Below are 144179 nucleotides of genomic sequence, written 5' to 3'. Positions count from 1 at the left end.
CATCTACTACTCTCAGTCAGTTCAAGGCCGGTTTACCATCTCCAGAGACAACAGCAGAGAGCAGCTGTATCTGCAGATGAACAGTCTGAAGACTGAAGATTCTGCTGTTTATTATTGTGCTCGAGACCCACAGTGACTGGAGTTGGTTGAGCAGCTGTACAAAATCCTACAGTATTCATTCTTTCAGGCTGGTAGTGCCCAAGTTTAAATTTTGAATATTTTCAAATATTTTTTTTAATTATAAATTAATAATCCTCCCTGTATTATACACAAACTTGAAAACACATTAAAAATACAATAAAGATCACTCATTAATACAAGGTCCAAAGACAGCCCAACAATCTGGTTGCTGAAATTAAACTTCTACAAATACTTTACATTTCTACAAAGTAAGACACAATACTGTCTGTAAATGATATGATGTGGAATCTATGAGAATGAAAAATAATGTTACTGTTTCTTTTATAAAATCACTAGAGGACAGTCAGTGTCTAGTTTCTCTCTCCTCTGTTACTAAAAGGAGAAACTCAGATCTGCTGTTCTCATTGATCTTAACTGACTGATACTCAAACTCTGGAATGATTCTTATTGTTCTGTAATAAAATCAATAGGTAAATAAGAATATGTCACTCTTTCCATCACATACTGTAATTTCATTAAAATTATGTCTAAGAGAAAACAGCTGAAAGTGGAGATGAGTGATGACAGCATTTAAGGTTATTGTTTAGAGTAAATTTACTTGTATCGTGTATGGAGATAACTATTTTATATACCTAGATATGAAGAAATCAAAAATGACACGCATGTTTTCACTCTGCAGATATAATAACACTGAACAAACTCTTCTATTGACTCCAGTTAGACCAACATTGATGCTTCATATGTTTGATTTTATGCAAACTCAGTGACCTTCCTTGTTTCTCAGCTATAAAAACATCACATCAGGCTGTCAGTGGAGTTCACAGCACGTCAGTTTCAACATAAACCATGTTCTCTGTAGCTCTGCTGCTGCTTTTGGCAGCTAGATGTGAGTCTCTCTGGATTTTTTTTTAAAGTCAACAGTTCTTTTGCAGTATAACTACCATTTTTTACAAAAAATCTTCTTTTTTAACAGGTGTAAAGGGTGAACAGTTGACCCAACCAGCCTCTGTGACTGAGCAGCCAGGTCAACGTCTGACCATCACCTGTCAGGTCTCTTATTCTCTTGGCTACGCTACAGCTTGGATCAGACAGCATGCAGGGAAAGGACTGGAGTGGATTGGAATGAAACATACTGGAGCTTCATACTACAAAGATTCACTAAAGAACAAGTTCAGTATCAACTTAGAGACTTCCAGCAAGACAGTGACTCTAAATGGACAGAATGTGCAGCCTGAAGACACTGCTGTGTATTACTGTGCCAGAGAGCCACAGTAACACAAACCATCAGTAGACCTGAACAAAAACCCCTCAGAACCTGAACACTTGTAACATGAAGCCACCAGAGGAGGAGCCCTCAGACCACTAATGGTTTCAACACCAGCTCAATGTTACATTAAATGATGAAACAGTCTTTAGATTTTTTTTTAAATGGTGATTTATCTACAGTACAGTATGAATGAATCCTCAAAAAGTCAGTTTCTCTTTCATAACATCGTTATTTCTTTTCGTCAAAAATCTAAAATGTGTTTGTCAGAGAACCAATTTCCACAATTCCACCACTACTCCTAGTCTTGTCAAGAGAACCATCTGGAAGGGCTTTGAAACTGAACTTGCCATTCAAAACTCCTTTCTTTATCCATTTCTGCTCAAGGGTTGTTTCTGCTAGCCACCCACAACATTACTGTGCATCACTTCCTGGTTTCCCAAAACTAAAGAGCGTCCTGAGGCCCAAACCACAAAACGTGCATGCATTAATCCTACATCAAAAACAACTAGTGGTGTTAAAAGCGTTTGCGTTAACTCTTTATTATGGAGTTAATTTTGACAGCCCTAGTTTAAATACTTGGAGGTTTCAATCACTGATACATCATTGTCTGTACTCCCACAAGACAGACTGAATTACACTTTTAGAAATCGTTTGACATTAATTTACCTTATTTAAGTGATTATGTAGAAATGCAGCTGAATTGTTCTCAAAAGATGAATTTTGTGCACTGAATTTTACTAGTTTAAAAATCGATGTTTGGTCTAATAATATTATACATAAGCTTTATTCACATGAAAAACAGCAATTTGATCAAAAATAACTTTAGGAGACATGAGATGTTGTTTAATAATCTCAAGCCGACAAGGTGATTTACCTACTACATGAACTGAAAGCAATTTTTTGAATGAAAATATTATTAATAACTTTAATTTATGAACAGTAACATTATTCCATTATTTGTACTTTGCACTGGACAAAAGTGAGAGTAAATAAACACATTCATATGTTACATACATGTTACATCAGGTTAAAAATGTGAAACAAAGTCAAAATGCTAAGAGATACGGTGAGATGATTTGTGAAAACACAAAGTACAGTTAGGAGAAAGTCAAAAAAGGAGGAGTCAATGCAAAACTCAGATATCTTCCACCTCTACTTATCTGAGTGCAGAGAGGAGGACAGAGAACAGTGGACACACAGTTTAACATGATGGACTATAGGACAGGACTGCTGCTTTTAACTATCTGCTGGGCAGGTGAAGATTTTCACTGATCTTGATTTGACAGTTTCCCATTTGTATATGACATATTTCACAGAAGATTTTCTGACTGACAAAGCAAACTGATGCTTATGTTTTTGTTTGACAGGTGTTGATGGTCAGACTCTGACAGAATCTGAACCAGCTGTTAAAAGACCTGGAGAATCCCACAGATTGACCTGTACAACATCTGGATTGTCATTCAGTGAGCTACAGCATGGCCTGGATCAGACAGACTCCTGGAAAAGGACTGGAGTGGGTTGCGAGTATCAGATATGACAGTACTAACATCTACTACTCTCAGTCAGTCCAAGGCCGGTTTACCATCTCCAGAGACAACAGCAGAGAGCAGCTGTATCTGCAGATGAACAGTCTGAAGACTGAAGATTCTGCTGTTTATTATTGTGCTCGACACCCACAGTGACTGGAGTTGGTTGAACAGCTGTACAAAATCCTACAGTACTTATTTTTTCAAGCTGGTAGTGCACAAGTTTTAAATATTTTTCATAAAATGTATATATTTAAACATTTTATATTACATTTTTGTTGTTTTCAGGTTGTTAAGTTGTTTTATATTCTGTAATTTTATTTTCATGTATATATGTTTTTATTATAAATTAATAATCCTCTCTGCATTATACACAAACTTAAAAACACATTAAAAACACAATAAAGATCACTCATTAATACAAGGTCCAAAGACAGCCCAACAATCTGGTTGCTCAAATTAAACTTCTACAAATACTTTACATTTCTACAAAGTAAGACACAATACTGTCTGTAAATGATATGATGTGGAATCTATGAGAATGAAAAATAATGTTACTGTTTCTTTTATAAATTTACTAGAGGACAGTCAGTGTCTAGTTTCTCTCTCCTCTGTTACTAAAAGGAGAAACTCAGATCTGCTGTTCTCATTGATCTTAACTGACTGATACTCAAACTCTGAAATGATTCATATTGCTCTGTAATAAAAATCAATAGGTAATAAGAATATGTCACTTTGTGAATGTTTCCACTCTTTCACATACTGCAATTTCATTAAAATTATTTCTAAGAGAAAACAGCTGAAAGTGGAGATGAATGATGTGCAACATTTAACATGATTGTTTATAGTGAATTTACTTGTATCATGTATGGAGATAACTATTTTATATAAAAGAGATTATTAATGTTTGAAGATAGAATAATAATATAGTCATTAAGGAATTATAGAAAATATGTGAAGACAATATTGAGAGTTTAATGCAATAAAGTTATCTGTACCTAGATATGAAGAAATCAAAAATGACACGCATATTTTCACTCTGCAGATATAATAACACTGAACAAACTCTTCTATTGACTCCAGTTAGACTAACATTCATGCTTCATATGTTTGATTTTATGCAAACTCAGTGACCTTCCTTGTTTCTCAGCTATAAAAACATCACATCAGGCTGTTAATGGAGTTCACAGCACGTCAGTTTCAACATAAACCATGTTCTCTGTAGCTCTGCTGCTGCTGTTGGCAGCTGGATGTGAGTCTCTCTGGATTTGTTAAAGTCAACATTTCTTCTTTTGCATTATAACTTGATCATTTGTTACAAAACATTTTCTTTTTTAACAGGTGTGAAGTGTGAACAGTTGACCCAGCCAGCCTCTGTGACTGTGCAGCCAGGTCAACGTCTGACCATCACCTGTCAGGTCTCTTATTCTGTTAGCAGCTCCTACACCGCTTGGATCAGACAGCCTGCAGGGAAAGGACTGGAGTGGATTGGAAGGAAATATACTGGAGGTTCATACTACAAAGATTCGCTAAAGAACAAGTTCAGTATCGACTTAGAGACTTCCAGCAAGACAGTGACTCTAAATGGACAGAATGTGCAGCCTGAAGACACTGCTGTGTATTACTGTGCCAGATTCACACACTGGTTAAAGTTACCAGAGGGGCTATACAAACACCTTAAAGAATGTTTTTTTTTTTTTTTTTTACAAAGACCAACAGCAGGCAGTAGGAGTCCAAAAATAATAATGGCAGTATGAATATAAAACCAAGAGGCACACAATGACAGCAACAGATGATTTTGGGGCTTTTGAATTCCTGTTTTATTTTTTACCAACAATGTAATGATTAATAACTGACTGAGTTATAGTTTTATTGAGACTGTTGAAGTCTGAATGTATTTTTCTCTGTTATAAGGTTTGTAAAGAATACAAACATTCAATTTAACATATTGTGAGAAATAATAATCACACACTGTGTAATACAGTGTGTAAAACTGGGTAACAATTCATACACATTTGAATGATCAAAATGAAGTTTCCCAAGTATCCTTCATTGGGCTTTTACATACTCACACTGCTTAGATTATGGAAACAATAGAATATCTTAACATATATATTTTGACAACAAAAATACATAACACAGTAGCCAATTAGTGCATTGAACAAATCAATTATTTGATGTACAAAATAAATGCCCAAGACAAATATACATAGATAAATACATATCTAAAACAAATTTTTTTTGGTGCCAAATAATAATTAAAGATCAATGCTCACCTTGAATCACTTAAGTAAAGAATGCCAATCCCAGAACAGTCTGACTTATGGACTCAGAGAAAACATTTAACACCCACATTAAGACAATCTTAAAATCAGCCAACTATCACGTCAACAGAATAGTTAATAGACATTTTGTTCTTGTTTGAGAATTAGATGAGAAAATCAATGTACTTCTAATATATGTCTGTACTACACTTTCTTTCCTTTAATAAAAAAAAATGCTCATAATCAGTCAGTGTCCTTCTCTATGCAAAGTGAACTTCCTCACAGTCTGCTATAAAGACTTGATATCATGCTGTCAGTTGCAGCAGAAGAAGAGAAGCTCCCATCAGATCACCTTCAATAACAACCATGTTCTCTGTAGCTCTGCTGCTGCTGCTGGATCCTGTGAGGAGCTTTCAGTGGATTCATTCTAATACACACATTAGAAACACTGAATAGTCAGATGGAGATAATGTTGATTTGTGTTTCCACAGGTGTGAACAGTATTGATCTCATCCAGACAGACTCAATGGTTGTGCAGCCTGGACAGTCTCTGACCATCAGCTGTCAGGTCTCTGGTTATTCTTTGACTGATGACAGCTATGCAACAGGTTGGATCAGACAGAGTGAAGGAAAACCAATGGACTGGATTTCCTATCAGTGGGGAACAAGTGGCCTTCGTCGAAATAATGCTCTGAAGAACAAGTTCAGCTACAGCAGAGACACTTCTGCTCTAACAGTGACTCTAAAAGGACAGAATGTGCAGCCTGAGGACACAGCTGTGTATTACTGTGTACGTTACCCCACAGTGATACAAACCACCAACAGACCTGCACAAATACCAACCAACCAGCAAGACTCAACCACACACATGTTTTAAATGTGAACATTAATAAAGACAGCACTCTTTGCAGCGTTAATAAACATTAATGGCTATAGAGTTATTTTTTCTTGTCCAATGCAATGGGATAGAAAATAACATCTGATAACTCATTTTAAACAGCAGCTACATATCTTCACAAATAGGATGTAAATTTCCCTTCTGGTATTTGGCCTAGATAAAAAAAGCTCTAAACTGCTACACTGTGAGTTAACGATCATTGTAGAACTTTGTAGTTTATTTCCCATTATTTTCTATCAGTCCAGAAATCATATTTTTAGTTTCGTATTTCACAGTTTCCTCTGCTGTTGTAGAGATACTCAACTTATGGAAATGTATCTGTGTGACATGTTACCATTTTAAACCTGTAGAGGGAGGTCTATGCAAACTCTTCCTCTCTTATAAACACACAACTTGTGCCAGAAAACTGGGATTTGATATATTTCTGAAACACTCAGATCAGAGCACTGAACGACGAGTGCTTCTCCCAGAATGGAAAATACCATTATCTGGAGTTTGTTAATTGTAGTTACTATTCATGGTAAGAAAAAAAAAATAATTCTGCTTTACTTCTTTAGTAAATGTCCAACCTGTGATTTAAACGTTTGTTGGGTGATTATCACAATTTCTTTACTTGCAGGAGTTTGGAGTGAGATCAAACTGGACCAGTCTTCCTCTGAGGTGAAAAGACCTGGAGAGACAGTGAAGATGTCATGTATCATATCTGGTTATAGCATGACAAGCAAGAATATTCACTGGATACAACAGAGACCAGGAGAAGCTCTGGAGTGGATTGGGAGGATGAACACAGGTTCAAACTCTGCTAGCTATGGCAGCTCCTTTCAAAGCCGTTTCATCATGACTGAAGATGTTCCCAGCAGCACTCAGTACCTCGCGGTCCAGAGCCTGACAGCAGCAGATTCTGCTGTTTACTTCTGTGCTCGACAGACACAGTGACTGAAGACAGTGGAGCAGCTGCACAAAAACCTCGACAGACAACAAACAGCAATGTGATCTTACTGTAATGACATCTGAGTTTTCTCACCACCTGAAAAGCACTTTGATATATCCACATAAAATATCTATATATTTTAAACTCAGGAGTACATATGTATTTTTTATAATTATGTTCCATCCTCTACAGTAATAGACATAGTTCTTTCAATTGTCAAACCATTATCTAAATTGCCAATGTCTTATGGCGTTTTTCCATTACATGGTACCTGCTCGACTCGCCTCGACTCTACTCGCCTCGACTCGACTCGGCACACTGTGCGTCCGTTTTCCATTGCAGATTTTAGTACCGCCTCAGCGTGGCTGGTCGTATGCCGGCTCGACGCACACACCAGCGCACAAGTATAAACATCAGGCCACTTGAGCTTGTTTTACAGTTCTGTAGAGGCTCCACGCAGAGCTTTCGCCGTAGCCTATGTAATATGTGGCCTGATGTATACATTTGTCAGCTGGTGTGTGTGTCGAGCCAGCATGTGTATGTACGTAGGCTACGGTGAAAGCTCTGCCTGGAGCCTCTGCAGAACTGAAACAAGCGGCGCCGCAGTAAACTTCATAAGTACTAACCATGAATGTTATATGTATGACACAGTGAGATCAATACAAAGCAGTTGTCATAAATGATACTAGATGTTGGTGATCAGAATGAAACCGATTATTTATATTATTGTGAATGCTCTCATGTGCTGCCCATTCTGCTCACAGAGACCAATGAGAAACAGAGCCTTGATACCAAGATTAAACATAATTTAACTAATTTGAATAAACCTTGAAAAAAACAGATGGCATTTGTGTATTGTTAGAATACATGTGGCTATAATGTTAATACTGATAAACATGTTACACAAATTAAGACTCTTGCACATTAATTTCCCAGTTACATTAAATATCTCCAGTCCAGATGTTTCCTCCCTGTGAGGAGGAGTCAATGCAAAACTCAGATATCTTCCACCTCTACTTATCTGAGTGCAGAGAGGAGGACAGAGAACAGTGGTCACACAGTTTAACATGATGGACTATAGGACAGGACTGCTGCTTTTAACTCTCTGCTGGACAGGTGAAGATTTTCATTGATATTTATTTGACACAGTTTTAAATTCTATAACTGACATATTTCACATTTTCTTTTGTCCTGACAGGTGTTGATGGGCAGACTCTAATAGAATCTGAACCAGTGGTTAAAAGACCTGGAGAATCCCACAGATTGACCTGTACAGCCTCTGGGTTTAACTTTGGTAGCTCTTGGATGGCCTGGATCAGACAGGCTCCTGGAAAAGGACTGGAGTGGTTAGCAACTATTGAATATGATAGTGCTAGCATCTACTACTCTCAGTCAGTTCAAGGCCGGTTTACCATCTCCAGAGACAACAGCAGACAGCAGCTGTATCTGCAGATGAACAGTCTGAAGACTGAAGATTCTGCTGTTTATTATTGTGCTCGAGAGCCACAGTGACTGGAGTTGGTTGAGCAGCTGTACAAAAATCTTGCAGATCCCTGAAAGATAGCTTTTGTTGTTTTTAATAAAAACATGGAAATGTGCCTTGAAAAATATATACATTATTAACCACCAACACAAATAACTTACTTTAATTTCAATGTATTGAATTTATTTAAAGGATAGCCCTTTGAGATGTAGCATATCATTTTAGAGGGGGTCCTATCAATTATCAATTCCTTACGAAAGAGCCAAAGACAGCAAACCAATCCTTGTCCAGGTATGAATAAAATAAATACTACATACACATTTCAGCCATGTGGCATCTAGAGTGGGAGTGACAAATAATGTTACATTTTCTTTCATAAAAACCCTAGAAGGGGTCAGTCTCAAGTTTCTCTGTCCTCAATATGGAAACACTAAGTTCTGCTTATCTCTATGATTTTGACTGACTGCCACTCAAAACTATAATTTTATACTCAGACCCTTTGAGAGCTTGCTTCACCCCAACAGAAATAGAACATTTAGGTGTTGAATCAGCTATGACTGATTCTTCATGTATTCATTTAGTTGTATAGTTCCCCATTTCATCATTTCAAATCAATTTCAATATAAACTGCTAGAAGACTGAAGGAGCTGCTTTTTATTCTTGTGTATGTAAGCCATTGGGTTGGAAGCTGAATGGAAACTGTAGTAATACTGCAATAAGGCAAACTTTTACTTCCTTGGCTCTTGGAGGAAAAACTATGTATTCCTTTGTCACATTGTTTTCTCTATTAGCAGTAATCCACCTCACTTAGGTGAACAATAACCTTTAAATTAACGTCTTAGACTGACATTACAGCTTGTACTTTATACATTGAACTACACACCACACAAGCTTACCCTCTTAGAAATGCACACAGTTGAAAAACTGTCCAAACACTTTAGGTTAAGAGTCTGAAACAAGAAGACTCTGCAGTTTATTATTGTGCACGAGAGCCACAGTGACACACAACACTACTAAGCTGTACAACAACTGAATAACACTGATCTCTGTGTGAGAAGCATGTCAGGACTGTGAAAACACATGTTCCACTGAATGACTGACAATTTATAATGAAATATATGTCATCAATAAAAACTGTATTTGTCAGCATGTTGGGACAGTTTATCATGACTCAGAGCCTGCATTTGTAAAAAGATTATTGAAATTAGAAAATAAATTCAATATATTATAATATAAGCCCTGTCCTAAAAATATAGCTCTACAGTGATGCAAACCACCAAGATACTTGCAAAAATACCCAGCAACCGTGTTACTCAACGACACATTTTACATGACATCATTAATTTGTGAGTTAATTTAACATAAACCTTACAGATAATCCTTAATTATTTTTTTTTTATTTTTTGATTATATGATATAACACTACAAAAAAGGAGCCACTCCCTCCCCATTGTATCCTGATGCAAATCTTCAGTCTGTGCAGTGTACTTCTGTCCTGCTGACTGCTCTTGTTCTTTGTGTGGAGCATCAGATGTCACATCTCCAGCCTCAGGATGATGAACACACTCACTCTTCTGCTGGTTGCTCTCTCTCTGCCCTGTGAGTTCTCCTGCTTCTTGCTGTGTTATCTTTTCTCAGACAACATGGACTGATGGTCAGTCAGTGACACCAGAAAACTTCCCAGATGATTAATTTCTTCTGTGTTTCCTCTCTCCCTTTTATTTCATCAGGTTGTACAGGTCAGAGAATGGAGTCCATTCCTTCCAGTTCAGTAGTGAAAAAGCCTGGGGAGACTCTCAGTCTCTCCTGCAGGGGATCTGGCTTCACATTTAGCTGCTGTGTTATGAGCTGGATCAGACAACCTGCAGGAGAAGGAATGGAATGGATAGGGAGAGGCTTCTCTGCTTCAAGCAGAAACACTTATGCCAGCAGTGTGCAGGGCCGTGTAGAAATCAGTAGAGATGACAGCAACAGCATGGTGTATCTGAGACTGTCTAACTTAAAGCCAGAGGACTCTGCTGTGTATTACTGTGCCAGAGAAACACAGTGGTTAAAGGAAGCAGAGAGGCTTGACAAAAACCTCATACAAATTATTTTCCCAATAACCTCCAGGTGGCAGTAGAAGATAAGACGTCAGGTGATACTAAGTAGAATATGACTGTGTCTCTAAACACATACACACAAATTCATGACCACAATGGAAGCAACAGCTGATGTTGTGGTTTGTGACTTCCTGTTTTTTTGTGTTATTTTTGTTTTTATTTTATTTGAATAGTTTATTTAGATAGGGACAGTGCATATTAATGGACATCAGTACAAGTACACAATGTAGATATGCTAGAGTTAGCACCATAGCTATGGCGTTATATATGTGTCACATTCCTGAGCGAGTAATTGTATGTTTTGAGCACAGAGAACTATATTTTGCAAGCACATTACATTGCATTTTGAACAGAAATTAACACTCGCAAAAAATAATTCAGTTTGAGTAAACAAAAACCTATTTCGTGCACAATTAATGTATATGCATGTCTTTCTCTGCTCGCAGGTAGACGCTGCTGCGCTCCGGTCATGTCTCCCTCGCTCTCAACCTCTTCTCTCTACGCGCTCAACTCTAGACACGCTCGCTCAGATTTTCACAGCGTTACAAGTGTGCCACAAAACCAACCAATCGCAGAATCAAAAGCTCAATTCTGATTGGCTGTTCATCTCCAATTAGATCGCAAGTAGCAGGAAAGACATCTACAGGGAAACAGTCTTTAACGCAACACCTGCCGTGATGCCCCAGCAAGGGGTATCTCTGCTGTAGCCAGTGGGTACTTGGAAAGATTGTGGAGCAGCTTAACTAATTAAAATAATAATTGAATTATGATTGATTTAAAACAATATATCAGCTAAAACAGCTCAACACATATGTTTAAACATATAGCGAAGTAATCAATGGTAGAAATAAACTGCTAAAAGTGGCCTACTGACTTAGCTAACAGTTGAAACGATTAGCTAAAAGTAATGGATGAATTTTGAAACATTAACCACACTTCAAGTAAAGGCCTAGCTAGCTAGTAGAATTTCTGACCAAACCAACCTAAATATTTACAGTTCAATTGCATGAAAATGTAAGAATATTCACTTTAATATGATAAATAGTGTGAATACATTGGGAATTGATAGGGCGGTGAATGTGAGTTTATATGACAGGGCTGTGGGGGAACCTGAGACCAGAAGGGTTGGAAAGCACTGATCTACAGTATTTTATATTATTGACCGACCGGTATATTACAGACATGCCTTAATAGTTGTGTTAATCACAATACCGTTGTTTGAATTACATATCTCTGTGTGACTAACGTCATCCTTCACAAGCAATCTAACATTAGCCCAGCATGGATAAAGTCTATGCATCCAACGTATTCATCCAAACACACCTAAAACGTCACAATCCAGCCACTTGTAAGAAGTTTGTAATACTGGTTACATAGTTATCGTGTTTTATTAACCTATAAAACCCTTTGACACACCTTTTTCCATTGTCTTCCACTGGTTGCTCATGCTGCTGAAGGAAGCACACAAGCGCTTGTGCTAAAAACTTCCATTTCTAAACAAAGTGGATTTAATTAAGGGATCCTGGAAACACACGTCGTGTTTCAACGCTGCAGAGAGAACGACGTTTCTCTACCAGAAAGTCGGATAACAGTGGACACCGCTTTTCTTTTCCTCTCATCAAGTCGACCTAGCTTGTGCCCCGCTGCCCCGAGGAGCACGCAGCTTGTCCGTGCCCGTTGACGAGCGGCCGGATTGCGTTCTGTTTTTTTCGTGGAAACCTACGGACTGATGGACTACATACAGTAAGGCCAGTGTTCTGGGCAGAGATAGAACATAGTATGCATTATTAATGTAAAGGCTAATGTTGCCATTGTTTTCCATTAATGTGATCGATTGATAAGCGCTACTGGCGCGCGTTTGATTTATTAATCTATGATTGTGACCGCTGAGTCAAATCTATTTCTGTGAATGTACTCTGATCACGGTGCATTGTTGATATGTTGTGTTGAATATGTAGCTTGTTCAGACTGGAAATGGTACTTTTGCTTCTCCCACTGCTGAGGAGTTTAGTTACTGTTGTGCGAGATAATAATCTACGTCGGTCGCTCGATCTCCGCAAAGAATCAGCTGTACCGGAATCAGCTGTAAGAAGCAGCACACCAGAGTGGTTATAATGAACATCCCCTCAGTCAGACAAAATTCTCAGTCTGCCCTAATTTCACGTTGGTCCAGACCTGAGTGACTGAGAGGGCTGGTCATTATCGATAACTAAGATCTAAGTGTGTCTCTTTCTTTCCCCCTTTTTCTCTCACTAACCGCACGCATATGCACACGCACACGTGCGTGAATAGCTAAACCGCTAGCCCATAACAAAGTAGCTAGTGTGTTCTTTGGTCTGTAAGACGTTAGCCTGAAAGCTAACCGGCTTGCTCTAGCCACACAGCGCTGCACCCAGCACCACTACCGCCCTCTTGAGGCTAAATAGTTTTATGCAGCTCACAGGAGCAGCCATTTTTGTAGTCTTTGAACTAGACTACATTTCGACAGCCCCTCCTCCTCGCACTCTCTCACACACACTCACAAAGACAGAGACGTGTCTCCCCACATGCTGATTTGTTTTTGCTTTGTTTTTGTTGTAGTTTTAAAAAGGGTATATTGGTTTTAATTGATCGAAGAATTATTGATCGGCCATTGATGATTTTGAAGTTAATAAATTCTACTATATTTTAAAAAGCAGTTGTTGTTGATTGTTTTGTGTATTTTGTCGTAATAATTGCTGGTTGAACACAGTCTGTGCTCGGACTCACCCTTCCTTCTGTTCCTTTAGAATACCAGATAAATTAATCAAATTAATTAAGATCTGTATTTAAACGGTAACACCACCTATCTGAGACTTGTTTCACAGTTCGGTTATTGGCCCCTGAGATTCCAGGGTGGTGCCCCATTTTGTCGATTTGATAAAGTTATTAATAACCATATTCATAACTTTATTAATATTGATGAAACATCTTTGATAATTTGCCAATAATTGGATCTGTACCCTACCGATACACAACATTTAGTAGCTACTGGATGGCCTGGAGTGGGTTGCTACTATCAGATATGACAGTGCTAGCCTCTACTACTCTCAGTCAGTTCAAGGCCGGTTTACCATCTCCAGAGACAACAGCAGAGAGCAGCTGTATCTGCAGATGAACAGTCTGAAGACTGAAGATTCTGCTGTTTATTATTGTGCTCGAGAGCCACAGTGACTGGAGTTGGTTGAGCAGCTGTACAAAATCCTGCAGTATTCTTACTGGGCTGATGAAGCCAAATTATGAAGATGATATGTGAATGTAATATTTATATGAATGAATGAATTTATTGGTCGTAACCAAAGGGTAGGGTCGGAAGCTTTAGCTTATGTAAAGCCCCCCCTTGTCACATTTTTAAAATAACAAACTCATTTTCAAGGGAATAAAATCGACAAGACAAAAAAGATGAAAGAAATTATACAGACAGAAAAAAACAAAAACAAAAAAAAAAAAATCAAAACATGCCTACATCTACCTACATACATACACACAGACATACATACTTACATACATACATATATACCTACACAACTACATATACCCATTTAGGGTCAGTGCTTATATACATTGCAATTGCCGCCTAAAGGTAAATAATATCATAATTAATGATGACAACCATAATGGTAATGATGTTTATCATCATCAACATGACTATCTACCTTCGCACACAATAATATTACTCAATTTCTATACTTATCTAGTATCATATCTTTGAACCCTTTTTTAAATTTAAAAACATTCCCGATATGTTTTAATTCCCTTGGCAATGCGTTCCATAACTTCACGCCACATATACATATCATATATATTATACATTATATTTTTAATATGACTACTTTTTTTATTTTTTTCCCCCTAAATTTTATATTAGATATAATTTTTAGATAATAAATTACCCTTTGTCTCTTCATTATATAACGTCCTGTTTTCCTGAGAAATATTATGACTCAACATGAAACACACAAAAACACAATAAAGATCACTTGTTGGTAAAAATACAATAGTTTTCATCTTTGTTAAAGGATTTATTTTTATTGCATTTTGTCAGGTTTCAGTTCCTGAGCAGCTGTTTTCCTCTAAAAGGCTCCAAGTTTCTCTGTATGTCTGTTTCTTTAAACATCTGCAAACACTGAAACCATTAAAAGTCTTTTATTAAAAGCTGCAAAATATATTACTATTCACATTATTCTGGCTGCTGTCAATGTAATTATATTTGCAGCAAATACAGTCAGTAACAAATATATGAAAAATAAAGGCAGGTAGCAGCTACTACACAGCTTGGATCAGACAGCATGCAGGGAAAGGACTGGAGTGATTGTACATGGTGGTGTTGCATCCACCAAACTACAAAGATTCACTGAAGAACAAGTTCAGTATTGAATTAAGACTCTCCCAGTGACTCATCAGTAGACCTGAACAAAAACCCCTCAGAGCCTGAACACTTGTAACATGAAGCCACCAGAGGAGGAGCCCTCAGACCACTAATGGTTTCAACACCAGCTCACTGTTACAGTAACAATCTAAAATGTGTTTGTCAGAGAACCAATTTCCACAATTCCACCACTACTCCTAGTCTTGTCAAGAGAACCATCTGGAAAGGCTTTGAAACTGAACTTGCCATTCAAAACTCTTTTCTTTATCCATTTCTGCTCAAGGGTTGTTTCTGCTAGCCACCCACAACATTACTGTGCATCGCTTCCTGGTTTCCCAAAACTAAAGAGCGTCCTGAGGCCCAAATCACAAAACGCACATGCATTAATCCTACATCAAAAACAACTAGTGGTGTTAACAGCGTTTGCGTAAACTCTTTATTATGTTCTTTATCATTTTGACAGCCCTAGTTTAAATACTTGGAGGTTTCAATCACTTGATACATCATTGTCTGTACTCCCACAAGACAGACTGAATGAGAACTTCAGAAATTGTTTAACATGAATTTACCTTATTTAAGTGATTATGTAAATGCAGCTGAATTTTCTTCAAAGGTTGAATTTAGTGCTCTTAATTTTGCTAGTTTAAAAATCGATGTTTGGGCTAATAATATTGTACATAAGATTTATTCACATGAAAAACAGCAATTTGATCAAAAATAACTTTAGGAGTTATGATATGTTGTTAACCTATCTCAAGCCGACAAGGTGATTTACCTACTACATAAACTGAAAGCAATTTTTTGAATGAAAATATTATTAATAACTTTTATTTATGAACAGTAACATTATTCCATTAGTTGGACTTTGCATTGGACAAAAGTGAGAGTAAATAAACACATTTAAATGTTACAAAGTGACTTACAGTAAAAATAAATACAAATAAAGGATTAGGTAACATCAGGTTAAAAATGTGAAACAAATTCAAAATGGTGAGAGATACGGTGAGATGATTTGTGAAAACACAAAATACAGTTAGGAGAAAGTCAAAAAAGGAGGAGTCAATGCAAAACTCAGATATCTTCCACCTCTACTTATCTGAGTGCAGAGAGGAGGACAGAGAACAGTGGACACACAGTTTAACATGATGGACTATAGGACAGGACTGCTGCTTTTAACTGTCTGTTGGGCAGGTGAAGATTTTCACTGATCTTAATTTAACATAGCTTTTATTTGGTGTCATCAGCTTATCTCACTTGATGTTTTTTTTATCAACTTGACAGGTGTTGATGGTCAGACTCTGACAGAATCTGAGCCAGCAGTTAAAAGACCTGGAGAATCTCACAGATTGACCTGTACAACATCTGGATTGTCATTCAGCAGCTACGAAATGAGCTGGATCAGACAAGCTCCTGGAAAAGGACTGGAGTGGATCGCTTACATCAGCAGTGGCAGCAGCAGCATCTACTACTCTCAGTCAGTCAAAGGCCGGTTTACCATCTCCAGAGACAACAGCAGAGAGCAGCTGTATCTGCAGATGAACAGTCTGAAGACTGAAGATTCTGCTGTTTATTATTGTGCTCGAGAGCCACAGTGACACAGGAAGGAGCAACGCTGTACAAAAACTCAACATGTCAAAACAAGTCAAATCTTTACTTTCTTCTTTTCTCATTCACATAATAAGCATCAGTTCAACATCATCAAGTATTGCATATCCCCCATATATAGTTGAAGCAGACCTTAAATATTCTGTTAATCTGTTGATTCTGTTGTAAATATGAATCTATTTGTCTGACATGTTTGACTTGTGTTAGACAATTTGTGATTAAAAACAAATGGTATTTAAGTTTGTTTTAAGTTTGTAATAATAACTACATGTTCTTTCATGTGTCTTATAATCTTACTGTATCTTACTGGACTTGTAGAGCACAACTGCTGACATTCTTAATCTTTGAAGGTTAACCTTTACAAGTTGATAGTACATTTTCACACCTTTAGATGCTTCAGAATCAACTCCTTCATAAGGTGCAAAATCATGAAAATCACATAGAAATGATGGGTGGAATGATTTTTGTCGAAAACTGATATAAATGGAAATACATAAGGATAAAATGCCATTTGTTTTGTTTTCAAATATCTAAAAGGTCAACAAAACATTCTGAGCTGTAATGATGAAGAATAAAATAAATTCTAGTCCTCTAAACATCAGTTACAATAATGCATCTTCTGCTTTTGTTTACTGTCATGTTGGTGCTTGAGTGTATCCCAGCATGCATTGGGTGGAAGAAAGGTAAGCAGGGATGTCACTACTCGATGTGAGTCGAGTGCAGATGTGAGTAGCGCATGCTCAGATTTAAACGGTTTACTGGCTACCCGATGTGAATTGAGTTTACGGCATAACACCAAGGGATCTGGATCAGGCTGCAAGCAAGGTGGGCGCGGCTGTGTCATACTGAAATTTGTAAAATCCATAAAATAATAAACTTTTCTCCCCCCTTTTTGCCCCAATGCCAGTGGCCTCCTCAATGACCCTCAGTAGCTCAAAGCTCTATTGAAAGTAAAGTACAAATCAATAAATTCATCTTGTACATGTTGTCTATGGGTACATAAAACAGACAAATTAGGAGGCAGCAGGTACAATATTTATAGAGAAAACAACCGGTTATGGACTCCACGCCCATGACCCATGTTTACTCCACAAGACTCCAAAAACTGCAGGAAAAAATACTGAACCAAAGTGACGCATGCGCAACTCACATCTGCACTCGACTCACATCGGGTAGTGACAAGGGAACAAGCACAGGGCTTCAATAACAAACATTTTTTTGGGTGTCACAAGTGAGTAATCTTTCTCTGTTTAAAAGTAGCTACCATTCCTGTTTTAAAACTCTAGAGGGCAGACAAGGACTGACTTTAACAGTTATCCCAGTGACGTCCATATACAGGAACAAAAGACAGGGAAGAAAAGCAATAAATGATATATTTAATTATTTTCAGCGCCTAATGCTCCAGAGATTGATGTTCTCCTCCGAATGATAATCTGTTACAAACTTTTCTGCCATGAAATGACCGTAAACCATCACAATGCCACATCCATGTGTGCTGGGCACCACTGCTTCAATCTATCAGATGACATAAATTATGCTTAAATTATTGTTGTGGTAAAGTTGATAACCTAGTTACTCATTTTAAAATAGCATTTAAAATGTACAAACTAATATGGACACTTCCTAGTCAATACAAAATGTATTCTAGTTTCATCAAAGAAGATGTTAGATTCCAGTCCAGATGTTTCCTCATCCACAGTGACTGGAGTTGGTTGAGCAGCTGTACAAAAATCCTGCAGTTCTAATTTTTATGGCTATATCCTAAGAAATATTATATTTATTAATATGTTATAGTTAAATATTTGGAGGTTATAGTCACTGTTATTTTAATGTATTGTTTTCCCACATGAAAAAAAAATACACTTTATATATTATATTAACATGTTCAAGCAATAACAACAATTTTGTTGACAACTTAGCTTCAGTGCTTTTCATCTAATACATAAATGTTTATTAAGTCAGTTTCATCATTACTGAAAAAACAACAACAACACACACTTATTATCAGAATCAGTCAACTGTGGGAATGAGTGTGGAGATGAAGAAGGTTGGTGAGCTAAGAGAGGGCCTGGTCATATAGAGGATTTGTGAGCAAAGAGAAAACTATTTAAATCACGAGCAGCTGAGTTCTCAAAGTCTGTTACGGACTTCAGAGGGGTGTACACTGTTATTCCGAATTAGTTGACTTTACTAGAAATTTGTGTGGAAACCTGTTGCCTTAAACCGTCTAAGTTTTTACACAAGGTGAAACTTAACAGGTCAAGTTGTATTAGCACAGAGCGGTAAGTTGATGCAGTAGACAAATCAAGTTTACATTACTGTAGTAGTCAGTAGTCTCGCTTTGCCAGACCTTCCTCCACCGCAGTGTTGTGGAGGAGGGTCTGGCTAGTCCACACAGCATTATGGAAAACACAGATGGGAGAAAAACATCTCTGCTCTGGTTCATTGGCATTTCTTTAAACCAATCACAATAGTCATGGGCGGCGCTAAGCGCTGTATGGAGCAACGGTGCCTCTGCAAAATAGCCTCGGCCTGGAACTTGTTTTGCTGGTACGTTCTAAAGTTGTTTTAGTCGTACAACAGAAGACAAGACTGGACAGATAGTCAAGCTAGCTGTCTGGATTTACCTTGCAGAGATTTGAGAAAAGGTTAACCATAGTCCTCATAAATTGACCGGAATTTAAAATGCCAACAAAAGGATATCCCAAGGCAACGGATATCTGGCCTAAATGAGTGAAATCCGTCGACGGCAGCGGAGCAATCCCGGAAGTAGAACGTCGAGGGTATAGACTAAGTAGTCAGTACTAAAAATCATTAGTAAACATAAATCATTTATTTATGGAGAAATGTTGTCTGAAATAAGCATGTTAAAGCTTTAGTGCGTAACTTTTTTATATTAGTGAACGTCCGTCACATTCAAGCCATTGCCAAAATGAGTTAATACAAAGCTAACTAAGACTATCAGCTCCACAAAACTCTCTGTATTTCTCAGTATGGCTGTGTTCAGAAACTTTTGCGCAGAAAATCAAGCAAAGATTCTGAAGAGTCCATCATGTTTTTTTAAAAGACCAGAATCTGAGGAGAGGAGGATGTCATGATAAATAAATACATCATTTTAAAGATATATTCCTCTTTTTCTGGGGACTAATTCTTTGAAAAGATGTACACTGCGAAAAGACAATTTTCTGTTGCATGCAGTGGAATGTGAAAAGATTTTAGGAGCATGTGTGAAAAATGTTCAAGTAACAGAGTTTTTTACACATTGAACAGCTGAAATGTTGGAACACCTTAAAAACAAGAATGTAGGGTTTTTGTATTTCTTAGGTTTTATTTAAGTTTATTTAAAAACATGTTCCGTTTTTTTTCTTCACTCAATCCAAATAAAATGAATGGGCTTCAGTTTTAGTGACGTCTGCATGTATAACGTTAACTTATGGCTTATTGCCTAAAGGAGTTTTATTGTAGTGGTTCCCAAACTTTTTCACATCAAGGACCCTACACTGAAACAAATTAGACCACTGACCCCCATTTGATAAGATTTTGTTCCCAGATCCCCCATCTGATCTTCTCTTTGATGTTTTACTACAGAAAGCGTTTAAACCCATGACCCAAATAGTTATACATTCTGTCATTGTGTATGAACGTCTGTCATTGTCTGTACTTGGATGAAAATATAGTAAAAATAAATGAATCCCCTTTTTGCTGGGGACCACCTTAAACACCCTAAAGGACCCCCTGTGGGTCCCCAGAACCCACTTTTGAAAACACTCACCAGCTTACCAATACTTCATTGTTGTTCTCTCACTCGCCATCAGAAAAAAATCTTCTGTGATTGGACATTGCGGCTTGTGGAATTGTGGGACTTTTTTTGAACAATGAGCAGTGAGAAGAAAAAAGATCACAGTAGGTCATAATAGTTACTCACACACTGCTCGTAAATGATATCTCTGGATCACACATTTATTTTTAGGGGCAAATGTGAGTGAAATACTTGCAATGTAAAGCTCTGTCTGTGTGTGTAATTTATATATATTTTTTATGTATTGTATGCAGGATGTCTACAGTAAAATACCTTATTTCCATAATCACACATCAAGCAGCAGGTAAAGTACATCTATGATGTTCCCTTTTAAACCTGTAGAGGGAGGTCTATGCAAACTCTTCCTTCTTTATAAACACACCAACAGCAACTGTAGAATCATTTGAGGCAGAACAACTGACAGTTTCATACATATCAGAAAGACTTTGATCAGACATCAGTTCATTGCAGAGTTTGATGGGAAATATGATTGTCTGGGGTTTATTTTTTGTAGTTGCTATTAATGGTGAGGAAATCATTTTTGCAGTTACAAAGTAAAGCAATTTGTTTTTTAAATGCTTAATATTTTCAAGTGTGATGGATGATGATCGTTTCTTTCCTTACAGGAGTTTGGAGTGAGATCAAACTGAACCAGTCTCCCTCTCAGGTGAAAAGACCTGGAGAGACAGTGAAGATGTCATGTATCACTTCTGGTTATAGCATGACAAGCTACAGTATCAGCTGGATACGACAGAGACCAGGAGAAGCTCTGGAGTGGATTGGGTGGATAAACACTGATACAAACACTCCGAGCTATGCCAGCTCCTTTCAGAGCCGTTTCAGTTTTACTCAAGATGTTCCCAGCAGCACTCAGTACCTCGAGGTCCAGAGCCTGACAGCAGCAGATTCTGCTGTTTACTTCTGTGCTCGACAGACACAGTGACTGAAGACAGTGGAGCAGCTGCACAAAAACCTCAACAGATATGTTTAGTGATCATAATAACATCTGGGTTTTCTAATCAGCAGCATATACATGTGTTTATATTTTAGACAAATTAAATATATTATATACACATTGTCTGCAAATATTCACTGTGTTCCTTTTTGTTTTATTTTTAAAAGTGAAACAAGCTGCAGAAGCTTTGGGTGTTCCTGGTAGTCAACATACAGCATAAACATACTATTAGCCCTTGTGTTGTCTTCCCGTCAACCATGCACTTGCTGTCCTCCCGGGTCAAAATTGACCAGGTCTGTTTTGCCTATTAATAAAGCATAAAGTATAAATTATCACCCAATTCTATTATTTATTATTCTTTTATTCAACTTCATTCCAATTAATCTCAACTAGTTTTCATAATATGGAGCTAAAAGAGTCTCAATAAAGATAAATGCACACACTACATTCACATATGCACACACAGGATTCATACATGCACACACATGATTCATAAATACACACACAGGATACACAAATGCACACAAAATTCACAAATACACACACAAAATTTAAAAAGCACAGACGATTCACAAATGCATACAAAATTCAGAAATGCACACAAAATTCATAAATGCACACACAATTCAGAAATGCAAACAACATTTACAAATGCACACAAGATTCAGAAATGCACAGGACAAGATTCAGAAATGTATTTCTGATGCACACACAAATATATCTTGATTTATAAACTGCTTGCGGTCTGTGAACTTCACTGCATTTGTGTGTGAATTTTGAGACTCCCCTGACTTGGCTCGACACACAAATGCCTTTTTTTAAACAGGGAATGATCTGCAACCAATCAGATAGCTCCCTTGTTTTAGCCAATCAGAAGAACGCACCCCACGTGGGGGATTGTTTACTTATAAGCCAATCACATGAACGCGTTCACACAGCGCTATATGAATAAATAGACCACAAATGCTATAAAATTAAATAAAACACCCAAAATTCAATTAAAGTAGTGATCATTAATATTACTTGCGAAGAACGTCATTGGGAACCACCCATGTTATTTTGGTTAATTTGGTTGAAAGAAACCCATATTTCTAATAAAGAAACTTTGAAAACGGGTCAAATTTGACCCGAAGACAACACAAGGGTTAGAATAGATTATTAAGACAAGACAATTTACTAATTTGATGTAATAATTCATTGTCCAATTATTGTGAGGTTGTTGCTACTTTAAATCAATGCTACCACTTCTCATGTTTTGAAGAAGGAGCAAAGTCTTCAGATTGTTGGGAAATAATAACACTTTAAAACTGCAACAAATAGTTAGCAGTTTATTGGGCTCGTCTCTTTCATATAATGCAATCCGGTGTGACCCAATAGAGAAGATCCAATATTTTTTATGACTGTTTATAATGTAGTTTATAATGATCTGGTGTACAAATATTGACCTTAATAATTTGTACCTGTATTGTGCCTGTGAAGACTGAAGATTCTGCTGTTTATTATTGTGCTCGATACCCAGTGACTGGAGTTGGTTAAACAGCTGTACAAAAATACTGCAGTACTCATTTTTTTGGCTATATCCTAAGAAATATTAATATTATTTAATCATTTATACTTAAATACTCAGAGGTTATACTCACTGTGATTTTAAGCTGTACAAAATTCTACAGGATTCATTCTTACTGTGCTGTAAATCCTTAGCGTGATTATTTTATTTATATATACAAATTGTTGTGCTCAACAGGCACATTTATATATATATATATATATATATATATATATATATATATATATTTATACATAAAAAAATGCTGAACGTTAACCACTACAAATACTTTACATTTCTACAAATTAAGACACAATTATGTCTTAATTGGAATCTAAAGAGAGTCTTATTTGAAAGTGAATAATAATGTTGCAGTTCCTTTAATAAAATCACTAGAGGACAGTCAGTGTCTAGTTTCTCTCTCCTCTGTTACTAAAAGGAGAAACTCAGATCTACTGTTCTCATTGATCTTAACTGAGTTAAGATGATCCTACAGAACTCATTCTTACCACAATTACCTCCCATGATTAATGTCCTTTGTAGTCCAAGAAAATAACACAATGCAGTTGAACCACACACTTTGTGAGAACCACTATTGTTTAATTAGAAAACTATTTCTAAGCATAACATGGATATGAATTTAGAAGTCATATGACTATATCAGCATATCTTGCTTATTCCATAACAGAGCTTCATTAAAACAACTCCTCAGAGAAGACAGCAGCTGAACAATAAGCAACATTTGTGTAGGTAAATGGTTTTGGTAATTGTCTAACCTGAGATTTACAAGTCTTTTACTTCTTTTAGCAGGAGTTTGGATTTGGGTTAAATGTACAATATGCACAGAGTACTGCAAAGTCTGTGGATTGATAGAATAAATGTCCAAACTGTTTTTCAGCTGTACATTCACTTAGCGGTCCAAGTTGTGTTTTGTTTATTTATCTTCATTGTTATACAAAACAGCACTTTCATACACATAATTTAACAGGTATGCCAGCAGACATTTTTCTGCGCACAGCAATTTGTTTTTTGAATATCGTCACACAGGTTTTAGTTCCTAAATAGTTAATCTCCTCTCGAGGCTCCAAGATTCTCTCCATGTCTGTAAAACTGCCACGATTTGAATACTGAAACCTTTAAAAGAAAAACTAATCCAGGTCTGCAGCAAAATAAAGTGTTCATTTAGTTTATCTTGCTTTCACTTCACTCGTGTTTGCAGTAACAAAAGGTACAAAATAAATCAAACCAGTGTTTAAACAGAAGTGAAGCCATAATGTAACTGACAGTCAAATTTAAAAAAGAACAAATCTGCTGAATCTCTTGATGAAAAAGAATAATATTTTCTAAATGAAGTGTAGACCACACATTGTAAATTCCATGTAAATGTGATTTTTGTTTGGCATATAAGGCTGACTTCCTATTGCCAGCAGGTGGCGCTATGACTATATCTATAATGACATGTAGCTGTCCTCAGGCCTGACTCTTATCAAACATGACAAATTCCAGGCAGATTGGACAATGTATATTGGAGTTACAACAACTTCCTTTTTCATGGCAAAATGCACAAAACTGCTGCCATGCTACAGCCATTTCGTTTGACTGGTTAAGGTCTTTAGAAGAAGTTGATTAAAGCACAGCGCCCTGAAATGGCGAAAAAGAAAGCACATTTTAGTCAAAATGAATGTTGAGTTTAGGTTATACCTTCAAGAGGCTGTTTTGTACCTTGCATCCATCAGTGTTTAGGCCCTAATATTAACAACAGGTTCTTTTTTTCTTTTTTTATTAGCTCCAGACCAACCCACATTTACATGCCATATGTTTGAATCTATGCAAACTCAGAAATCTTCCTGGTGACCCAGTTATAAAGACTTCACATGAGACTGTCAGTGGAGGTTAAAGAGGATCAGAAGCTCACATCTCGTCAGTTTCAACATAAACCATGTTCTCTGTAGCTCTGCTGCTGCTGTTGGCAGCTGGATGTGAGTCTCGTTGTCAAAGTCAGCAGTTCTTCTTTTTCAGTACAACTTGATCATTTGTTACAAAAACTTTTATTTTTTAACAGGTGTGAAGTGTGTTGACCCAGCCAGCCTCTGTGACAACGTCTGACCATCACCTGTCAGGTCTCTTATTCTGTTGGTAGCTACTACACAGCTTGGATCAGACAGAGACCAGGAGAAGCTCTGGAGTGGATTGGGAGGATGGATACAGGTTCTAACTCTGCTATCTATGGCAGCTCCTTTCAAAGCCGTTTCATCATGACTGAAGATGTTCCCAGCAGCACTCAGTACCTCGAGGTCCAGAGCCTGACAGCAGCAGATTCTGCTGTTTACTTCTGTGCTCGACAGACACAGTGACTGAAGACAGTGGAGCAGCTGCACAAAAACCTCCACAGACAACAAACAGCAATGTGATCTTAATGACATCTGAGTCCCCCACCTTACAAAGCACTTTGATATATGTACATTATATTTCTATATATTTTACATTTTACTTTGAACTGATGAGTGCATATTTATTTAGTTAGTATTTAGTATTAGACAGAGTTTCTTCATTTGAAAAAGCATTATCTACTGTAATACTAAATTGCCAAAGTCAAGTACAAACCATGATAATAACTTAATTTTCAAAAATGATAGTAGATGTTGATGTATTGAAATTGTATATGATTGTAAATACTGCATGTGCTGCCTATTGTTCTCAAAATGACTAATGAGAAACAGAGCCTTGATAACAAGATTAATTATGATTTAACATATTTTAATAACCCTTCTACAGTATGCCAATTTGTCCTATGTCATTTGAAAACATTTGGTTGTGGTGTTAATACTGAAACATTTTACACAAATTAAAACATGTCAGACAAAGCAGAAAAAAACAAAAAAACAGCTGACTTGGAGGGTTGACTGACTCAGTTTCATTCAATATCTCCAGTCCAGATGTTTCCTCCCTGTGAGGAGGAGTCGATGCAAAACTCAGATATCTTCCACCTCTACTTATCTGACTGCAGAGAGGAGGACAGAGAACAGTGGACACACAGTTTAACATGATGGACTATAGGACAGGACTGCTGCTTTTAACTATCTGCTGGGCAGGTGAAGATTTTCACTGATCTTAATTTGACATTCCCATTTGTATTACTGACATATTTCACATGACGAATTTCTCTGATTTTTGTACCAAGGTAATGCATGAAGCAGAGAGCAGCTGTATCTGCAGATGAACAGTCTGAAGACTGAAGATTCTGCTGTTTATTATTGTGCTCGAGACCCACAGTGACTGGAGTTGGTTGAGCAGCTGTACAAAATCCTACAGTACTCATTCTTTCAGGCTGGTAGTGTACAAGTTTGAAATATTTTTCATAAAATGTATATATTTAAACATTTTATATTACATTGTTGTTGTTTTCAGGTGGTTAAGTTGTTTTATATTCTGTAATTTTATTTTCATATATGTTTTTATTATAAATTAATAATCCTCCCTGCATTATACACAAACTTGAAAACACATTAAAAACACAATAAAGATCACTCATTGATACAAGGTCCAAAGACAGCCCAACAATCTGGTTGCTGAAATTAAACTTCTACAAATACTTTACATTTCTACAAAGTAAGACACAATACTGTCTGTAAATGATATGATGTGGAATCTATGAGAATGAAAAATAATGTTACTGTTTCTTTTATAAAATCACTAGAGGACAGTCAGTGTCTAGTTTCTCTCTCCTCTGTTACTAAAAGGAGAAACTCAGATCTGCTGTTCTCATTGATCTTAACTGACTGATACTCAAACTCTAAAATGATTCATATTGCTCTGTAATAAAATCAATAGGTAAATAAGAATATGTCACTCTTTCCTTCACATACTGTAGTTTCATTAAAATTATTTCTAAGAGAAAACAGCTGAAAGTGGAGATGAATGATGACAGCATTTAACATTATTGTTTAGAGTGAATTTACTAGTATCGTGTATGGAATTAACTATTTTATATAAAAGAGATTTTTAATGTTTGAAGACAGAATAATAATATAGTCATTAAGGAATTATTGTTGTGTATTAACACAAGAAGACAATAATGACAGTTTAATGCAATGAAGTTATCTGTACCTAGATATGCAAAATCAAAAATGACACGCATATTTTCTCTCTGCAGATATAATAACACTGAACAAACTCTTCTATTGACTCCAGTTAGACCAACATTGATGCTTCATATGTTTGATTTTATGCAAACTCAGTGACCTTCCTTGTTTCTCAGCTATAAAAACATCACATCAGGCTGTCAGTGGAGTTCACAGCACGTCAGTTTCAACATAAACCATGTTCTCTGTAGCTCTGCTGCTGCTGTTGGCAGCTGGATGTGAGTCTCTCTGGATTTGTTAAAGTCAACACTTCTTCTTTTGCATTATAACTTGATCATTTGTTACAAAACATTTTCTTTTTTAACAGGTGTGAAGTGTGAACAGTTGACCCAGCCAGCCTCTGTGACTGTGCAGCCAGGTCAACGTCTGACCATCACCTGTCAGGTCTCTTATTCTGTTAGCAGCTACTACACAGCTTGGATCAGACAGCCTGCAGGGAAAGGACTGGAGTGGATTGGAATGAAATATACTGGAGATTCGTTCTACAAAGATTCACTAAAGAACAAGTTCAGTATCGACTTAGAGACTTCCAGCAAGACAGTGACTCTAAATGGACAGAATGTGCAGCCTGAAGACACTGCTGTGTATTACTGTGCCAGAGAGCCACAGTAACACAAACCATCAGTAGACCTGAACAAAAACCCCTCAGAGCCTGAACACTTGTAACATGAAGCCACCAGAGGAGGAGTCCTCAGACCACTAATGGTTTCAACACCAGAACACTGTTACAGTAAAGAGAGAAACGGACACAACACCAAATGGTTCTTAATTCAATTTAACAGCCACAGTTTTCATCAATTTAAATACTTTAAAATTACAATCAATGATACATCATAATATGTATATACTGTATAATCTTCAAGTGATGGAATACATTCAGCTCACAACTTCATTTAAAAAAAAATGTAATCTAACTACAGTAGAAATGAATCCTCAAAGTCAGTGTCTCTTCCATAATATTATTTAATAATTATGTAAATCATAACTGCATCAGTAACGGAATAGTGTTAAGGAAACATCATTGTGATGTTAATTAGTCAAACTACAAAAAAAATGTATTTTCATTAACTAACACGTATTTGTCAGAGATTAAAGTTCCACCTTTTCTTTGTGAGAGATGAAGACCTGAACATTTCATCTTCATTTTGAATTATTCAAATATACCTTAGTCAGCTGATTTACTATCATCAGTATGTAAATCAGCCTCCTTGTGTGTGGCCTCATAAAGAAGTGAAGTGTGTGTGTCAGTGAGAGACAGAAGAGCTCACATCAGTTCAGCTTCAACATCAACATGTTCTCTGTAGCTCTGATACTGCTGCTGGCTGCTGGATCCTGTGAGGAGCTTTCAGTGGATTCACTCTAATACACACATTAGAAACACTGAATAGTCAGATGGATGATGGAGATAATGATGATTTGTGTTTCCACAGGTGTGAACAGTATTGATCTCATCCAGACAGAGTCAATGGTTGTGCAGCCTGGACAGTCTCTGACCATCAGCTGTCAGGTCTCTGGTTATTCTTTGACTGATAACAGCTATGCAACAGGTTGGATCAGACAGAGTGAAGGAAAACCAATGGACTGGATTTCCCATCAGTGGGGTGGAGGTAGCCTTCATCAAAATAATGCTCTGAAGAACAAGTTCAGCTACAGCAGAGACACTTCTGCTCTAACAGTGACTCTAAAAGGACAGAATGTGCAGCCTGAGGACACAGCTGTGTATTACTGTGTACGTGTAAGCTACACAGTGATGCAAACCACCAATAGACCTGCACAAATACTCAGCAACCAGCAAGACTCAACCACACACACTTTGTAAAATTAATGTAAACAAATAAATTATCCAGCAGAGTATATGTGACCAGTTACTCCCTGATAGAGAGATTGTCTATGATTAAATATATTTGAGAAATTTGTCACTACAAGGATGTGATGTTTTGTATCTCTGTAATTGTATTTAGATGCTTAGACAAGACAAGAAAAAATTATTTCCTGTTACATACAAAGAGCTGGATCAGGTAATAACATTTGAAAAAAGTAAGATAAACATACCCATTCAAATATGCAGTTTTAGTATCCAAGTAACATTTTTGTAATTTGGCCATGAAAAATATCATGTCATCTGCTCGTCAAAATTTCAAGACTAGAATCCAAGAAAATAAACATTTTGATTTCCACTTAAAGGAGAATTCCGGTCGATTTCAACACGTCACTCTGTTGTTTGTACATTTGGAGTGCTCTCAGTAGCGAGAAAAAAAAAGAAAACAATCGGTGTTGCCTACACCGTGTTATCCTCCTGCTAGAGTTAGCACCCAGGAGGCTGAAACCGGGCAAGTTTTAAACGTGCTTTCAGCCTCTTAACGTGTTCGAAATGTCATTACATGTGCCTACCATGTGAAGTGATTCCTTCCGAGTGAACACAGTGAACCTGACTGCAGTAGAGGTGAAAGAAATGCATAAAATGTGTGCTAATTCAGCTCTGTTTAGTTCCGGTGTTGAGAGGCAAGACGAGTGCTTCGGGACCGTCTACAAAGTACAACACCGAAAAGAGATACAACATTTTTTTCAAAAATAGGCATATGCACAACTAGCAGGAGACAAGTTATAATTGAGGTAAGTTTGGAGACACTACCTTAATTAATCATTAAATTAATACATATTGTTGTATCTCTTTTCGGTGTTGTACTTTGTAGACGGTCCCGAAGCACTCGTCTTGCCTCTAACACAGTGTAGGCAACACCGATTGTTTTCGTTTTTCTCGCTACTGAGAGCACTCCAAATTTAGAAACATCAGAGCTACGTGTTGAAATCGACCAGAATTCTCCTTTAAACAGTAAATATATAACAAATATTTCTCAGTTCAATATACTGTCAGAAAAATACATATTGTCTGTCCCTGTAGCATCAAACTACTGCATTTCATAGCAGAAATAGTTAACAGGTATTTGGTATGTTTTAGTTTCTTTGCTCTTGTAGAAAACTACTGATGTTAAAGTGCATCTACTTTCCATGTTCCCTTTTTAAACCTGAAGAGGGAGGTCCATGCAAAATCTTCCTTCCTTATAATCACACCATCAACAGCTCTTAAATCAGTGAGTGAGATCAAACTGGACCAGACTCCCTCTGAGGTGAAAAGACCTGGAGAGACAGTGAAGATGTCATGTATCATATCTGACATGACAGACAACTATATCCACTGGATATGACAGAGACCAGGAGAAGATCTGGAGTGGATTGGAAGCATGAGTACAGGTTCAAACTCTGCTATCTATGGCAGCCCCTTTCAAAGCCGATTCAGTTTTACTCAAGATGTTCCCAGCAGCACTCAGTACCTCGAGGTCCAGAGCCTGACAGCAGCAGATTCTGCTGTTTACTTCTGTGCTCCAGAAGACACAGTGACTGAAGACAGTGGAGCAGCTGCACAAAAACCTCAACAGATATGTGTAGTGATCATAATAACATCTGGGTTTTCTAATCAGCAGCATATACATGTGTTTATATTTTAGACAAATTAAATATATTATATACACATTGTCTGCAAATATTTACTGTGTTTACATAGTAAACACAGCTTTAGATTTTGTTTTATTTTTAAAAGTGAAACAAGCTGCAGAAGCTTTGGGTGAGTTGATAATACGGGTGTACCCACATACTGCATAAACATACTATTGGAATAGATTATTAACAATCAAAGACAATTTACTCATTTCATGTAATCATGCATTATCCAATTATTGTGACGCTGTTGCTACTTTAAATCAATGCTACCACTTCTCATGTTTTGAAGGAGAAAAGTCTTCAGATTGTGGGGAAATAACACTTTAAAAGTACAACAGATAGTTACCAGTTTATTGGGCTCATCTCTTTAATATAATGCAATCCAATATGGCCCAATAAGGAAGACCCAACCTTTTTTATAATACCTGTTTATAATGTAGTTTATAATGATCTGGTGTACAAATATTGACCTGCATAATGTGTACCTGTATTGTGCCTGTACTCTGTACTACTGTACTACTGTACAACAAAAGGTACAATTCTGCTCTACCTTCTCAGCATTGTCCGATAAAACCAAAGATTAGCTGTTTAGAGCATTCAATCACCCCCTGTCAGTTGCTGATATATATTGACATGATTTCTGCTTCTCTTACATAAACATGGCTGGGATCTTAATATAAGACATATTCAACTTAATTGAAACATGTCAGACAAGCATTACTTGTTTTAACTTAGAGAAATAAAAAAATAAACATTCACTTTTCATTCATCCATCAACTATACCCTCTTATTCTATGGGGTCATAGGCAGCTGGAGCCAATCCGAGGTGACATTGGGGCGAGAGGCGGCATACATCATGGACAAGTCGGCAATCAATCACAGGGCTCATTTACATTACATTTTCACAAAACAAAAACTGAATGCCAAGCCTAATCTAGTGGTATCCTCCCTGAGAGGAGGAGTCGATGCAAAACTCAGATATCTTCCACCTCTACTTATCTGACGGCAGAGAGGAGGACAGAGAACAGTGGACACACAGTTTAACATGATGGACTATAGGACAGGACTGCTGCTTTTAACTATCTGCTGGGCAGGTGAAGATTTTCACTGATCTTAATTTGAAGTTGTCTTTAAAACATTACCAAAACAGAAAAACAACTGATTATTTTCTTTATTTGACAGGTGTCGATGGTCAGACTCTGACAGAATCTGAACCAGCAGTTAAAAGGCCTGGAGAATCCCACAGATTGACCTGTACAACATCTGGATTGTCATTCAGTAGCAACTGGATGGCCTGGATCAGACAGGCTCCTGGAAAAGGACTGGAGTGGGTTGCTAATATCAGATCTGACAGTGCTAGCATCTACTACTCTCAGTCAGTCCAAGGCCGGTTTACCATCTCCAGAGACAACAGCAGAGAGCAGCTGTATCTGCAGATGAACAGTCTGAAGACTGAAGATTCTGCTGTTTATTATTGTGCTCGAGACCCACAGTGACTGGAGTTGGTTGAGCAGCTGTACAAAATCCTACAGTACTCATTCTTTCAGGCTGGTTGTGTGAGTGTGAAATATTTTTCATATAATGTATATATTTAAACATTTTATATTTCATTTGTGTTGTTTTCAGGTGGTTAAGTTGTTTTATATTCTGTAATTTTATTTTCATATATATTTTTTATTATAAATTAATAATCCTCCCTGCATTATACACAAACTTGAAAACACATTAAAAACACAATAAAGATCACTCATTGATACAAGGTCCAAAGACAGCCCAACAATCTGGTTGCTGAAATTAAACTTCTACAAATACTTTACATTTCTACAAAGTAAGACACAATACTGTCTGTAAATGATATGATGTGGAATCTATGAGAATGAAAAATAATGTTACTGTTTCTTTTATAAAATCACTAGAGGACAGTCAGTGTCTAGTTTCTCTCTCCTCTGTTACTAAAAGGAGAAACTCAGATCTGCTGTTCTCATTGATCTTAACTGACTGATACTCAAACTCTGAAATGATTCATATTGCTCTGTAATAAAAATCAATAGGTAATAAGAATGTGTCACTTTGTGAATGTTTCCACTCTTTCACATACTGCAATTTCATTAAAATTATTTCTAAGAGAAAACAGCTGAAAGTGGAGATGAGTGATGACAGCATTTAACGTTATTGTTTAGAGTGAATTTACTTGTATTGTGTATGGAGATAACTATTTTATATAAAAGAGAGTATTAATGTTTGAAGATAGAATAATAATATAGTCATTAAGGAATTATTGCTGTGTATTACCACACATGAATATCTAGACAAGAAGTGGAGACAATATTGACAGTTTAATGCAATAAAGTTATCTGTACCTAGATATGAAGAAATAAAAAATGACACGCATATTTTCACTCTGCAGATATAATAACACTGAACAAACTCTTCTATTGACTCCAGTTACACCAACATTGATTTGATCACATGTTTGATTTTATGCAAACTCAGTGACCTTCCTTGTTTCTCAGCTATAAAAACATCACATCAGGCTGTCAGTGGAGTTCACAGCACGTCAGTTTCAACATAAACCATGTTCTCTGTAGCTCTGCTGCTGCTGTTGGCAGCTGGATGTGAGTCTCTCTGGATTTGTTAAAGTCAACACTTCTTCTTTTGCATTATAACTTGATCATTTGTTACAAAACATTTTCTATTTTAACAGGTGTGAAGTGTGAACAGTTGACCCAGCCAGCCTCTGTGACTGTGCAGCCAGGTCAACGTCTGACCATCACCTGTCAGGTCTCTTATTCTCTTAGTGACTACTACACAGCTTGGATCAGACAGCCTGCAGGGAAAGGACTGGAGTGGATTAGTAGTGATACAGACGTCAAAGATTCACTGAAGAACAAGTTCAGTGTAAACTTGGACTCTTCCAGCAAGACAGTGACTCTAAATGGACAGAATGTGCAGCCTGAAGACACTGCTGTGTATTACTGTGCCAGAGAGCCACAGTAACACAAACCATCAGTAGACCTGAACAAAAACCCCTCAGAGCCTGAACACTTGTAACATGAAGCCACCAGAGGAGGAGCCCTCAGACCACTAATGGTTTCAACACCAGCTCACTGTTACAGTAAAGAGAGAAACATCTCTTTAGATTTCTAAATAGTCTAAATTAATTTAACAGCCACAGTTTTCACTAATTTAAATATCTGACATAACAATCAGTGATACATCATTGAATGTATATAACCTTTCAAGTGATGAAATCAATTCAGTGATTTAAATGAATCGGTTCTCTTCTATCATATCATTATTTACTTTTCATTAACATGTTTGTCAGAGATTCAGGTTTCACCTTTTCTTTATGTGAGAACACCTTAACATGTAATCTTGTTTTGATTCATTCAAATATACTTTAGTCAGCTGATTTACTATCATTAGTATGTAAATCAGCCTCCTTGTGTGTAGCCTCATAAAGAAGTGAAGTGTGTGTGTGTCAGTGAGAGACAGAAGAGCTCACATCAGTTCAGCTTCAACATCACCATGTTCTCTGTAGCTCTGATACTGCTGCTGGCTGCTGGATCCTGTGAGGAGCTTTCAGTGGATTCACTCTAATACACACATTAGAAATATTAAATAGTCAGATGAATGATGGAGATAATGTTGATTTGTGTTTCCACAGGTGTGAACAGTATTGATCTCATCCAGACAGACTCAATGGTTGTTCAGCCTGGACAGTCTCTGACCATCAGCTGTCAGGTCTCTGGTTATTCTTTGACTGATGACAGCTATGCAACAGGTTGGATCAGACAGAGTGAAGGAAAACCAATGGACTGGATTTCCTATCAGTGGGGAACAAGTGGCCTTCGTCAAAATGATGCTCTGAAGAACAAGTTCAGCTACAGCAGAGACACTTCTGCTCTAACAGTGACTCTAAAAGGACAGAATGTGCAGCCTGAGGACACAGCTGTGTATTACTGTGTACGTTACCCCACAGTGATACAAACCATCAACAGACTGCACAAATACCCAGCAACCAGCAAGACTCAACCACACACACATGTTCTAAATGTGGACATTAATAAAGACAGCATTCTCTAATGAGTTGATGAAATGAATGTTTATGGAATTCAAACTAACTACATGTAAACACTATTACACAAAATCATATTCATAAATACAAACCATGCATGTTATAATGACAAAGCGAGATGATAATAAAGCAATTTTCAGAAATGCTTTCAATGTTAGTGATCAGACTAAAAATGTAGTTTATGTTTTTGTGAATGCTCTCATTTGCTGCCTATTATGTTCCAAGTGACTAATGAGAAACAGAGCCTTGATAACAAGATAATTCATAATTTAATACATGTATGTTAATGTGTCAGATGTCATTTGTGTATATTAGAATACATACATGGTTGTGGTGTTAATATTGAAAAACATTTCACACAAATTAAAACATGTCAGACAAACATTAAAACAGCTGACTTGGATGGTTGACTCTTGCATATTCATTTCCTAGTTTCATTAAATATCTCCAGTCCAGATGTTTCCTCCCTGTGAGGAGGAGTTAATGCAAAACCCAGATATCTTCCACCTCTACTTATCTGAGTGCAGAGAGGAGGACAGAGAACAGTGGACACACAGTTTAACATGATGGACTATAGGACAGGACTGCTGCTTTTAACTATCTGCTGGGCAGGTGAAGATTTTCACTGATCTTGATTAAACATAGTTTTGATTTTGTAACAACGACATTCGACATTCACATTCATGTTATTTTATATCTTGACAGGTGTTGATGGTCAGACTCTGACAGACAAAACCAGCTTTTAAAAGACCTGGAGAATCCCACAGATTGACCTGTACAGCCTCTGGATTAACATTCAGCGGCTACTGGATGGCCTGGGTCAGACAGGCTCCTAGAAAAGGACTGGAGTGGATTGCGAGTATCTACAATAGTGCTAACATCTACTACTCTCAATCAGTTCAATGCCGGTTTACCGTCTCCAGAGACGACAGCAGAGAGCAGCTGTATCTGCAGATGAACAGTCTGAAGACTGAAGATTCTGCTGTTTATTATTGTGCTCGAGAGCCACAGTGACTGGAGTTGGTTGAGCAGCTGTACAAAATCCTACAGTATTCTTACTGGGCTGATGAAGCCAAATAATGAAAATTATATATGAATGTAATATTTATATCACATATTTTATACATTATATTTTTAATATTACTACTTTTTTCTAAGTTTCACCCCCTAATTTTTACATTAGAAAGATAATTAATTACCCTTTGTCTCATCATTATTTAACGTCCTGCTTTCCTGAGAAATATTATTACTCAACATTAAACACACAAAAACACAATAAAGATCACTTGTTGGTAAAAGTGCCAAAAACATCACAACGATCTGGTTGCTTAAATTAAACTACTTCAACTCCTGCAGTAAGAAACATTTCTTGTCTTTCCTCATCCTCCCTGGGCTGATAAACTCTGCACTGTCTCACATGACTAATGTCCTCAGGTCAAGTCATTCAAAATGAGACAACACAGACATTTGAGTATGATTGTTGTTTGACTTGTAGAATTGTGAATAAAAACAAGTAAAAACCATGCTGCATGGTATTTGACATATGATTTTATTTCTGACATAACCACACACATATGAAAGTACAATATGTTGTTTATTACAGAAGAGTAACTTGTAAATTGATGAACTACAATAGTTTTCATCTATGTTAAAGGATTTAGTTTTTTGCATTTTGTCACGTTTCAGTTCCTGAGCAGCTGTTTTCCTCTAAAAGGCTCCAAGTTTCTCTGTATGTCTGTTTCTTTAAACATCTGCAAACACTGAAACCATTAAAAGTCTTTTATTAAAAACTGCAAAATATATTACTATTCACATGATTCTGGCTGCTGTCAATGTCTTTATTTTTGCACCAAATACAGTCAGTAACCAAATATATGAAAAAATAAATGCAGGTAGCAGCTACTACACAGCTTGGATCAGACAGCATGCAGGGAAAGGACTGGAGTGATTGTACATGGTGGTGTTGCATCCACCAAACTACAAAGATTCACTGAAGAACAAGTTCAGTATTGAATTAAGACTCTCCCAGTGACTCATCAGTAGACCTGAACAAAAACCCCTCAGAGCCTGAACACTTGTAACATGAAGCCACCAGAGGAGGAGCCCTCAGACCACTAATGGTTTCAACACCAGCTCACTGTTACATTAAAGGATGAAACAGTCTTTAGATTTTTTTTAAATGGTGATTTATCTACAGTACGGTATAAATGAATCCTCAAAAAGTCAGTTTCTCTTTCATAACATCGTTATTTCTTTTCATTAACAAGCTAAAATGTGTTTGTCAGAGAACCAATTTCCACAATTCCACCACTACTCCTAGTCTTGTCAAGAGAACCATCTGGAAGGGCTTTGAAACTGAACTTGCCATTCAAAACTCTTTTCTTTATCCATTTCTGCTCAAGGGTTGTTTCTGCTAGCCACCCACAACATTACTGTGCATCACATCCTGGTTTCCCAAAACTAAAGAGCGTCCCGAGGCCCAAATCACAAAATGTGCATGCATTAATCCTACATCAAAAACAACTAGTTGTGTTAAAAGCGTTTGCGTTAACTCTTTATTATGGAGTTAATTTTGACAGCCCTAGTTTAAATACTTGGAGGTTTCAATCACTGATACATCATTGTCTATACTCCCACAAGACAGACTGAATTACACTTTTAGAAATCGTTTAACATGAATTTACCTTATTTGGGTGATTATGTAGAAATACAGCTGAATTTTCTTCAAAAGTTTAATTTTGTACTCTGAATTTTAATAGTTTAAAAATTGATGTTTGGTACCTATTTTATATAAAAAGTATTATTAATGTTTGAAGATAGAATAATGATATAGTCATTAAGGAATTATTGTTGTGTATTAACACAAATGAAAATCTAGAAAATAAGTGGAGAGAATATTGACAGTTTAATGCAATAAAGTTATCTGTACCTAGATATGAAGAAATCAAAAATGACACGCACATTTTCTCTCTGCAGATATAATAACACTGAACAAACTCTTCTATTGACTCCAGTTACACCAACATTGATTTGATCACATGTTTGATTTTATGCAAACTCAGTGACCTTCCTTGTTTCTCAGCTATAAAAACATCACATCAGGCTGTCAGTGGAGTTCACAGCACGTCAGTTTCAACATAAACCATGTTCTCTGTAGCTCTGCTGCTGCTGTTGGCAGCTGGATGTGAGTCTCTCTGGATTTGTTAAAGTCAACAGTTCTTTTGCATTATAACTTGATCATTTGTTACAAAACATTTTCTTTTTTAACAGGTGTGAAGTGTGAACAGTTGACCCAGCCAGCCTCTGTGACTGTGCAGCCAGGTCAACGTCTGACCATCACCTGTCAGGTCTCTTATTCTCTTAGTGACTACTACACAGCTTGGATCAGACAGCCTGCAGGGAAAGGACTGGAGTGGATTAGTAGTGATACAGACGTCAAAGATTCACTGAAGAACAAGTTCAGTGTAAACTTGGACTCTTCCAGCAAGACAGTGACTCTAAATGGACAGAATGTGCAGCCTGAAGACACTGCTGTGTATTACTGTGCCAGAGAGCCACAGTAACACAAACCATCAGTAGACCTGAACAAAAACCCCTCAGAGCCTGAACACTTGTAACATGAAGCCACCAGAGGAGGAGCCCTCAGACCACTAATGGTTTCAACACCAGCTCACTGTTACAGTAAAGAGAGAAACATCTCTTTAGATTTCATAAATAGTTCTAAATTTAATTTAACAGCCACAGTTTTCACTAATTTAAATACCTTGAAATTACAATCAATGATACATCATTATATGTATAATCTTCAAGTGATGGAATAAATTCAGCTCACAACTTCTTAAAGGTTGTGATCTAACTACAGTATAAATTAGTCCTTAAGTTTCTCTTCCATAATATTATCTTTAAATGGAAAGCATAACTGCATAAGTAACTAAATCACTAGTCTTTAGCTAACTTCAGTGTGATGTTAATTAGTCAAACCAAAGGAAAAATTCTTTTCATTACCAAAGTGTGTTTGTCAGAGATTCCCCCTTCTCTTTGTGTGAGTGTATGTTTATGGAGTTCCCTGAATGGTAGAGGCATTTATTGTTACTGGTAGACGGAGGAAAAGTTGAGAATTTTAATGTATCAGTGTCAATCTCATGTGATTTCCACTGCAGGAGATATCAATATAGAAGAGACTTAGAGAAAGTTGATTTTCTCTCAATACAAGATGCATATAACACATTTTCATAGGATATATGTTTGTGTATTGTGAAGCCTAGAAAAGATGGGGACATTTTTCCTGTTCAATGCAATGTGATTGAAAATAACATCTGATAACTACATTTTAACAGCAGCTATACATCTCTTCACAAATAGGATGACATTTCCCTTTTGGAATTTGGCCAATATGAAAGAAGCTCTAAACTGCTAAACCGTGGGTTAAAGATTGTCAAGGTAGAACATTGTAGTTGTTTATGTCCCATTATTTTCTATCAGTCCAGAAATTAGTTTTCAGGACTTTGATATTTCACAGTTTCCTCTGCTGTTGTAGAGATACTCTAATTATGGAAATGTATCTGTGTGACATGTTCCCATTTTAAACCTGTAGAGGGAGGTCTATGCAAACTCTTCCTCTCTTATAAACACACCATCAGCAACTTGTGCCAGAACACCGAGGCAGTTTAATATATTTCTGAAACACTCAGATCAGAAAGCACTGAACACAGTGTTTCTCACAGAATGGAAAATACCGTTATCTGGAGTTTATTATTTGTAGTTACTATTCATGGTGAGAAAATCAATTCTGCAATACTTCCTTAGTGAATGTCTAACCTGTGACTTACAAGTCTGTTAGACAATGATCACTTTTTTATCAACTTACAGGAGTTTGGAGTGAGATCAAACATGACCAGTCTCCCTCTGAGGTAAAAAGACCTGGAGAGACAGTGAAGATGTCATGTATCATATCTGGTTATAGCATGACAAGCTACTATATTCACTGGATACGACAGAGACCAGGAGAAGCTCTGGAGTGGATTGGGAGGATGAATGCAGGTTCTAACTCTGCTAGCTATGGCAGCTCCTTTCAAAGCCGTTTCATCATGACTGAAGATGTTCCCAGCAGCACTCAGTACCTCGAGGTCCAGAGCCTGACAGCAGCAGATTCTGCTGTTTACTTCTGTACTCGAAGAGACACAGTGACTGAAGACAGTGGAGCAGCTGCACAAAAACCTCCACAGACAACAAACAGCAATGTGATCTTAAGCATCTGATGTTTTTACCACCTAAGCACTTCGATATATCCACATTAGATTTCCATAATATTTTACTGTACGAGTACATATTTCTTTTCATTATGATGTAACATACCTCACAGTAATAGACAGAGTTCCTTCAACGGTCAAAGCATTATCTACTGTAAAACTAAATTGCAAAAGTAATATTCATAGGTAAAAGCCATGATGTTATAATGGTATTAAATGGTGAAATGACAATAAAGTAATTGAAACAAAGTCTTGAAAACAAGATTAATTATGATTCAACAAGTTTGAATTAACGTTGTATGTTACTGTACTGTGTCAGATCTCATTTGTGTATTAATATAATAACTGTGGTTGTGGTGTTAATATTAATAAACATTTTACACAAATTATAACATGTCAAACAAAGGTCAAAACAGCTGACTTGGAGGATTGACTCTGACTCACTTTCATTAAATATCTCCAGTCCAGATGTTTCCTCCCTGTGAGGAGGAGTCAATGCAAAACTCAGATATCTTCCACCTCTACTTATCTGAGTGCAGAGAGGAGGACAGAGAACAGTGGACACACAGTTTAACATGATGGACTATAGGACAGGACTGCTGCTTTTAACTCTCTGCTGGGCAGGTGAAGATTTTCGCTGATCTTAATCTTACATATCTTTTATTTGGTTTTTTTCATACAATGTTTTTCATCATCTTGACAGGTGTTGATGGTCAGACTCTGACACAATCTGAACCAGTGGTTAAAAGACCTGGAGAATCTCACAGATTGACCTGTACAGCCTCTGGGTTGGATGTTAATGGCTACTGGATGCACTGGATCAGACAGGCTCCTGGAAAAGGACTGGAATGGATCGCTTACATTAGCAGTGACAGTAGCGGCATCCGGTACTCTCAGTCAGTCCAAGGCCGGTTTACCATCTCCAGAGACAACAACAGAAAGCAGCTGTATCTGCAGATGAACAGTCTGAAGACTGAAGATTCTGCTGTTTATTATTGTGCTCGACAGCCACAGTGACTGGAGTTGGTTGAGCAGCTGTACAAAATCCTACATTACTCATTCTTTCAGGCTGGTAGTGCACAAGTTTGAAATGTTTTTAATTAAATGTATATATTTAAACATTTTATATTACATTTTTCATAATATTTATGTATTTATTTATTTTTATATTAGCTTTTGTTGTTTTGAGGTTGTTAAGTTGTTTAATATGCTGTGATTTACTTGAAATGTTTTTAAAATGAAGTAATAATCCTCCCTGTATTATACACATTCCTGAAAACACATTAAAAACAGAAAAAGATCACTTATTGATACAAGGTCCAAAGACAGCCCAACAATCTGGTTGCTGAAATTAAACTTCAACAAATACTTTACATTTCTACAAAGTAAGACACAATACTGTCTGTCAAGAAAGTGGAAAATAAAGCAAGTCATAATATGGAAGTTAAAAAATAATGTTGCCATTTCTTTCATAAAATCACTAGAGGACAGTCAGTGTCTAGTTTCTCTCTCCTCTGTTACTAAAAGGAGAAACTCAGATCTGCTGTTCTCATTGATCTTAACTGACTGATACTCAAACTCTGAAATGATTCATATTGCTCTGTAATAAAATCAATAGGTAAATAAGAATATGTCACTCTTTCCTTCACATACTGTAGTTTTATTAAAATCATTTCTAAAAGAAAACAGCTGAAAGTGAAGACAGCATTAACTGTTATTGTTTACATACAAAGTGAATTCACTTGTATCATGCATGGAGATAACTATTTTATATTAAAGGATTTTTAGTTTGAAGAAAGTCTGGAAAATATGTGGATATAATATTGACAGTTTAAAGTTATCTGTATCTGGATATGAAGAAAACAAAAAATCCAGGCATATTTTCTCTCTGCAGATATAATAACACTGAACAAACTCTTCTATTGACTCCAGTTAGACCAACATTGATGCTTCACATGTTTGATTTTATGCAAACTCAGTGACCTTCCTTGTTTCTCAGCTATAAAAACATCACATCAGGCTGTCAGTGGAGTTCACAGCACGTCAGTTTCAACATAAACCATGTTCTCTGTAGCTCTGCTGCTGCTGTTGGCAGCTGGATGTGAGTCTCTCTGGATTTGTTAAAGTCAACAATTCTTCTTTTGCATTATAACTTGATCATTTGTTACAAAACATTTTCTTTTTTAACAGGTATGAAGTGTGAACAGTTGACCCAGCCAGCCTCTGTAACTGTGCAGCCAGGTCAACGTCTGACCATCACCTGTCAGGTCTCTTATTCTGTTAGCAGCTACTACACAGCTTGGATCAGACAGCCTGCAGGGAAAGGACTGGAGTGGATTGGAATGAAACATACTGGAGCTTCATACTACAAAGATTCACTGAAGAACAAGTTCAGTATCGACTTAGAGACTTCCAGCAACACAGTGACTCTAAATGGACAGAATGTGCAGCCTGAAGACACTGCTGTGTATTACTGTGCCAGATACACACACTGGTTAAAGTTACCAGAGGACCTCTACAAAAACCTTAAAGAACGTTTTTTTTTTTTTTTTTTGTACAAAGACCAACAGGAGGCAGTAGGAGACCTAAAATAATAATGGCAGTAAGAGTATAAAACAAAGAGGCACACAATGACAGCAGCAGATGATGTTGGGGTTTTTGACTTCCTGTTTTATTTTTACCAACAATGTAATGATTAATAACTGACTGAGTTATAGTTTTATTGAGACTGTTGATGTCTGAATGTATTTTTCTCTGTTATAAGTTTTGTAAAGAATACGAACATTCAATTTAAGATATTGTGAGAAATAATAATCACAAACTGTGTAATACAGTGTGTAAAACTGGGTAGCACTTGTTGTCATTCATACATACATTTGAATTATCAAAATTTTCAAAATCAAAAGTTTCCCAAGTATCCTTTATTGGGCTTTTACATGCTCACACTACTTAGATTATGGAAATAACAGAATATCTTAATATGTATATATTTTGACGACACAAATGTACATAACGAACAGCCAATTAGTGCATTGAACAAATCAATTATTTGATGTGCAAAATAAATGCCCAAGACAACTATACTATATACTATCTACTACATATCTAAAACATTTTGTTTTGGTGCCAAATAACAATTAAAGATCAATGCTCACCTTGAATCACTTAAGTAAAGAATGCCAATCCAAGAACAGTCTGACTTATGGACTCAGCAGGGACGTCACTAGGATTGAAAGACAGGGGGGGCTTAGCCCCCAGGGTATTTGTAACTTGCGTTTGCAAAATCTTTGTACTCACATGTTTTGTTACTATATTAGAGCTACACTTATGTCAACAACCAGCCAAGAAACCAATATGTTAACAAGTAAAAAGTGACAGACATATCCTTTTCTTCCATTTCTACTCTGTTCCTTCTGTCTTATCCTTTAAGATAAAAAAAAACCCTGATGTTAATTTCATGACTTCGAAATGCAAATTGGTCACATGAAACAACATCCAAAATGTCCAAAAACTGACAGAGGCCAGACAGCTAATAAGTTGGTAAGTTAAACAAATATGACAAATAGCAGTACAAGAAAAAGAAAAAAATAGGCATAATAGGCATCACTGCATATTTTATCATGTAAGCTGTTGATACGGATTCTATGTGGCTACTGTCTAAATCAGGTTACAATAACCTGATGGCGGAAGGAATAAAAGATTTGGAGTAACATTTACTGTATGTAGGATTGCTTTCATTTTATTTTCACATGTGTACCTGTGGGCATGTCCTCATCTTTAGCCTAGCCTTAGGCAACATCTACATATGTATTTAATTTATCACAGCCAATGAATGAAGAAAGTTAAATTGGTTAGAATATAGCTAGCATATATAATAAATATAATGAAATAATTTAGTTTAGGCTATGCATAGTGCCTAGGTGTGATGCCCAGCAATGTGTGGTCACATTATGTGGTTTAATAATGTATATTTTGAATAGTTGGCATATGTATATTGCTTTATAAGGGCCTCATTTCTTTCATTTGGTGTAAATTCATTTTGTAAGCTGTATTCCAAATTTCCACCACAAGGGGGCCTCGCCTCCCAGTGATACGGCATATTGTGGCTGTAGCCGACTCTCGTCTTTAGTCTGGCAGAAGCGAGAGAAGGAAACGCAATACCTGTTGCCGGTCTCATCATTTTCCTGTTCTTTTCAGGTTAGTCGCTAGCAAAAAACACACATATGTTGTCAAAATAATGTCAGTACCCAGTATGAATGCTTTTCCGTGTTTTATACTGGATGAAGATTGTAGTTAGAAGGTATTTAGATGAACACAGAGTAACGTGGTCGGAATGCTACAGCTAAAGCCGAGCAAGCTAGCTTCACTTACAGAACGTGTGTGTCACGTCGGGTATATTGTCCTATTTTGAGGCCCCTATGTGATTTTATTTCGCAAAGCCCTGTCATGTTAAATGCTGTTGAAGCAAGTGTGTGTTTGAAATACTGTTAAGATGTATAGAGTTAACTTTTGCTTGTGTAATGTCTCACGCCAGCTGGACTATTTTGTTAATAGAATTAACAGCATTCTGCTAATATGTTAGCATTCAGTGTGCGTCTGGAATCTTATTTCTAAGGAGTAACGTTGCAGTTATTAGTTATTAGTACAGTTAGGAAAGCTGTAAGCAGCAGACCAAAGAAGTTTGGGAAAAAGTGTATTTTACTTTCATTTGGATATGAAGACAAACAGCACCCATGGATTCTGAAAATGATGTTTATTTGGGGAACTGAATTCAAGTTATGTAGTGATTATGGTAATTTGATGATGTTCTTATGAGAAGGAATGTGAAATTGAGAACATATTTAAAGTACATGTTTATGTGTAAAATAAAGTCTGGCAGAAGCGAGAGAAGGAAACGCAATACCTGTTGCCGGTCTCATCATTTTCCTGTTTTTTTCAGAACGACACTTTAATCTGACAACAGGCCTCACGCCTGGGGCCTGTTACATAGGCCTGCCAACAAATGCTTATTGTTACAAAACAATCCTTAAACCTATAGACCACTACTGACCTTAATCACACTGGCTCCCTCAGAATTAACTGCTCTGCCAATCTCCTGCTTCTTTCTCTCTGCTAAAATATCTTCCAATATCCATCTCATCTGCTCAATGAATTGAAGGATACAACGGTACAATAGCATTAACAGGGACCCGATGACTTTAGTTTTCAATGACAACAACATTCTATGGGGATTGATATTGTCTTAGAATATGCCTACTATAGACATAGGCTATATTACTGGCAATGAATAAAAGAGTTGTGATTAGCTTGCTAAGTTAACCATTTCTTGTATTTCGCTCGTTCACTCTAGCTAGACTATAGTTTTCCATAGCAAAGCAAAATATCCCCTTTCCTTTACCTCAAGAAAATGTAGCTAAAGGTAAGCAGGTCATTAAAAACAACTTACAATTTCACTCTGTATCACACTAGGTGTAATCAATCTTCCTTTCACCATTAGCGTGTACCGGTGTGTGTGTGTGTGTGTGTGTGTTTGTGTGTGTGTGTGTGTGGGGGGGGGGGGGGGGGCATAGCGAGTTCAGACCAAAGAGTAGCGATGAGATGAGATGAATCCCCCAGTTACTTGCAACGCGCCGGTCTGCAACACTCTGAAAGCTGCTAGTTCATACCAATGCAACGAGACGGTGCGGTGCATCATCTTGATAGCACAACGACTCTCTGTACTTCTGTCTAACTTCGGACATAAATCGAATTGTTATTGTTGTTCTTATTATTATTTAGGGGGGCTTAGGGACATTTTGGGGTAGCTTCAGCCCCCCTAAAATAGGCCTAACAATGTCCCTGGGACTCAGAGAAAACATTTAACACCCACATTAAGACATTCTTAAAATCAGCCAACTATCACGTTAACAGAATAGTTAATAGACATTTTGTGGTTGTTTGAGAATCAGATGAGAAAATCAATGTACTTCTAATATGTGTCTGCATTACACTTTCTTTCCTTCAATAAAATAAATGGTCATAATAGTCTTGACTACATGTTACAGGACAGTTCATCCTTCTTTTATAGCCTGTCAGTGTCCTTCTCTATGCAAAGTGAACTTCCTCACAGTCTGCTATAAAGACTTGATATCATGCAGCAGAAATAAGAAGCTCCCATCTGATCACCTTCAATACCAACCATGTTCTCTGTAGCTCTGATACTGCTGCTGGCTATTGGCTTGGAAAACCAATGGACTGGATTATCCATCGGTGGGGTGGAGGAGACTTTTACCGAAATAATGCTCTGAAGAACAAGTTCCTTTACCACACACACACGTCTACTAGCTCGGTGACATTAACAGGAGTGAATCTGCAGCCTGAGGACACAGCTGTGTATTACTGTGTACGTTACCCCACAGTGATACAAACCACCAACAGACCTACACAAATACCCAGCAACCATCATGTGACTCAAACACAAATTTACATGAGCTTGCTATGGATAAAAGCATCAAATGTAATGTAATCATTCATTCTTCAGTTCAACTTAACATGTACCATACAAACGGCCTTTATTTATGGATGAATGATAGAACGGTAACACTTTATAACAATGGGACTGAAAATCTTTGTGACCCCTCAAATAAAAATATTGTCAAGTAGTAAGTTAGTAAAAAGTAAAATTCATAAATATCCTACTTGGGTGAGCATTGTTCTCAGGTGTTACTGTTTAAGTGCCTTATGTTGTTGTGAATACAGCAACCATAAAAATGCATCTGCAGTATACTGTATTTTGTGTCAATGTAGTGACCTCAGTATTATTTTGCCAACCCACTCCTCAAATTCTCAATACATTTAATTTTATGCCACCATTAATCATATCTTATTTGTCAATGTTAAAGATGGACCAGGTCAGCACTTTATTTGAAGGGCCACAAACATGATGAAGTAATGGATGATGCATTTTTATTTAACCATGATTACAACACTACAGGTTTTCTGAATATATGTACACTGCTGTGACTGGTCAGTTCTTTGAAGAAGACATGAACATCATTAATAAATCAGAAATCTTGATGATTCAAATACCTTTATTGATGCATTAATTAACGTATTGTTCCTGCATTAAGTCATGCATGATATACTATTAATCTTTGTACATTACTGAAGTACTACATGAATTAATTCATGCTTTTTCATGCATGAATTCACGACAATTCATCTACCATAATTATAAAGTGTAACCGATAGAACAATACAAAACCAAAAGTGCTCTTGTCCTGAATGTGATATTGTATCTAACATAGAATGACAAGCAACTATTATTAAAAAATTAACAAATAATAAATTATACAAACTATAACACTGCTGGTTTAGGAGCCACTCCCTCCCCATTGTATCCTGATGCAAATCTTCAGTGTGTGCAGTGTACTTCTGTCCTGCTGACTGCTCTTGTTCTTTGTGTGGAGCATCAGATGTCACATCTCCAGCCTCAGGATGATGAACACACTCACTCTTCTGCTGGTTGCTCTCTCTCTGCCCTGCCCCAGAAAACTTCCCAGATGACTGTCTCACTTTCTTCTGTGGTTCCTCTCTCCTTTCATCTCATCAGGTTGTACAGGTCAAAGTATGGAGTCCATTCCTTCCAGTTCAGTAGTGAAAAAGCCTGGGGAGACTCTCAGTCTCTCCTGCAGGGGATCTGGCTTCACATTTAGCTGCTGCAGCATGCACTGGATCAGACAACCTGCAGGAGAAGGAATGGAATGGATAGGCCGTATTTACAGTGATGCTAGTAGAACAGAATATTCCAGCAGTGTGCAAGGACGAGTAGAGGTCACCAGACATAACAGCAACAGCATGGTGTATCTGAGACTGTCCAACTTAAAGCCAGAGGACTCTGCTGTGTATTACTGTGCGAAACACACAGTGGTTAAAGGAAGCAGAGGCTTGACAAAAACCTCATACAAATTATTTTCACAAATACCTCCAGGTGGCCGTAGAAGAAAATACGTCAGATTACACAAAGGAGAATATGACAGTGTCTCTAATCAAACACACAAATACATGACCACAATGGAAGCAACAGCTGATTTCGTGGTTTGTGACTTCCTGTTTTGTGATGGTTAATAATATTTGTGCTTTTTATTGTGAACAGCAGGTGTTGAGAACATATTTAGACATTTATGCATAGTATATCCAGTATATGGATGGCCATCAAATGCTGCTGAGCAGAATAAATACATACATCTAAGTGGAATTGAATAACTTGAAAATAATCTTCATCATTAAAAAAATCATAAATTAACCACATTCTGAAAGATACATGAATCATATTTTTCCAGAGATGTGTTTAGTTTCTATTTGAGGAGGAGGAGTCAATGCAAATCTCTGACCTCTTCCATCTCTACATATGTGTTGCAGAGTGAAGGACAGACACTAAATCACTGACATACACGCTGTAGACTGGATTGATGGAGTGATACAAACCACCAACAGACCTGCACAAATACCCAGCAACCAGCAAGACTCAACCACACACACTTTGTAAAACAAATCTAAACAAATAAATTATCCAGCAGGGTATAGGTGGCCGGTTATACCCTGATAGAGAGATTGTCTATGATTAAATGTATTTGAGAAATTTAATTAATTAAGAAACATGATTTCCTGTTACATACAAAGAGCTAGATCAGACAATAAAATTTGAAAATAGCAAGATAAACATACTCATTCAAATATGCAGTTTAAGTATCCAAATAACATTTTTGTAATTTGGCCATGAAAAATATCATGTCATCTACTTTTTCTAAACCTAAAGAATAGAATCCAAGAAAATAAAATGTTTGATATCACTTAAACAGTAAAACATATGAGAAATATTTCTCAGTTCAATATACTGTCAGAAAAAATACATCCTGTCTGTCCCTGTAGCATCAAACTACTGTATTTCATAGCAGAAATAGTTGACAGGTATTTGGTATTTTTTAGTTTCCCTGCTCTTGTAGAAAGCTACTGATGTTAAAGTGCATCTGCTTTCCATGTTCCCTTTTTAAACCTGAAGAGGGAGGTCCATGCAAACTCTTCCTTCCTTATAATAACACCATCAACAGCTCTTAGAACATTTATGACAGAACAACTGGGACACTTTAGAAAACTTAGAAATATTCAGATCAGAAAACACTGGATTACAGTGTTTATTACAGAATGGAAAATATGATTTCATGGAGTTTATTCTTTATAGTTACTTTTCATGGTAAGGGTAATTTCTGCTTTAACACACTGAAGACACTCTAGTGTAACTATTTAACCTCTGTGATTGATGATTATCACAATTTCTTTACTTACAGGAGTTTGGAGTGAGATCAAACTGGACCAGTCTTCCTCTGAGGTGAAAAGACCTGGAGAGACAGTGAAGATGTCATGTATCATATCTGGTTATAGCATGACAAGCAACGATATTCACTGGATACGACAGAGACCAGGAGAAGCTCTGGAGTGGATTGGGTGGATGAGTACAGGTTTAAACTCTGCTAGCTATGGCAGCTCCTTTCAAAGCCGTTTCATCATGACTGAAGATGTTCCCAGCAGCACTCAGTACCTCGAGGTCCAGAGCCTGACAGCAGCAGATTCTGCTGTTTACTTCTGTGCTCGAGAAGACACAGTGACTGAAGACAGTGGAGCAGCTGCACAAAAACCTCAACAGACGACAAACAGCAATGTGATCTTACTGTAATGACATCTGAGTTTTCTCACCACCTGAAAAGCACTTTGATATATCCACATAAAATATCTATATATTTTAAACTCACAAGTACACATTTATTTTTATAATGACGTTACATCCTCTACAGTAATAGACATAATTCTTTCAATTGTCAAACCATTATCTAAATTGCCAAAGTCTTATTCATAAGTACTAACCATGAATGTTATAATAGTATGACACAGTGAGATCAATACAAAGCAGTTGTCATAAATGATACTAGATGTTGGTGATCAGAATGAAACCGATTATTTATATTATTGTGAATGCTCTCATGTGCTGCCCATTCTGCTCACAGAGACCAATGAGAAACAGAGCCTTGATACCAAGATTAAACATAATTTAACTAATTTGAATAAACCTTGAAAAAAACAGATGTAATTTGTGTATTGTTAGAATACATGTGGCTATAGTGTTAATACTGATAAACATTTTAAACAAATTAAGACACATTAATTTCCCAGTTTCATTAAATATCTCCAGTCCAGATGTTTCCTCCCTGTGAGGAGGAGTCGATGCAAAACTCAGATATCTTCCACCTCTACTTATCTGAGTGCAGAGAGGAGGACAGAGAACAGTGGACACACAGTTTAACATGATGGACTATAGGACAGGACTGCTGCTTTTAACTCTCTGCTGGGCAGGTGAAGATTTTCATTGATATTTATTTGAAACAGTTTTAAATTCTATAACTGACATATTTCACATTTTCTTTTGTCCTGACAGGTGTTGATGGGCAGACTCTAATAGAATCTGAACCAGTGGTTAAGAGACCTGGAGAATCCCACAGATTGACCTGTACAGCCTCTGGGTTTAACTTTGGTGGCTCTTGGATGGCCTGGATCAGACAGGCTCCTGGAAAAGGACTGGAGTGGTTAGCAACTATTGAATATGATAGTGACAGAATCTACTACTCTCAGTCAGTTCAAGGCCGGTTTACCATCTCCAGAGACAACAGCAGAGAGCAGCTGTATCTGCAGATGAACAGTCTGAAGACTGAAGATTCTGCTGTTTATTATTGTGCTCGACACCCACAGTGACTGGAGTTGGTTGAGCAGCTGTACAAAATCCTTATAGATATATTCTTAGATAAAAATACAATTTTTTAGCTTTTGTGGTTTTTAATAAAATCATGAAATTGTGCCCTGAAAAAGACCACCAACAAAAATATTTTACTTTAATTTCAATTCATTGTATTTATTTAAAGGATAGCCCCTTGAGATGTAGCATATAATCAATAATGACTTCCTTACAAAACAGCAAAACAATCCTTGTCCAGGTATGAATAAAATAAATACTACATACAGCCATGTGGCATCTAAAGTGGGAGTGACAAATAATGTTAAATTTTCTTTCATAAAAACCCTAGAAGGGGTCAGTCTCAAGTTTCTCTGTCCTCTATATGGAAACACTTAGTTCTGCTTATCTCATTGATTTTGACTGACTGCCACTCAAAACTACAATTTTATACTCAGACCCTTTGAGAGCTTGCTTCACCCCAACAGAAATAGAACATTTAGATGCTGGATCATCTATGACTGATTCTTCATGTATTCATTTAGTTGTATAGTTCTCCATTTCATCATTTCAAATCAATTTCAATATAAACAGCTAGAAGACTGAAGGAGCTGCTGTTTATTATTGTGTATGTAAGCCATTGGGTTGGAAGCTGAATGGATACTGTAGTAATACTGCAATAATGCAAACATTTACTTCCTTGGCTCTTGGAGGAAAAACTATGTATTCCTTTGTCACATTGTTTTCTCTATTAGCAGTAATCCACCTCACTTGGGTGAACAATAACCTTTAAATTAACGTCTTAGACTGACATTACAGGTTGTACTGTATACATTGAACTACACACCACACAATCTTACCCTCTTAGAAATGCACACAGTTGAAAAACTGTCCAAACACACTGAAAATAAGAGAAACAATGAACAACATCTTTAAAGTATCTCAGTCTGTTTTGAAAACCTCTCTCTCTCTCTCTCTCTCTCTCTCTCTCTCTCTCTCTCTCAGAGTCCAGCACTCCTCCTTTTCTGACAGAAAACTGTATCTCCCACTACTAAAATGTAAATTCACACACTGATGCATAACCCACCCATTCTGTCAACACAATATATAATCCCCATAACAGCCTCTGCAGTTGCAAGTTCCCACCATGACAGTTGCACAAAGTGTCCTCCTCTTGGCTCTCATTTCAGGTGAGTGAAGTCGGTGTTGAGTGAAGGAGGAGAAAAGGAGCTTTGGATGTTGGCTGGCTCCCTGTAATGTAAACTCTGTCTCTTCCAGCTGCTCAGGGCCAGTCCCTCACCTCCTCAGAGCCAGTGGTAAGCAGAGCTGGACAACCAGTCACTCTGTCCTGTAAGGTGGACGGACTGTCTCTAGCCTGGCTGCACTGGATTCGTCAGAAACCAGGGAAAACCAGGACTAGCGGAACTGGCACAATATTTGCCCAAAGTGTCCAAGGCCAGTTTTCCATCACCAAAGACACTTCCCAAAATCTTGTGCACTTAGAGGTTAAGAGTCTGAAACAAGAAGACTCTGCAGTTTATTATTGTGCACGAGAGTCACAGTGACACACAACACTACTAAGCTGTACAAAAACTGAATAACACTGATCTCTGTGTGAGAAGCACTGAAGCATGTCAGGACTGTGAAAACACATGTTCCACTGAATGACTGACAATTTATAATGAAAGATATGTCATCAATACAAACTGTATTTGTCAGCATGTTGGGACAGTTTATCATGATACAGAGCCTGCATTTGTAAAAAGATTATTGAAATTAGAAAATAAATTCAATATATTATAATAAATATATAAAAATATAAAAAATTTAATTTATTTTTAGTATTAGCTCTACAGTGATGCAAACCACCAACAGACCTGCACAAATACCCAGCACCCATGTGACTCAACCACACATTTTACATTACATAATTAATTTGTGAGTTTATTTAACATAAACCTTACAGATAATATATATATATATATATATATATATATATATATATATATATATATATATATATATATATGTATATATATTATTGTACAAATTATACAGAGTGCTGGTTTAGGAGCCACTCCCTCCCCATTGTATCCTGATGCAAATCTTCAGTCTGTGCAGTGTACTTCTGTCCTGCTGACTGCTCTTGTTCTTTGTGTGGAGCATCAGATGTCACATCTCCAGCCTCAGGATGATGAACACACTCACTCTTCTGCTGGTTGCTCTCTCTCTGCCCTGTGAGTTCTCCTGCTTCTTGCTGTGTTATCTTTTCTCAGACAACATGGACTGATGGTCAGTCAGTGACACCAGAAAACTTCCCAGATGATTAATTTCTTCTGTGTTTCCTCTCTCCCTTTTATTTCATCAGGTTGTACAGGTCAGAGTATGGAGTCCATTCCTTCCAGTTCAGTGGTGAAAAAGCCTGGGGAGACTCTCAGTCTCTCCTGCAGGGGATCTGGCTTCACATTTAGCTGCTGTGTTATGAGCTGGGTCAGACAACCTGCAGGAGAAGCACTGGAATGGATAGGGAGCGGATACTCTGCTTCAAGTAGTAACACTTATGCCAGCAGTGTGCAGGGCCGTGTAGAAATCAGTAGAGATGACAGCAACAGCATGGTGTTTCTGAGACTGTCCAACTTAAAGCCAGAGGACTCTGCTGTGTATTACTGTGCCAGAGAAACACACTGGTTAAAGGAAGCAGAGAGGCTTGACAAAAACCTCATACAAATTATTTTCCCAAGAACCTCCAGGTGGCAGTAGAAGATAAGACGTCAGGTGATACTAAGTAGAATATGACTGTGTCTCTAAACACATACACACAAATTCATGACCACAATGGAAGCATCAGCTGATGTCGTGGTTTGTGACTTCCTGTTTTTGAGTGTTATTTTTATTTTTATTTTATTTTAATAGTTTATTTAGATAGGGACAGTGCATATTAATGGACATCAGTACAAGTACACAATGTAAATATGCTAGAGTTAGCACCATAGCTAATTTTCATTTATTGTCCCTAGGCAGATGCATAAAAAGAAAAACATGAAAACAGTAACAAGCAGTGTTGGGAGTAACGCGTTACAAAAGTAAAGTATGTATTCCTTTTTGCTGTAACGCAGTAATATAACGCAATACTAATTACATTTCGGTAATATTATACTCGTTACAATTCCAGTAACGCGAGTTACAACGCATTTTAACGCAACATTTAGTGGTGCATTGTTTTTTTAAAGAATTCACCAACACCGCGACACATTTCTTCACAGGAAAAAAAAAGCCGTATTATTTTCCTGTCGCTGTATTCGATGGTTGAGATGACTGCAGAGACAGATACATTTGCGATATGGATATTTTCAGGAGTTATTACGCTGCGTTGAAGTGAGCTGTCCTGTTTCTGTTCCCGTGGTCAGAACCAGAGACGGTACGGACAGCATGTATGTCCCAACAGGTGACGGTACGTCAGCGGCTGACAGATATAAACATGTCGGGAATTAATGTTGAGGCTTGCTACACGTAAATATCATTGCATTTTATCAGCCGTGGAGAGTAACTCTGCCTGTAGTGGAATGGCTTCGAATGACGACCAAAAACGCTTGTCTTTTACTGTGACCATTTACTGTTCAATATGTTGCAGTTTTACAAACAAGAAAGTGAACAACTGGAGCATGACGGACAAAATAAAAGCACTTCCTGTGACGTTTCGCAGTAAAACTAAATTACTGTTAAATAAGGTTGTGTAGGCTACCTTTTCACAAATCAGCTGTAAATCAAGTACTGTAAATAATGTAAATAGTGAGTTTTAATCACACTATAATTGAACATTTCCTTTAGAGTGTTTTAAACTAAACAACATGAATTTCTTATTCAAGTGCTATAAACAAATATTTTACAACAATGTCGTACTTTTAATTGAGTATTTTCATTTTCTCCTACTTGCCTGTTATACGTTTTACTTATCTATTTTTTATAGCTTTAGTTACTTTGCATATTTATATTGATTATACAAAATATGAATAATCTATGATGTATTAAAGTGGATAAAGAGGAGACTTTATTGATCCGGTGGTGAAATTCACAAGCTAGCTGCCAAATCAAATTTCCCCTGTTATTTTGGTGAAAGTAACTCAAAAGTAATGCAAAAGTAGTGTAACACATTACAATTCAGAGACAGTAATATTGTAATATAACTAATTACTCTCAAATGACAGTAACTAGTAATCTATAATGTATTACATTTTGGAAGTAACTTGCCCAACACTGGTAACAAGCATGCAACACTCTCATAGTTTGAGAGGCAAGACAAACACTAACAACAACAGTCAAGACAACATACAACAGAACATACATTGTTACACATAGTGAAATGTGTGAGGCAGTTAAAAGATAAAAGTGAGTGCAGCTTTGGTTTTCTAAAAGCCAGAATTTTAAATGAGTTTTAAAAGTGATGTATGTGGGACGGTCCCTTATTGTGGAGGGTAGGCTATTCCAATATTTATTTCTCTTTACTGACAAAACAGTTTGTCCAAAAGTGGTGCACCTAAAAGGTATTACATAGTCCCCTTTGGTGGAGGCCCTTTTACTACCACCACTCTCAAATCTTTGAAAGAAATCATTCAGTGGGGGGCGGGGCACGATGATGTACAGCCCAAAACAGGCATACTTAAAAATTAAAAAATTCTCAAAACTCAATAGTTGGTGTTTTTCCAGTATGTTACAGTGATGAAATGATATGGCTTTTTGTTACATTTGACATTTGCTTTTCCACAAAAAAAATGGTAATAACGTTCCTTTTTTTTAATTTGAACAGCAGGTGTTGACAATATATTTGGACATTTATGCATGATATATCCAGAATATGGATGGCCAGCAAATGCTGCTGAGCAAAGTATATAAATACATCTAATTTGAGTATAAATAAATGATTTCTCTTATTGAGAAAATCATACGTATAATCATATAATGAAATAATGATAAAAATCATATTTCCCAGAGATGTGTTGGGTTTTTCTTATAGGAGGAGGAGTCAATGCAAATCTCTGACCTCTTCCATCTCTACATATGTGTTGCAGAGTGAAGGACAGACACTAAATCACTGACATACACGCTGTAGACTGGACAGAGACAACTGGCTTTAACAATGATCAGACCTGATTATTTGGTTGTTTTTCTCATCCTGTCATTTAACTGGGCAGGTAAGAACAAGAGATGTTTTTCTGACAAACTTCCTGGTACAAAGACAACATGGCTGCATTACAGAAACTAATGAGCTGTTTAAATGTCTGTAGGTACTGAGGGTCAAACACTGACTGAGTCTGAACCAGTGGTTAAAAGACCTGGAGAATCCCACAGACTGACCTGCACATATTCTGGGTTTGGTGGAGATTATGATAATGCTTGGATCAGACAGGCTGCTGGAAAAGGACTGGAATGGATCGCTTACATCAGCGATGGCAGCGTAAGCATCTACTACTCTCAGTCAGTCAAAGGCCGGTTTACCGTCTCCAGAGAAAACAGCAGACAGCAGGTGTATCTGCAGATGAACAGTCTGAAGACTGAAGATTCTGCTGTTTATTATTGTGCTCGAGAGCCACAGTGACACATGAAGGAGCAACGCTGTACAAAAACTCAGCATATACATCAAATCTTTGCTTTCTTCTTTTCTCATTCACATAATAAGCTTCAGTTCAACATCATCAACACATTCAGAGAAATAGTCTCAATAAAACTGCTCCATTCAGACATGTTTTATTGCTGATCCCCCATATATAGCTGAAGCAGACAATAACTATTCAGTTAATCTATGGATTCTGTTGTAAATATAAATATATTTGTCTGACATCTTTGACAGATAATATCTACATTTTCTTTCATGTGTCAAAAATATATTTCATAACACAATTTAAAGCTATCACTTTTGACAGGACAGTTCATCCTTCTTTTATAGCCTGTCAGTGTCCTTCTCTATGCAAAGTGAACTTCCTCACAGTCTGCTATAAAGACTTGATATCATGCTGTCAGTTGCAGCAGAAGAAGAGAAGCTCCCATCAGATCACCTTCAATAACAACCATGTTCTCTGTAGCTCTGCTGCTGCTGCTGGCTGCTGGATCCTGTGAGTCTCACTGAGGCAGAGACACTGACAGTATGATCACAGCACACTGTTCACTGCTATTACACTGATTCAATACTCAACATGTTTTCCTCCACAGGTGTGAAGTGTGAACAGTTGACCCAGCCAGCCTCTGTGACTGTGCAGCCAGGTCAACGTCTGACCATCACCTGTCAGGTCTCTTATTCTCTTGATAGCTACGCTACAGCTTGGATCAGACAGCCTGCAGGGAAAGGACTGGAGTGGATTGGAATGAAATATACTGGAGATTCATACTACAAAGATTCATTGAAGAACAAGTTCAGTATCGACTTAGAGACTTCCAGCAAGACAGTGACTCTAAATGGACAGAATGTGCAGCCTGAAGACACTGCTGTGTATTACTGTGCCAGAGAGCCACAGTAACACAAACCATCAGTAGACCTGAACAAAAACCCCTCAGAGCCTGAACACTTGTAACATGAAGCCACCAGAGGAGGAGCCCTCAGACCACTAATGGTTTCAACACCAGCACACAGCCTGCACTCTTGCTGGAGTTTAAATACTTTGCGGGTTTCAATCACTGATCATTGTCTCTTCTCCCACAACAAAAACTGAAATAGATGTTTAAATTGTTAAATGTACACAACTGAAACATGTTGGATGTCAGAGTTTTCCAAATGCATGAAACCCTGTTCTTATTATCAGGACTCAAAATTTCAAATTTGAAAAAAAGGAGACATAAGATAATGTTAGTCGATCTCAAACCAAGCATACAAGGTGATTTAATAAACGAAAGGGTGGCATTAGGAAACATTGTTATCTTTGGGAAACTTTATCTTTGGCAAAGTTCAACATATAGATACTTTGAAGACTGTATTTCAGGCTCCTCAACCATGGTGTCTATTGTCAACTTAAGAAGAGCAGTTAGTGAAGAAAGTCCAAGTGATGTCAACTTCTCATTAAGCTTGGAAAGTAGGTGAGACTGATTGATGTCATGTATTCCCTGATAATGTTCAATTATTGTTTGACTGGTGGAGGAGGTCTGTCAAATTCCCCTTCATCTCCTCTTTCTGGGTAGACCTCCATGTCTTCACCACTGGACTGACTGGGATTCTCAAGCTGTGTATCGCAGCCCTCATCATTCCGATCACTGGTGCTGCTTGTACTTGCTATGGACTCAACTAGACTTCATTCAGATTAATCTATATGCTTTCTTAGAAAAAGCTCTTGTGCATTCAGGGAAACCACACTTGAAAGATGTATTAGGCAGACAACTATGAGTTTGCATGTGCCTGACATGTGCAAATGTATTCCTGCAGGTTTTACCACATATGTTGCAAGTTATCATGTTTTCACTACAGGCCTTCACAGCAAAATAATCTTTAAAATACTCTCAAGAAAAAAAAATCATTACATCAACAACTAGTCAACTAACTTTTAGCTACTGTACATTAGTGCATATTTGAAGCTACTTTTTAGCTTTTTGCATCAACCTGCATAACAAGCTTCTCCCTAAACTCCCATAAACCGTTTTACTTGAAAAAGTAAAACAACAAATGGTAAAATAGAACCTTGTAGCCCACCTTAATTACATCTGATAACAAATCAAATGCCCAAGCTAACTTATGCTAATTTAAGTAATGTGCTTCAACAGAAAGCTAAACTTTTTTCCACATAGTTGCTAAATGAGAGTAATGTATGCTAGCGTGTGGCACGTACTTTTGACTCAATCTTTTCGGCAAAAAAAGTCAATAAAATATTAATCCAACACAAAATCACATTAGCATTATGCTGACTTTTGCAAGATTATATTTATCTTCTTAAGAAAGCCACGGGGACAGGATGGATGAGGGTGCGCTGCGCAGTTGACGAGAGAACGGTGAGGAAAGCAGCAGGTAATGCCTCAAGTGCTCCATCCAGTTCGGTCAGTTTAAGAGTCCAGATGAAAACTAATTCTTCATCTTCTTGTTATTGTGTCCTCAATCTCAAATAAAAACACTGATGTGTAGGTCTATTTTTAATTTCATACATTTTTTTATTTTGCTCAGATGAACTATTAAACGGACCGAAGATCAAGTCTGATTTAAAGTTAACTGAAAAAGAAAAGAAAAAATACTATATTATACCGTAAGATTATAGGTAGCTTGCTGTAAAAAATAAATAAATACTGCTTTTTACCGTAAGATTTTACAGGAGCTTGCCATTAGTATTTTGTTCCTCAAAGACATCAGAATTTACAGTATTCGGGGCGACCTCTAGCTCACCCAGTAAGAGCGTTTGCCCCATGTAGGTTGAGTCCTGCAGCGGCGCAGGGTTAAAATCTGACCTGCTTCCCTTTGCTGCGTGTCATCCCCCATCTCTCTCCCCCTTTCATGTCTATCCACTTTCAAAATAAAGGGAAAAGCCCCAAAAATAATCTTTAGTTAGTTAAATTTACAGTATTCAACTTAATGGAAAACGGTACACTACTGTGCAAAATATCCAGTATTTTTACAGCAATTTGTTACAGTGTAAGAATAACACAAATTACGTTAAGGAGAAAGCTGTAACATGAAAATGTTTTGAGGAAAGATTGAACAAAAGACACTGTTCAATCAAAAAGGAGGAGTCAATGCAAAACTCAGATATCTTCCACCTCTACTTATCTGACTGCAGAGAGGAGGACAGAGAACAGTGGACACACAGTTTAACATGATGGACTATAGGACAGGACTGCTGCTTTTAACTCTCTGCTGGGCAGGTGAAGATTTTCACTGATCTTGATTTAACATAGCTTTTATTTGTCATCAGCTTATCTCACTTGATGTTTTTTATATCTTGACAGGTGTTGATGGTCAGACTCTGACAGAATCTGAACCAGCGATTAAAAGACCTGGAGAATCCCACAGATTAACCTGTACAACATCTGGATTCACACTCAGCAGCTACCCTATGAACTGGGTCAGACAGGCTCCTGGAAAAGGACTGGAGTGGATCGCTTTTGTACACACAGGCAGTACTTCTATCTATTACTCCCAGTCAGTCCAGGGGAGATTCACCATCTCCAGAGATGACTCCAGCAGTAAAGTCTATCTGCAGATGAACAGTCTGAAGACCGAGGACACAGCAGTGTATTACTGTGCCAGAAGAGACACAGTGAGAGACGATAATATGAGAGTCATACAAAAACTACTTCCTCTATTTACAATCACGACTGTGATCATATAGTTGACTCAGTATTACTTTTTTGTGCCATACTGCTGATAAGTACACAAGTACCACAAGTAAATGCATGAAGATCATGCAAGAATCAACATTTTGGTAGCATTTAAAAATAAAAAGCTTCCACATGATTTTCAGATTGTACACACATTTATTTTTTTTCATGAAAATGACAGAATGACAGAACCAATTTTACACCAAATCCTGGAATTCACACATTTAGGAAGCATCAACAAAGCAAAACTTTGATGCCAAAGTTTGCAGATGAACAGCTTGAAGACTGAAGTTGCTGTTTATTATTGTGCCCGATGGCACAATACTATAAGATGGCACAGAGTTGTTTGAGCTTTGAGTTGTTCTGACATTCTTCATCTTTAAGGTTAACCTTTACAAGTTGATAGTAAATGTTCACACCTTTTGATGCTTCAGAATTTAACACCTGTGCAGAATCATGAAAATAATTTAGAAACAATAAAATGGCAACTGATTTCCTCAATATTTTTTGAGTACTGCTTACTTATTCAGATTTACAGTGTACATAAGGATAACATGCTATTTGTTTTGTTTTCAATTAAAAATCTGAAGCTAATGAAGAACATTCTGAGCTGTAATGACAAAAAAAAAAAAAATTCTAGTCCTCCTCAGTTACAACAATGCATCTTCTGCTTTTCATTCACTGTCATGTTGGTGCTTGAGTGCATTGGGTGGAAGGAAGGGAAACAGGGAAAAAGCACATGGCTTCAATAACAAACACATCTTATTGGGTGTCACAACTGAGTTATTTTCTTGAATGTTTAAAAGTAGCTTAAGGCCGTCAATCAGGAGTGATTGTTGTGAGTACGTGTCGGAGAATAGCGCGGACACGCACCTCACACTGCACGCACCACCCGGAGAAAAAAGGAGAGGTCGCAGTTCGGACGATGACTACCCGGTTGAGATTGTGTGTGTGTGTGTCCTCGAGATCTGACAACACACAAACACACGTAGCAGAGCTACCCACACCCATGTTTGTACTGTTGCTTAATTAAAAGCCAATGTTAAATTGAAATTCAAAAGCCAAATATTAAATCTAAATGGAAAAGCCAAATGGAAAATTTAAAAAAATAATAATATTTTTAATTTGATCTCGCTAAGTTTTCTCTTTGAACTTTCAATTTCTCTTTGGACTTTAATTTGAATTATGAATAAATATTTCCGCCATACAGTGATACAGGAAGCCACAGAGCTGTACACAAACCACTGCAGATGTCACTGTGACAGTCACTGATAGAAAATGCAAGTTTAAATACCCCATAATTCACAGTATTTGATGCATTTCCACACACTATACTTTTATCACAACTTGCCCTAAACAGAAACAAAAAGTGGAGTTCACACAGCATCAGGATTATCATCTCTTATATGAGGCTGAGCTGTAAGAACAATAACAAAACAATGATCTAAGTCTTTCCTGACCTCTCACTACTGATAGCTTGCCAACAGGTCCAAATTAAAAAAAAACAACATTCATCATTGCTTTGATGTTAAGATTTTTATTCATCAATTTTACAACAGCGTTCATTTCATTTTACCAAATGACAATAATTATATAATCTATTGTTTATTTTCATTTAACGGTGTTATGTTCTGGGCTCTTCAAGTCCCGTAACATGCTGTATGTTTACAAGCTCCCAGTATTTCTCAAATATCTTACAAAACATTTTAATTAATATTTGAAAAAAAATAAAAAAATAATTTAACCAATATAGCTTTTTTTTTTTTTACTATTATTCAGTGCCACAGTTCAACACATTTTCATGAACAGTTTTTGGATAAAAAAATGTGTATTATGGTCTGAATAAAAGGATGTTGGCCAACATTTATTGGCATGGTGTTCTATCAATATATTACATGTTGTTGTTTTTTAAATGTTAAACAAAAACCTACAGTTTTTTTCATATTCAAATACATACATAAGTCATGTCATGGTATATCAATGATAAATAAAATTGAATTTAAAACTTTGATAAACTGAAAAAAATAACAAAATATGTTTAATGTAAAACACAATTTAACCAACTAACAACCTTAAATATAGTTATGTTGATTAGAATATTTTGTTTTATTCTTACCCCTTGCTGATAATACAGGCCCCCTTCCCTCCAGTGCAAGAAACAGTGTTTTTGTATTACGGTTTATCACAGTGATGGTGGGGGGTGGGTGGTGCACTGAGATATAGATCAATATAAAAACCTAAGAGCAATAATCTAACGCTCTCCCATTCTTGTGATGAAAAAAAAAGCTCAGGACTGAATATTACCTACTGAAATATGAGGTAACTACTGTGTTTATTATTTTTATTAAGCAGATTCCTGGTTAAAAGTTAGTAAATTAGTAGTTTAAAGTCAGAGTTGGTGCACAGATGTAATTGTCATCTTGCAGTAAATCTTAACTTTAAGAACTGATTAAGAATCAGCACAAAACACATGCTCCCAGGATGACATCAGGGGATAATACTGATCACGATGTATGTGTTCTTTAGTCACGTTATGAGGTTTTCACACATTATTTTTGGTATGTCAGGTTTTCGTTCCAGCAGTGAGTGGAGATGCAGCACTATGATTACTTCGACTACTGGGGCAGCGGGACTGAAGTCACAGTAACAGGAAAGTCACATTTAAACAATATACTATTAAACAGAAGATTATTTTTTAACTTTTTAATGTGATTATTGGTGCTAGAGAAGTTTAACTTATAGTCCTATATTTAGGTTTATATTGATGTTGGACACACTAGAAAACAGAGCAGACAGATGTTTTTAATGCAGCTGTTTCTAAGAAAGCATTTGAAAAACTTCCTCTTAATGCAGATGGTGGTTTGAGTTAATCTTTGGTCTGGGGTAATTGATTTAGCTGGATTGTAATTGGTGTTGATGAATATTTGCATCTTTTTATTCACATTATTATTCAATACATGTTGTATTACCGTGGATATTAATCACCATACCGTACCTGAATTTAAGAAATATTTCTCAGTTCAATATACTGTCAGAAAAATACATCTTGTCTGTCCCTGTAGTAGGTCTATTTCATAGTAGAAATAGTTGACAGGTATTTGCTATTTTTTAGTTTCCCTGCACTTGTAGAAAACTACTGATGTTAAAGTGCATCTGCTTTCCATGTTCCCTTTTTAAACCTGAAGAGGGAGGTCCATGCAAACTCTTCTTTCCTTATACTCACACCATCTACAGCTCTAAGAACATTTATGACAGAACAACTGGGATACTTTAGAAAACTTAGAAATATTCAGATCAGAAAACCAGGGCTGTAACGATATGCAATATGAAACCGAAATCGCGACAATCAGATCCACGAACCTGTGTCGCGCTGTGAGAAGGCAGAATCGCAAAACACCCTTTCCAACTCCCAAAGTTATCTTTCCCGTCCAGATCACAAGATCACATCACAAGTTGCATTTTAAGCTCCTCTTTTTTTCTGCTTGTGGAGAGCTACGTGACACATGACACTATATCAATGAGGACCGTCGAAATCGGCCGTCCGAGACAGGCAGACACACAGCTGACAACCTGCAGGGCTCGATGGTGTTTTTTGCCCCCAACTGCTCCTTCCAGGCAGCGCTACAACCGCAGCCTTCAAGGCACCTAACCCTAACCTTAAGGTTCGGACATACACGCCGCGGGCCGCTGTGGACTTGTGCAGTCCCGCAAGCGGTTTCAGGAAAAGTGGCTGCATGTGTCCGACGATGTACAAAGCATCAACACCGGTACAAGCCTACAGCTGTCTGCGGACACGGAGTGTGGAAAGTGTGTCAGAGCCTCCCGGATAGGTGAACTGAGACTCTGTTGCCTGTGCTTTCTTTTGGAAGGCTGGCTGCCCCAAAATCACCTCTTACTGTACGTACACCCCGCCGCCGACTTGAGCTTCTAAAGTTACCAGAAGTCATTCATTTTCAATGGAAGCTGGCTTCTCTCAGCTGCAAGGAGCGGAAAATCTGTCGCGTTTTGGGCGTTTTGAGCGACCAGAGCGTCAATAAGAAAGTTGAAAGTATGTCAACTTTATGGTAATGAGCTATGACGCGGTTCAGCGGCAAGCAGCGGCAAACGCCAGCAACCAATCGGAATATAGACGTCCTTCGTGCTGGATGATAACTGTACGTACACATTTTACACAAATTAAAACATCTCAGACAAAGGTCAAAACAGCTGACTTGGAGGGTTGACTCTGACTCAGTTTCATTAAATATCTCCAGTCCAGATGTTTCCTCCCTGTGAGGAGGAGTCAATGCAAAACTCAGATATCTTCCACCTCTACTTATCTGAGTGCAGAGAGGAGGACAGAGAACAGTGGACACACAGCTTAACATGATGGACTATAGGACAGGACTGCTGCTTTTAACTCTCTGCTGGGCAGGTGAAGATTTTCATTGATCTTGATTAAACATAGTTTTGAATTGTGTAACTAAATTCATGTGATGTTTTTTATATCTTGACAGGTGTTGATGGTCAGACTCTGACAGAATCTGAACCAGCGATTAAAAGACCTGGAGAATCCCACAGATTGACCTGTACAACATCTGGATTGTCATTCAGCAGCTACTATATGGCCTGGATCAGACAGGCTCCTGGAAAAGGACTGGAGTGGGTTGCTACTGATGCTGGTGGCAGTAGCAAATACTACTCTCAGTCAATCCAAGGCCGTTTTACCGTCTCCAGAGACAACAACAGAGAGCAGCTGTATCTGCAGATGAACAGTCTGAAGACTGAAGATTCTGCTGTTTATTATTGTGCTCGAGACCCACAGTGACTGGAGTTGGTTGAGCAGCTGTACAAAATCCTACAGTATTCTTACTGGACTGATGAAGCCAAATAATGAAGATGATATATGAATGTAATATCTATATCATATATTTTATACATTATTTTATTAATATTAAAGGGATACTTCACCGATTTAGCATTTAGCTTTGTATCAGTAGAAACCCGGTACTATTTTTGAATGACTGTGCTTCTGTCCCTCATGTCCCCCTGTGAGGGGAGATCTCTGTATTGTGGGTCTGGAAAAAAGCCTCTTATGACGCAAAAATTGTCATTTTGCGTCATAAGAGGCTTTTTTGCCCAGAGGCTATGGACTACAGTCCAACTTCCGCATATTTCAAACCCACCCATAGGGGGTTGGACTCTGGCATTTCCGAAATTCCACGAAAAAAAAACGAGTGTCAGCCATCTTGAATCCTCGCGTAGCTTTAGTGGCTTCTCAGCATCAAAACTTTAGATAGATAGATTTATTCATCCCGAAGGAAATTTTAGAACAACAATTATGTGCATTCAAACTACCGCACACGTGTACCACCGGGATACATTGGTACAGATCGGAGAATATGCAGGACACTTTATTGCAGACGGAATACTCGACACAGCTTCGCCCGTCTGCTATGGAGACCAGCGGCGCTGATCGAAGCCTCTGGCCGGTAAAGGGACATCATCAGCGGGGGACGTTGAACGAGTTTGCGGGTGGAAAACTAACGTTAGCCGGCCACCTGTTCCATCAATCCTGCTTGCAAGTGTCCGCTCATTAGACAACAAACTGGACTACATCCAACTTCAACGAAACTCCCAACGCGAGTTCAGAGACTGCTGTGTTTTTGTTGTTGTGGAAACAATTGCTATGGACTATGCAGCTACCGCTCTGTCGCCGGGTAAGACTAGTGGAGGTGAGCTGTGTTAACACGGACTGCCTGCCGCAGAAATGGGGGTGCTTGTATGTGACGGGGCGCATGGCTGTCGTCACGCTAGCGATGCGCTACCTATTTTTCTCTCAGAGACTGAATGTAAATGTTGCCTGTATAGGTTTATTTAGCGTGTTCATATGTTCTGTTAATTACCACACACTGTTGTCAAATAATCTGTAAACCTAGTCATTATCAAATTCCTCAGTTATCCTGTAGCTTTCTTGTGTACACATTTAACATTTAACATCTAATACTGCAGTGATTTAAATGCTATAGCAACATCCATCAATACATCCTTTTATATTGTTTAAAACCCTACAGTTTATTTCACAAACATGTTCAGTTACAATAATCATACAACACTTGTTCCTTTGTTAACTAGTGTCGTTTATTGAGTTTAAAAGCTAACAGAGGGTAACATGATTTGTCTTACCAGCATGTGCTCTCTTTGTTCTAAAGGAAAGTTTGCCGCAATCCTCGGGTTTAAATGGGTCTATGACTTCCGGGGTAACAGGAAGTTAACCGGCATTTTAAGTATTACATTTTGTAGCCATCAAGATGTCTTGGGGCTTTGTCTAATTTGAATGTGAATCATATAAATGATATGCTATAAATGTCTAGCTTCGTAGATATATTAATTTTGGCTGTATGTAGCCGTTTCTGTCTATTTACCTGAGACACCCCTGCATTGTATTGTGTTGGTATGTTCCAATTTGAGGGGTGGGGCTTCAGGCTATATAGAGTGGTAGTAGTATTTGCTCAGGGAAGAGCTGTTGGAACACCTGAGGGAGTAGGACGTAAGTCTGTTGCATATCCTCAGAGTGATGACTTGAGTTAAGGTCTAATTAGTGAACAGTTGAATATTTATATTATCTTATTGTTTTGACTCCCAAGTCAATTTGTTATTTCCTTGAAAGTATATATTTTTCTGTTTTCTTTAATTGTTTTGTTAATTTTTATTTCACGATTTGCCTCATTTGGCCTTAATTGGGGTAAACAATAAAAATCCCATCTTGTCAACTTCATCTCCGACTCATCCTGAGTGTTTACAACTGCTCACGACTACTCATCTACATCTACCCTTGACATTGTATCCAACTAACTGCTAACTGCTGGTGTAGTTTGTGATTGTTAAATGCCGACCATTCTACATTACACGCAAATTTGTACCAAGCGCTAATGCTAGTAGCTAGCTATGTGTTAGCTGAACCTTTTTTTATATATTTTTTTTATAACCTTTTTATATAATGTCGTTTTTATATATTTTAATTGTGTAACCAATTGAGCCACGGAGAAACGTTGTTTCGTGTATATGGTTGAAATGACAATAAAACACACTAAAGTTGAGTTGACTGTCTCACTGTCTGTCTGTAACAGTAGGCGTGGCTTGGGAGTAGACGCTAAAGCAGCGAAGCAAGTGCATTCTAGGATTTGGTGTCTTTCATCCACATGAGCCAAAAACACATTTTCTGGCTTTTCTCGGCCTAGAAGCCACCAATTTATAAAAAAATTTCACATTTCTACTACATAAGTGACCCAATTTAAAGATATATTCATCTTTCCAACGGTGAAATATCCCTTTAAGTTATTATTTATTACTAAGTTTTTTCCCCTAAATTTTACATTAGATATCATTTTTAGATAATAAATTACCCTTTGTCTCTTCATTATATAACGTCCTGCTTTCCTCAGAAATATTATTAATCAACATTAAACACAAAAACACAATAAAGATCATTTGATGGTAAAAGTGCCAAAAACATCACAACGATCTGGTTGCTGAAATTAAATTCTAAAATTAAAAAAAATTAAACTACATTTCTACAAAGTAAGACACAATACTGTCTGTAAATGATATGATGTGGCATCTATAAGAATGAAACATAATGTTGCAGTTTCTTTTATAAAATCACTAGAGGACAGTCAGTGTCTAGTTTCTCTCTGTTACTAAAAGGAGAAACTCAGATCTGCTGTTCTCATTGATCTTAACTGACTGATACTCAAACTCTGAAATGATTCATATTGCTCTGTAATAAAATCAATAGGTAAATAAGAATATGTCACTCTTTCCATCAAGTACTGTAATTTCATTAACATTATTTCTAAGAGAAAACAGCTGAAAGTGGAGATGAGGGATGGCAGCATTTAATGTTATTGTTTAGAGTGAATTTACTTGTATCATGTATGGAGATAACTATGTTATATAAAAAAAGAATATTAATGTTTGAAGATACAATAATAATATAGTCAGTTTCAACATAAACCATGTTCTCTGTAGCTCTGCTGCTGCTGTTGGCAGCTGGATGTGAGTCTCTATAGATTTGTTAAAGTCAAAAGTTCTTCTTTTGCATTATAACTTGATCATTTGTTACAAAACCTTTTCTTTTTTAACAGGTGTGAAGTGTGAACAATTGACCCAGCCAGCCTCTGTGACTGTGCAGCCAGGTCAACGTCTGACCATCACCTGTCAGGTCTCTTATTCTCTTAGTGGCTCCTACACAGCTTGGATCAGACAGCCTGTAGGGAAAGGACTGGAGTGGATTGAAATGACATATACTGTAGATTCATACAACATGTTAATGAAAAATAAATAATGATATGATAGAAGAGAAACGATTCATTTATACATTCAAATGTGCAGTTTGAGTATCCAAATAACATTATTGTAATTTGGCCATGAAAAATATCATGTCATCTACTTTTTCTAAACCTAAAGACTAGAATCCAAGAAAATAAAATGTTTGATTTCCACTTAAACAGTAAATATATAAGAAATATGTCTCAGTTCAGTTCTCTTTGTAGAGAACTACTGATGTTAAGGTGCATCTGCTTTCCATCTTCTCTTTTTAAACCTGAAGAGGGAGGTCCATGCAAACTCTTCCTTCCTTATAATAACACCATCAACAGCTCTTAGAACATTTATGACAGAACAACTGGGACACTTTAGAAAACTTAGAAATATTCAGATCAGAAAACACTGGATTACAGTGTTTATTATAGAATGGAAAATATGATTTCATTGAGTTTATTCTTTATAGTTACTTTTCATGGTAAGAGTAATTTCTGCTTTAAAAAACTGAAGACACTCTAGTGTAACTATTTAACCTCTGAGATGGATGATTATCACAATTTCTTTACTTACAGGAGTTTGGAGTGAGATCAAACTGGACCAGTCTTCCTCTAAGGTGAAAAGACCTGGAGAGACAGTGAAGATGTCATGTATCATATCTGGTTATAGCATGACAAGCTACAATATTCACTGGATATGACAGAGACCAGGAGAAGCTCTGGAGTGGATTGGGAGGATGAATACAGGTTCAAACTCTGCTAGCTATGGCAGCTCCTTTCAAAGCCGTTTCATCATGACTGAAGATGTTCCCAGCAGCACTCAGTACCTCGAGGTCCAGAGCCTGACAGCAGCAGATTCTGCTGTTTACTTCTGTGCTCGAGAAGACACAGTGACTGAAGACAGTGGAGCAGCTGCACAAAAACCTCCACAGACAACAAACAGCAATGTGATCTTAATGACATCTGATCCCCCCCCCCCCTTACAAAGCACTTCGATATATCTACATTATATTTCTATATATTTCACTTTATACTTATGAGTAAATATTTATTCTCTTTATGATGTTACATCACTTAGATTTTAGTAGACAGTTTCTTCATTTATCAAAGCATTATCTACTGTAATACTAAGTTGCAAAAGTCAAGTACAAACCATAATATTATAATAGTATAAAATGGTGAAATGACAATAACGTAACTGTCAAAAATGATAGTAGATGTTGATCTGAGTGAAATTGTATGTGATTGTACATACTCCATGTGCTGCCTATTGTTCTCAAAATGACTAATGAGAAACAGAGCCTTGATAACAAGATTAATTATGAATTAACACATTTGAAAAACCCTTGTATCTTAATCTGTCAGATGTCATTTGTATATTATTAGAATTCATTTGGTTGTGGTGTTAATACTGAAACATTTTACACAAATTAAAACATGTCAAACAAAGGTCAAAACAGCTGACTTGGAGTGCAGACTCTGACTCAGTTTCATTAAATATCTCCAGTCCAGATGTTTCCTCCCTGTGAGGAGGAGTCAATGCAAATCTCAGATATCTTCCACCTCTACTTATCTGAGTGCAGAGAGGAGGACAGAGAACAGTGGACACACAGTTTAACATGATGGACTATAGGACAGGACTGCTGCTTTTAACTCTCTGCTGGGCAGGTGAAGATTTTCACTGATTTTGATTAAACATAGTTTTGATTGTGTAACAACGACATTCACGTGATGTTATTTTATATCTTGATGGTCAGACTCTGACAGAATCTGAACCAGCTTTTAAAAGACCTGGAGAATCCCACAGATTGACCTGTACAACATCTGGATTAACATTCAGCGGCTACTGGATGGCCTGGGTCAGACAGGCTCCTGGAAAAGGACTGGAGTGGATTGCGAGTATCTACAGTAGTAGCTATTACTCTCAGTCAGTTCAGGGCCGGTTTACTGTCTCTATGTTGTTTATTACAGAAGAGTAACTTGTAAATGGATGAACTACAATAGTTTTCATCTTTGTTAAAGGATTTAGTTTTTTGCATTTTGTCACGTTTCAGTTCCTGAGCAGCTGTTTTCCTCTAAAAGGCTCCAAGTTTCTCTGTATGTCTGTTTCTTTAAACATCTGCAAACACTGAAACCATTAAAAGTCTTTTATTAAAACCTGCAAAATATATTACTATTTACATGATTCTGGCTGCTGTCAATGTATTTATGTTTGCACCAGATACAGTCAGAAACCAAATATATGAAAAAATAAATGCAGGTAGCAGCTACTACACAGCTTGGATCAGACAGCATGCAGGGAAAGGACTGGAGTGATTGTACATGGTGGTGTTGCATCCACCAAACTACAAAGATTCACTGAAGAACAAGTTCAGTATCGAATTAAGACTCTCCCAGTGACTCATCAGTAGACCTGAACAAAAACCCCTCAGAGCCTGAACACTTGTAACATGAAGCCACCAGAGGAGGAGCCCTCAGACCACTAATGGTTTCAACACCAGCTCACTGTTACAGTAAAGAGAGAAACAGTCTTTAGATTTTTTTTAAATGGTGATTTATTTACAGTACGGTATAAATGAATCCTCACAAAGTCAGTTTCTCTTTCATAACATCCTTATTTCTTTTCATTAACAATCTAAAATGTGTTTGTCAGAGAACCAATTTCCACAGTTCCACCACTACTCCTAGTCTTGTCAAGAGAACCATCTGGAAGGGCTTTGAAACTGAACTTGCCATTCAAAACTCTTTTCTTTATCCATTTCTGCTCAAGGGTTGTTTCTGCTAGCCACCCACAACATTACTGTGCATCACTTCCTGGTTTCCCAAAACTAAAGAGCGTCCCGAGGCCCAAATCACAAAACGTGCGTGCATTAATCCTACATCAACAACAACTAGTTGTGTTAAAAGCATTTGCGTTAACTCTTTATTATGGCGATAATTTTGACAGCCCTAGTTTAAATACTTGGAGGTTTCAATCACTGATACATCATTGTCTGTACTCCCACAAGACAGACTGAATTACACTTTTAGAAATCGTTTAACATGAATTTACCTTATTTAAGTGATTATGTAGAAATACAGCTGAATTTTCTTCAAAAGTTGAATTTTGTACTCTGAATTTTAATAGTTTAAAAATTGATGTTTGTTACCTATTTTATATAAAAAGTATTATTAATGTTTGAAGATAGAATGATAATATAGTCATTAAGAAATTATTGTTGTGTATTAACACAAATGAAAATCTAGAAAATAAGTGGAGAAAATATTGACAGTTTAATGCAATAAAGTTATCTGTACCTAGATATGAAGAAATCAAAAATGACACGCATATTTTCTCTCTGCAGATATAATAACACTGAACAAACTCTTCCATTGACTCCAGTTAGACCAACATTGATGCTTCATATGTTTGATTTTATGCAAACTCAGTGACCTTCCTTGTTTCTCAGCTATAAAAACATCACATCAGGCTGTCAGTGGAGTTCACAGCACGTCAGTTTCAACATCAACCATGTTCTCTGTAGCTCTGCTGCTGCTGTTGGCAGCTGGATGTGAGTCTCTCTGGATTTGTTAAAGTCAACAGTTCTTCTTTTGCATTATAACTTGATCATTTGTTATGAAACATTTTCTTTTTTAACAGATGTGAAGTGTGAACAGTTGACCCAGCCAGCCTCTGTGACTGTGCAGCCAGGTCAACGTCTGACCATCACCTGTCAGGTCTCTTATTCTCTTGGCTACGCTACGGCTTGGATCAGACAGCCTGCAGGGAAAGGACTGGAGTGGATTGGAATGAAATATACAGGAGCTTCATACTACAAAGATTCACTGAAGAACAAGTTCAGTATTGACTTAGAGACTTCCAGTAACACAGTGACTCTAAATGGACAGAATGTGCAGCCTGAAGACACTGCTGTGTATTACTGTGCCAGAGAGCCACAGTAACACAAACCATCAGTAGACCTGAACAAAAACCCCTCAGAGCCTGAACACTTGTAACATGAAGCCACCAGAGGAGGAGCCCTCAGACCACTAATGGTTTCAACACCAGCTCACTGTTACAGCAAGGAGAGAAACAGTTTTAGGTTCTTAATTAAATGTAACATTAACAGTACAATCAATCAATTTAAATACTCTGACATAACAATCAGTGATACATCATTGAATGTATATATAACCTTTCAAGTGATGAAATAAATTCAGTGATTTAAATGAATCGGTTCTCTTCTATCATATCATTATTTACTTTTCATTAACATGTTTGTCAGAGATTCAGGTTTCACCTTCTATTTATGTGAGAACACCTGAACATTTCATCTTCATTTTGATTCATTCAAATATACTTTAGTCAGCTGATCTACTATCATTAATATGTAAATCAGCCTCCTTGTGTGTAGCCTCATAAAGAAGTGAAGTGTGTGTGTGTCAGTGAGAGACAGAAGAGCTCACATCAGTTCAGCTTCAACATCAACATGTTCTCTGTAGCTCTGATACTGCTGCTGGCTGCTGGATCCTGTGAGGAGCTTTCAGTGGATTCACTCTAATACACACATTAGAAACACTGAATAGTCAGATGAATGATGGAGATAATGTTGATTTGTGTTTCCACAGGTGTGAACAGTATTGATCTCATCCAGACAGACTCAATGGTTGTTCAGCCTGGACAGTCTCTGACCATCAGCTGTCAGGTCTCTGGTTATTCGTTGACTGATGACAGCTATGCAACAGGTTGGATCAGACAGAGTGAAGGAAAACCAATGGACTGGATTTCCCATCAGTGGGGAACAAGTGGCCTTATTCAAAATAATGCTCTGAAGAACAAGTTCAGCTACAGCAGAGACACTTCTGCTCTAACAGTGACTCTAAAAGGACAGAATGTGCAGCCTGAGGACACAGCTGTGTATTACTGTGTACGTGTAAGCTACACAGTGATACAAACCACCAACAGACCTGCACAAATACCCAGCAACCAGCAAGACTGGTAAAATAAAATGTAAACAAATAAATTATCCAGCAGTGTATATGTGGCCAGTTACTCCCTGATAGAGAGATTGTTTATGATTAAATGTATTTGAGAAATGTATCACTACAATGATGTGTTCTTTTGTATCTCTGTAATTGTATTTAGATGCTTAGTCAAGACAAGAAAAACTGATTTCCTGTTACCTACAAAGAGCTGGATCAGGCAATAACATTTAAAAAAAGCATGATATACATACATTCAAATGTGCAGTTTAAGTATGCAAATAACATTTTTGTAATTTGACCATGGAAAATATAATGTCACCTGCTCATCAAAATTTCAAGACTAGAATCCAAGAAAATAAACATTTTGATTTCCACATAAACATTAAATATATAAGACATATTTCTCAGTTCAATATACTGTCAGAAAAATACATCTTGTCTGTCCCTGTAGTATTTCATAGCAGAAATAGTTGACAGGTATTTGGTATTTTTTAGTTTTCCTACTCTTGTAGAAAACTACTGATGATAAAGTGCATCTGCTTTCCATGTTCCCTTTTTAAACCTGAAGAGGGAGGTCCATGCAAACTCTTCCTTCCTTATAATAACAGCATCAACAGCTCTTAGAACATTTATGACAGAACAACTGGGACACTTTAGAAAACTTAGAAATATTCAGATCAGAAAACACTGGATTACAGTGTTTATTACAGAATGGAAAATATGATTTCATTGAGTTTATTCTTTATAGTTACTTTTCATGGTAAGAGTAATTTCTGCTTTAACACACTGAAGACACTCTAGTGTAACTATTTAACCTCTGTGATGGATGATTATCACAATTTCTTTCGTTACAGGAGTTTGGAGTGAGATCAAACTGGACCAGTCTCCCTCTGAGGTGAAAAGACCTGGAGAGACAGTGAAGATGTCATGTATCATATCTGGCTTTGACATGACAAGCACCTATATTCACTGGATACGACAGAGACCAGGAGAAGTTCTGGAGTGGATTGGGAGGATGAATGCAGGTTCAAACTCTGCTAGCTATGGCAGCTCCTTTCAAAGCCGTTTCATCATGACTGAAGATGTTCCCAGCAGCACTCAGTACCTCGAGGTCCAGAGCCTGACAGCAGCAGATTCTGCTGTTTACTTCTGTGCTCGACAGACACAGTGAGTGAAGACAGTGGAGCAGCTGCACAAAAACCTCCACAGACAACAAACAGCAATGTGATCTTAATGACATCTGAGTTTCCCCCCCCCTTACAAAGCACTTTCTGTCTGATATATTTAAATTATATTTCTATATATTTAACTTCATACTTATGAGTAAATATGTATTCTCTTTATGATGTTACATCACTTAGAGTATTAGACATAGTTTCTACATTTGTCAAAGCATTATCTACTGTAATACTAAGGTGCCAAAGTCAAGTACAAACCACAATGTTATAATAGTATAAAATGGTGAAATGACAATGACGTAATTGTCAAAAATGATAGCAGATGTTGAACTGAATGAAATTGTATATGATTGTAAATACTCCATGTGCTGCTTATTGTTCTCAAAATGACTAATGAGAAACAGAACCTTGGTAACAAGATTAATTATGAATTAATACATTTTAATAACCCTTATATATACCGTATCTTAATCTGTCATTAATTAATTAATTAATTTGTATAATATTAAAATACATTTGGTTGTGGTGTTAATACTGAAAAATTTTACACAAATTAAAACATGTCAGACAAAGGTCAAAACAGCTGTCTTGGAGGGTTGACTCTGACTCAGTTTCATTAAATATCTCCAGTCCAGATGTTTCCTCCCTGTGAGGAGGAGTCAATGCAAAACTCAGATATCTTCACCTCTACTTATCTGAGTGCAGAGAGGAGGACAGAGAACAGTGGACACACAGTTTAACATGATGGACTATAGGACAGGACTGCTGCTTTTAACTCTCTGCTGGGCAGGTGAAGACTTTCACTGATCTTGATTAAGCAAAGTTTTGAATTGTGTAAAAACTAAATTCATGTGATATTTTTTTATATCTTGACAGGTGTTGATGGTCAGACTCTGACAGAATCTGAACCAGCGGTTAAAAGACCTGGAGAATCCCACAGATTGACCTGTACAACATCTGGATTGTCATTCAGCAGCTACTATATGGCCTGGATCAGACAGGCTCCTGGAAAAGGACTGGAGTGGATTGCAATTATCCACAGTACTAACATCTACTACTCTCAGTCAGTTCAGGGCCGGTTTACCATCTCCAGAGACGACAGCAGAGAGCAGCTGTATCTGCAGATGAACAGTCTGAAGACTGAAGATTCTGCTGTTTATTATTGTGCTCGAGAGCCACAGTGACTGGAGTTGGTTGAGCAGCTGTACAAAATCCTACAGTATTCTTACTGGGCTGATGAAGCCAAATAATGAAGATGATATATGAATGTAAAATTTATATAATATATTTTATATATTATATTTTTAATGTTCCTACTTTTTCCCCCTAAGTTTTACATTAGATATCATTTTTAGATAATAAATTACCCTTTGTCTCTTTATTATATAACGTCCTGCTTTCCTGAGAAATATTATTACTCAACATTAAACACACAAAAAAACAATAAAGATCACTTGTTGGTAAAAGTGCCAAAAATACGACGATCTGGTTGCTTATATTAAAATACTTCAACTCCTGCAGTAAGAAACATTTCTTGTCTTTCCTCATCCTCCCTGGGCTGATAAACTCTGCACTGTCTCACATGACTAATGTCCTCAGGTCAAGTCATTCAAAATGAGACAACACAGACATTTGAGTATGATTGTTGTATGACTGGCTTTTAAGAATTCTGAATTAAAACAAGTAAAAATCATGCTGCATGATATTTGATATATGATTTTAATTCTGACATAACCACACACATATGAAGGTAAATATGTTGTTTATTACAGAAGAGAAACTTGTAAATGGATGAACTACAATAGTTCTCATCTTTGTTAAAGGATTTAGTTTTTTCCATTTTGTCACGTTTCAGTTCCTGATCAGCTGTTTTCCTCTAAAAGGCTCCAAGTTTCTCTGTATGTCTGTTTCTTTAAACATCTGCAAACACTGAAACCATTAAAAGTCTTTTATTAAAAACTGCAAAATATATTACTATTCACATGATTTTGGCTGCTGTCAATGTCTTTATTTTTGCAGCAAATACAGTCAGTAACCAAATATATGAAAAAATAAATGCAGGTAGCAGCTACTACACAGCTTGGATCAGACAGCATGCAGGGAAAGGACTGGAGTGATTGTACATGGTGGTGTTGCATCCACCAAACTACAAAGATTCACTGAAGAACAAGTTCAGTATTGAATTAAGACTCTCCCAGTGACTCATCAGTAGACCTGAACAAAAACCCCTCAGAGCCTGAACACTTGTAACATGAAGCCACCAGAGGAGGAGCCCTCAGACCACTAATGGTTTCAACACCAGCTCTCTGTTACAGTAAAGAGAGAAACAGTCTTTAGATTTTTTTTAAATGGTGATTTATCTACAGTACGGTATAAATGAATCCTCAAAAAGTCAGTTTCTCTTTCATAACATCCTTATTTCTTTGCGTTAACAATCTAAAATGTGTTTGTCAGAGAACCAATTTCCACAATTCCACCACTACTCCTAGTCTTGTCAAGAGAACCATCTGGAAGGGCTTTGAAACTGAACTTGCCATTCAAAACTCTTTTCTTTATCCATTTCTGCTCAAGGGTTGTTTCTGCTAGCCACCCACAACATTACTGTGTATCACTTCCTGGTTTCCCAAAACTAAAGAGTGTCCCGAGGCCCAAATCACAAAACGTGCGTGCATTAATCCTACATCAAAAACAACTAGTGGTGTTAAAAGCGTTTGCATTCACTCTCTATTATGGCGTTAATTTTGACAGCCCTAGTTTAAATACTTACTACATCAGGTTAAAAATGTGAAACAAAGTCAAAATGGTAAGAGATACAGTGAGATAATTTGTGAAAACACAAAATACAGTTAGGAGAAAGTCAAAAAAGGAGGAGTCAATGCAAAACTCAGATATCTTCCACCTCTACTTATCTGACTGCAGAGAGGAGGACAGAGAACAGTGGACACACAGTTTAACATGATGGACTATAGGACAGGACTGCTGCTTTTAACTATCTGCTGGGCAGGTGAAGATTTTCAAGGATCTTGATTTGACATTCCCATTTGTATTACTGACATATCTTAAATGAAGATTTTCTCTGATCTTTGTACAAAGGTAATACATGACATGCTTATCGTTTTTGGTTTGACAGGTGTTGATTGTCAGACTCTGACAGAATCTGAACCAGCGATTAAAAGACCTGGAGAATCTCACAGATTGACCTGTACAACATCTGGATTGTCATTCAGTAGCTACTATATGGCCTGGATCAGACAGGCTCCTGGAAAAGGACTGGAGTGGATTGCGAGTATCAACTATGACAGTAGCTACATCTACTACTCTCAATCAGTCCAAGGCCGGTTTACCATCTCCAGAGACAACAGCAGAGAGCAGCTGTATCTGCAGATGAACAGTCTGAAGACTGAAGATTCTGCTGTTTATTATTGTGCTCGAGACCCACAGTGACTGGAGTTGGTTGAGCAGCTGTACAAAATCCTACAGTACTTATTCTTTCAGGCTGGTAGTGCACAAGTTTGAAATATTTTTCATAAAATGTATATATTTAAACATTTTATATTACATTTTTTTGGTTTTCAGGTTATGTTGTTTTATATTCTGTAATTGTATTTTGATATATGTTTTTATTATAAATTATTAATCTTCCCTGTATTATCCACAAACTTGAAAGCACATTAAAAATACAATAAAGATCACTCATTGATACAAGGTCCAAAGACAGCCCAACAATCTGGTTGCTGAAATTAAACTACTACAAATACTTTACATTTCTACAAAGTAAGACACAATACTGTCTGTAAATGATATGATGTGGAATCTATGAGAATGAAAAATAATGTTACTGTTTCTTTTATAAAATCACTAGAGGACAGTCAGTGTCTAGTTTCTCTCTCCTCTGTTACTAAAAGGAGAAACTCAGATCTGCTGTTCTCATTGATCTTAACTGACTGATACTCAAACTCTAAAATGATTCATATTGCTCTGTAATAAAATCAATAGGTAAATAAGAATATGTCATTCTTTCCATCACATACTGTAATTTCATTAAAATTATTTCTAAGAGAAAACAGCTGAAAGTGGAGATGAATGATGACAGCATTTAATGTTATAGTTTAGAGTGAATTTACTTGTATCATGTATGGAGATAACTATTTTATATAAAAGAGATTATTACTGTTTGAAGATAGAATAATAATATAGTCATTAAGGAATCATTGTTGTTTATTAACACAAATGAAAGTCTAGAAAATAAGTGGAGACAATATTGACAGTTTAATTCAATAAAGTTATCTGTACCTAGATATGAAGAAATCAAAAATTCCAGGCATATTTTCTGTCTGCAGATATAATAACACTGAACAAACTCTTCTATTGACTCCAGTTAGACCAACATTGATGGTTCATATGTTTAATTTTATGCAAACTCAGTGACCTTCCTTGTTTCTCAGCTATAAAAACATCACATCAGGCTGTCAGTGGAGTTCACAGCACGTCAGTTTCAACATAAACCATGTTCTCTGTAGCTCTGCTGCTGCTGTTGGCAGCTGGATGTGAGTCTCTCTGGATTTGTTAAAGTCAACAGTTCTTCTTTTGCATTATAACTTGATCATTTGTTACAAAACATTTTCTTTTTTAACAGGTGTGAAGTGTGAACAGTTGACCCAGCCAGCCTCTGTGACTGTGCAGCCAGGTCAACGTCTGACCATCACCTGTCAGGTCTCTTATTCTCTTAGTGACTACTACACAGCTTGGATCAGACAGCCTGCAGGGAAAGGACTGGAGTGGATTGGAATGAAATATACTGGAGCTTCATACTACAAAGATTCACTGAAGAACAAGTTCAGTATCGACTTAGAGACTTCCAGCAAGACAGTGACTCTAAATGGAATCAATGTGCAGCCTGAAGACACTGCTGTGTATTACTGTGCCAGAGAGCCACAGTAACACAAACCATCAGTAGACCTGAACAAAAACCCCTCAGAGCCTGAACACTTGTAACATGAAGCCACCAGAGGAGGAGCCCTCAGACCACTAATGGTTTCAACACCAGCTCACTGTTACAGTAAAGAGAGAAACATCTCTTTAGATTTCATAAATAGTTCTAAATTTAATTTAACAGCCACAGTTTTCACTAATTTAAATACCTTGAAATTACAATCAATGATACATCATATGTATAATCTTCAAGTGATGGAATAAATTCAGCTCACAACTTCTTAAAGGTTGTGATCTAACTACAGTATAAATTAGTCCTTAAGTTTCTCTTCCATAATATTATCTTTAAATGGAAAGCATAACTGCATAAGTAACTAAATCACTAGTCTTTAGCTAACTTCAGTGTGATGTTAATTAGTCAAACCAAAGAAAAATGTATTTTCATTACCAAAGTGTGTTTGTCAGAGATTCCCCCTTCTCTTTGTGTGAGTGTATGTTTATGGAGTTCCCTGAATGGTAGAGGCATTTATTGTTACTAGTAGACAGAGGAAAAGTTGAGAATTTTAATGTATCAGTGTCAATCTCATGTGATTTCCACTGCAGGAGATATCAATATAGAAGAGACTTAGAGAAAGTTGATTTTCTCTCAATACAAGATGCATAAGATCGTTATGGGAGTTAAAAAATAATGTTGCCGTTTCTTTTTAATAAAATCACTAGAGGACAGTCAGTGTCTAGTTTCTCTCTCCTCTGTTACTAAAAGGAGAAACTCAGATCTGCTGTTCTCATTGATCTTAACTGACTGATACTCAAACTCTGAAATGATTCATAATGCTCTGTAATAAAATCAATAGGTAAATAAGAATATGTCACTCTTTCCTTCACATACTGTAGTTTTATTAAAATCATTTCTAAGAGAAAACAGCTGAAAGTGATGACAGCATTTACTGTTATTGTTTATACAGTGAATTCACTTGTATCATGCATGGAGATAACTATTTTATATAAAGGATATGTTTGAAGATAAATATAGCAAAGGAACAGTTGTTTAAACACAAATGAGTAGAAAATAAGTGGAGACAATATTGACAGTTTATAAAGTTATCTGTATCTGGATATGAAGAAAACAAAAAATCCAGGCATATTTTCTCTCTGCAGATATAATAACACTGAACAAACTCTTCTATTGACTCCAGTTACACCAACATTGATGCTTCATATGTTTGATTTTATGCAAACTCAGTGACCTTCCTTGTTTCTCAGCTATAAAAACATCACATCAGGCTGTCAGTGGAGTTCACAGCACGTCAGTTTCAACATAAACCATGTTCTCTGTAGCTCTGCTGCTGCTGTTGGCAGCTGGATGTGAGTCTCTCTGGATTTGTCAAAGTCAACAGTTCTTCTTTTGCATTATAACTTGATCATTTGTTACAAAACATTTTCTTTTTTAACAGGTGTGAAGTGTGAACAGTTGACCCAGCCAGCCTCTGTGACTGTGCAGCCAGGTCAACGTCTGACCATCACCTGTCAGGTCTCTTATTCTGTTAGCAGCTACTACACAGCTTGGATCAGACAGCCTGCAGGGAAAGGACTGGAGTGGATTGGAATGAAACATACTGGAGCTTCATACTACAAAGATTCACTGAAGAACAAGTTCAGTATCGACTTAGAGACTTCCAGCAAGACAGTGACTCTAAATGGAATCAATGTGCAGCCTGAAGACACTGCTGTGTATTACTGTGCCAGATACACACACTGGTTAAAGTTACCAGAGGACCTATACAAAAACCTTAAAGAACGTTTTTTTTTTTTTTTTTTTTGTACAAAGACCAACAGGAGGCAGTAGGAGACCTAAAATAATAATGGCAGTAAGAGTATAAAACAAAGAGGCACACAATGACAGCAGCAGATGATGTTGGGGTTTTTGACTTCCTGTTTTATTTTTACCAACAATGTAATGATTAATAACTGACTGAGTTATAGTATTATTGAGACTGTTGATGTCTGAATGTATTTTTCTGTTATAAGGTTTGTAAAGAATACGAACATTCAATTTAAGACATTGTGAGAAATAATAATCACACACTGTGTAATACAGTGTGTAAAACTGGGTAGCACTTGTTGTCATTCATACACATTTGAATTATCAAAATTTTCAAAATCAAAAGTTTCCCAAGTATCCTTTATTCGGCTTTTACATGCTCACACTACTTAGATTATGGAAACAACAGAATATCTTAATATGTCTATATTTTGACGACACAAATGTACATAACGAACAGCCAATTAGTGCATTGAACAAATCAATTATTTGATGTGCAAAATAAATTCCCAAGACAACTATACTATATACTATATACTACATATCTAAAACATTTTGTTTTGGTGCCAAATAACAATTAAAGATCAATGCTCACCTTGAATCACTTAAGTAAAGAATGCCAATCCAAGAACAGTCTGACTTATGGACTCAGCAGGGACGTCACTAGGATTGAAAGACAGGGGGGGCTTAGCCCCCAGGGTATTTGTAACTTGTGTTTGCAAAATCTTTGTACTCACATGTTTTGTTACTATATTAGAGCTACACTTATGTCAACAACCAGCCAAGAAACCAATATGTTAACAAGTAAAAAGTGACAGACATATCCTTTTCTTCCATTTCTACTCTGTTCCTTCTGTCTTATCCTTTAAGATAAAAACATGGTCACATGAAACAACATCCAAAATGTCCAAAAACTGACAGAGGCCAGACAGCTAATAAGTTGGTAAGTTAAACAAATATGACAAATAGCAGTACAAGAAAAAGAAAAAAATAGGCATAATAGGCATCACTGCATACTTTATCATGTAAGCTGTTGATACGGATTCTATTTAAAGTGGCTACTGTCTAAATACAATAACCTGATGGCGGAAGAAATAAAAGATTTGGAGTAACATTTACTTTATGTAGGATTGCTTTCATTTTATTTTCACATGTGTACCTGTGGGCATGTCCTCATCTTTAGCCTAGCCTTAGGCAACATCTACATATGTATTTAATTTATCACAGCCAATGAATGAAGAAAGTTAAATTGGTTAGAATATAGCTAGCATATATAATAAATATAATGAAATAATTTAGTTTAGGCTATGCATAGTGCCTAGGTGTGACGCCCAGCAATGTGTGGTCACCCTTATGTGGTTTAATAATGTATATTTTGAATAGTTGGCATATGTATATTGCTTTATAAGGGCCTCATTTCTTTCATTTGGTGTAAATTCATTTTGTAAGCTGTATTCCAAATTTCCACCACAAGGGGGCCTCGCCTCCCAGTGAGACGGCATATTGTGGCTGTAGCCGACTCTCGTCTTTAGTCTGGCAGAAGCGAGAGAAGGAAACGCAATACCTGTTGCCGGTCTCATCATTTTCCTGTTCTTTTCAGGTTAGTCGCTAGCAAAAAACACACATATGTTGTCAAAATAATGTCAGTACCCAGTATGAATGCTTTTCCGTGTTTTATACTGGATGAAGATTGTAGTTAGAAGGTATTTAGATGAACACAGAGTAACGTGGTCGGAATGCTACAGCTAAAGCCGAGCAAGCTAGCTTCACTTACAGAACGTGTGTGTCACGTCGGGTATATTGTCCTATTTTGAGGCCCCTATGTGATTTTATTTCGCAAAGCCCTGTCATGTTAAATGCTGTTGAAGCAAGTGTGTGTTTGAAATACTGTTAAGATGTATAGAGTTAACTTTTGCTTGTGTAATGTCTCACGCCAGCTGGACTATTTTGTTAATAGAATTAACAGCATTCTGCTAATATGTTAGCATTCAGTGTGCGTCTGGAATCTTATTTCTAAGGAGTAACGTTGCAGTTATTAGTTATTAGTACAGTTAGGAAAGCTGTAAGCAGCAGACCAAAGAAGTTTGGGAAAAAGTGTATTTTACTTTCATTTGGATATGAAGACAAACAGCACCCATGGATTCTGAAAATGATGTTTATTTGGGGAACTGAATTCAAGTTATGTAGTGATTATGGTAATTTGATGATGTTCTTATGAGAAGGAATGTGAAATTGAGAACATATTTAAAGTACATGTTTATGTGTAAAATAAAGTCTGGCAGAAGCGAGAGAAGGAAACGCAATACCTGTTGCCGGTCTCATCATTTTCCTGTTTTTTTCAGAACGACACTTTAATCTGACAACAGGCCTCACGCCTGGGGCCTGTTACATAGGCCTGCCAACAAATGCTTATTGTTACAAAACAATCCTTAAACCTATAGACCACTACTGACCTTAATCACACTGGCTCCCTCAGAATTAACTGCTCTGCCAATCTCCTGCTTCTTTCTCTCTGCTAAAATATCTTCCAATATCCATCTCATCTGCTCAATGAATTGAAGGATACAACGGTACAATAGCATTAACAGGGACCCGATGACTTTAGTTTTCAGTGACAACAACATTCTATGGGGATTGATATTGTTTTAGAATATGCCTACTATAGACATAGGCTATATTACTGGCAATGAATAAAAGAGTTGTGATTAGCTTGCTAAGTTAACCATTTCTTGTATTTCGCTCGTTCACTCTAGCTAGACTATAGTTTTCCATAGCAAAGCAAAATATCCCCTTTCCTTTACCTCAAGAAAATGTAGCTAAAGGTAAGCAGGTCATTAAAAACAACTTACAATTTCACTCTGTATCACACTAGGTGTAATCAATCTTCCTTTCACCATTAGCGTGTACCGGTGTGTGTGTGTGTGTTTGTGTGTGTGTGTGTGTGTGTGTGTGTGTGGGGTGGTGGGGTGTGGGGGGGGGTGTGTGTGGTGTGGTGGGGTGCATAGTGAGTTCAGACCAAAGAGTAGCGATGAGATGAGATGAATCCCCCAGTTACTTGCAACGTGCCGGTCTGCAACACTCTGAAAGCTGCTAGTTCATACCAATGCAACGAGACGGTGCGGTGCATCATCTTGATAGCACAACGACTCTCTGTACTTCTGTCTAACTTTGGACATAAATCGAATTGTTATTGTTGTTCTTATTATTATTTAGGGGGGCTTAGGGACATTTTGGTGTAGCTTCAGCCCCCCTAAAATAGGCCTAACAATGTCCCTGGGACTCAGAGAAAACATTTAACACCCACATTAAGACATTCTTAAAATCAGCCAACTATCACGTTAACAGAATAGTTAATAGACATTTTGTGGTTGTTTGAGAATCAGATGAGAAAATCAATGTACTTCTAATATGTGTCTGCATTACACTTTCTTTCCTTCAATAAAATAAATGGTCATAATAGTCTTGACTACATGTTACAGGACAGTTCATCCTTCTTTTATAGCCTGTCAGTGTCCTTCTCTATGCAAAGTGAACTTCCTCACAGTCTGCTATAAAGACTTGATATCATGCAGCAGAAATAAGAAGCTCCCATCTGATCACCTTCAATACCAACCATGCTTTTTATTGTGAACAGCAGGTGTTGAGAATATATTTAGACATTTATGCATAATATATCCAGCATATGGATGGCCATCAAATGCTGCTGAGCAGAATAAATACATACATCTAAGTGGAATTGAATAACTTGAAAATAATCTTCATCATTAAAAAAATCATAAATTAACCACATTCTGAAAGATACATGAATCATATTTTCCAGAGATGTGTTGAGTTTCTGTTTGAGGAGGAGGAGTCAATGCAAATCTCTGACCTCTTCCATCTCTACATATGTGTTGCAGAGTGAAGGACAGACACTAAATCACTGACATACATGCTGTAGACTGGACAGAGACAACTGGCTTTAACAATGATCAGACCTGATTATTTGGTTGTTTTTCTCATCCTGTCATTTAACTGGGCAGGTAAGAACAAGAGACGTATTTCTGACAAACTTCCTGGTACAAAGACAACATGGCTGCATTACAGTAACTAATGAATCCCACAGACTGACCTGCACATATTCTGGGTTTGGTGGGGATTATGATAATGCTTGGATCAGACAGGCTGCTGGAAAAGGACTGGAATGGATCGCTTACATCAGCAGTGGCAGTAGCAGGATCTACTACTCTCAGTCAGTCAAAGGCCGGTTTACCATCTCCAGAGAAAACAGCAGACAGCAGCTGTATCTACAGATGAACAGTCTGAAGACTGAAGATTCTGCTGTTTATTATTGTGCTCGAGAGCCGCTATGACACAGGAAGGAGTAACGATGTATAAAAACTCAACAAGTCAAATCTTTACTTTCTTCTTTTCTCATTCACATAATAAGCTTCAGTTCAACATCATCAACACATTCAGATAAATAGTCTCAATAAAACTGTTCCATTCAGACATATTTAATTGCAGATCCCCCATATATACTGTAGTTGAAGCAGAGATTAAATTAGATCAGTTAATCTTTTGATTCTGTTGTAAATATAAATATATTTGTCTGACATGTTTGATTAGACAATTTGTGATTAAAAACAAATGGAATTTAAGTTTATTTTAAGTTTGTAATAATATCTACATTTTCTTTCATTTGTCAAAAATATATTTCATAACACAATTCCAAGCTATCACTTGTGACAGGACAGTCCATCCTTCTTTAGTAGCCTGTCAGTGTCCTTCTCTATGCAAAGTGAACTTCCTCACAGTCTGCTATAAAGACTTGATATCATGCTGTCAGTTGCAGCAGAAGAAGAGAAGCTCCCATCAGATCACCTTCAATAGCAACCATGTTCTCTGTAGCTCTGCTGCTGCTGCTGGCTGCTGGATCCTGTGAGTCTCACTGAGGCAGAGACACTGACAGTATGATCACAGCACACTGTTCACTGCTATTACACTGATTCAATATTCAACATGTTTTCCTCCACAGGTGTGAAGTGTGAACAGTTGACACAGCCAGCCTCTGTGACTGTGCAGCCAGGTCAACGTCTGACCATCACCTGTCAGGTCTCTTATTCTCTCAGCAGCTACTACACAGCTTGGATCAGACAGCCTGCAGGGAAAGGACTGGAGTGGATTGGATATGGCTGTGTTGGATGCACCACATACTACAAAGATTCACTGAAGAACAAGTTCAGTATCAGCTTGGACTCTTCCAGCAAGACAGTGACTCTAAATGGACAGAATGTGCAGCCTGAAGACACTGCTGTGTATTACTGTGCCAGAGAGCCACAGTAACACAAACCATCAGTAGACCTGAACAAAAACCCCTCAGAGCCTGAACACTTGTAACATGAAGCCACCAGAGGAGGAGCCCTCAGACCACTAATGGTTTCAACACCAGCTCACTGTTACAGTAAAGAGAGAAACAGTCTTAGTTTCTTAATTAAATGTAACATTAACAGTACAATCAATCAATTTAAATACTCTGACGTACCAATCAGTGATACATCATTGAATGTATATATAACCTTTCAAGTGATGAAATAAATTCAGTGATTTAACTACAGTATAAATGAATTGTTTCTCTTCTATCATATCATTATTTACTTTTCAGGTTTCACCTTCTCTTTATGTGAGAACACCTGAACATTTCATCTTCATTTTGATTTATTCAAACTAGTGCAGTGCCCGTTTAAGATGTGCCCATTTGGAACGGGAGATTACTTGGCCTGTGGTATTGTTGCTTGTAGAATTCATCAAAACCAAATTGTACCCTCAAATTACTTACAGAAGGACCCCAAACCACTTAATATGCAACTCCACTGTATAGCCTACTACTGACTTACAGTGTAGGCTACTTCTACAGTAGCATCAGAGGAAGACATTACTAGGCTACTATATTTACCTGACAGAAAACGCTGCAGATTCAGAATGTAATCACAAAATGTCACAATGACAATGTGGAGTAATCAGACGTTAGCGTCATGGACTCATGGCAGTGTGCTACCCACCGGCCCGTTATGAGAGCTAATCAGCACATATCTGCGTTAATCAACCACCAGAACCGGACCGTGTGTGTGTGTGTGTGTGTGTGTGTGTGTGTGTGTGTGTGTGTGTGTGTGTGTGTGTGTGTGTGCGCGTGTGCGTGCGCGCGCAGAGAGAGAGAGAGAGAGAGAGAGAGAGAGAGAGAGAGACGTGTTCATTTTCATACAGGTTTAGTGGCTTGACGGTTAACGGGGAAGTAAGGGATTTGATTCACGGGGGTATTTTGGCGACTTAATTAACCCGACCCAGGGCGAGTCTGATGAAAACTGATGTATCTGCCCGGTTCAACTCTGAAGGAATAATTTCCGAGATTACGTTATGTTCTGCCAGCTCACAGCAATTTAACAGCAGGAAAAGAGTCCCCCCTGCTGATGTGCAGGTTACCTTCCCCCCAAACACGCCCCTAAACACGGACACACATACTGTATATAAAGACACATACTGTATATACAGATACGTCTCGCTTTATTCATAGACAGTATATAAACTGGACCACCAGTGAAGGATATTAGAAGCACTTTTCCGGTGAGCGCTGAGCGTTACTGAGCAGCCTCCAACTGAGAGAGAGGACGTAAATGTGACGTGAGCAACCTGTCTGAAAGTTGGAAGTCTTCTGGTAGCTGTGCCAAGAGAAATCTCAATTATTCCCAATCTTGCAGAGACGGAGAGCGTATGTATATGCAGTGCTTAATTTGTAAAGTGCGAGGTCCCGGAGCGCAGAGGGGGGGGGGGTGGGGTGGTTCCAGCGACTTAAAACGGCGGTTGGAGGTAGCTTCTCTGACTAAAAACACCTAAACAACGCTGTGTGTACATCAGGGCGATGTTTATTTTTTTTTAGAACATGCACTGCATCGGTGCGAAATGTAAAAAAATAAAATAAAATACACTGCAACAATCGTTTTCACAAGCAGCAATTATCCATCGGACTATTAAATTAACCAAAACACCCACCGTGGTCTCCACATTCTTGATCGGCAGAAACGATTGTTGCTTGTTTGGGATCCGGCTGGCCAGCGTATTTGAAAAAGTTAAGCAAACTTTGTTGTCTTTTTGACATTTTTCCCCTGAGTGAAATGAGGCTATCAGCAATCTCAACCAGCACAAGCGCTTGTGTCACTTGAAGTGCAGCGCCGCGCTGTTGAAGTGCCTCCCCTCCCTCCGTCCCTCTACCCCCTCTGTCTTACCCTGAAAATTCACCTCAAAACGCATCAAAAATGCAAACACAAGATTTTTGTGGAACTCCAATGGGGAATAAAGACTAACAAGACAGATAACAACATTGATCGCTACACAAAGTCATTTATTTTTTTCATTTAGGCGATTCATTTTTCATAGTGACACAGAGGTGCCGGATCCAATAAAAAAGGTTCCGGATCCAACGTCGGAGGTGCCGGAACATGTTCCGGCGTGTTCCGGCTCAAATTAAGCCCTGAGTATATGTAAGGAGATAACATAGGCACAGGCTAATTGTTGCTAACTAAAATGCTAGTTAACATTAGTAATTCAACTTAAACAGCTAATGTAAGTCGAAACTGCCTGTGAGCTTCCCCTGTACTATACAGTAATTCCTCTACTATGCGACAGTAAGTCGCGTGGTTATGACACAATCGTTAGCCTATTTTTACAAAAACGTCTGCTACGGAGCCATAACGTGAGCTACAAGGTAATGGAGCCTTTCATACATTGTCATGTTTCTTTAGAAATAAACAATGGACAAAAAAAGTCTTTAAAAGCTTCAGATGTAAAGTTATTCGCTGTCAAAGTGACGTCAAAATGAATGGCAGTCAATGGAATGCTAACGTCGGGTGATCGCTTTGTAGTATCAAAATGGCGCCATAGGAGGTTCGAGCTCTGAAGCGAAGCTTACCCCTTTGGCTTTATTAGATAGCCTGCATCACGTGTGGCATCACGCTCTGTCTGCACTTGTCTGGTTGTGCTTTGCATGTGTGGGATTCTGAAACCTCCTTAAATTTGGGAATTGTCGTTTGTTTATTCAAAGTCAAAGACAGTCCAAAGTATTGCAATTGCAACTTTGCACATTTTTGTGGGTCTGAGGTGTATGTCACATTTTAGCTGCCAAAGCTCCGCTGCTCTCTGTCTCTGGTCCTCAGGGTGAGAGGGGGAGTGGCCAGCGGCTAGAGCGGCAAAAGCCAATGCGTGCTTCTTTCAGCGATATATATTTAACGATATCTTTTGCATTTCTAATCCAAACAACGTAAAACTTGAGCAAGACACATGTCAAGTTTGAAATCCATCGGACTAACAGTTCGAGAGATATTTGCATAACACACAGACAGACAGACGTTCCTGCAATTTATAGATAGATATACTTTAGTCAGCTGATTTACTATTATCAGTATGTAAATCAGCCTCCTTGTGTGTAACCTCATAAAGAAGTGAAGTGTGTGTGTGTCAGTGAGAGACAGAAGAGCTCACATCAGTTCAGCTTCAACATCAACATGTTCTCTGTAGCTCTGATACTGCTGCTGGCTGCTGGACCCTGTGAGGAGCTTTCAGTGGATTCACTCTAATACACACATTAGAAACACTGAATAGTCAGATGAATGATGGAGATAATGTTGATTTGTGTTTCCACAGGTGTGAACAGTATTGATCTCATCCAGACAGACTCAATGGTTGTTCAGCCTGGACAGTCTCTGACCATCAGCTGTCAGGTCTCTGGTTATTCTTTGACTGATAACAGCTATGCAACAGGTTGGATCAGACAGAGTGAAGGAAAACCAATGGACTGGATTTCCCATCAGTGGGGAACAAGTGGCCTTAGTCAAAATAATGCTCTGAAGAACAAGTTCAGCTACAGCAGAGACACTTCTACTCTAACAGTGACTCTAAAAGGACAGAATGTGCAGCCTGAGGACACAGCTGTGTATTACTGTGTACGTCGGCCCACAGTGATACAAACCACTAACAGACCTGCACAAATACCCAGCAACCAGCAAGACTGGTAAAATAAAATGTAAACAATACATTATCCAGCAAAGTATATGTGGCCAGTTACTCCCTGATAGAGAGATTGTCTATGATTAAATGTAGTTGAGAAATTTGTCAAAACAAGGATATGATGTTTTGTATCTCTGTAATCGTATTTAGATGCTTAGACAAGACAAGAAAAAATGATTTCCTGTTTATCTTGCTTTTTTCCTTTGAAAAAAGCAAGATAAACATACCCATTCAAATATGCAGTTTAAGTATCAAAATAACATTTTTGTAATCTGGCCATGAAAAATATCATGTCACCTGCTCGTCAAAATGTCAAGACTAGAATCCAAGAAATTTATTAGTATTTCATAGCAGAAATAGTTGACAGGTATTTGGTATTTTTTAGTTTCCCTGTTCTTGAAGAAAGCTACTGATGATGAAGTGCAAACTCTTCCTTCCTTATAATCACACCATCAACAGCTCTTGGAACATTTACGACAGAACAACTGGGACACTTTAGAAAACTTATTATTAAGGCTGTCAATCGATTAAAAACTGTAATCTAATTAATTACATACTCTGTGATTAATTAATCTAAATTAATCGCATACATAATTAACGGTGCCTGAACCGATACTTTTTAAGAAAGTAAAAAAAAATGGGGTACTAAACAACAGTCTGTGACATTAAAGAACTTGTTTATTGCTAAGGCCATATGGTCAAAATTAAATGATTTAATAATAATGTACAACAATAACAATAACTTATTTCACTAGTAAATTGCTGTTGAACGACAAAAACAACCACCAGATGGGAAAAGGACATTTACAATAAATTCAAATGCACCACGAGGGTGTAGTTTACCAGTTTCATTGTTGTTTTTGCGAAGGCAGCTGCAGATTGTTGCATACTGGTGTTGAATCCTCTACAGTAAAACACAGTCAAACTTTACACCGTTTAGCGTTAGCTGTCAGCATTGTAACCGTGTTTAATCCAACTACTAGCTAGCGGTAGGCTAACGTTAGCTGCTGTCGAGTATAGTGTTAACTAACATCACGTGCAGCGGTGTTTGTGTTGCCTGTATCGTCTGTTTCAGAGCATCAGAGAGAAGAGCAGACATATCAGTGGCACCAGATTTTGGTAGCCAGGGTTGGCAGGAAGAAGATTTTTACAAGTAAATATTCCAATTAATGATCCAGGCAGCACATTCTTGTCTCCCTCCTTCATCTTACAGTCCAATGGTGGCTAGAACGGCTCCGGGTCAAACGTCAATATAGAATAGATTAATCTGCGTTATTTTTTTTAACACGTTATTTTTTCTCAGATTAATTAATTGAAATTAACGCATTATTTTGACAGCCCTACTTATTATACTATAAAATATTCAGATCAGAAAACACTGGATTACAGTTTAATTACAGAATGGAAAATATGATTTCATTGAGTTTATTCTTTATAGTTACTTTTCATGGTAAGAGTCATTTCTGCTTCAACACACTGAATACACCATAGTCTAATATTTAACCACTGTGATGGATGATTAACACAATTTATTTCCTTACAGGAGTTTGGAGTGAGATCAAACTGGACCAGTCTTCCTCTGGAAAAGACCTGGAGAGACAGTGAAGATGTCATGTATCATATCTGGCTTTGACATGACAAGCTATATTGACTGGACACGACAGAGACCAGGAGAAGCTCTGGAGTGGATTGGGAGGGTGAAAACAGGTTCAAACTCTGCTATCTATGGCAGCTCCTTTCAAAGCCGTTTCATCATGACTGAAGATGTTCCCAGCAGCACTCAGTACCTCGAGGTCCAGAGCCTGACAGCAGCAGATTCTGCTGTTTACTTCTGTGCTCGAGAGACACAGTGACTGAAGACAGTGGAGCAGCTGCACAAAAACCTCCACAGACAACAAACAGCAATGTGATCTTAATGACATCTGAATACCCCCCCCCCTACAAAGGACTTTGATATATCTACATTATATTTCTATATATTTCACTTTATACATATGAGTAAATATGTATTCTCTTCATGATGTTACATCACTTTGAGTATTAGACAGAGTCTCTTCTACTGTCAAAGCATTACCTACTGTAATAATAAGTTGCCAAAGACAAAGTACAAACCATAATGTTATAATAGTATAAAATGTTGAAATGACAATGACGCAATTGTAAAGAAATGATAGTAGATGTTGATCTGAATGAAATTGTATATGATTGTAAATACTCCATGTGCTGCCTATTGTTCTCAAAATGACTAATGAGAAACTGAGACTTGATAACAAGATTAATTATGAATTAACACATTTGAATAAACCTTGTATGTTAATGTGTCAAAGTTCATGTGTGTATTATTCAAATAAATGTGGTTGTGGTGTTAATACTGAAACATTTTACACAAATTAAAACATGTCAGACAAAGGTCAAAACAGCTGACTTGGAGGGTTGACTCTGACTCAGTTTCATTAAATATCTCCAGTCCAGATGTTTCCTCCCTGTGAGGAGGAGTCAATGCAAAACTCAGATATCTTCACCTCTACTTATCTGACTGCAGAGAGGAGGACAGAGAACAGTGGACACACAGTTTAACATGATGGACTATAGGACAGGACTGCTGCTTTTAACTTTCTGCTGGACAGGTGAAGATTTTCACTGATCTTGATTAAACATAGTTTTGAATTATATAACTAAATTCATGTGATGTTTTTTTATATCTTAACAGGTGTTGATGGTCAGACTCTGACAGAATCTGAACCAGCGATTAAAAGACCTGGAGAATCCCACAGATTGACCTGTACAGCATCTGGATTCACATTTAGTAGCTACAGGATGCACTGGGTCAGACAGGCTCCTGGAAAAGGACTGGAGTGGATTGCGAGTATCTACAGTACTGACATCTACTACTCTCAGTCAGTTCAGGGCCGGTTTACCATCTCCAGAGACGACAGCAGACAGCAGCTGTATCTGCAGATGAACAGTCTGAAGACTGAAGATTCTGCTGTTTATTATTGTGCTCGAGACCCACAGTGACTGGAGTTGGTTGAGCAGCTGTACAAAAATCCTAAAGTATTCTTACTGGGCTGATGAAGCCAAATATTGAAGATAATATATGAATGTAATATTTATATCATATATTTTATACATAACATTTTTAATATTACTACTTTTTAATATTTCTAAGTTTTTTCCATTTTTAGATAATAAATTACCCTTTGTCTCTTCATTATAAAATGTCCCATTTTCCTGAGAAATATTTTTACTTAACATGAAACACACATGATGTGGTCCTGATGGCATCATCGGCCTGTGACCTTCAGCACTCACTGGATCGGTTCGCAGCCGAGTGTGAAGTGGCTGGGATGAGGATCAGCACCTCTAAATCTGAGGCCACGGTTCTTAGCAGGAAACCGATGGAGTGCCTACTCCGGGTAGGGAATGAGTCCTTACCCCAAGTGAAGGAGTTCAAATACCTTGGTGTCTTGTTCGCAAGTGAGGGGACAATGGGGCGGGAGATTGATCGGAGAATCGGCGCAGCGGGGCGGTATTACATTCAATTTATCGCACCGTTGTGACAAAAAGAGAGCTGAGCCAGAAGGCAAAGCTCTTGATCTACCGGTCAGTATTCATTCCTACCCTCACCTATGGTCATGAAAGCTTGGTAATGACCGAAAGAACAAGATCCAGTTGGTTCGGGCATCTGGTAAGGATGCCCCCTGGGCGCCCCCCTAGGGAGGTGATCTAGGCACGTCCAGCTGGGAGGAGGCCTCGGGGGGAAGACCCAGGACTAGGTGGTGGGATTATATCTCCAACCTGGCCTGGGAACGCCTCGGGATCCCCCAGTCAGAGCTGGCTAATGTAGCTCGGGAAAGGGAAATTTGGAGTCCCTTGCTGGAGCTGCTGCCCCCGCGTCCCGACCCCGGATAAGCGGACAAAGATGGATGGATGGATGGATGGATGAAACACACAAAAAAACAATAAAAATTACTTGTTGGTAAAAGTGCCAAAAACATCACAACGATTAAATTAAACTACTTCAACTCCTGCAGTAAGAAACATTTCTTGTCTTTCCTCATCCTCCCTGGGCTGATAAACTCTGCACTGTCTCACATGACTAATGTCCTCAGGTCAAGTCATTCAAAATGAGACAACACAGACATTTGAGTATGATTGTTATATGACTGGCTTTGAAGAATTCTGAATAAAAACAAGTAAAAATCATGCTGCATGATAATTGTTATATGATTTTATTTCTGACAAAACCACACACATATGAAGGTAAATATATTGTTGATTAGAGAATAGTAACTTGTAAATGGGTGAACTACAATAGTTTTCATTTTTGTTAAAGGATTTAGTTTTTTGCATTTTGTCAGACAGCATGCAGGGAAAGGACTGGAGTGATTGTACATGGTGGTGTTGCATCCACCAAACTACAAAGATTCACTGAAGAACAAGTTCAGTATTGAATTAAGACTCTCCCAGTGACTCATCAGTAGACCTGAACAAAAACCCCTCAGAGCCTGAACACTTGTAACATGAAGCCACCAGAGGAGGAGCCCTCAGACCACTAATGGTTTCAACACCAGCTCAATGTTACAGTAACAATCTAAAATGTATTTGTCAGAGAACCAATTTCCACAATTCCACCACTACTCCTAGTCTTGTTAAGAGAACCATCTGGAAGGGCTTTGAAACTGAACTTGCAATTCAAAACTCTTTTCTTTATCCATTTCTGCTCAAGGGTTGTTTCTGCTAGCCACCCACAACATTACTGTGCATCGCTTCCTTGTTTCCCAAAACTAAAGAGCGTCCCGAGGCCCAAATCACAAAATGCGCGTACATTAATCCTACATCAACAACAACTAGTGGTGTTAAAAGCATTTGCGTTATTTTGACAGCCCTAGTTTAAATACTTGTAGGTTTCAAACACTGATACATCATTGTCTGTACTGCCACAAGAAAGACTGAATTAGACTTTTAGAAAGTGTTTAATATTAACCTTATTTAAGAAATTATAAATGAATGCAGCTGAATTGTCTTCAGAAGTTGAATTTATTTCTCTGAATTTTACTAGTTTAAAAAGTTTGGTCTAATAATATTGTACATAAGCTTTATTCATATGAAAAACAGCAATTTTGTCAAAAATGACTTTATGTTTTAATGTAATATATATATATATGTGATTTACCTACTACATGAACTTAAACCAATTTTTTGAATGATAATTTTATTATTATTCCATTATTCCATTATTTGTACTTTGCATTGGACAAACCTGAGAGTAAATAGACACATGCAAATGTTACAAAGTGACTTACAGTAACACAAATAAAAAGGATTAGTAACATCAGGTTAAAAATGTTAAACAAAGTCAAAATGGTAAGAGATACAGTGAGGTGATTTGTGAAAACACAAAAAAACAGTTAGGAGAAAGTCAAAAAAGGAGGAGTCAATGCAAAACTCAGATATCTTCCACCTCTACTTATCTGAGTGCAGAGAGGAGGACAGAGAACAGTGGACACACAGTTTAACATGATGGACTATAGGACAGGACTGCTGCTTTTAACTATCTGCTGGGCAGGTGAAGATTTTCACTGATAGTTATCAAACATAGTTCTGAATTATATAACAACAACATTTATGTGGTGTTTTTTTGTATATTGACAGGTGTTGATGGTCAGACTCTGACAGAATCTGAACCAGCGATTAAAAGACCTGGAGAATCCCACAGATTGACCTGTACAACATCTGGATTTACATTCAGTAGCTACTGGATGGCCTGGATCAGACAGGCTCCTGGAAAAAGACTGGAGTGGGTTGCTACTATCAGTCAGCCTACTGGTAGCAGCATCTACTACTCTCAGTCAGTTCAGGGCCGGTTTACCATCTCCAGAGACAACAGCAGACAGCAGCTGTATCTGCAGATGAACAGTCTAAAGACTGAAGATTCTGCTGTTTATTATTGTGCTCGACAGCCACAGTGACTGGAGTTGGTTAAGCAGCTGTACAAAATCCTACAGATCACATTCTCATAGATATATTCTTAGAAGAAAATACAATGTTTTAGCTTTTGTTGCTTTTAATAAAATCATGAAAATGTGCCCTGAAAAATATAGACATTATTAACCACGAACAATAACCATTATATACATTAAAAAATATCTTACCTTAATTTCAATTGATTTAATTTATTTAAAGGATAGCCCCTTAAGATGTAGCATATCATTTATAGAGGGGGTCCTATCCTCGTATGTGAGATATATGTGTGTATGTGTTTTTTGTGTTATGGTTGTCTAAGCTACTGGATGCCTAAAATTTCCCTCGGGATGAATAAAGTATCTATCTATCTATCTATCTATCTATCTATCTATCTATCTATCTATCTATCTATCTATCTATCTATCAACAATCACTTCCTTACAAAACAGCCAAAGACAGCAAAACAATCCTTGTCCAGGTATGGATAAAATAAATACTACATACACATTTCAGCCATGTGGCATCTAAAGCAGGAGTGACAAATAATCTTATATTTTCTTTTATAAAAACCCTAGAAGGGGTCAGTCTCAAGTTTCTCTGTCCTCAATATGGAAACACTTAGTTCTGCTTATCTCTTTGATTTTGACTGATTGCCACTCAAAACTACAATTTTATACTCAGACCCTTTGAGAGCTTGCTTCACCCCAACAGAAATAGAACATTTAGATGCTGGATCAGCAGTGACTGATTCTTCACATATTCATTTAGTTATATAGTTCTCAATTTCATCATTTCAAATCAATTTCACTATAAACAGCTAGAAGACTGAAGGAGCTGCTGTTTATTATTGTGTATGTAAGCCATTGGGTTGGAAGCTGAATGGATACTGTAGTAATACTGTAATAAGGCAAACTTTTACTTCCTTTGCTCTTGGAGGAAAAACTATGTATTCCTTTGTCACATTGTCTTCTCTATTAGCAGTAATCCACCTCACTTAGGTGAACAATAACCTTTTAAATTAACGTCTTAGACTGACATTACAGCTTGTACTGTATACATTGAACTACACACCACACAATCTTACCCTCTTAGAAATGCACACAGTTTAAAAACTGTCCAAACACACTGAAAATAAGAAAAACAATGAACAACATCTTTAAAGTATCTCAGTCTGTTTCGAAAACCTCTCTCTCTCTCTCTCTCTCTCTCTCTCTCTCTCTCTCTCTCTCTCTCTCTCTCTCTCTCTCTCTCAGAGTCCAGCACTCCTCCTTTTCTGTCAGAAAACTGTATCTCCCACTGCTAAAATGTAAATTCACACACTGATGAATAATCCCCACCCATTCTGTCAACACATTATATAATCCCCATAACAGCCTCTGCAGTTGCAGACTGAGTCAAGTTCCCACCATGACAGTTGTACAAAGTGTCCTCCTCTTGGCTCTCATTTCAGGTGAGTGAAGTCGGTGTTGAGCGAAGGAGGAGAAAAGGAGCTTTGGATGTCGGCTGGCTCCCTGTAATGTAAACTCTGTCTCTTCCAGCTGCTCAGGGCCAGTCCCTCACCTCCTCAGAGCCAGTGGTGAGCAGAGCTGGACAACCAGTCACTCTGTCCTGTAAGGTGGATGGACTGCCTCTAGCTTGGCTGCACTGGATTCGTCAGAAACCAGGGAAAGGACTGGAATGGATCGGACGCATCGATAGCGGAACTGGCACAATATTTTCCCAAAGTGTCCAAGGCCAGTTTTCCATCACCAAAGACACTTCCCAAAATCGTGTGCACTTAGAGGTTAAGAGTCTGAAACAAGAAGACTCTGCAGTTTATTATTGTGCACGAGAGTCACAGTGACACACAACACTACTAAGCTGTACAAAAACTGAATAACACTGATCTCTGTGTGAGAAGCACTGAAGCATGTCAGAACTGTGAAAACACATGTTCCACTGAATGACTGACAATTTATAATGAAAGATATGTCATCAATAAAAACTGTATTTGTCAGCATGTTGGAACAGTTTATCATGACTCAGAGCCTGTATTTGTAAAAAGATAACCTTATTGAAATTAGAAAATAAAATCAATATATTATAATAAATATAAGCTCTTTCCTAAAAATATAGCTCTACAGTGATGCAAACCACCAACATACCTGCACAAATACCCAGCACCCATGTGACTCAACCACACATTTCATCATTGATTTGTGAGTTCATTTAACAAAAACCTTACAGATAATCCTTAGGTTTTTTTTGTTTTTGGTTATATGATAAAACACTACAAAAAAGTGGTCATATCTGATTATTGATATTGTATTTAGCATGGAAGGAAATGCAATTATAATTAAAAAATGAAAGAATAATAAATTCTAAATATATATATATATATTTATTGTACAAATTATACAGAGTGCTGGTTTAGGAGCCACTCCCTCCCCATTGTATCCTGATGCAAATCTTCAGTCTGTGCAGTGTACTTCTGTCCTGCTGACTGCTCTTGTTCTTTGTGTGGAGCATCAGATGTCACATCTCCAGCCTCAGGATGATGAACACACTCACTCTTCTGCTGGTTGCTCTCTCTCTGCCCTGTGAGTTCTCCTACTTCTTGCTGTGTTATCTTTTCTCAGACAACATGGACTGATGGTCAGTCAGTGACACCAGAAAACTTCCCAGATGATTAATTTCTTCTGTGTTTCCTCTCTCCCTTTTATTTCATTAGGTTGTACAGGTCAGAGTATGGAGTCCATTCCTTCCAGTTCAGTAGTGAAAAAGCCTGGGGAGACTCTCAGTCTCTCCTGCAGGGGATCTGGCTTCACATTTAGCTGCTGTGTTATGAGCTGGATCAGACAACCTGCAGGAGAAGGAATGGAATGGATAGGGAGCGGCTTCTCTACTGCAAGCAGAAACACTTATGCCAGCAGTGTGCAGGGCCGTGTAGAAATCAGTAGAGATGACAGCAACAGCATGGTGTATCTGAGACTGTCCAACTTAAAGCCAGAGGACTCTGCTGTGTATTACTGTGCCAGAGAAACACACTGGTTAAAGGAAGCAGAGAGGCTTGACAAAAACCTCATACAAATTATTTTCCCAAGAACCAACAGGTGGCAGTAGAAGATAAGACGTCAGGTGATACTAAGTAGAATATGACAGTGTCTCTAAACACATACACACAAATTCCTGACCACAATGGAAGCATCAGCTGATGTTGTGGTTTGTGACTTCCTGTTTTTTTGTGTTATTTTTGTTTTTATTTTATGTTAATAGTTTATTTAGATAGGGACAGTGCATATTAATGGACATCAGTACAAGTACACAATGTAGATATGCTAGAGTCAGCACTGTAGCTAATTTTCATTTATTGTACCTAGGCAGATACATAAAAAGAAAAACATGGAAACAGTAACAAGCATGCAACACTCTCATAGTTTGAGAGCCAAGACAAACACTAACAACAACAGTCAAGACAACATACAACAGAACATACATTGTTACACATAGTGAAATGTGTGAGGCAGTTAAAAGTTAAAAGTGAGTGTAGCTTTGGTTTTCTAAAAGCCAGAATTTTAAATGAGTTTTAAAATTGATGTATGTGGGACGGGCCCTTATTGTGGAGGGTAGACTATTTCAATATTTATTTCTCTTTACTGACAAAACAGTTTGTCCAAAAGTGGTGCACCTAAAAGGTATTACACAGTCCCCTTTGGTGGAGGCCCTTGTACTACTACCACTCTCAAATCTTTGAAAGAAATCATTCAGTGGGGGGCGGGGCACGATGATGTACAGCCCAAAACATGCATACTTAAAAAAAAATGTAATTCTCAAAACTCAAAAGTTTGTTTTCCCAGTATGCTACAGTGATTAAATGATATGGCTTTTTGTTACAATTGACATTTGCTTTTCTACAAAAAAAATGGTAATAATGTTCCTTTTTTTGATTTTGAACAGCAGGTGTTGACAATATATTTGGACATTTATGCATGATATATCCAGAATATGGATGGCCAGCAAATGCTGCTGAGCAAAGTATATAAATACATCTAATTTGAGTATAAATAAATCTATCTTCCTTATTAAGAAAATCATAATCACTACGGAAAATTATGATTTCTTTCCCAGAGATGTGTTGTTGAGTTTCTCTCATAGGAGGAGGAGTCAATGCAAATCTCTGACCTCTTCCATCTCTACATATGTGTTGCAGAGTGAAGGACAGACACTAAATCACTGACATACACGCTGTAGACTGGACAGAGACAACTGGCTTTAACAATGATCAGACCTGATTATTTGGTTGTTTTTCTCATCCTGTCATTTAACTGGGCAGGTAAGAACAATATTTTTTTCTGACAAACCTGGTACAAAGACAACATGGCTGCATTACAGAAACTAATGAGCTGTTTAAATGTCTGTAGGTACTGAGGGTCAAACACTGACTGAGTCTGAATCAGTGGTTAAAAGACCTGGAGAATCCCACAGACTGACCTGCACATATTCTGGGTTTGGTGGAGATTATGCTAATGCTTGGATCAGACAGGCTGCTGGAAAAGGACTGGAATGGATCGCTTACATCAGAATCAGAAAGGGATTTTATTGCCAAGTACGTTGCACATACGAGGAATTTGTCATGGTGTTGTTGGAGCATGTCACACATACAACTATAAGAAGGATAAAAAGATATAAACAATATAAGTATAAACATATACACACAGTACGTATTAATAACGATAAAATAAATTTAAATAAATAGTAAAATAAGTTAAACAGTAGTAAAAAGGAACGCTACAGCAGAGTAGGTACAGTGGCATGAGGAGCCAGAGGTGGGGTGTGGAGAGAGTCAGGGTGGATTCTGGGCCTTGTTTAGAAGGCTAGTGGCGGAGGGGAAAAAACTGTTCATGTGGCGTGAGGTTTTGGTCCTGATGGACCTCATCCTCCTGCCAGAGGGGAGTGACTCAAAGAGCTTGTGTCCGGGGTGGGAGGGGTCAACCACAATCTTTCCAGCACGCTTCAGAGTCCTGGTGGCGTATAGGTCCTGGAGCGGCGGCAGATTGCAGCCAATCACCTTCTCAGCTGACCGAATGACACGCTGCAGCCTGCCCTTGTCCTTGGCGGTGGCAGCAGCGTACCAGATGGTGATGGAGGATGTGAGGATGGACTCAATGATGGCTGTGTAGAAGTGCACCATCATTGTCTTTGGCAGGTTGAATTTCTTCAGCTGCCGCAGGAAGTACATCCTCTTTTGTGCTTTCTTGACGAGGGAGCTGATGTTCAGCTCCCACTTGAGGTCCTGGGAGATGGTAGTTCCCAGGAAGCGGAAAGACTCCACAGTGTCAATTGTGGAGCCACAAAGGGTGATGGGGGCAGGTGGGGCTGGGTTCTTTCTGAAGTCCACAACCATCTCCACTGTCTTTAGAGTGTTGAGCTCTAGGTTGTTTTGCTTGCACCAGGTCACCAGGTGGTCAGCCTCCCACCTGTAGGCAGACTCGTCTCCATCAGAGATGAGTCCGATGAGGGAGGTGTCGTCCGCAAACTTCAGAAGCTTGACGGACTGGTGACCGGAGGTGCAGCTGTTGGTGTACAGGGAGAAGAGCAGAGGAGAAAGAACGCAGCCCTGGGGGGATCCGGTGCTGATGGTCTGTGAGTCGGAGACGTGTTTCCCCAGCTTCCCATGCTGCTTCCTGTCAGACAGGAAGTCAGTGATCCACCTGCAGGTGGAGTCAGGCACACCAAGCTGGGAGAGTTTCTCCTGAAGCAGAGCCGGAATGATGGTATTGAAGGCAGAGCTGAAGTCCACAAACAGGATCCTGGCGTAGGTTCCTGCGGAGTCCAGGTGCCGGAGGATGTAGCAGTGCTAGTAGCTACAACTACTACTCTCAGTCAGTCAAAGGCCGGTTTACCATCTCCAGAGAAAACAGCAGACAGCAGGTGTATCTGCAGATGAACAGTCTGAAGACTGAAGATTCTGCTGTTTATTATTGTGCTCGAGAGCCACAGTGACACAGGAAGGAGCAATGCTGTACAAAAACTCAGCAAGGGTTTATTGCACTTCCCATATACGTACTTAAAGCAGACATTACATATTCTGTTTAATATTATGAGTTTAAGAGAATTTCAAGTTTTGTGAAGAATTAATAAACATGAATGTAACTTTGTGTTAACTTTGCTGTGATAATAAATACAATTTCTTTCATGTGTCAGAATACATTTTCTTAACATAAGTCCAGTCTTTGACTACTTGTGACAGGACAGTCCAGCCTTCTTTTATAGCCTGTCAGTGTCCTTCTCTATGCAAAGTGAACTTCCTCACAGTCTGCTATAAAGACTTGATATCATGCTGTCAGTTGCAGCAGAAGAAGAGAAGCTCCCATCAGATCACCTTCAATAGCAACCATGTTCTCTGTAGCTCTGCTGCTGCTGCTGGCTGCTGGATCCTGTGAGTCTCACTGAGGCAGAGACACTGACAGTATGATCACAGCACACTGTTCACTGCTATTACACTGATTCAATACTCAACATGTTTTCCTCCACAGGTGTGAAGTGTGAACAGTTGACCCAGCCAGCCTCTGTGACTGTGCAGCCAGGTCAACGTCTGACCATCACCTGTCAGGTCTCTTATTCTCTTGGCTCCTACACAGCTTGGATCAGACAGCCTGCAGGGAAAGGACTGGAGTGGATTGGAATGAAATATACTGGAGGTTCGCTCTACAAAGATTCACTGAAGAACAAGTTCAGTATCGACTTAGAGACTTCCAGCAAGACAGTGACTCTAAATGGACAGAATGTGCAGCCTGAAGACACTGCTGTGTATTACTGTGCCAGAGAGCCACAGTAACACAAACCATCAGTAGACCTGAACAAAAACCCCTCAGAGCCTGAACACTTGTAACATGAAGCCACCAAAGGAGGAGCCCTCAGACCACTAATGGTTTCAACACCAGCTCACAGCCTGCACTCTTGCTTGAGTTTAAATACTTTGGGATTTCAATCACTGATCATTGTCTCTTCTCCCACAACAAAACTGAATTAGATGTTTACATTGTTAAATGCACACAACTGAAATGTGTTGGATGTCAGAGTTTTCCTGGAACAAATGCATGAAACCCTGTTCTCATTATCAGGACTCAAAATATCAAATTTGAAAAAAGGAGACATAAGATAATGTTTGTCGATCTCAAACCAAGCATACAAGGTGATTTAAAAAACGAAAACCCATTTTTCTAATGATAATTATCTTGATACCTTTTATATATAATCTACGGTGGCCCTGAAGTGCAAATCACAACAGCAATAAGAAAAAACGCGACGGCAAATATGAAAACACGACAGTGAATATGAAAACACGACGGCAAATATGAAAACACGACAGCAAATAGGAAAACACGACAGCAAATAGGAAAACACGACAGCAAATATGAAAATACGACAGCAAATATGAAAACACGACAGCAAATAGGAAAACACGACGGCAAATATGAAAACACGACGGCAAATATGAAAACACGACAGCAAATAGGAAAACACGACGGCAAATATGAAAACACGACAGCAAATAGGAAAACACGACGGCAAATATGAAAACACGACGGCAAATATGAAAACACGACGGTAAATAGGAAAACACGACGGCAAATAGGAAAACACGACGGCAAATATGAAAACACAACAGCAAATATGAAAACACAACAGCAAATTTGAAAACACGACAGCAAATATGAAAACACGACAGCAAATAGGAAAACACTTCAATAAATCACAAAACACAACGGCATTAACTTCTACCGGAAAAGGTAGGGCCTATCTAGCAGTGGACGGACCCTCCTGATTGGACAGACGCACTGTCTGTCTTTCGCTCTCCCAAATCACCCACAATCCTATGCGCGCGGCTTTGCCGGCTCGTTAAAAAAACAACAACAATGGCGGACCTAAGTGGGAGTTGGAGCGGCATCGCTGATGGCACAATTAACATTTAAATGTAAGTATATTTAGTGTTTGCCGTACATTTGTTATCACCGTTAATGTGTTACATCAATGTCAAGTGTTACGCATTAATGCTGGTACAAATTGCTATTATAATTAGGTAGATACACCCGAGCTAACGTTAAGCTAACTGAACCTATCATTTAATATTAGGCTGTTAGCTAGCTAGCTGTGTTGCTGTCTTTTATGCCATTTGTGTTCGTAAAGTTTAATGTCCGGTGGCATTTTCATCTCTTTTTGTAAGCCGTTACTGTATATGCGTAATGTTAGCAGAGATTTAGAAATTGGTTTGTTTATCAGTTGTAGCTGCAGGATTGGAGGTAAAGCTGCACCTTGTTAACTTCACTAGCAACGTTAAATGAAAGCTAAAATGTATGAGTAGTTTCCCATGTAACAAGTATAACATTCCGTTATAGCATTTATAATGGTAAAGATCTTTTTCTTGTGTTTGCTGTCTTTTAACAGGGACTAAGGAACAAATGGAGGCTGCACTACAACGCTGAAGTTGGCATCCGATTCGCAGCTTCCGATTCGGCAGTTAAGGGGAAATTTAAGGGGAACTTAAAACTGTCCGATTCAGCAGGGAAACATAATTTACATTGCTAAGTGACTGATCCTCCGTTTTTTGAACCTCTTACTGTATTGAATGAGTGTTAGTCATTAAGGTAAATTATTAATTATGTCTAAAACACACTTTTAGATTTGTGAAAGCTTTATTGTCTTTATGAGAACACAATAAAGGGAGATTTCACCGTTTTTCTAAACTTGTCAAATCAGGACTAAATTATCCCAGAGAGTCTAAGCAGTCTTAAAAACACAGTTTGAGATTTGTGAAAGCTTTATTCTATTTGTGAAAATGCAATAAAGGGAGATTTTACTGTATTTTTCACATATAGACTACATTGGACCAGGTCCAGATCCAAAACCACAATACTTAAGACTTGTCAAATCAGGACTAAATTATCCCAGAGAGGCTAAATAAACTGTTTTATTTTATTGCCACAGCATGGCCTTTGCTAATTGACATTCAACGTACAAGTCCACGTCTCTCCATGTCATTTCTTATATCCATGAGCAGGTCTTCCTTCTCACTTCAAAAGAAAAGTAGAAAAAGTTATTTTTACCTTTTGGACATCAATCCAAATATCGTCATAGATTTGCCAGTGGTTTAATTTACTCTTCAAATCCTTCTCCTTCAACATAAGTGTTGTTTTCTCACCTTTCCTCAGAAAAAGAGGCAGGACTGAGTATTTATTAAGATTTTTTTTAATTCATACTTCATAGGCCATTGTCTCAGGTGAGGAGCAACCCCACTTCTGGGGAACGCTGGGTCCCGATCTTCTTTGATGATGAAACCCAGCTGGACAGGATTGTGAAATACCTGTCAAACTTCCTCGCCAGCTGTGACACACTCTCTGATAAAGTGTGCACCATGGTGTCTTCTGACAGGCTCAAATACATCCTAAATGTGTTGCTCTCAGAGATAGGTCCACAGCAGTTCCACATTATATTCATGAAGACATTTTTTTCTATGACTTAAAGTGGCTATATGTAACTTTCAGTTTGTGTTAATTCTAGCGGCCACTTTGGACAAAAGTGGTAGTATTTTCACCACACCTGCTGTCGTAAAGGTCTTTTCTTTACGGTGCTGTATTGCCCACTGTAGATTACCAAGTTTGCGTTACCGTGTTTACACAAGTACAGGGGAAGACCTGCTCATGGATATAATAAATGACATGGAGAGAGTGAGTTAATTCTTGTCCAGTTTTGACAAGTTTAGGTATTGTGGTTTTGGATGTGGACTTGGTCCAATGTGGTCTACATATGCAAAAAACAGTAAAATCTCCCTTTATGGCATTTTCACAAATAGAATAAAGCTTTCACAAATCCCAAACTGTGTTTTTAAGACTCCTTAGCCTCTCTGGGATAATGTAGTCCAGATTTGACAAGTCTAGGTGGATCTAGACCTAGTCTAATGTGGTTTATATGTGAAAAAAAACTTTTCTCATAAAGACAATAAAGCTTTCACAAATCTAAAAGTGTGTTTTAGACATAATTATAAATTTACCTTAATGACTAACACTCATTCAATACAGTAAGAGGTTAAAAAAAAACAGTTTTAAGTTCCCCTTAACTGCCAAATCAGAAGCTGCGAATCGGATGCCAACTTCAGCGTCGTGGCTGCACTAGCGTCACCAGAAGGGAGAGATGAGGAGGAGAGGGAAAGCAAAAGACAAGCAGGGAGACAGAGGCCAAAAAGAGATGTTGAATAGATTATTTGCTATATTAGAGATTGCCATTCAAAAAATAAATGCATTAAATTAACTAGTTTGTCTGTGTCTTTTAAGTTTTTGGGTGTGTATATAATATAAACTGTTTTTCAATGTTTATTTTTCCATCAAATTATGACCTGGACACAGGAAACTTCTAACTGAGTAATTATATTCAGATGCTACCTGTTTTAATAACTAGTTAGGTATACAAGCTCTAAAAAGACATTAATGAAACGTGTATCTTTATTATAACATTTATTCAAACATTACTATATACTGTACACAAGTATATTCAACATGAAGCGGCGATCAGACTCAGCTCCCAATGATGGTGTTGCTTCCGGACTGCAGACAGAAGGAGAAAGATTAGGTTAGTCCAGTAGTTATCCAACCTGTCCTGGTAAGATTAGGTTAGTCCAGTAGTTAACCAACCTGTCCTGGTAAGATTAGGTTAGTCCAGTAGTTATCCAACCTGTCCTGGTAAGATTAGGTTAGTCCAGTAGTTATCCAACCTGTCCTGGTAAGATTAGTTTAGTCCAGTAGTTATCCAACCTGTCCTGGTAAGATTAGGTTAGTCCAGTAGTTATCCAACCTGTCCTGGTAAGATTAGTTTAGTCCAGTAGTTATCCAACCTGTCCTGGTAAGATTAGAATTGTATCACAAGTATATTTAAGCATACTGAAACATGAAGGTACTTCATGTAACTGTGTAGTGGTGTAGTTTCTTCATCATGGTCTTAACTGACAACTGTTGACCATTTAACACACTTACACCTACCTTTACTGTATTAGTGGGTGTTTATCAATGGAGGTATTATGACTTTTCATTTGTTGGTTGTAGCATTGTAGCTTGTGTGTTTACAGTACTATTTACCCTTTCTCACTTGCAGTTTAATGCATATCATACTGCCTGTGGTAGCTCATTAGCTGGTAGCGTTTACCTTGTAGTTGCTGATCATATTTTGCACTGCATTTGTCTGAAAGCTAGAAGCTACTGGACAATGAGCTAATGTTGCATACATGCAGTAAACTACAAGCTAATGTAAACGGTTAGCTACTGCAATTCTCCTTACCGGTAAGTGTTATGACTACTGTACAAACATGAACTCCCACGAGTTTTTAATTTATTGACATGGGATAAATAAGACAAAACGACTATTGCTTACATTAAAGCCTATCGGTGTCGGTAACGTTACCTACCTTTGCACGTTGCGAGCAAAGTTCCTGACAGAATATTCTCCTCCTGCAAGCAGACTGACGCCGATTCACCAACAGCACAGTTCATAGTTCCACATCCATTTCGTCCAGTGTTTTGAAATGAGAAACGGCTAGTCCGTCTATTAAAAGCATAGACAGTGAGGCACTTTTATTTTTTCACCTCTCCTTCCTGTCAAAAGACAGACAGTGCGTCTGTCCAATCAGGAGGGTCCGTCCTCTACTAGATAGGCCCTACCTTTTCCGGTAGAAGTTAATGCCGTTGTGTTTTGTGATTTGTTGAAGTGTTTTCATATTTGCTGTCGTGTTTTCCTATTTGCCGTCGTGTTTTCATATTTGCCGTCGTGTTTTCATATTTGCCGTCGTGTTTTCCTATTTGCCGTCGTGTTTTCATATTTGCTGTCGTGTTTTCATATTTGCTGTCGTGTTTTCATATTTGCCGTCGTGTTTTCCTATTTGCCGTCGTGTTTTCCTATTTGCCGTCGTGTTTTCATATTTGCCGTCGTGTTTTCATATTTGCCGTCGTGTTTTCCTATTTGCCGTTGTGTTTTCATATTTGCCGTCGTGTTTTCATATTTGCTGTCGTGTTTTCATATTTGCCGTCGTGTTTTCCTATTCGCCGTCGTGTTTTCATATTTGCCGTCGTGTTTTCATATTTGCCGTCGTATTTTCATATTTGCCGTCGTGTTTTCATATTTGCCGTCGTGTTTTCCTATTTGCTGTCGTGTTTTCTTATTTGCCGTTTTGTTTTCATATTTGCTGTCGTGTTTTCCTATTTGCCATTGTGTTTTCCTATTTGCCGTCGTGTTTTCATATTTGCCGTCGTGTTTTCATATTTGCCGTCATGTTTTCATATTTGCTGTCGTGTTTTCCTATTTGCTGTCGTGTTTTCATATTTGCCATTGTGTTTTCCTATTTGCCGTCGTGTTTTCATATTTGCCGTCGTGTTTTCATATTTGCCGTCGTGTTTTCATATTTGCCGTCGTGTTTTCATATTTGCCGTCGTGTTTTCATATTTGCCGTCGTGTTTTCCTATTTGCCGTCGTGTTTTCTTATTTGCCGTTTTGTTTTCATATTTGCTGTCGTGTTTTCATTTTTTCTGTTGTGTTTTCCTATTTGCCGTTGTGTTTTATGATTTGTTGTTGCGTTTCTCTAATTGCTGTGGTGATTTGCACTTCAGGGCCACCGTAATAAACAGTAACACTATTACATTATTTGTAAGTTGCAGTTAACAAAAAATATCTGCCAAGTAAATAAATGTTTTCAAATTAGGGCTGTCAATCGATTAAAAAATGTAATCTAATTAATTACATACTCGATCGAAATTAATCACATACATAATTAACGGTGCCTGAACCGATACTTTTTAAGAAAGTAAAAAAAGAAAAGAAAAAAAAGGGTACTAAACAACAGTCGGTGACATTAAAGAATGGCTTGTTTATTGCTAAGGCCATATGGTCAAAATTAAATGATTTAATAATAATGTATAACAATAACAATAACTTATTTCACTAGTAAATTGCTGTTGAACGACAAAATACATTTACAATAACTTCAAATGCTCCACGAGGGTGTAGTTTACCAGTTTCATTGAACGCACCGTCTGTGTTGTTTTTCCGAAGGCAGCTGCAGATTGTTGCATACTGGTGTTGAATCCTCTACAGTAAAACACAGTCAAACTTTACACCGTTTAGCGTTAGCTGTCAGCATTTTAACCGTGTTTAATCCAACTACTAGCTAGCGGTAGGCTAACGTTAGCTGCTGTCGAGTATAGTGTTAACTAACATCACGTGCAGCGGTGTTTGTGTTGCCTGTATCGTCTGTTTCAGAGAATCAGAGAGAAGAGCAGACATATCAGTGGCACCAGATTTCGGTAGCCAGGGTTGGCAGGAAGAAGATTTTTACAAGTAAATATTCCAATTAATGATCCAGGCAGTACATTCTTGTCTCCCTCCTTCATCTTACAGTCCAATGGTGGCTAGAACGGCTCCGGGTCAAACATCAATATGGAATAGATTAATCTGCGTTATTTTTTTTAATGCGTTATTTTTTCTCAGATTAATTAATCAAAAGTACCGCGTTTTTTTCACAGCCCTAGTTCAAATGTTAGAGTGACTTACAGTAAAACATGGATAATAATCACATTATGTTAAAAATGTAAATAGAATCTGAATTCTAAGATACAGTAAGATTATTCTTATTGTAAGAATAACACAAAATACGTTAAGGAGAAAGCCGTAACATGAAAATAGGTTTTGAGGAAAGATTGAACAAAGGACACTGTTCAATCAAAAAGGAGGAGTTAATGCAAAACTCAGATATCTTCCACCTCTACTTATCTGACTGCAGAGAGGAGGACAGAGAACAGTTGACACACAGTTTAACATGATGGACTATAGGACAGGACTGCTGCTTTTAACTCTCTGCTGGGCAGGTGAAGACTTTCACTGATCTTAATTTGACATAGCTTTTATTTGTCATCAGCTTATTTCACTTGATGTTTTTTATCCTCTTGACAGGTGTTGATGGTCAGACTCTGACAGAATCTGAACCAGCGATTAAAAGACCTGGAGAATCTCACAGATTGACCTGTACAACATCTGGATTCACATTCAGCAGCTACGCTATGAACTGGGTCAGACAGGCTCCTGGAAAAGGACTGGAGTGGATCGCTTTTGTACACACAGGCAGTTCTCATCTCTATTACTCCCAGTCAGTCCAGGGGAGATTCACCATCTCCAGAGATGACTCCAGCAGTAAAGTCTATCTGCAGATGAACAGTCTGAAGACAGAGGACACAGCAGTGTATTACTGTGCACGAGAGACACAGTGAGAGACGATAATATGAGAGTCATACAAAAACTACTTCCTCTATTTACAATCACCACTGGGATCATATAGTTGACTCGGTATTACTTTTTTTGTGCCATACTGCTGATAAGTACACAAGTACCACAAGTACATGCATGAAGATCATACAAAAATCTACATTTTGGTAGTATTTAAAAATAAAAAACTTCCACATGATTTTGAGATTGTACACACATTTTTCATGAAAATGACAGAATGACAGAACCAATTTTAAACCAAATCCTTTTACAGCCATTAAAAGGAAGCATCAACAAACCAAAACCTTGTTGCCATTTTTTTCTCTTTCAGTTTTAAAATAACTCCGACTTGAAAGATGTTTTTTGTCTGTTCATAGATCTTAGCAAAAACTATTAAATTATGAAAGAAGTATCTGCCGATGAAAAGTCTGAAGACTGAAGTTGCTGTTTATTATTGTGCCCGATGGCCACAGAGTTGTTTGAGCAGCTGTACAAAATCCTACAGAACTTACTGGACTTATAGAGCACAACTGTCTGACATTCTTCATCTTTGAAGGTTACCCTTTACATGTTGAAAGTAAATGTTCACACCTTGTGATGCTTCAGAATTTAACACCTGTGCAGAATCATGAAAATAAGTTAGAAACAAAAAATGGCAACTGATTTCCTCAATTTTTTTGAGTACTGCTTAACTATTCGGGTTTACACTGTACATAAGGATAACATGCTATTTGTTTTGTTTTCAATTAAAAATCTGAAGTTAATAAAAAACATTCTGAGTTGTAATGAGTTTTTTTTTAACCTTTATTTATTCAGGGAAGGTTCACTGAGAGGCAGCCTCTCTTTTGCAGGAACACCATGATCACATTCACACAGTTACACATTCATACCAGTACAACCACAGGCTGATCTGCTGGCCACTGAGCAGCTCCACTGGAGCGGTTGGGGTTAAGTGCCTTGCTCAAGGGCACCTCAGTGGTGGTAATGAGGGAGGAACAAGCGCTGTTCTTTCACTTTCACCACCCAGATTTTATCCTGTCAGTCTGGGGATTGAACCGACAACTTCCCGGTCACAAGCTCGCATCTCTAACCTTTAGGCCACCACTGCCCCCAAATTAAAGCTGCAAGCAGCGTTGGACGGGCCCTCGCGCCTCTGCGCGCGTTGGGCTTGCTGGCGGTCGCCTCTCCTTGCGACCGTGCATTTGCGCGGCACTCAGACACTGCAAATCGTCACCAATGAAAAGGTAACTCTCTGCTGAGTTCAATTATACCTCACACAAGACTCTATGTCATACAGTTCATTAGCTATGACAGGGGGCGTGGCCAAAGCATAGGGGTTGGGGCAAACCTTTACCTATAAAAAAGGAAGTCTCTGCTGAGTTCATTGATACCTCACATAAGACTCTACCTTAAACGGGTCACCAGTTATGAAAGGTGGCATGGATTTAGCATAGGGGGGCGGACCAAACCATCACCAATTAATAAAGAACTCTCTGTTGAGTTCAATGACACCTAACACAAGGGTCTACATCAAACGGGTCATAAGTTATAAAAAAAGGGGCTTAGCTACATCATAGGGGGCGGGTCAAACCAAAACCAAAAAGAAACTGTCTGCTGAGTTCAATGATACCTCACACAAGACTCTACTTTAAATGGGTCACCAGTTATGAAAGGGGCGTGACTTAAGCATAGGGGGTGGGCCAAACCATCACCAATGAAGAAGGAACTCTCTGCTGAGTTCAATGACACCTCACACAAGACTCTACCTTAAAATCAAATGTTATGAAAAGAGGCGTGGCCTGACTAAGTGGGCGTGGTTAAAGTATAGGGGGCAGCTCAGAATCAAATGTAGACCACACATTATAAGTTTTATGTAAATCGGATGATGTTTGTCATATAAGGCTGATTTTCTGTTGCCAGCGGCGGCGTTATGACCAAAAGTCAATTTTGGCCTATAAATGTCCTCAGGGACAGTGAGAAATTTCGGCCAAATTGGACAATGTACACTAAAGTTCTGACAACTTCTTCGTTCATCGATAAATGCTAAAAATGGCCACAACGCCACGCCCACACCGTTGGACGAAAAGTTTTGCTTTTAATAACGTTTCATTGTTAATGTCTTTAGATGACAAAGTATAGCACCTTGACTTTTAGGCCTACTTCCTGTTGCCACTAGGGGGGCGCTATGAATTTGAGCAAATATCGGCCTGTAGATGTCGTCAGGGTTGGACATTTATGAATCCTGAAAAGTTTTGAGCCAAGTGGACAGTGTACACTCAAGTTACACCCACTTCCTGTTTCGATGGCGAAACGCACAAAATGGCTGCCCCGCCACGGCCATGCCCTATGACGGAAACTTTTTCTTTTAATAACTTTTCATCGCTAAGGTCTTAAGATGGCACAGACCAAATTTAAAGTTGATCGGATGAAATCTCTAGGAGGAGTTTGTTAAAGTACGACATGTGGAAATTGCCAAACTTGCACTAATTTCGAACTTTCAATTCAAAATGGCGGACTTCCTGATGGGTTTAGGGTATGGCTCCAATGAGCTTTTTTGTATGTCTTGACATGATACATATGTGGACCAAGTTTCGTTCGTCCACGTTAAACGTACTGCAGGGGCTGGATTTTCTTAACTTTGTAGGGGGCGCTAGCGAGCCATTTTCGTGCGCCTATTTCCGAAACCCTTAAAATACGTAAATGTTGCTTAAATTAAACTTCTTCAACTCTTGCAGTAAGAAACATTTCTTGTCTTTCCTCATCCTCCCTGAGCTGATAAACTCTGCACTGTCTCACATGACTAATGTCCTCAGGTCAAGTCATTCAAAATGAGACAACACAGACATTTGAGTATGATTGTTGTATGACTGGCTTTTAAAAATGATTAAGTAAAAATCATGCTGCATGATATTTGATTTTATTTCTGACATAACCACACACATATGAAGGTAAAATGTGTTGTTTATTACAGAAGAGTAACTTGTAAATGGATGAACTACAATAGTTTTCATCTATGTTAAAGGATTTAGTTTTTTGCATTTTGTCAGGTTTCAGTTCCTGATCAGCTGCTTTCCTCTAAATGGCTCCAAGTTTCTCTGTATGTCTGTTTCTTTAAACATCTGCAAACACTGAAACCATTAAAAGTCTTTTATTAAAAGCTGCAAAATATATTACTATTCACATGATGCTGGCTGCTGTCAATGTATTTATGTTTGCAGCAAATCCAGTCAGTAACCAAATATATGAAAAAATAAATGCAGGTAGCAGCTACTACACAGCTTGGATCAGACAGCATGCAGGGAAAGGACTGGAGTGATTGTACATGGTGGTGTTGCATCCACCAAACTACAAAGATTCACTGAAGAACAAGACTCTCCCAGTGACTCATCAGTAGACCTGAACAAAAACCCCTCAGAGCCTGAACACTTGTAACATGAAGCCACCAGAGGAGGAGCCCTCAGACCACTAATGGTTTCAACACCAGCTCTCTGTTACATTAAATGATGAAACAGTCTTTAGATTTTTTTTAAATGCTGATTTATCTACAGTACGGTATAAATGAATCCTCAAAAAGTCAGTTTCTCTTTCATAACATTGTTATTTCTTTTCATTGACAATCTAAAATGTGTTTGTCAGAGAACCAATTTCCACAATTCCACCACTACTCCTAGTCTTGTTAAGAGAACCATCTGGAAGGGCTTTGAAACTGAACTTGCCATTCAAAACTCTTTTCTTTATCCATTTCTGCTCAAGGGTTGTTTCTGCTAGCCACCCACAACATTACTGTGCATCACTTCCTGGTTTCCCAAAACTAAAGAGTGTCCCGAGGCCCAAATCACAAAACGTGCGTGCATTAATCCTACATCAAAAACAACTAGTGGTGTTAAAAGCGTTTGCGTTAACTCTTTATTATGGGGTTCATTTTGACAGCCCTAGTTTAAATACTTGGAGGTTTCAATCACTGATACATCATTGTCTATACTCCCACAAGACAGACTGAATTACACTTTTTGAAATCGTTTAACATTAATTTACCTTATTTAAGGGATTATGTTGAAATGCAGCTGAATTTTCTTCAAAAGTTGAATTTTGTGCTCTGAATTTTACTAGTTTAAAAATTGATGTTTGGTCTAATAATATTGTACATAAGCTTTATTCACATGAAAAACAACAATTTTGTCAAAAATAACTTTAGGAGACATGAGATGTTGTTTACCTATCTTAAGCCGACAAGGTGATTTACCTACTACATAAACTGAAAGCACTTTATATTATACATATTACATCATTCCATAATTGGTACATTGCATTGGACAAACCTGAGAGTAAATAAACATATTCAAATGTTACAAAGTGACTTAAAATAAAGAAAAAAGGATTAGTAACATCAGGTTAAAAATGTGAAACAAAGTCAAAATGGTAAGAGATACGGAGAGATGATTTGTGAAAACACAAAATACAGTTAGGAGAAAGCCAAAAAAGGAGGAGTCAATGCAAAACTCAGATATCTTCCACCTCTACCTATCTGAGTGCAGAGAGGAGGACAGAGAACAGTGAACACACAGTGGACACACAGTTTAACATGATGGACTATAGGACAGGACTGCTGCTTTTAACTATCTGCTGGACAGGTGAATATTTTCACTGATCTTGATTTGAAGTTGTCTTTAAAACATTACCAAAATTAAAAGCAACTGATTATTTTCTTTATTTGACAGGTGTTGATGGTCAGACTCTGACAGAATCTGAACCAGCAGTTAAAAGACCTGGAGAATCTCACAGATTGACCTGTACAACATCTGGATTGTCATTCAGTAGCTACATGATGGCCTGGATCAGACAGGCTCCTGGAAAAGGACTGGAGTGGGTTGCGAGTATCAGCTATGACAGTACTAGCATCTACTACTCTCAGTCAGTTCAAGGCCAGTTTACCATCTCCAGAGACAACAGCAGAGAGCAGCTGTATCTGCAGATGAACAGTCTGAAGACTGAAGATTCTGCTGTTTATTATTGTGCTCGAGACCCACAGAGACACAGGAAAGAGCAACGCTGTACAAAAACTCATCATGTCAAAACAAGTCAAATCTTTACTTTCTTCATTTCTCATTCACATAATAAGCTTCAGTTCAACATCATCAATTATTGCAGATCCCCCATATATAGTTGAAGCAGACATTAAATATTCTGTTAATCTGTTGATTCTGTTGTAAATATTAATCTATTTGTCTGACATGTTTGACTTGTGTTAGACAATTTGTGATTAAAAACAAATGGAATTTAAGTTTGTTTTAAGTGTAATGTGTCAAAAATATATTTCATAACACAATTTAAAGCTTTACTTGTGACAGGACAGTCCATTCTTCTTTTATAGCCTGTCAGTGTCCTGTTGACACAGCCAGCCTCTGTGACTGTGACTGTGCAGCCAGGTCAACGTCTGACCATCACCTGTCAGGTCTCTTATTCTGTTAGCAGCTAGCCTACTAAACAGCTTGGATCAGACAGCCTGCAGGGAAAGGACTGGAATGGATTGGATGTGGCTGTGTTGGATACACCACATACTACAAAGATTCAATGAAGAACAAGTTCAGTATTAACTTTGACTCTTCCAGCAACACAGTGACTCTAAATGGACAGAATGTGCAGCCTGAAGACACTGCTGTGTATTACTGTGCCAGAGAGCCACAGTAAAGGCCATTTTATAGTTGTGCGTAAAACCGACGTCGTAGCCCCGCAGACCCCCGCAGACCCCTCTGCATCTACGCCGGACCCTACGCCGTAGCCTGACGCGCACCTCTCGAAAAATGTAACTATACGTCTCAGTGGCGCACATCGCTCGGCCGTGGCTTGGTAGCGTTGCATTTCCCCCGGCTCATTTCCTGGTTCTCCTTCTCCATAAACAACGTGAAATCAAGGAGAGGGTTAACTTCTCCTGCTACAGATTTCCCATCTTGGTCAGAAAACACAGGGGAGACACTTTGTTTCTCTCACTATGACTCTAGAGTCGCTACTCACTCGAAAGCTAATCGCCGTCACTCTCTCACTTCTCCCTTGCACACATGCCGGCTCAACGCACACACCTGCGCACAAGTATAAACATCAGGCCACTTACGTAGGCTACGGTGAGAGCTCTGCGTGGAGCCTCCGCACAACTTAACACAAACAGATGAGTAACTATCGGTAAACAGGGTAAGCTGTGCTTACGGGCCCGGACCAATCAGGGGCCCGCGTGACTGGAAGATATTGATTGACTGCCAGCCCCCTATCAATTCAATTCAATTTCAATTCAATTCAATTCAATTCAATTCAATTCAATTCAATTTTATTTATAGTATCAAATCATAACAAGAGTTATCTCGAGACACTTTACAGATAGAGTAGGTCTAGACCACACTCTATAAAGCCCCAACAATTCCAATAGTTCCCCCAAGAGCAAGCATTAGCAGTGGCTATTGCGACAGTGGCGAGGAAAAACTCCCCTTTAGGAAGAAACCTCGGCAGACCCAGACTCTTGGTGGGCGGTGTCCGACAGTTGGGGTTTTGACGGTACGGGATGTAGCGTGGCACAGCAGAGCATGGGTGGACGCGGTGGACGCAGCAGGACGTAGCCAGGCATTGCAGGGAATCGCAGAGCGTAGCAGGGTGTAGCAGGTCCATAGCCACAACTGCACCCAAGACCCAGGTCTTGGTGTCGCCCTAATCCGAGGCGATGTTCTGGGCGAAGAAGAAACATAAGGACTCCGCATTTGGCCACTGACCAAGCGGGAGTGAGAACGTGGTGAGAACAGGTCAAATTAATTTCCTTGTTTCAGAGACCATTCTCTTCACGTGTGTGACTTGAACATCTCACATTTATCAACAAAACGTACAGCAAAAGACCGTACAAATGAATTCAGACCGTACTGCCAACCTGTATACATTTTAACATCACTGTACGGTGTAACGATTTTTCACTCTAAAGTCGCTGAAAGCCTCTGCTGTTTCAATCCTGTCTGTACTCTGCAGCGGGCGGGGCTGCTGAGTTCCCCCCGCGACTAACACACACACACACACACACACACACACACACACACACAATCACACATGGTGGATGCAGGAAAAACCAGAGATGAGACGACACAATGACCTAAATTGAGGACAGCTATGCTCGTTATTGTAAGTGCAATGATAAGTTAAAGTCCAATAAGTACTTTATCAAACCGTATGAATGTGTGTCCCAGGCCAGGATAGGAAATTAACTAACAATGTAAAGATCAACAAGCCACTGACACATATGTTCAAATTTGATAATTAATAAATTATTATTTTTTGTCTTAAATCCAACCGCCATTTTCATACCAATTTTCATTTGGTAAGGTTCCCTAGGAAATCTCAGCCCAGAGTAATTAATTAATAGTAATAATTATTATTCTCCCCAAAACAAGTTTCCTTTATTTTTTTAAAGAACTATACAAAAAACTTTTTTTGCAACTTTCACTGTCTTCCGCAACTTCATTGCAACAAACATACAAAAGACATCGCAACTTTTATCGCAATTTTTCACAAAAGCTCCCAAAAAATCAGGCGTTTTGGGCCGCAACAATCTAAAAAAAAGGCCGCGAAATCCTGGAGGGACTGCCCTTGTGTTTTTTCATGTGTTATGGTGCGCATTCACCAGTGTTTTTTTTGTTGTTGTGGTCCGTGTAGGCTACTCCTGATTTTGTCAGTCATCTCATCTGTTATATGCTGTCCTATTCATGGTAGCCTACTCATGGACATTTCGCCGTCAACACGTGCTGTAGTAGGGGGGCCCACCTTGATAATCCTGCATAGGGGCCCGGTGTTGGCTCGTTACGCTACTGAACACAAACCATCAGTAGACCTGAACAAAAACCCCTCAGAGCCTGAACACTTGTAACATGAAGCCACCAGAGGAGGAGCCCTCAGACCACTAATGGTTTCAACACCAGCTCACTGTTACATTAAAGAGAGAAACAGACACAACACAAATGGTTCTTAATTCAATTTAACAGCCACAGTTTTCATCATTTAAATACCTAGAAATTACAATCAATGATACATCATAATATGTATATACTGTATAATCTTCAAGTGATGGAATAAATTCAGCTCACAACTTTATTTTAAAAAGAATGTAATCTAACTACAGTAGAAATGAATCCTCAAGGTCAGTGTCTCTTCCATAATATTATTTAATAATTATGTAAATCATAACTGCATCAGTAACGGAATAGTCTTTAGGAAACATCATTGTGATGTTAATTAGTCAAACTACAAAAGAAATTCTTTTCATTAACTATCTAACATGTCAGTGCTCGAATTACGTGGGAGCCAGAGGGAGCCGAGCTCCCATAGAGTGAGGACTGGCTCCCATGAAAGCAACAAAATCAAAAATCTGAGGGGGTCTCCCATATGTGAAGGTGTCTGCCATATGTGGCATTGTAATTTAATCTTAAACAACGCTCATTATCCATCCCTGTGCAGTCTCTTACCATTAAAGACGTTAAATTAAAATATAGGCTACTACAGGACGTAGACCTGAGCCTACCCTACGCTCCTGAACGCAGCATGACTGCACTTCACCACCACACCAATAGGCTATGTGAGCAAACGGTATAGGCTACGATCGATTTGACAGCACTCACAAGTCCGAAGAAGTCACCTTGCTTTTAGCTTAATGTGCTTTTGAGGTAAATACCACCAAAACATCTTAAATAAATAAATCTGTAGCTATCCTCTGCCATTCAGAGCTCCGGAAAAGTTCCCAGATATTTTCAAACACCTGTCAGCAATACAATGCAATCTCTGATGGCGGAATATTCAGTGAATAGGCTTCCCGACAACATCTCAGTGCAAATTCCAAAATTGTTGGTCTATTTATTTCCACGGTTCAACACACAAGACGACTGAACACCCAGGTGTTGTTATCACTACGTGTACATTATAAGACTAGAACATTTGGCTGTGCAATGGCTTTATTCATTTTTTGCCAGTTAGTGCATTTTCCCTGTGTAGAAGTTAAAGACTACATGCATTATTGTGTTTGACACTGAGGCTATCTGAGACGGTGGTCTGGTTCAAATCAGTTACGTTTTATTTCATTGTGAAATTGAGAATGACACTCAGACTAAATCGTTTAGTCTATTTCTTTGTATTGTGAAATTGAAATGAAATATGGACTATTACAATCAATAATATGTTGAAATTAATTAAAGGGAATCCATTTCTGAAAAAAGAATCTCTCTGTCTGTTGTGTCAAGTTATAGCCTAGGCCTACCGTGCGCATACTGCGCAAAAGCGCCACTCACGCCTAGGCTATTTAATTGTATAGCCTTGTTAGGCTATGTGCAGGGTGTGCCAACTTCTTTTTATGAGATAGAGAGACCCCTTAAAGACAAGAAGATAATTCGAGCACTGTAACATGTATTTGTCAGATATTAAAGTTCCACCTTTTCTTTGTGTGAGATGAAGACCTGAACATTTCATCCTCATTTTTAATTATTCAAGTGATGGAATTAATTCAGTGATTTAACACTAGAACGGCCATGACGGTCATTTTGACCGTTTTGAAATTTATATGTGTAATAACTTTGCTGAATAAAAAAATACAATCCTGCGGCTGCCTGACTTTTCCTAAAAGAGTCTGTATTTTAATTTAAAATTGTTTTTATATACATTCCACAAAAGGCAAAGAAAATACAATTGTGGTGTCTTAAATAGTAATGCTGTGATGCTGTATGAAGAGGAATCCGCCGACACTGTTCTTGATTATAAAAAGGTTTATTACAAACAAAGATTCAGCATCAATTTTACAAACTCCTGCAGAGAGCTTGGAGAACGACCAACCCGAATTCTTCCAAAAAGTCGTTCTGCCGTTCTGCCGTTAACACAGGGTATATATTCTATGCATTGTATGACCTAAAGTGGGAGGGTGTATGTGTGTTCCTGGGGCCCCTCTGCTAATGTAATCAACCTCATAGCATAATCTTATAACAAACATGTTCCCATAGACTGTTGAATATTGGTTTCCTGTAGGCCTCTCCAAGGTCATTAGTTGACTGTGCCTAAACTGGTTATTCGCCATAGAATGACAGAATACACATTTACCAGGACGTATACTTATCAGGACCCCTTTCCTGTCATTGTTCCAGACTCAGCATCTGCATCCTCTCTTATACACAGGGCCCCAACTCTCTCACCATAACCTCAATAACATAGTACAATATGGAATACATTTAAATTGAATATATGTAGGCATAATTAAACATAAGTCAAAGTTATAAATCAACAGATACAACACAATCACTTTTACCTATTTCGGCCATACACGGTCATATTGACCGCTCGGATTTTCGCGGTATTGTTTTTAATTTTTCGCGCGGTTGAAGATGCATCTTGGTTGCTTAGTAACTACCATAGTCTCTGTCAGAGAAACGTAACTAGCGGTCTCAAGTAACAAGTGTGGGCATCACCGATGGGCCGAAGGCAAAGCCAGAGTCGGTAACGTAGGATACTACGGCGTGGATGGACTCTGTTCTGAATCAGAAGAAAACCACCGGGCGCTCGCTCTGTGAAAGGCGCGGAACACGTAGATGGCCGGTAGCTGTCTACGTGTTCATATAACTTTATACATTCTCGAACTGGCTGGAATCATTGCACACATCCTCTCCAAGGACTGCACCAGCAGTAAAATTGTCCGGAGGAAGTTCATGTAGCAACTGGCAGAATAGCTGAGAGCGGAGTTTATGGAGGAGAAAAGGGCAGCGGCTCACGGTCCGAGCAACAGCGCACCGCAGCAGACGCCAAAACGGAGGCAGTGGGTTATAGCTAAATGTTCAAATAACATACTTTTAATTGTTATTTGGCTGTTATGAGTTAAGTTGAATGAATTTCCACACCACATTTTTCAGGATATGAAGGTATGAAATAGGCTAATTACTGTTTACTATGCCATGATATGAATTATTGAAACACTTATTACTACTCAAATGTATAATTAAACTCGTTAAAATGTACATTTCGGTGTTATTACGTTTTTCTAAAGATATCCTAATACAATAAAAGATATCCTAACACAATACATAATACAATATCGCAATTATTTATCATGAGAGATTATAGAGTTTGGAATCTGGCGGTCAAAATGACCGCTCACGGCAGTTCTAGTAGTTATGGGATTCTGGCACTTCTAGTGTTAAATGAATCGCTTCTCTTCCATCCTAACATTATTTACTTTTCATTAACAATCAAACATATGTTTGTCAGAGATTCAGGTTTCACCTTCCCTTTATGTGAGAACACCTGAACATTTCATCTTCATTTTGATTTATTACTATAGTATTGATATACTTTAGTCAGCTGATTTACTATCATTAGTATGTAAATCTGCCTCCTTGTGTGTAGCCTCATAAATAAGTGAAGTGTGTGTGTGTCAGTGAGAGACAGAAGAGCTCACATCAGTTCAGCTTCAACATCAACATGTTCTCTGTAGCTCTGATACTGCTGCTGGCTGCTGGATCCTGTGAGGAGCTTTCAGTGGATTCACTCTAATACACACATTAGAAACCCTGAATAGTCAGATGAATGATGGAGATAATGTTGATTTGTGTTTCCACAGGTGTGAACAGTATTGATCTCATCCAGACAGACTCAATGGTTGTGCAGCCTGGACAGTCTCTGACCATCAGCTGTCAGGTCTCTGGTTATTCTTTGACTGATAACAGCTATGCAACAGGTTGGATCAGACAGAGTGAAGGAAAACCAATGGACTGGATTTCCCATCAGTGGGGTGGAGGTAGCCTGAGTCAAAATAATGCTCTGAAGACACTTCTGCTCTAACAGTGACTCTAAAAGGACAGAATGTGCAGTCTGAGGACACAGCTGTGTATTACTGTGTACGTTACCCCACAGTGATACAAACCACCAACAGACCTGCACAAATACCCAACAACCAGCAAGACTCAACCACACACATGTTCTAAATGTGAACATTAATAAAGACGGCAGTCTTTGCAGCGTTAATAAACATTAATGGTTATGGTGTTCTTTTTTCCTGTCCAATGCAATGGGATAAAAAATAACATCTAATAACTGATGTTAAACAGCAGCTATATATCTTCACAAATAGGATGTAAATTTCCCTTCAGGTATTTGGACTACTGTAGATGAAAAAAGCTCTAAACTGCTACACCGTGAGTTAACGATCATTGTAGAACATTGTAGTTTATTTCCCATTATTTTCTATCAGTCGAGAAATCAGTTTCATATTTCACAGTTTCCTCTGCTGTTGTAGAGATACTCTACTTATGGAAATGTATCTCTGTGATATGTTCCCATTTAAAACCTGTAGAGGGAGGTCTATGCAAACTCTTCCTCTCTTATAAACACACCATCAGCAACTTGTGCCAGAAAACTGGGACGGTTTGATATTTTTCTGAAACACTCAGATCAGAGCACTGAATGACAGTGCTTCTCCCAGAATGGAAAATACCATTATCTGGAGTTTATTATTTGTAGTTACTATTCATGGTGAGAAAGAGAAAAAAATAATTCTGCTTTACTTCTTTAGTAAATGTCCAACCTGTCATTTACAAGTTTATTGGATGATTATCACAATTTTTTTTACTTACAGGAGTTTGGAGTGAGATCAAACTGGACCAGTCTCCCTCTGAGGTGAAAAGACCTGGAGAGACAGTGAAGATGTCATGTATCATATCTGGTTATAGCATGACAAGCAAGAATATTCACTGGATACAACAGAGACCAGGAGAAGCTCTGGAGTGGATTGGGTGGATGAACACAGGTTCAAACTCTGCTAGCTATGGCAGCTCCTTTCAAAGCCGTTTCATCATGACTGAAGATGTTCCCAGCAGCACTCAGTACCTCGAGGTCCAGAGCCTGACAGCAGCAGATTCTGCTGTTTACTTCTGTGCTCGACAGACACAGTGACTGAAGACAGTGGAGCAGCTGCACAAAAACCTCCACAGACAACAAACAGCAATGTGATCTTAAGCATCTGAGTCCCCCCCCCCCCCCCCTACAAAGGACTTTGATATATCTACATCATATTTCTATATGTATTACTTTTTTACTTTAACCTTAGGAGTACATATTAATTTAGTTCATGATGTTACATCACTTAGAGTATGAGACTTTATGAGAGTTTATTCAACTGTCAAAGCATTATCTACTGTAATACTAAATTGCCAAAGACAAGTACAAACCATGTTATAATAGTATAAAATGGTGAAATGACAATAACGTAATTGTCAAAAATGATTGTAGATGTTGATCTGAATGAAATGTTATATGATTATAAATACTCCATGTGACTTGACAGATCGTTTTAATACTGTATGTCTGTATACTGATCTTAGCAAAAGCTCTTCTCATTATGAAAGAAGCTGGATCGGAAAGGTCTGAAGACTAAAGTTGCTGTTTATTATTGTGCTTGAGAGCCAGAGAGACTGGAGTTGTTTGAGCAGCTGTACAAAATCCTACAGTACTCATTCTTACTGGACTTATAGAGCACAACTGTCTGACATTCTTAATCTTTGAAGGTTAACCTTTACAAGTTGATAGTAAATGTTCACACCTTTAGATGCTTCAGAATTGACTATTTCATAAGGTGCAAAATCATGAAAATCACATAGAAATGATGGGTGGAATGATTGTTGTCGAAAACTGATACAAATGGAAATACATAAGGATAAAATGCCATTTGTTTTTGTTTTCAAATATCTAAAAGGTAAAAAAAAAACAAGAAAACAACCTGTTATGGACTCCACTCCCAAAACCCCTTATGCATGTTTACTCCACAAGACTCCAAAAACTGCAGGAAAACATACTGAACCTCATTTAAAGTTAAAAGTTTAAAGCGTGTAGATGTCGCCGCGTCTTTGTCGCAAAGTGACGCGCAAAGTGACGCATGCACAACTCACATCTGCACTCGACTCACATCGGGTAGTGACAAGGGAACAAGCACAGGGCTTCAATAACAAAACATTTTTTGGGTGTCACAAGTGAGTAATCTTTCTCTGTTTAAAAGTAGCTACCATTCCTGTTTTAAAACTCTAGAGGGCAGACAAGGACTGACTTTAACACGTATCCCAGTGATGTCAATATACAGGAACAAAAGACAGGGAAGAAAAGCAGTAAATGTTATATTTAATTGTTTTCAGCGCCTAATGCTCCAGAGATTGATGTTCTCCTCAGAATGATAATCTGTTACAAACTCTTCTGCCATGAAATGACCATAAACCTTCAAAATGCCACATCCATGTGTGCTGGGCACCACTGCTTCAATCTATCAGATGACATAAATGATGCTTAAATTATTGTTGTGGTAAAGTTGATAACATAGTTACTCATTTTAAAATAGCATTTAAAATGTACAAACTAATATGGACACTTCCTAGTCAATAAAAATGTATTCTAGTTTCATCAAAGAAGATGTTAGATTCCAGTCCAGATGTTTCCTAATACTGAAACATTTTACACAAATTAAAACATGTCAGACAAAGGTCAAGGACATCTGACTTGGAGGGTTGACTGACTCAGTTTCATTAATTATCTCCAGTCCAGATGTTTCCTCCCTGTGAGGAGGAGTCGATGCAAAACTCAGATATCTTCCACCTCTACTTATCTGAGTGCAGAGAGGAGGACAGAGAACAGTGGACACACAGTTTAACATGATGGACTATAGGACAGGACTGCTGCTTTTAACTCTCTGCTGGGCAGGTGAAGATTTTCACTGATCTCGATTTGAAGTTGTCTTTAAAACATTACCAAAATTAAAAGCAACTGATTATTTTCTTTATTTGACAGGTGTTGATGGTCAGACTCTGACGGAATCAGAACCAGCAGTTAAAAGACCTGGAGAATCCCACAGATTGACCTGTACAACATCTGGATTGTCATTCAGTAGCTACTGGATGGCCTGGATCAGACAGGCTCCTGGAAAAGGACTGGAGTGGGTTGCGAGTAGCTATGACAGTACTACATCTACTACTCTCAGTCAGTTCAAGGCCGGTTTACCATCTCCAGAGACGACAGCAGAGAGCAGCTGTATCTGCAGATGAACAGTCTGAAGACTGAAGATTCTGCTGTTTATTATTGTGCTCGAGACCCACAGTGACTGGAGTTGGTTGAGCAGCTGTACAAAAATCCTGCAGTACAAATGTTTATGGCTATATCCAAAGAAATATTATATTTATTAATATGTTATAGTTAAATATTTGGAGGTTATAGTCACTGTTATTTTAATGTATTGTTTTCCCACATGAAAAAAATGTTTGTTGACAACTTAGCTTCAGTGCTTATCATCTAATAATACATAAATATTTATTAAGTCAGTTTCATCATTACTGAAAAAACAACAACACACACTTATTATCAGAATCAGTCAACTGTGGGAATGAGTGTGGAGATGAAGAAGGTTGGTGAGCTAAGAGAGGGCCTGGTCATATAGAGGATTTGTGAGCAAAGAGAAAACTATTTAAATCACGAGCAGCTGAGTTCTTAAAGTCTGTTACGGACTTCAGAGGGGTGTACACTGTTATTCCGAATTAGTTGACTTTACTAGAAATTTGTGTGGAAACCTGTTGCCTTAAGTTTTTACACAAGGTGAAACTTAACAGGTCAAGTTGTATTAGCACAGAGCGGTAAGTTGATGCAGTAGACAAATCAAGTTTACATTACTGTAGTAGTCAGTAGTCTCACTTTGCCAGACCTTCCTCCACCGCAGCGCTGTGGAGGAGGGTCTGGCTAGTCCACACAGCATTATGGAAAACACAGATAGGAGAAAAACATCTCTGCTCTGGTTTATTGGCATTTCTTTAAACCAATCACAAAAGTCATGGGCGGTCCTAGCGCTGTATGGAGCAATGGTGCCTCTGCAAAATAGTCTCGGCCTGGAACTTGTTTTGCTGGTACGTTCTAAAGTTGTTTTAGTCCTACAACAGAAGACAAGATTGGACAGATAGTCTAGTTAGCTGTCTGGATTTATCTTGCAGAGATTTGAGAAAAGGTTAACCATAGTCCTCATAAATTGACCGGAGTTTAAAATGGCAACAAAAGGAAATCCCAAGGCAACGGATATCTGGCCTAAATGAGTGAAATCCGTCGACGGCAACGGAGCAATCCCGGAAGCAGAAAGTCGAGGGTATAGACTAAGTAGTCAGTACTAAAATCATTAGTAAACATAAATACTTTTTTTCTGGAGAATTGTTGTCTGAAATAAGCATGTTAAAGCTTTGGTGCGTAACTTTTTTATATTAGTGAACGTCCGTCACATTCAAGCCGTTGCCAAAATGAGTTGATACAAAGCTAACTAACACTATCAGCTCCAGTAAACTCTCTCTGTATTTCTTAGTATGGCTGTGTTCAGAATCTGGTGTCGTCTGGCGACTTTTGCACAGAAAATCAAGCAAAGATAATTACCTCTTCTAAAGAGTCCATCATGTTTTTTTAAAAGACCAGAATCTGAGGAGAGGAGGATGTCATGATAAATAAATACATAATTTTAAAGATATATTCCTCTTTTTCTGGGGACTAATGCTTTGAAAAGATGTACACTGCGAAAAGACAATTTTCTGTTGCATGCAGTGGAATATGAAAAAAAATTAGGAGCATGCGTGAAAAATGTTCAAGTAACAGAGTTTTTGACACATTAAACAGCTGAAATGTTGGAACACCTTAAAAACAAGAATGTAGGGTTTTTGTATTTCTTAGGTTTTATTTAAGTTTATTTAAAAACATGTTCCGTTTTTTTTCTTCACTCAATCCAAATAAAATGAATGGGCTTCAGTTTTAGTGACGTCTGCATGTATAACATTAACTTATGGCTTATTGCAGTGGTTCCCAAACTGTTTCACATCAAGGACCCCTACACTGACACAAATTAGACCACTGACCCCCATTTGATAAGATTTTGTTCCCAGATCCCCCATCTGATCTTCTCTTTGATGTTTTACTACAGAAAGCATTTAAACCCATGACACAAATAGTTATACATTCTGTCATTGTGTATGAACGTCTGTCATTGTCTGTACTTGGATGAAAATATAGTAAAAATAAATGAATCCCCTTTTTGCTGGGGACCCCCTTAAACACCCTCAAGAACCCCTGTGGGTCCCCAGAACCCACTTTTGAAAACACTCACCAGCCTACTTCATTATTCTCTCACTCGCGCCGAAAGTGCCATCAGAAAAAAACACTTCTGTGATTGGACATTGCGGCTTGTGGAATTGTGGGACTTTTTTTGAACAATGAGCAGTGAGACGAAAAAAAGATCACAGTAGGTCATAATAGTTACTCGCACACTGCTCGTAAATGATATCTCTGGATCACACATTTATTTTTAGGGGCAAATGTGAGTGAATACTTGCAGTGTAAAGCTCTGCCAGTATGTATAATTTATATATTTTTTATGTATTGTATGCAGGATGTTTACAGTAACGTACCTTGTTTCCATAATCACACATCAAGCAGCAGGTAAAGTACATCTATGATGTTCCCTTTTAAACCTGTAGAGGGAGGTCTATGCAAACTCTTCCTTCTTTATAAACACACCAACAGCAGCTGTAGAATCATTTGAGGCAGAACAACTGACAGTTTCATACATATCGGAAAGACTTTGATCAGACATCAGTTCATTGCAGAGTTTGATGGGAAATATGATTGTCTGGGGTTTATTTTTTTGTAGTTGCTATTAATGGTGAGAAAATCATTTTTGCAGTTACAAAGTAAAGCAATTTGTTTTTTAAATGCTTAATATTTTCAAGTGTGATGGATGATGATCATTTCTTTCCTTACAGGAGTTTGGAGTGAGATCAAACTGGACCAGTCTCCCTCTCAGGTGAAAAGACCTGGAGAGACAGTGAAGATGTCATATATCACTTCTGGTTTTCTAATCAGCAGCATATACATGTGTTTATATTTTAGACAAATTAAATATATTATATACACATTGTCTGCAAATATTTACTGTGTTGCTTTAGATTTTGTTTTATTTTTAAAAGTGAAAGAAGCTGCAGAAGCTTTGGGTGAGTTGGTATTATGGGTGTATTCAACATACTGCATAAACATACTATTAAAATAGATTATTAAGAATCAACGACAATTTACTCATTTGATATAATCATTCATTATCCAATTATTGTGAGGCTGTTGCTACTTTAAATCAATGCTACCACTTCTCATGTTTTGAAGAAGGAGCAAAGTCTTCAGATTGTGTTGAAATATTAACACTTTAAAACTGCAACAGATAGTTACCAGTTTATTGGGCTCATCTCTTTAATATAATGCAATCCAGTATGACCCAATAGAGAAGATCCAATATTTTTTATAATGCCTGTTTATAATGTAGTTTATAATGATCTGGTGTACAAATATTGACCTAAATAATTTGTATCTGTATTGTGCCTGTACTCTGTACTACTGTACTACTGTACAACAAAAAGTACAATTCTGCTCTACCTTATCAGAATTGCCTGATAAAAACCAAACATTAGCTGTTTAGAGCATTCAATCACCCCCTGTCAGTTGCTGATATATATTGACATGATTTCTGCTTCTCTGACAAGAACATCGCTGGGATCTTGATAAAAGATATATTAAGACAAATTTAAATGAAACATGTCAGAGAAAAATGTATTGTTTTGACTTGAAAACGATTCACTTTTAATTCATCCATCAACTATACCCTCTTATTTTTGGGGGTCATAGGCAGCTGGAGCCAATCCCAGGTGACATTGGGGCGAGAGCCGGCGTACATCGTGGACAGGTCGCCAATCAATCACAGGGCTCATTTACATTACATTTTCACAAAACAAAAACTGAATGCCAAGCCTAATCTAGTGGTATCCTCCCTAAGAGGAGGAGTCAATGTAAATCTCAGATATCTTCCACCTCTACTTATCTGAGTGCAGAGAGGAGGACAGAGAACAGTGGACACACAGTTTAACATGATGGACTATAGGACAGGACTGCTGCTTTTAACTATCTGCTGGACAGGTGAAGATTTTCACGAATATTATTTTAATGTTATATGTTATGATAATATATGTCTTTTATATTGTTTGCATGTTTATTTTCTTTTAACAGGTGTCGATGGTCAGACTCTGACACAATCTGAACCAGTGATGAAAATGCCTGGGGATTCCCACAGATTGACCTGTACAACATCTGGATTCACATTCAGTAGCTACTATATGCATTGGATCAGACAGGCTCCTGGAAAAGGATTAGAATGGGTTTCCAGAATTGATAGTGGTAGTGGTAGCAGCAAGCTCTACTCTCAGTCAGTTCAAGGCCGGTTTACCATCTCCAGAGACAACAGCAGACAGCAGGTGTATCTGCAGATGAACAGTCTGAAGACTGAAGATTCTGCTGTTTATTATTGTGCTCGAGACCCACAGTGACTGGAGTTGGTTGAGCAGCTGTACAAAAATCCTACAGTATTCTTACTGGGCTGATGATGCCACATAATAAAGATGATATATGAATGTAATATTTATACCATATATTTTATACATTATATTTTTAATATTACTACTGTTTTTTTACCCTAAGGTTTACATTAAATATAACTTTTAGATAATAAATTACCCTTTGTCACATCATTATATAACGTCCTGCTTTCCTGAGAAATATTATTACTCAACATTAAACACACAAAAACACAATAAAGATCACTTGTTGGTAAAAGTGCCAAAAACATCACAACAATCTGGTTGCTTAAATTAAACTACTTCAACTCCTGCAGTAAGAAACATTTCTTGTCTTTCCTCATCCTCCCTGGGCTGATAAACTCTGCACTGTCTCACATGACTAATGTTCTCAGGTCAAGTCATTCAAAATGAGACAACACAGACATTTGAGTATGATTGTTGTATGACTGGCTTTGAATAATTCTGAATAAAAACAAGTAAAAATCATGCTGCATGATATTTGATATACGATTTTATTTCTGACATAACCACACACATATGAAGGTAAAATGTTTTTTTTATTACAGAAGAGTAACTTGTAAATGGATGAACTACAATAGTTCTTTGTTAAATGATTTAGTTTTTTGCATTTTGTCACGTTTCAGTTCCTGAGCAGCTGTTTTCCTCTAAAAGGCTCCAAGTTTCTCTGTATGTCTGTTTCTTTAAACATCTGCAAACACTGAAACCATTAAAAGTCTTTTATTAAAACCTTCAAAATAAATTACTATTCACATGATTCTGGCTGCTGTCAATGTATTTACGTTTGCAGCAAATACAGTCAGTAAGCAAATATAAAAATAAATGCAGGTAGCAGCTACTACACAGCTTGGATCAGACAGCATGCAGGGAAAGGACTGGAGTGATTGTACATGGTGGTGTTGCATCCACCAAACTACAAAGATTCACTGAAGAACAAGTTCAGTATCGAATTAAGACTCTCCCAGTGACTCATCAGTAGACCTGAACAAAAACCCCTCAGAGCCTGAACACTTGTAACATGAAGCCACCAGAGGAGGAGCCCTCAGACCACTAATGGTTTCAACACCAGCTCACTGTTACTGTAACAATCTAAAATGTGTTTGTCAGAGAACCAATTTCCACAATTCCACCACTACTCCTAGTCTTGTCAAGAGAACCATCTGGAAAGGCTTTGAAACTGAACTTGCCATTCAAAACTCTTTTCTTTATCCATTTCTGCTCAAGGGTTGTTTCTGCTAGCCACCCACAACATTACTGTGCATCACTTCCTGGTTTCCCAAAACTAAAGAGCGTCCCGAGGCCCAAATCACAAAACGCGCGTACATTAATCCTACATCAGAAACAACTAGTGGTGTTAAAAGCGTTTGCGTTAACTCTTTATTATGGAGTTAATTTTGACAGCCCTAGTTTAAATACTTGGAGGTTTCAATCACTGATACATCATTGTCTGTACTCCCACAAGACAGACTGAATTAGACTTTTAGAAATCATTTAATATTAATTTACATTATTTAAGTGATTATGTAGAAATGCAGCTGAATTTTCTTCAAAAGTTGAATTTTGTGCTCTGAATTTTAATAGTTTAAAAATTGATGTTTGGTACCTATTTTATATAAAAAATATGATTCATGTTTGAAGATAGAATAGTAATATAGTCATTAAGGAATTATTGTTGTGTATTAACACAAATGAAAGTCTAGTAAATAAGTGAATAGAATATTGACATTTTAATGCAATAAAGTTATCTGTACCTAGATATGAAGAAATCAAAAATTCCAGGCATATTTTCTCTCTGCAGATATAATTACACTGAACAAACTCTTCTATTGACTCCAGTTAGACCAACATTGATGCTTCATATGTTTGATTTTATGCAAAATCAGTGACCTTCCTTGTTTCTCAGCTATAAAAACATCACATCAGGCTGTCAGTGGAGTTCACAGCACGTCCGTTTCAACATAAACCATGTTCTCTGTAGCTCTGCTGCTGCTGTTGGCAGCTGGATGTGAGTCTCTCTGGATTTGTTAAAGTCAACAATTCTTCTTTTGCATTATAACTTGATCATTTGTTACAAAACATTTTCTTTTTTAACAGATGTGAAGTGTGAACAGCTGACCCAGCCAGCCTCTGTGACTGTGCAGCCAGGTCAACGTCTGACCATCACCTGTCAGGTCTCTTATTCTCTTGGCTACTACACAGCTTGGATCAGACAGCCTGCAGGGAAAGGACTGGAGTAGATTGGAATGAAAGATACTGGAGATTCATACTACAAAGATTCCCTGAAGAACAAGTTCAGTATCAACTTAGAGACTTCCAGCAACACAGTGACTCTAAATGGACAGAATGTGCAGCCTGAAGACAAATCTTTGCTTTCTTCTTTTCTCATTCACATAATAAGCTTCAGTTCAACATCATCAACACATTCAGAGAAATAGTCTCAATAAAACTGCTCCATTCAGACATGTTTTATTGCAGAACCCCCATATATAGTTGAAGCAGACAATAACTATTGTGTTAATCTGTTGATTCTGTTGTAAATATAAATCTATTTGTCTGACATGTTTGACTTGTGTTAGACAATTTGTGATTAAAAACAAATGGAATTTAAGTTTATTTTAAGTTAACTAGTATAACTACATTTTCTTTCATTTGTCAAAACTATATTTCATATCACAATTTAAAGCTTTACTTGTGACAGGACAGTCCATCCTTCTTTTATAACCTGTCATTGTCCTTCTCTGTGCAAAGTGAACTTCCTCACAGTCTGCTATAAAGACTTGATCTCATGCTGTCAGTTGCAGCAGAAGAAGAGAAGCTCCCATCAGATCACCTTCAATAGCAACCATGTTCTCTGTAGCTCTGCTGCTGCTGCTGGCTGCTGGATCCTGTGAGTCTCACTGAGGCAGAGACACTGACAGTATGATCACAGCACACTGTTCACTGCTATTACACTGATTCAATACTCAACATGTTCTCCTCCACAGGTGTGAAGTGTGAACAGTTGACCCAGCCAGCCTCTGTGACTGTGCAGCCAGGTCAACGTCTGACCATCACCTGTCAGGTCTCTTATTCTCTTAGTAACTACTACACAACTTGGATCAGACAGCCTGCAGGAAAAGGACTGGAGTGGATTGTAAGAGGAGCTGCTGGATATACAACATACTACAAAGATTCCCTGAATAACAAGTTCAGTATCGACTTAGAGACTTCCAGCAAGACAGTGACTCTAAATGCACAGCATGTGCAGCCTGAAGACACTGCTGTGTATTACTGTGCCAGAGAGCCACAGTAACACCTGAACCACCTGAAGACCTGAACAAAAACCCCTCAGAGCCTGAACACTTGTAACATGAAGCCATCAGAGGAGGAGCCCTCAGACCACTAATGGTTTCAACACCAGCTCACAGCCTGCACTCTTGCTGGAGTTTAAATACTTTGGGGTTTTAATCACGGATCATTGTCTCTTCTCCCACAACAAAAACTGAATTAGATGTTTACATTAACATTGTTAAATGCACACAACTGAAACGTGTTGGATGTCAGAGTTTTCCTGGAACAAATGCATAAAACCCTGTTCTTATTATCAGGACTCAAAATTTCAAATTTTAAAAAAAGGAGACATAAGATAATGTTTGTCGATCTCAAACCAAGCATACAAGGTGATTTAATAAACGAAAACCCATTTTCCTAATGATTATTATCTTGATAATTATATATATAAACAGTAACACTATTACATTATTTGTAATTATTTGTTGCATTTAACAAAAAACATCTGCCAAGTAAATAAATGTGTTCAAATGTTGAGTGACTTACAGTAAAACATGGATAATAATGACATTATGTTAAAAATGTAAATAGAATCTGAATTCTAAGATACAGTAAGAGTATTCTTACTGTAAGAATAAAACAAAATATGTTAAGGGGAAAGCCGTAACATGAAAATATGTTTTGAGGAAAGATTGAACACAGGACACTGTTCAATCAAAAAGGAGGAGTTAATGCAAAACTCAGATATCTTCCACCTCTACTTATCTGAGTGCAGAGAGGAGGACAGAGAACAGTGGACACACAGTTGAACATGATGGACTATAGGACAGGACTGCTGCTTTTAACTCTCTGCTGGGCAGGTGAAGACTTTTACCACCTTTTTTTTGAGGCTAATTTAGTTGTAAAAATATGTATATATATCTTGGTATGTTTGGCTCTGTTCTGATCAAACTGCTTTTCTCTCCAGGTGTTTGCAGTCAGACTCTGACTGAGTCTGAACCAGTGGTAAAGCGCCCTGGAGAATCCCACAAACTGACCTGTACATATGCAGGAATATCAGATGATAGCGCTCATATCGCTTGGATCAGACAAGCTGAAGGAAAAGCACTGGAATGGGTTGCCTACATTTCTGCTCCAAGTGGAAGCACTAAAGCTTATTCAACGTCAGTCCAGAATCGCTTCACTATATCCAGAGATAACAACGTGGACCAGGTGTATCTGCAGATGAACAGCCTGAAGACTGAAGACTCTGCTGTTTATTATTGTGCTCGAAGGCCACAGTGATACAGGAAGCCACAGAGCTGTACACAAACCACTGTAGATGTCACTGTGACAGTCACTGATAGAAAGTGCAAGTTTAAATACCCCATAATTCACAGTATTTGATGCATTTCCCCACACTATGCTTTTGTCACAACTTGCACTAAACAGAAACTATTATAGATTATTCAGTGCCACAGTTCAACACATTTTCATGAACAGTTTTATCCAATATTATGGTCTGAATAAAAGGATGTTGGCCAACCGTTATTGGCATGGTGTTCTATCAATATATTAAATGGTATTTTTTTACGTTAAAAAAATTCAAATACATACATGAGTCATGTCATGGTATATCAATGATAAATAAAACAAAACAAAATTGAATTTAAATCTTTGATAAACTGAAGAAAAAAAATATGTTTAATGCAAAATGCAATTTAACCAATTTACAACCTTAAATATAGTTATGTTGATTAGAATATTACCTTCCCTCCAGTGCAGGAAACAGTGTTTGGTTTTTGTATTAGGGTTTATCACAGTGATGGGTTGGGCACTAAGATATAGAGCCATACAAAAACCTGAGAGCAATAATCTAACGCTCTCCCATTCTTGTGATGAAAAAAAAAACTCAGACTGAATATTTCCTACTGAAATATGAAGTAACTACTATGTTTATCATTTGTAATGAGCAGATTCATATTCAAATTAGTATATTAAAGTCAGAGTTGGTGCACAGACATAACTGTCATCTTGCAGTAAATCTTAACTTTAAGAACTGATTAAGAATCAGCATAAAACACATGCTCCCAGGATGACATCAGGGGATAATACTGATCACGATGTATGTGTTCTTTAGTCACGTTATGAGGTTTTCACACATTATTTTTGGTATGTCAGGTTTTTGTTCCAGCAGTGAGTGGAGATGCAGCACTGTGATGCTTTCGACTACTGGGGCTGAAGTCACAGTAACAGGTAAGTCACATTTAAACAATATATTATTAGTCAGAAGATTCTTTTTAACTTTTTAATGTGATTATTGGTGCTAGAGAAGTTTAATTTATAGTTTTATATTTAGGTTTATATTGATGTTGGACACACTAGAAAACAGAGCAGACAGATGTTTTTAATGCAGCTGTTTCTTAGAAAGCATTTGAAAAACTTCCTCTTAATGCAGATGGTGGTTTGAGTTAATCTTGTAATTGATTCAGCTGGATTGTAATTGGTGTTGATGAATGTTTGCATCTTTTTATTCACATTATTATTCAATACATGTTGTATTACCGTGGATATTAATTATACACCATACTGTACCTGAATTTAAGAAATATTTCTCAGTTCAATATACTGTCAGAAAAATACATCTTGTCTGTCCCTGTAGTATTTCATAGCAGAAATAGTTAACAGGTATTTGGTATTTTTTAGTTTTCCTACTCTTGTAGAAAGCTACTGATGTTAAAGTGCATCTGCTTTCCATGTTCCCTTTTTAAACCTGAAGAGGGAGGTCCATGCAAACTCTTCCTTCCTTATAATAACACCATCAACAGCTCTTAGAACATTTATGACAGAACAACTGGGACACTTTAGAAAACTTAGAAATATTCAGATCAGAAAATACTGGATTACAGTGTTTATTACGGAATGGGAAAAAAAAATGATTGCATTGAGTTTATTTTTTATAGTTACTTTTTATGGTAAGAGTACTTTCTGCTTTAACACACTGAAGACACTCTAGTCTAATATTTAACCTCTGTGATGGATGATTATCACAATTTCTTTCCTTACAGGAGTTTGGAGTGAGATCAAACTGGACCAGTCTCCCTCTGAGGTGAAAAGTCCTGGAGAGACAGTGAAGATGTCATGTATCATATCTGGTTATAGCATGACAAGCTACTATATTCACTGGATACGGCAGAGACCAGGAGAAGCTCTGGAGTGGTGTTAAAGAGAGCGTGGACAAAAAAGTCGCTAACACGATGGCTTGAGTTGCAAAACATGAAGGTGCTTTTATTTACAAAAAAGTGGTTAAACAAAAAAAATAAATCTTTTTACACAAGGTTTTCACTAGCAAGGTTTCACATCACCTGTCTGGTGTGTAGCCACCTTCAGACTGAACCCCCATGCTTAGTTGGCCAGAGGCTTATATATGTTAAGCCCCTCGCACTAGACCAACCAACTCTTAATTGCTTTAATTATCTCTCAATTATGTTACCTTTTACACATTTAGAATTTCACTGCTAGTTTCTACAATAAACAAATAACAGACTCTTGAACAAATCATTTTCCACTCATCTTACTTTTTTTTCTTAATTTTCAACTAGAAAATCTACCATCACCTATGACACAGATATCTCCCACAATCAGCACACCTGAGTGTGATTGCTGTAGGCCCTATATAAAGCAGCACTTTGGTTCAGCTCTGGTTCAGACCCAGGGACTGGAGAGGAGAAAGAGTTCGAAATAATGGTTAAGTAACATAGTTTGTTTTAAAATAGAAATGACTGAAATTAATAAACTGAACTGACTATACTAAACTAATGTAATGTGGTATTTTTGGTAAAAGTTTTACTGAATCAAATATATATAAAAGTAAAAGACAAAGCGACTAAAGACAGTGGAGCAGCTGCACAAAAACCTCCACAGACAACAAACAGCAATGTGATCTTAAGCATCTGAGTCTCCCCCCCCCACCCCCCACACCCCTTACAAAGCACTTTCATATATCTACATTATATTTCTACATATTTTATATTTTACTTTAAACTGATGAGTAAATATTTATTCAGTTCATGATGTTACATCACTTAGAGTATTAGACAGAGTTTCTTCAATTTTCAAAGCATTATCTACTGTAATACTAAACTGCCAAAGTCAAGTACTAACCATAATGTAATAATAGTATTACATGGTGAAATGACAATAACGTAATTGTCAAAAATGATAGTAGATATAGGAGCCATGTATATTATGTTTGTTTATGGTTTACGTAACGTAGGACGTCATGGGGGTTGGTCTCACAATAAACAGTCTATTTATACACCTGGACACCTGCATGGCGGAGGCTAGGGAGGGGGTGAGCTTGGGTTTTTGCATTTTCTGTTGACCGCAAGTTTCTCCACATCTACGTTCACCTTTTTGCATTATTTTTTAGGCAATTGGATTTTGTTTATTAATGTTTTTTCCGACTTTCAAACGAACAATAAATCCTTGAAAGTATATCTCAGAGTGGATCTGAATTATTCTAACGGCGAGTCATACAGGTGATTGTTCCCTCACTCAGGCTCTCGGAGGCTTATGGAGGTTGCAAAAAAGCTACAGTAGATGTTGATTCGAATGAAATTGTATATGATTGTAAATACTCCATGTGCTGCCTATTGTTCTCAAAATGACTAAGGAGAAACAGAGACTTGGTAACAAGATTAATTGTAATTTAACACTTTTTAATAACCCTTATATACACTCACCTAAAGGATTATTAGGAACACCTGTAAGATTTCTCGTTAATGCAATTATCTAATCAACCAATCACATGGCAGCTGCTTCAATGCATTTAGGGGTGTCGTCCAGGTCTAGACAATCCTCTGAACTCCAAACTGAATGTCAGAATGGGAAAGAAAGAAAGAAAGGTGATCTAAGCAACTTTGAGCATGGCATGGTTGTTAGTGCCAGACGGGTTGGTTTGAGTATTTCACAATCTGCTCAGTTACTGGGATTTTCACGCACAACCATTTCTAGGGTTTACAAAGAATGGTCTGAAAAAGGAAAAACATCCAGTATGCGGCAGTCCTCTGGGCGAAAACTCCTTGTTGATGCTAAAGGTCAGAGGAGAATGGGCAGAGTGATTTCAGCTGATAGAAGATCAACTTTGTCTCAAATAACCACTCGTTACAACCAAGGTATGCAGCAAAGCATTTGTGAAGCCACAACACAAACAACCTTGAGGTGGATGGGCTACACCAGCAGAAGACCCCACCGGGTACCACTCGTCTTCACTAAAAATAGGAAAATGAGGCTACAGTTTGCACAAGCTCACCAAAATTGGACAGTTGAAGACTGTAAAAGTGTTGCCTGGTCTCAGGAGTCTCGATTTCTGTTGAGACATTCAGATGATAGAGTCAGAATTTGGCGTAAACAGAATGAGAACATGAATCCGTCATGCCTTGTTACCACTGGGCAGGCTGGTGGTGGTGGTGGTGTAATGGTGTGGGGAATGTTTTCTTGGCACATTGTAGGCCCCTTAGTACCAATTGGGCGACGTTTAAATGCCACAGCCTATCTGAGCATTGTTTCTGACCATGTCCATCCATTTATGACCACCATGTACCCATCCTCTGATGGCTACTTCCAGCAGGATAATGCACCATGTCACAAAGCTCGAATCATTTCAAATTGGTTTCTTGAACATGACAATGAGTTCACTGTACTAAAATGGCCCCCACAGTCACCAGATCTCAACCAATAGAACATCTTTGGGATGTGGTGGAACGGGAGCTTCGTGCCCTGGATGTGCATCCCACAAATCTCCATCAACTGCAAGATGCTATCCTATCAATATGGGCCAATATTTCTAAAGAATGCTTCCAGCACCTTGTTGAATCAATGCCACGAAGAATTAAGGCAGTTCTTAAGGCGAAAGGGGGTCAAACACGGGATTAGTAGGGTGTTCCTAATAATCCTTTAGGTGAGTGTATAAAGTGTGTCAATGTGTCAGATGTCATTTGTATATTATTAGAATACACGTGGTTGTGGTGTTAATACTGAAACATTTTGCACAAATTAAAACATGTCAGACAAAGGTCAAAACAGCTGACTTGGAGGGTTGACTCTGACTCAGTTTCATTAAATATCTCCAGTCCAGATGTTTCCTCCCTGTGAGGAGGAGTCAATGCAAAACTCAGATATCTTCACCTCTACTTATCTGAGTGCAGAGAGGAGGACAGAGAACAGTGGACACACAGTTTAACATGATGGACTATAGGACAGGACTGCTGCTTTTAACTCTCTGCTGGGCAGGTGAAGATTTTCACTCATCTATGTTAAACATTGTTCTGAATTGTGTAACAACTAAATTCATGTAATTTTTTTTTTTTTATATATATCTTGACAGGTGTTGAGGGTCAGACTCTGACAGAATCAGAGCCAGCTGTTAAAAGACCTGGAGAATCCCACAGATTGACCTGTACAACATCTGGATTCACATTTAGTAGCTCCTGGATGGCCTGGATCAGACAGGCTCCTGGAAAAGGACTGGAGTGGGTTGCTTATATCAGATATGACAGTGCTAGCATCTACTACTCTCAGTCAGTTCAGGGCCGGTTTACCATCTCCAGAGACAACAGCAGAGAGCAGCTGTATCTGCAGATGAAGAGTCTGAAGACTGAAGATTCTGCTGTTTATTATTGTGCTCGAGACCCACAGTGACTGGAGTTGGTTGAGCAGCTGTACAAAATCCTGCAGTATTCTTACTGGGCTGATGAAGCCAAATTATGAAGATGATATGTGAATGTAATATTTATATCATATATTTTATACATTATATTTTTAATATTACTACTTCTTTCTAAGTTTTTTTCCCCTAAATTTTACATTAAATATAATTTTTAGATAACAAATTACCCTTTGTCTCTTCATTATATAATGTCCTGCTTTCCTGAGAAATATTATTACTCAACATTAAACACACAAAAACACAATAAAGAATAAAGTAGAAATCATGCTGCATGATATTTGATATATGATTTTATTTCTGACATAACTACACACATATGAAGGTAAAATATGTTGTTTATTACAGAAGAGTAACTTGTAAATGGATGAACTACAATAGTTTTCATCTTTGTTAAAGGATTTAGTTTTTTGCCACGTTTCAGTTCCTGAGCAGCTGTTTTCCTCTAAAAGACTCCAAGTTTCTCTGTATGTCTGTTTCTTTAAACATCTGCAAACACTGAAACCATTAAAAGTCTTTTATTAAAAGCTGCAAAATATATTACTATTCACATGATTATGGCTGCTGTCAATGTATTTATATTTGCAGCAAATACATTCAGTAAGCAAATATATGAAAAAATAAATGCAGGTAGAAGCTACTACACAGCTTGGATCAGACAGCATGCAGGGAAAGGACTGGAGTGATTGTACATGGTGGTGTTGCATCCACAAACTACAAAGATTCACTGAAGAACAAGTTCAGTATCGATTTAGAGACTTCCAGCAAGTCAGTGACTCTAAATGGACAGAATGTGCAGCCTGAAGACACTGCTGTGTATTACTGTGCCAGAGAGCCACAGTAACACAAACCATCAGTAGACCTGAACAAAAACCCCTTAGAGCCTGAACACTTGTAACATGAAGCCACCAGAGGAAGAGCCCTCAGACCACTAATGGTTTCAACACCAGCTCACTGTTACAGTAACAATCTAAAATGTGTTTGTCAGAGAACCAATTTCCACAATTCCACCACTACTCCTAGTCTTGTCAAGAGAACCATCTGGAAGGGCTTTGAAACTGAACTTGCCATTCAAAACTCTTTTCTTTATTCATTTCTGCTCAAGGGTTGTTTCTGCTAGCCACCCACAACATTACTGTGCATCACTTCCTGGTTTCCTAAAAGTAAAGAGCGTCCCGAGGCCCAAATCACAAAACGTGCGTGCATTAATCCTACATCAACAACAACTAGTGGTGTTAAAAGCGTTTGAGTTAACTCTTTATTATGGCGTTAATGTTGACAGCCCTAGTTTAAATACTTGGAGGTTTCAGTCACTGATACATCATTGTCTGTACTCCCACAAGACAGACTGAATTACACTTTTTTAAAGTGTTTAACATTAACCTTATTTAAGTAATTAAAAATAAATACAGCTGAATTTTCGTCAGAAGTTGAATTTTTTGCCCTGAATTTTACTAGTTTAAAAATCGATGTTTGGTCTAATAATATTGTACATAAGATTTATTCACATGAAAAAAAGCAATTTTGTCAAAAATAACTTTAGGAGACATGGAATGTTGTTTACTTATCTCAAGCCGACAAGGTGATTTACCTACTACATAAACTGAAAGCAATTTATATTATACATATTACATTATTCCATAATTGTTACATTGCATTGGACAAACCTGAGAGTAAATAAACACATTCAAATGTTACAAAGTGACTTAAAGTAAAGAAAAAAAGGATTAGTAACATCAGGTTAAAAATGTGAAACAAAGTCAAAATGGTTAGAGATACAGTGAGATGATTTGTGAAAACACAAAATACAGTTAGGAGAAAGTCAAAAAAGGAGGAGTCAATGCAAAACTCAGATATCTTCCACCTCTACTTATCTGACTGCAGAGAGGAGGACAGAGAACAGTGGACACACAGTTTAACATGATGGACTATAGGACAGGACTGCTGCTTTTAACTATCTGCTGGGCAGGTGAAGATTTTCACTGATCTCGATTTGAAGTTGTCTTTAAAACATTACCAAAATTAAAAGCAACTGATTTTTTTCTTTATTTGACAGGTGTTGATGGTCAGACTCTGACAGAATCTGAACCAGCGGTTAAAAGACCTGGAGAATCTCACAGATTGACCTGTACTGCCTCTGGGTTTAACTTTGGTAGCTCTTGGATGGCCTGGATCAGACAGGTTCCTGGAAAAGGACTGGAGTGGGTTGCTACTATCAGATATGACAGTGCTAGCATCTACTACTCTCAGTCAGTTCAGGGCCGGTTTACCATCTCCAGAGACAACAGCAGACAGCAGCTGTATCTGCAGATGAACAGTCTGAAGACTGAAGATTCTGCTGTTTATTATTGTGCTCGAGAGCCACAGTGACTGGAGTTGGTTGAGCAGCTGTACAAAATCCTATAGCATTCTTACTGGGCTGATGAAGCCAAATTATGAAGATGATATGTGAATGTAATATTTATATGAATGAATGAATGAATAAATTTATTGGTCGTAACCAAAGGGTAGGGTCGGAAACTTTAGCTTATATAAAGTCCCCCCTTGTCACATTTTTAACATAACAAACTCATTTTCAAGGGAATAAAATCGACAAGATGAAAAAGATAAAAGAAATTATACAGAAAGAAAAAAAAAAAAAGAAAAAAAAATCAAAACATGCCTACATCTACCTACGTACATACATACCTACATACATACATACACACAGACATACATACTTACATACATATATACCTACACAACTACATATAACCATTTAGGGTCAGTGCTTATATACATTGTAATTGCCACCTTAAGGTAAATAATATCATAAATAATGATGACAACCATAATGGTAATGATGCTTATCATCATCAACATGACAGACTGAATGAGAACTTTAGAAATCGTTTAACATTAATTTACCTTATTTAAGTGATTATGTAGAAATGCAGCTGAATTTTCTTCTAAAGTCGAATTCAGTGCTCTGAATTTTACTAGTTTAAAAATCAATATTTGGTCTAATAATATTGTACATAAGATTTATTCACATGAAAAACAGCAATTTGATCAAAAATAACTTTAGGAGTTATGAGATGTTGTTAACCTATCTCAAGCCAACAAGGTGATTTACCTACTACATGAACTGAAAGCAATTTTTTGAATGAAAATATTATTAATAACTTTTATCTATGAACAGTATCATTATTCCATTAGTTGGACTTTGCATTGGAAAAACGTGAGAGTAAATAAACACATTTAAATGTTACAAAGTGACTTACAGTCAAAATAAATACAAATAAAGGATTAGGTAATAGGTTAAAAATGTGAAACAAAGTCAAAATGGTAAGAGATACGGTGAGATGATTTGTGAAAACACAAAATACAGTTAGGAGAAAGCCAAAAAAGGAGGAGTCAATGCAAACTCAGATATCTTCCACCTCTACTTATCTGACTGCAGAGAGGAGGACAGAGAACAGTGGACACACAGTTTAACATGATGGACTATAGGACAGGACTGCTGCTTTTAACTATCTGCTGGGCAGGTAAAGATTTTCACTGATTCTCACACATTCCCATTTGTATTACTAACATATTTCACATGAAGATTTTCTCTGATCTTTGTACCAAGGTAATACATGACATGCGTATCGTTTTTGGTTTGACAGGTGTTGATGGTCAGACTCTGACAGAATCTGAACCAGCGATTAAAAGACCTGGAGAATCCCACAGATTGACCTGTACAACATCTGGATTCACACTTAGTAGCTACTGGATGCACTGGGTCAGACAGGCTCCTGGAAAAGGACTGGAATGGATTGCTGCTGATGCTGGTGGAAGCAAATACTACTCTCAGTCAGTTCAAGGCCGGTTTACCGTCTCCAGAGAAAACAGCAGACAGCAGCTGTATCTGCAGATGAACAGTCTGAAGACTGAAGATTCTGCTGTTTATTATTGTGCTCGAGACCCACAGTGACTGGAGTTGGTTGAGCAGCTGTACAAAATCCTACAGTACTCATTCTTTCAGGCTGGTAGTGCACAAGTTTGAAATATTTTTCATAAAATGTATATATTTAAACATTTTATATTACATTTTTGTTGTTTTCAGGTCGTTAAGTTGTTTTATATTCTGTAATTCTATTTTCATATATGTTTTTATTGTAAATGAATAATCCTCCCTGCATTATACACAAACTTGAAAACACATTAAAAACACAATAAAGATCACTCATTGATACAAGGTCCAAAGACAGCCCAACAATCTGGTTGCTGAAATTAAACTTCTACAAATACTTTACATTTCTACAAAGTAAGACACAATTATTAAACAGGTCTGTAAATGATATGATGTGGAATCTATGAGATA

General features: G+C 37.8%; 3 long non-coding RNA genes, 4 pseudogenes and 26 gene segments (V, D, J or C); 30 read left to right on the top strand and 3 right to left on the bottom strand.

Annotated features, from left to right (window-relative positions):
- Window positions 1-166, top strand: part of LOC116051895 — a 548-nt gene extending 382 nt beyond the window's left edge. The window contains 1 exon segment of the V gene segment in view: window positions 1-166. This exon segment is cut by the window's left edge and continues 175 nt beyond it. Within this exon segment, the coding sequence occupies window positions 1-136 (136 nt within the window).
- LOC118494202 overlaps window positions 1-16477 on the bottom strand; it is a 28302-nt gene extending 11825 nt beyond the window's left edge. Inside the window, exons 1-3 of the long non-coding RNA XR_004896279.1 lie at window positions 16466-16477; window positions 13426-13440; window positions 13340-13344 (exon numbers count right to left, since the gene is read on the bottom strand). This is a non-coding gene — a long non-coding RNA (uncharacterized LOC118494202). The remainder of the gene's footprint in view (window positions 1-13339; window positions 13345-13425; window positions 13441-16465) is intronic.
- On the top strand, window positions 832-1446 carry LOC116051954. The segment is given in 2 exon segments: window positions 832-1027; window positions 1115-1446. Coding segments are annotated over 2 exon segments (342 nt in total).
- LOC116051896 lies at window positions 2584-3118 on the top strand (annotated as a pseudogene).
- Window positions 8085-8561, top strand: LOC116051881. The segment is given in 2 exon segments: window positions 8085-8143; window positions 8226-8561. Coding segments are annotated over 2 exon segments (363 nt in total).
- A 4339-nt stretch (window positions 16478-20816) lies between the features above and the next one.
- Window positions 20817-21403, top strand: LOC116051856. The segment is given in 2 exon segments: window positions 20817-20929; window positions 21030-21403. Coding segments are annotated over 2 exon segments (366 nt in total).
- Window positions 21404-24778: 3375 nt separating this feature from the next.
- Window positions 24779-27694, top strand: LOC116051920. The segment is given in 2 exon segments: window positions 24779-24883; window positions 27354-27694. Coding segments are annotated over 2 exon segments (345 nt in total).
- A 3873-nt stretch (window positions 27695-31567) lies between these two features.
- On the top strand, window positions 31568-32091 carry LOC116051880. The segment is given in 2 exon segments: window positions 31568-31638; window positions 31727-32091. Coding segments are annotated over 2 exon segments (363 nt in total).
- Window positions 32092-33021: 930 nt separating this feature from the next.
- Window positions 33022-33553, top strand: LOC116051926. The segment is given in 2 exon segments: window positions 33022-33159; window positions 33249-33553. Coding segments are annotated over 2 exon segments (333 nt in total).
- Window positions 33554-34072: 519 nt separating this feature from the next.
- Window positions 34073-38323, top strand: LOC116051927. The segment is given in 2 exon segments: window positions 34073-34115; window positions 37893-38323. Coding segments are annotated over 2 exon segments (336 nt in total).
- A 2223-nt stretch (window positions 38324-40546) lies between these two features.
- Window positions 40547-50462, bottom strand: LOC118494204. The gene is made up of 2 exons (XR_004896281.1): window positions 50410-50462; window positions 40547-40644 (listed from the first exon to the last, which is right to left on the bottom strand). It is a non-coding gene; the product is annotated as an uncharacterized LOC118494204 (long non-coding RNA).
- Window positions 48964-49613, top strand: LOC116051857. The segment is given in 2 exon segments: window positions 48964-49103; window positions 49198-49613. Coding segments are annotated over 2 exon segments (435 nt in total).
- Window positions 50098-50755, top strand: LOC116051883. The segment is given in 2 exon segments: window positions 50098-50257; window positions 50340-50755. Coding segments are annotated over 2 exon segments (363 nt in total).
- A 1022-nt stretch (window positions 50756-51777) lies between these two features.
- On the top strand, window positions 51778-52321 carry LOC116051930. The segment is given in 2 exon segments: window positions 51778-51820; window positions 51909-52321. Coding segments are annotated over 2 exon segments (330 nt in total).
- Window positions 52322-52677: 356 nt separating this feature from the next.
- Window positions 52678-53416, top strand: LOC116051949. The segment is given in 2 exon segments: window positions 52678-52867; window positions 52999-53416. Coding segments are annotated over 2 exon segments (438 nt in total).
- Window positions 53417-56639: 3223 nt separating this feature from the next.
- LOC116051913 lies at window positions 56640-57151 on the top strand. The segment is given in 2 exon segments: window positions 56640-56737; window positions 56835-57151. Coding segments are annotated over 2 exon segments (348 nt in total).
- Window positions 57152-59347: 2196 nt separating this feature from the next.
- Window positions 59348-60048, top strand: LOC116051858. The segment is given in 2 exon segments: window positions 59348-59456; window positions 59541-60048. Coding segments are annotated over 2 exon segments (432 nt in total).
- Window positions 60049-64229: 4181 nt separating this feature from the next.
- On the top strand, window positions 64230-64734 carry LOC116051891. The segment is given in 2 exon segments: window positions 64230-64326; window positions 64409-64734. Coding segments are annotated over 2 exon segments (360 nt in total).
- A 5045-nt stretch (window positions 64735-69779) lies between these two features.
- Window positions 69780-93199, top strand: LOC116051900. The segment is given in 2 exon segments: window positions 69780-69880; window positions 92856-93199. Coding segments are annotated over 2 exon segments (357 nt in total).
- Window positions 72682-79425, top strand: LOC116051947. The segment is given in 2 exon segments: window positions 72682-72724; window positions 78992-79425. Coding segments are annotated over 2 exon segments (348 nt in total).
- Window positions 74990-75583, top strand: LOC118494200. The segment is given in 2 exon segments: window positions 74990-75145; window positions 75232-75583. Coding segments are annotated over 2 exon segments (357 nt in total).
- Window positions 77302-77831, top strand: LOC116051884. The segment is given in 2 exon segments: window positions 77302-77359; window positions 77486-77831. Coding segments are annotated over 2 exon segments (363 nt in total).
- Window positions 85924-86434, top strand: LOC116051909. The segment is given in 2 exon segments: window positions 85924-86029; window positions 86127-86434. Coding segments are annotated over 2 exon segments (351 nt in total).
- On the top strand, window positions 91545-92038 carry LOC118494199 (annotated as a pseudogene).
- Window positions 93200-97457: 4258 nt separating the features above from the next.
- LOC116051916 lies at window positions 97458-97974 on the top strand. The segment is given in 2 exon segments: window positions 97458-97562; window positions 97651-97974. Coding segments are annotated over 2 exon segments (348 nt in total).
- Window positions 97975-98617: 643 nt separating this feature from the next.
- LOC118494190 lies at window positions 98618-99253 on the top strand. The segment is given in 2 exon segments: window positions 98618-98691; window positions 98823-99253. Coding segments are annotated over 2 exon segments (438 nt in total).
- A 10651-nt stretch (window positions 99254-109904) lies between these two features.
- LOC116051871 lies at window positions 109905-110526 on the top strand. The segment is given in 2 exon segments: window positions 109905-109995; window positions 110081-110526. Coding segments are annotated over 2 exon segments (363 nt in total).
- A 4714-nt stretch (window positions 110527-115240) lies between these two features.
- Window positions 115241-139738, bottom strand: LOC118494203. Its single transcript, XR_004896280.1, has 3 exons — window positions 139663-139738; window positions 136199-136202; window positions 115241-115270 (listed from the first exon to the last, which is right to left on the bottom strand). It is a non-coding gene; the product is annotated as an uncharacterized LOC118494203 (long non-coding RNA).
- On the top strand, window positions 121858-122384 carry LOC116051945 (annotated as a pseudogene).
- Window positions 122806-123397, top strand: LOC116051870. The segment is given in 2 exon segments: window positions 122806-122914; window positions 123018-123397. Coding segments are annotated over 2 exon segments (366 nt in total).
- LOC118494197 lies at window positions 125001-125546 on the top strand (annotated as a pseudogene).
- On the top strand, window positions 129286-129853 carry LOC116051867. The segment is given in 2 exon segments: window positions 129286-129400; window positions 129491-129853. Coding segments are annotated over 2 exon segments (366 nt in total).
- On the top strand, window positions 139296-143809 carry LOC116051942. The segment is given in 2 exon segments: window positions 139296-139398; window positions 143482-143809. Coding segments are annotated over 2 exon segments (357 nt in total).
- The last annotated feature ends 370 nt before the right edge of the window (window positions 143810-144179 follow it).

The sequence above is a fragment of the Sander lucioperca genome, chromosome 21, assembly GCF_008315115.2.
Source record: "Sander lucioperca isolate FBNREF2018 chromosome 21, SLUC_FBN_1.2, whole genome shotgun sequence".
NCBI classification, from domain to species: Eukaryota; Metazoa; Chordata; class Actinopteri; order Perciformes; family Percidae; genus Sander; species Sander lucioperca.
Note: the sequence above shows the minus strand (reverse complement) of the source record. Positions and strands in the feature narration are given on the sequence as shown.